Source organism: Galeopterus variegatus, unplaced genomic scaffold (assembly GCF_000696425.1).
Source record: "Galeopterus variegatus unplaced genomic scaffold, G_variegatus-3.0.2 Scaffold956, whole genome shotgun sequence".
NCBI classification, from domain to species: domain Eukaryota; kingdom Metazoa; phylum Chordata; class Mammalia; order Dermoptera; family Cynocephalidae; genus Galeopterus; species Galeopterus variegatus.
In genome coordinates this window covers 326927-435941 of record NW_007727067.1, presented here as the reverse complement: position 1 = coordinate 435941, position 109015 = coordinate 326927, and the positions used below count along the sequence as shown (strand labels likewise).

The 109015-nt window shown below is 43.9% G+C and overlaps 6 protein-coding genes across 8 annotated transcripts; 4 read left to right on the top strand and 2 right to left on the bottom strand.

Moving 5' to 3' along the window:
* Positions 1-9567: 9567 nt before the first annotated feature.
* On the bottom strand, positions 9568-10638 carry LOC103591287 (olfactory receptor 52B2). Its single transcript, XM_008573710.1, has one exon. The coding sequence runs from the start codon at positions 10564-10566 to the stop codon at positions 9568-9570; it is 999 nt and encodes a 332-aa protein (XP_008571932.1). The 5' UTR covers positions 10567-10638.
* Positions 10639-31390: 20752 nt separating this feature from the next.
* LOC103591281 (olfactory receptor 52W1) lies at positions 31391-32496 on the top strand. Its single transcript, XM_008573706.1, has one exon. It carries the CDS (start codon positions 31464-31466, stop codon positions 32424-32426), a length of 963 nt encoding a protein of 320 aa, XP_008571928.1. The 5' UTR covers positions 31391-31463; the 3' UTR covers positions 32427-32496.
* Positions 32497-37383: 4887 nt separating this feature from the next.
* Positions 37384-42515, top strand: LOC103591280 (chromosome unknown open reading frame, human C11orf42). The gene is made up of 3 exons (XM_008573705.1): positions 37384-37497; positions 41226-42024; positions 42295-42515. Exons 1-3 carry the CDS (start codon positions 37426-37428, stop codon positions 42423-42425), a joined length of 1002 nt encoding a protein of 333 aa, XP_008571927.1. The 5' UTR covers positions 37384-37425; the 3' UTR covers positions 42426-42515.
* A 224-nt stretch (positions 42516-42739) lies between these two features.
* On the bottom strand, positions 42740-67215 carry FAM160A2 (family with sequence similarity 160, member A2). The gene is made up of 12 exons (XM_008573704.1): positions 67048-67215; positions 55909-56237; positions 55133-55771; positions 54621-54779; positions 54346-54432; positions 53973-54140; positions 49876-49955; positions 49505-49668; positions 48284-49063; positions 45644-45822; positions 45322-45484; positions 42740-43272 (listed from the first exon to the last, which is right to left on the bottom strand). Exons 2-12 carry the CDS (start codon positions 56044-56046, stop codon positions 42911-42913), a joined length of 2919 nt encoding a protein of 972 aa, XP_008571926.1. The 5' UTR covers positions 56047-56237; positions 67048-67215; the 3' UTR covers positions 42740-42910.
* Positions 67216-71463: 4248 nt separating this feature from the next.
* Positions 71464-76549, top strand: CNGA4 (cyclic nucleotide gated channel alpha 4). The gene is made up of 6 exons (XM_008573703.1): positions 71464-71631; positions 71771-71872; positions 72078-72184; positions 72445-73090; positions 73843-74192; positions 75920-76549. The coding sequence occupies exons 1-6, from the start codon at positions 71537-71539 to the stop codon at positions 76378-76380; spliced, it is 1761 nt and encodes a 586-aa protein (XP_008571925.1). The 5' UTR covers positions 71464-71536; the 3' UTR covers positions 76381-76549.
* Positions 76550-91672: 15123 nt separating this feature from the next.
* On the top strand, positions 91673-102273 carry CCKBR (cholecystokinin B receptor). Of its 3 annotated transcripts, XM_008573702.1 has the most exons (6): positions 91853-91935; positions 98695-98752; positions 99714-99965; positions 100119-100368; positions 100784-100929; positions 101127-102273. In XM_008573702.1, the coding sequence occupies exons 3-6, from the start codon at positions 99761-99763 to the stop codon at positions 101666-101668; spliced, it is 1143 nt and encodes a 380-aa protein (XP_008571924.1). In that variant the 5' UTR covers positions 91853-91935; positions 98695-98752; positions 99714-99760; the 3' UTR covers positions 101669-102273. The 3 variants fall into 3 exon arrangements, with proteins under 3 accessions (XP_008571922.1, XP_008571924.1, XP_008571923.1); XM_008573700.1 differs by lacking the exon at positions 98695-98752 and having other exon boundaries at positions 91673-91935; XM_008573701.1 differs by lacking the exons at positions 91853-91935; positions 98695-98752 and adding an exon at positions 97667-97725.
* Positions 102274-109015: the final 6742 nt, after the last annotated feature.

Genomic DNA, 109015 nt, shown 5'->3' with positions numbered 1-109015 from the left:
GATTTATTAACTTTTGGTGGTGTACTTTCTTGATTTTTTGTATTTCTGGTATCTTTTTTTTGATGTTTATTCATAGTGGCAGGGGGTTTCACAGTCCACCGGTTTGAGACTATTGACTAACTAAGGTGTTGCTGTGGTTGCCAATTTGGTATGGCTACCTCCATGACTGCTCAGTTGGCCACTAATACCTTGTGTGTGTGGTTGCCTCAGGTCTTGGTCCTCTCCAGGGAGCCACCTCTCTGGTCATCTTGGACTCTGCCAGGCTGCTGTATCATGGGGCAGTACCGCAGGGTGTGTGGTCTCTGCTGAGCTTCCACCTCCAGTGCAGGACTTCTCCCTGTTCTGTGCACTCTGGCCCGGGCTGCTGGGATGCACCGAGGCACTGCAGAACATGTGGTCTCTGCAGAGCTTCCCCTTCCCCTACAGGATGTCTCCCTGCTCTGTGCGCACTAGGCCAGGCTTGGGATGGAGCCGGGTGGCGGCAGTGAAGCCCACCTGCTGTTGGATCACACAGCAGCGGCCCCCCCACAGGGTGTGTGGACTCTATGGAGCTTCTATCTCCCTTGCTGGATGTCTCTGTGCTCCGTACACATTGAGCCAGGCTGCTGGATCACGTGGCAGCAGTGTGGTCCCTGTGGAGTTCCCACCTCCCCTGCTGGACATCTCCCTTCTCTGAGTGCACTAGGCAGGGCTAGGAATGGAGCTGGGTGTCTGCGGTGAAGCCTACCTGCTGGATCACACAGTGGCGGCCCCACAGGGTATGTGATTTCTGCCGAGCCTCTGCCTCCCTTGCCGGATGTCTCCCCACTCTGTGCACATGGGGCTGGGCTGGGAACGGAGCTGGGTGGCGGCAGTGAAGCCTATCTGCCAGATTGTGTGACAGCAGCCCCACAGGGCATGTGGTCTCCACGGAGCTTCTGCCTCCTGTGCTGGACATCTCCCCATTCCATATGCACTTGTTGTTATGTTATTACAGTTTAAATCAGTTGATTTGTGGGAGAGAGTGACGCTAGGGACCGTCTATTCCGCCATCTTGACTGGAAGTCCAAATCATACTTATTCTTTATGTCCCTTGTCCAATCTCACCCCAACCCCCTCATCCTGCCCCCTCCCCCCTCTAATTACCCTAGATTTCTTCTCTTCTTCTGAAAGAATAATGGTTTCTTTGTTGATTTGTTGCCTAGATGATCTGTCCAATGCTGAGTAGTGTGATCAGGTCCCCTAATATTATCGTAGAGCAGAAGCTTCTTCTGTCACTCTGGAATGGGCTTTGTGGAGAGAGATATCTCTTCTTTTCTTTATCTCTGCTGGTGACTCTCCTTGTGTCAATGCACTCCAGTGGCTGGTGGTCCATCTGCGTGGTGGTTGTGGTGTCCAGCCACTTTCGTGGCCACCATGGTTATTGTGGTGGCTGTGGTGGGTCACCCACATGGAGGTGATGTTTTTGGCATGCTCCTTGGTGCTGGCAGTGTGCCTGGTTGTGGGGGTGTCCAGTCCCCGCCTCCATTCCTTGGGTCCCCAGGTGGGCCCTGAGGTGCTGGTGTTGTGCCAGGTTGTGGGAGGGGGCTCCAGTACCTGGATCCATGCACTGGTAGTGTGTCTGAGCCAGAACTAATTTTTTCTTCCTTTGCTTACTTCTAAAGTTTGGGAACTTCCTGTTGGGACCATTACTTGAGCTCTGTGGTTTAGCTAAATTGCTGCTTTGCTGCTGCTTCCCTTGGGAAGGCTTTTTGTGCAGCACAGGTTATATTGGTTGACCGTATGGGTACTTCCAGCTCTCTGAAAACTTGGTGCAAATGGGTTGTGTAGTAACTCTGATCTGGGCCTGAGTCTTTTCATCAAACTGCACCCCATGCAATTCTATATTCCTGGCCAGTCTCCTCTGAGTGGTCCTATGCTGCTTGGGGTACAGAACACCTGTCCTTGCTGTGCCCCAGTGGGCTCATCTCTCCCACTGCCCATGCTGTAAAGACTTCCCATGGGATGGGTGGTGCACCAGTCCCTTGCAATGACACACCAGCCTCTGAGTGACTCCATTTTTTCAGTCGTCATGGCCCCTCACTCCTGTATGCATCCACAGGAACCCTATGAGTGGTCTTGCTGGCCTGGGGGCCACCAAGGCCCTCATCTCCCTTGCTGCCTCCAAGCAACTCCATCTGAAGGACACAGCTGCAGCTTTTGCCGGCTCCTGCTCCATGTGCTCAGCAGTTCCCGCCTTAAAGTGGCTGCAGCACAAAATGGTCAGAACAGATTTTTCTTTCTCTCATCGTGGCTTCTCCTGCCTTCATGCACTCCATAGGTCTCTCCTCCTCTTCTCCTGAGCTCTAGCATCCCCAACTTGGCTGTTGTTGCTTTTTTTTTATATAGTGGTAAATTAGTTGATTTCTGGGAGAGAGTGATGCTGGGGACCGTCTATTCCACCATCTTGACCGGGACTTCTAAATTTCCTTTTTTTTTTTTTTTTGAAGTTATGTTGATTTTATTTTATTTTCCTCACATACCCACTCCTGTGGCAGATGGTTTTTTTTTTTTTTTTTTAATTTTATTTTGTCGATAAATTTCCTTTTAAATCATAGGTCTCTAAAGCAAGAAGAGCCCCAACCAAATCTGATGAAAATATTATTATCTCCTGAAGATCCTACACTTTTAGCTGGATGGAGTACCCAGATGGAACTTTGGGGTCTCTCCTACAGAGAGGATTTGAGTGTGGCCTGCACATAGGAAGAAGGGAGCACAGAAATCTTAAGTAACCAAAAGTACAGATGGTGGCAGAGACAATTAGTACTTATTGCAAATCCATGAATGCATGTACATTTCCCAGCTTCCCTTGCAGTCAAGTTGGGGCCATGAGACCACATGCTCACCAAAGAAAGTGTGAGTAAAAGTGATAAATCACTTCAAGACCAGAGCAATTAATAATCACTGTGCCTCACTTCTCTTTCTCTGTTTCCCTGCTTTAGCAACTCTGAAAAATGCAACATCACAAAATGGAAGGATCCAGGTTTCCACAGCTGCTAAATAGAGAATAGATTCTATTGGCAGACACTACACTTTTAATAAGAGATGAATAAACTTGGTTTTTCTAATTCAAGGAAATTTTATGATTTGTTACTGTAGCATAGCCTAAACTATTCTTTCTAATATAGATTTTTTTTTTCCTTTTTGTCTTTTTTTTTTCGTGTCCGGCAACGGACCACAACCCTCAGTGTCGCGCCCGTACCAGACCGGGACCGGCAACGGGATCGCAACCCTCGGTGCTGCGCCCGCTCCTCGCTCAGCCAGTGAGCGGGAACCGGTCTGTATGTGGGATCCGAACCCTCGGCGGGAGCGCTGCCACACTCCCAAGCAGCGCACTGTAGCAGTGCGTCACCAGGCCGGCCCATAGGTATGTTTATTTTGAGATACCTACTAAACATACAACTGGAGATGTCAAGAAATACTTAAATATATGAATGTGAATCTCAAGAGAAAAGACTAGGTTGGAGATTTGGAAGCCATCATAATTTATAAATGGAATTTAAAGCCATACAACTCGTTCTGACTAGGTGTGAGGGACTGAGAATGTATAGATAGAGAAGAGAACAAAGAATCATAAAATATTAGCTTCTTTGTTTTTTTAACATCTGAATATTTGTGTGATATATCATTTTTCCTATTATCAATGTGACCCCGTAACTTGTTTTTTGTTCATGTGTCCAGCTCAGACACTCAGGTCTCTATGGGTAGTGCCTGTGTCTGTGTCACTTGGTCCATTTTCTGGATGAGTAAAAGGATTTTTTAAAATATAATAATGGTAATATTTCCTCACATGTAAAATGTAATAAATACCAACCTTAATCTTTCAACAGCTTAATGTTGTGTTTTTTTAAAGCACTCTTTTATATATATTAGAACAAACTTGTGGTAATGACGGCAATAATGTTGGAGATGACAATGGTTGTGATACGATCTTGGAAGGTAAGCAAGAGAAGGCAGAGGAGCCTCTGGAAATATTACAATTCTCATGCACATCATATCTAAACTATCTTCCTCAGGAACAAACTTCAAGTTAGAATTACATCTAACATTGAGATCCAAAGTAACATTGGACAATGATACTGAAAGTTTGTATAAATGAATTAGGAAAAATTAGAAAATGTGCAAAGAATCAAAATAGGTGATTCATACTACAAGAAAAACAGATGGTCAATATATATACATATAAACAGATGCTCAAACCTAGGAAATTTAAAGAAATGAAAATCAGTATCATATTGATATATTGTAGTTCTCCCATCAGATTGCAAAACGTAAGGAAAACAATTAGCCCCCAGTGCTGGTGGCAGGTAACTTGGTATAGCCAATTTGAAAAGTAATTTGACAATAGCTATGAAAAATTTTAATTGTGCAAATCTTTTAATCCAGTGATTTCACTTCTGGCAACTACCTGATGAAATTACAGTGTGATAACATATAGATATATATATATATAAAGATATTCAGTGCTTACATTGTCACAATAGCAAAAGAAATTGTTACAACTTCCATATCTGTCAATAGGGCAAAATATATATATGTGGTACATATATTACAATGGAATGTTTTGTTTCCATTAAGAAAAGAAATATTAACTGAGACACATAGTTAAGTTTTTTTAAAAAAAGTAAATTGAAGATTAAAATGTATAAGATAATTATTTTTTCTGTCTGTGTATCAGTACACTTTATATTATAAGTAACAGAAAATCCAGCTCCACTTTGGCACGAGCACATAGAGAAATGTCTTTGCCCTGTAACTGAAGAATATGTTTCTAGTATCGTGTTTATCCAAAGATTCAAGACATCATCACGGGCTCCATTTTTGTGTGACTATCTCAGTCCTCCAGGTATTGACTCTCCTAGGGCCAGAACTAAGGTGAGATGAGTGATCCACTTACCTTGGGTGCAAAATGTAAGCAGGTACCAAAAACAGTAATTAAAATAAATACGATTTTTAAAAGATGCTTTTTTAAATGAAAATTAATGCAAAAAATTGACAATAAACAAAATATGAAAATTTTAAATAAATATAGTATCTAACAATGGAGCCTGAGGCAAAAGGAAAAATGGGAGCCCCTATATATGCTCTTATGTATTTTTAATGGCTTTTTTCCATAATTTATTTTTTAAATATTATTGATGAGTATCTCCTATTAAAGCTAGTAAAATTAAAACAAATTCTAATTTTCATATAAATAAAATATTTAAACTTAAACTAATGTGAATTTTAACATACCTACTTCTCAATATTTCACTATTTTTTAGCTACTTTAGCATCCTGGAAAAAAATTAACTCTATTACCAGCCCTGCATAGCAGAAATGCTTGTAGCAGTTCAAAATGTCAAGATGTAGACACCGGATAATGTGTACTTATATTACACTACCCAGAGGACTTGAGAAGATCTTGTCTGAATCAACAGTTTATTGAGTTTATCCCAGGAAAGGTTAAAAATCCCAGGATGCAAACATGTATTCCCTGCCTAGAAACTTACCCCAACTGAAAAGAAAGCTCTTCCCCAACATGTGAAAGAAACTTCCAGATGCAAACTCTAGAGTAAAATGGGACAGTATTTGTACATTGTCCTCAGGAATCCCTTGGGTAAGGAGACAGCTTCTACCCCAGTAAGTCTTTAGGGAGTGTATGGTTTAATTAGACAGAGGCAGACCCCCGCAGAACCAGTCTCCAGAGACTGACTGACTCAGGAATCAGAAAGGGTGGGTAATCTAGCTATGTCCTTCCTGCAGCACAGTGTACATAACGCATCTGCTAACTGACCCATATTTATGACTAACAAAGGGACACAGAGTAGATTTAAGTTACTGCTAGTCGATATGTAGAATATTAAAGCCCAGCATCTACCTGCTATACCTGAATGTACATAGAAACCTGTGAAGAGGTAGAAGAAACAGTAGATCAGAAGGAACTAAGTGTGGGAAGAGGGAGGATGTGTGAGTGTGAGAGAGTGATTTTCAGTCATAAAATTAGATAATATTTAACAATGCAGGGTCCAGAGGTCAACAACCTTACCAACATTTCAATCCATACATGTGTATATTGAACCCTATGATAGATGCTAAAAGTATAATGAATTATAATAATGAGTAAGCTACATTCTCTGCCCTCATGAAACTCAAGCTCTGGTGCTTTCATAAATAGAGTAATTAATATTCAGTTGAAACCATAAAGGTCTTGCTGTGGAGACCCAGAGGATAAGGTGATTACCTCTGACTTGGGGCAATTGGTGAAGACTTCAAAGAGGAATTGGTATCAGTACTCTACCATTTGCCAGATGTGTGACTCTATTTATCCTCTCTGAGCTTTCGGTACCCCTGTATATTAAACAGAGATAATAACTACTCTACCTAATAAGGTTGTATGAGGATTAAATGAGATAATGAAGCAGAGCATTCAACGTGGTTCCTAGCATAACCTCTTAATAAACATTGGCTGTTATTGTAATTATTATTATTACTATATTTTATATTAATGTATTATTTATGTAATATACTGGTATGTTTTGAGATAGTAATGAAAAAGTAAGTTAGGGGGCCCGCCTGGTGGCACACTGGAGAGTGCGCCGCTAGGGAGTGCGGCGGCCCTCCTGCCGAGGGTTCAGATCCCATGTGGAGACCGGTTCCCGCTCACTGGCTGCTCACTGGCTGCTCACTGGCTGCTCACTGGCTGAGCACGGTGCGGGCGCAACACCGACGGTTGCGATTCTGTTACCGGTCAGTAAAAAAGGAAAAAAAAAAATTCCTCTCTCTCTCTCTTTTGGGGCCGGCCCGGTGGCGCACTGGATAGTGCGCCGCTTGGGAAGCGCAGCGGCGCTCCCGCCCGAGGGTTCGGATCACACGCACCCAAAAAAAGCTAGTAGGGAAACTTGCCAGAATTTGAACCCAGATCTGCCAAAACTCCAAAGTCAGACCATAATTGTGTCTCCCAGTGTGTAAATATCTATCAAATACTTTGTGCACATGTGTGAACATGCCAAACTTTGAATGATTTAAGTATAACCTGTATTTTAATACTTAGGACAGCATCATAAAATTAATTTCTAAATGAATATTGAAATTTATCCAGTTTCTATGTTTAGCAATTGGTGTTAATTTACCTCTCATAAGTGCTAGAAAGGTTCTACAATACCTCCTCCAGCCCTTTTATACTATTCAAGCTTTTTATTAGCCCTAATGTTGATTGCCTTCCCAGGGCATCTACTAGTTTGAGTATAATTTGTCTAATTAAATTTAAAGAAGAGATGTTTCAGGGAGCACCATTTCATCATTTCCTCTTAAACTCTATGCTGTGGAAAGTAAGTTAGAACCAGATTATTTAATTAATGCTTAGCTTAGGATTTGCTCTGTAGTCCTGTGATTTCCAAACTGTGGCTAACAGAACTATTTTAGAGGTGTAAATTGGTATGCTATCAACAAAATTTATATGAACATGGTTACAAATATCGACGGTCACAGAAGTGTGGGAAATGCTGCAAACTCTAAACTTCTGTTGGATGGCCATGTGCATACCTCACAAAAGGTCAGCATTTTCCACACATTTGACCATGGAACTATTTTATAAAATATCTACTGATATCCAATATCTATTTCTACATAATATTCTGTGGAAAACACTCTGTAAGTAATGAAGACTCCTCCAACACATTTGATAGAAAGCAGCTTGATCAGTTCTTTACAGTGCTTAACTTAGAGTCACTTTATAGTTTAAGTTGAAGTGTAAAAGACTGAAAACATTAAAAATCAGTTGAAACTAATGCAATATCTGAGGTGAAAGATGATAAAAGTCATAAGTAATTGGTAGAGGCAGTGTTAAAAAGAAGAATAACAATACCAATAACTTAGTATTAATAAAATGTCTTGGATACTATGAGCTAAGGATTATGTTAAGTGATATATATATATATAAACCATATGTATGTTAATATATATAAACCATATGTCTGTATGTATGGTTTATTTCATTTAATCTTCTCAACATCCTATGAAAGTACCCTCCAAGTTACCCATTTTATACCTAAAAAAATGGAGGACTAAAAACGTTAAATAGATTTCACAAGTTCAGCACGGAAAATGATGGGGACAGGATTTGAATCCTGACATCACTTTGCAGTCATAACTACAAAGTTATCATCCACATAACTATTTAGTGGTACAATCAATATGAGCACTAACCAATGACTTGTTGAGGAGCAGCCCTGCAGGAAAGAAGTTGAGAAAGACCAGGGAGTCCAGCTTAGGGAAGCTGATGAAAACGTAATAAACTAGTTCCCAAGAAAAGGAACACAGAAAGAAAAGTTGACTTGAGTGGGGGTTCTATAACCTGGAGGAGATAACCAGTTATTATTAGGTGGATTTGTGTGTCTAAAACTCAAAGGAGAGTTCTAGACTAGAGAGAGAAATGTGGGACTCAGTAGTGTAGGTGGTGGTTGAAGAAATTAGTGTACAGTACTTGACCTTTTCTGGAAAAGGATGAAAAAATGAAGGTCAAGACCATGAACCCCCAGACAATATTTCAACTTGCTAACCTGGCCATGAAAAATGTGCTATAATTCCTAATACTGGGACTGGTCAAAAGCCAGGTAGAAGAGAGAATCAAAAGTACTCTGTTTCTTCCTACTTTGTCGATTCCCTGGTCTCTGAGTTATAGCAAATATGTAAGCAATGCAGATCAACAGCTAATTTGCCCCCATGATGTCAAACTGACTCTGTGAGGAGCTGGTTGACTAATCACTGGTTTTGTGGACTAATTTAGCTGGTCATTCCAGTGTATCATAGAGATGCATGTTCTGACTTTTGGAAGGTAATTGTGCTCTCATTTATTTTTCAAACATTTATTATGTGCCGGGCATTTTATAATGTACTGAAGGTACAAATATGAGTGAAATGTATCTGATTTCAAGGAGTTTACATTCAGTTGGGGGTACAAATAAGTGAATAACCCATTACAATTCATTATGAACATTTGGAGATTTGTACAAGATTCACTAGACATGCAAAGATAGGAGCCTTGGCTTGCCTGGAGAAATTAGGAAGGACTTTTCAGGGAAGGCAGTTGTTGAACTGAAATTTGAAGTTTTCTACATGGCTGAAAGTCATGTATGGCTATTTTTCAAAATCACTGGCCATTGTAGAAGTGAGTGAAGAGCTATTTGATTCTGTACAAAGAATTAATGCACATTTTGGAATTTTTTTAAAAAATGGAACCCCTTCAGATGTTAAAGGTAAAATTATTTTTATTCATTTGTTTATAAACTCATTTCATGTGGTATTTGGCTCCTTCTGCTTCTAGAGTACATCTAGTCTACTAAGGATACCAAATGCTCATATGAGAGGCAAGTACACTTAGTTATCACTTTGGGGTTGTACAAAGGAATGTGTGAAGAGGATAGAGAAAATGAAGAAATGGGAGAAGGAGGCAAAGAGAAAGAGCTAGAAGAGAAAAAAACAGAAGCGAGGGGAGGAGGAGGATGAAATAGAAGAAAAAGAAAGAGAACAAAAAGCCCTCTCAGTCCAGAAAATCTCTGCATGTCACATCTAGCTTCCTTGACAAAAGTGAGGTGTGGAAATTCCCAGAGGGGAGGAACAGCACCAAGTCTTGATGTCAAAGAACCGGTGGGCTATACTGTCCCGGATCTGCTTAGTCTTCACACCATAGACAATGGGGTTGAGCATTGGTGGCACCACCACATAAAGATTGGCCAGCAGGATATGAACATGTCGAGGAATGTTATGCCCAAAGCGATGGGTCAACAAAGTAAAGAAGGAAGGAACATAAAACATGAGGATGACACAGAGATGGGAGCCACAAGTGCTGAGGGCCTTTTGCCGAGCATCCTGGGAGGGTAAATGAAACACTGCCTGGAGGATCAGAAAGTAAGACACAGCAATGAGAATCACATCCAAGATGACCATGACAATGGGCACTGAGAAGCCATACCAGATGTTAACAGTGATGTCAGCACAGGCTAAGCGGGCCACTCCAATATGCTCACAGTAGGAATGGGGGACGATGTTGGTTCGGCAGAAGGGCAGCCGCTTCAGCAAGAAGATCACTGGGAAGATGATGCAGAAACTTCGGGTGACAATAGCCAGAGCAATCCTTCCCACGACAGGCCATGTTAGCACTGCTGTATATCGCAGTGGGGCACAAATGGCCACAAAGCGGTCAAAGGCCATGGCTAACAGGATGGCCGACTCGCCAACAAACATCATGTGAACAAAGAAGACTTGGGTGACACAGGCATGAAAGGCAATGTCATGGGCATGGAGCCAAAAGATGGCTAGGGCCTTGGGCACAGTAGTAGTAGACAGCATAATGTCTGTGATGGCCAACATGGACAGAAAGAAATACATAGGCTCGTGAAGATTACGTTCTGTGATGATGACCATTATCAGGATACTGTTCCCAAGGACTGCAGTGATATACATGAGGCAAAGGGGTACTGACAACCAAATGTGATAAGCTTCCAATCCAGGGATGCCAAGTAGGACAAAAACTTCAGGGTGGAAGATGGTACGGTTGGTGTGAGTCATGATGTTCTTCACGGTCCTCTCTATAATGACTCCGAAGCTGATGAGTCTGAAGAAAGTGATAGGAACAGAAAGCACCCCTAAGTATGTGCAAAGATCACAAATGATAGCATGGATATCTAAATTGCTGGACCCTCCAGGGGAATGTTCTCCCAGACAATGCTCACTTGAGTGTAGGAATGGCTTCTGGCCCTTGGTGCTTCATTTGCTTATAGCCATTCTGTAGCAGTTATGTTTCAGTAACCAACAGAAACTGCACCTGCCCCCAATCACCCTGCCCCGGAGGTTAGCCCCATCCTAACTTTCTGACCTCATTGTACCATTTTGAGACACATAGCATTTGTCCCCTACCCTTTTTACATTTGTGCCTTCCCCCAGATTTTGCTTTTTCTGTGTTTACCTGAATTTTCCTCCCCTTCTACTTTTGTTTACCCAAATTTTAACCTTAAAATACCTCAAGACATACCACTTTGTAATGGCCTGTGTTCATAACAACACATATATCTCCTTACTTAAAATGTATTAGCTAAACTTTTTTAACTTGATTATATTTAACCATATTAAGTTTATGTGGGTATTACCTTAACCATTTCACAGGACACTTGCAACTGTTGTTTCCTGTGCATGGAAGTGGAGTACCAAGTGGAAATCTAGAAGAAGCCTAAGGAATTTATGGGTTTCTCTGTTCTGACCCAGATTCATATCTTCCCTAAAGGCAATGAGAAGTGGGGCAGCCAATGAAACTGAGAGGGGCAATTTTCATCACCTGCTTTTCATGAAAGTCTCATGCTTCTCTCCAAATAGTTTCATACAAGTGGCTCCTCTTGATTGTGTCTAGATCCTTATCTGTAGAAGCCTCCCAGAGAAACTATTCTGAGTACAGGGAATCAACACATTCCACCCCCACTAACTACACTAATACAGCCCTCCTTCCCACCCCACCCTCAGAAAAAAGTCAGGTTTCCCTGGTGCTAGGAGGGTTAAGTACAGAACCCTTCTTGTCTTAGCTTTCTCACCACTCAGATAACTTGTTGCCCTCTGAAGTTCTGAACTATATGTCAGCTATTAGGATTAAGGAAAAATGAGTGATTTAGAATCTAGAAGGAAACATGGAGAAAAGGGACCATGGAGAGAGTAGGGAGGGAATCTGAAGTATAAAGATACCAAATAAATACTAAATGGGTCTTCTGATGATAGTGTTAGAGGGTCCCGGGGAAGAGGACATGCAAAGAAATGAAATCCTCAATTTATTAGTTCATCCCCTGCCTCTACACAAATGTACTTGCTCAGAGCATGATGGGCTGTGGGGAGGGAGCAATGGGACTCCATGTGGGTACAAGGAGGGGAACAGGGCCAGATTCAGACAAGTAAAGGACACAGGCAGACTAATACTTTGATATCCTCCAAGCCATATATTTTAAATATTTGTTCAACTTCTACTTAAAGGAGAGGCTGAGCTTTGTTGGGATAAGCACAAAGAGGAAGGGCTACTGGTAACATTGCTCTGCTTCTATTTTAAAATGTTCGGGTCAAATTTATATAAACAAAAGCCCCTCCAGAAAACAAATTCATTTTCCTTAGAAGGAAATTGATTGGACATTTATTTTCTCATCACATCTCCCAACCCCTCCAGTTATTAACATACTTATTGTCAATAAAACAGTAATATGCTTGATATAAGTCCTCATAAAAACAACTGCTCTCTGCCTACAACTCTGATGATGTTTTATCACCCCAATAAGTGAGATACCAAAGGCAGGGTGGGGAGAGGGGCAGTGAGGCCCGGACAGCTGTTAATGAGGTTCTGGAAAGTAGGTCACTGTCTGTAGGAAGGACTTTTCATTTCATTCAGTGGCTTCTGAGGACTCCTTCTCAGCCCAGCTACTTCTCTGTCGAGCACCTTTGAAGGATTCTAGGCTCATTTAGGAAAAAGTTAGGGGTGAGAAGAAAGAAAACTCACAGGCACTAAGAGGCACAACCAAAGTCTCACAAAAAGTACCTCCCAGAGCTCTAAGAGAATATCCAGCTGAGCAAGAAAAACAGAGCCAGAACAATAGAAAAGGGGCAAGGAGCCATGCTGAGTGAAAAGAACACAGCGCAGTAGTAGTTGAGGACATTAAGTTCTGGACCCAGGCTTCCTGAGTTTATTTCTCAGTTCTTCCCTGGCTGACTAGATGATTTGGGGCAAGTCACTTTACTTCTGGATGCTTCGGGTTTTTCATTTGTAAGATGTGAATAACAATAAACTTCATAAGGCAATTGTGAAAATTAAATGAGTTAATCCATATAAAGTGCTCAGAAAGCTATTATTATGGTTTTTATTCAGATTTATAGTTCTAATAACCTCACTCTTGCCCACGTGCACTTAAAGCCAGCATGTAAAATCTTTTCATATTGTAAAGCCAGTGTTACCTATGCTGCAGAGGCACTGAGATTCCCTTAATTCACTGATATACCCTTAACAGTGACTCATGGTTTTTAATTATTTATTTTTTTAACCGACAACAAATAATTGTATATATTTATGGTGTACAACAATATGTTTTGTATTAATTGTGTGTACATTTTGAAATAGCTAAATCAAGCTAACCCACAGGAGCATTACCTGACATACTTATTTTTTGTGGTGAAAACATTTAAAATCTCTTTTAGCAATTTTCAAATATACAATATATTGCTATCAACTATAGTCACCATAATGTACAATATACATCTTGAAATTATTCCTTCTGTCCAGCTGAAATTTTGTGTTCTTTGAAAACATCTCTCCAATCCTCCAATCACCCAGCCTCTGGTAACCACCATGACTCATATTCTTTAATGAATAAACATCTCAAGAAAAATGTCCACCTACCTATTTGTTTTACCCCCTATAAGCATTTTGGGGATTTTGTCCAAATTTGAGTAATTATATGGTGGTGTATCATGTGTAAATATCATCTGCCATGTTCTTGTGATGTGGTGTCAAAAATGTGAAGAACCCCAGCTTCAAGGCACAACCCCTTCCTCTCCCAATGTCTATATCTGCTCCACAAAATGCAAAACAGGAAATACACTGAGGAGAATATTTCAGGTTTAGACACACCTGACACCCAGATTATCAAGAGAAACCTTGCTCAGGAGTCCTCCTCAGTTTGGGACTGAGGCATTCATAGGACTAAGCAAAGAGCCTGGCATATTGTAAGTACTTAGGAAATATTTGAATAAATGAGCCATGGAATTAGTGAATTATTCTTTCTCCAGTACCTTTGCTTATTTTGCCAAAGACAAGGTAATGATCAAAACTTGAGCAATTTTCATGAATAGCACCCACTGATATCTCCTTCCCTGGTACAGTCTGATTCTGACGGCTCTATAATCTGCCCTCAAACATTTAATCAAGAAGTCTCTCTTCCCCCACATCCTCAGGGTGCCTTTCCTGGCCCCTCTATGCACTCCCATTCCTATCTCTAACAAATGTCCACCCCCAGTCCCACTGGTATCTCTACCAATCTGACACTCCTCGCTTTGTGCTCTGTCCTACTGCAATCCCTCTGTTATCCTTTGTCTCACTGACCCCTTGTCTTTCTCTAACATATTCATTTCCTCTCTCCCAACCTCAGTCTTTGTCTTTTACAGATACTCCTAAATACACACACACAAATATATGCATAGACTCCTGCCAATCCCTCCCGTGCCACTGCCAATGCTCTTAAACTCACCTACTATATCACAGTATCAGCTGAAGAATTGAGAAAGTAGTAGAGATGAACTAAAACACACAGACACACAGAAAAAAAAAAACCACTGTGCTTATTCTGAGAGAAGAGAAATGAGAAGAAAAGAGAAGGCTGGAGGCTGATCATGTTGCCATGAGGGAGTATCACTGTCCCTGACCTATTCAGGACCCTTATATCTAGATACTAAGCAGCCATATGATTCCTTCTTCTGGAGGTAGACATCAGAGTTACCCCTGGGATCACTGAGCATGGGATCAATGAAACAAGGGAGAAATAAAAGCCGTTCCCTTAGTGCCAAGTGGAAACACTAACTCTAGGGATCATTAGACAGACAAAAAGCATGTAAAGTAGTTGAAGACACAGCATAAGAGCAGTGACAGAAATCTCAGCAATAAAATAACACAATAACAGCTAACATTTGTTGAACACTTACTACATTCCTGTCACTGTGTTGAGTTTAACATAAATGACCTCATTTAATTTTCAGAACAGTCCAAGAGAAAATGCACTATTATTATATCAATTTTGCAGCTGAGAAAGTAGAGGCTTAGAGAGACTGAGTAGCTGATAAGAAGATGAGACAAAAGCCCTCAGATGAACATGTCGAAGTATTCAGACTCAATCCAGAAACATTGACAGTCAAGAAGGATAATTTTGAAACAACCCTGCAGGGTTGATCACTCAAAGTAATTTCAAAAAAAAAAAGGAATGAAATAAATTGAATATTGATTAAAAGTTTTGCAACATTAAAAGCAAAATTTATAAGCACATGGAAATACGCTCAACATCACTAATCATCAGGGAAATGAAAATCAAAACCTCAATGAGATGCCACCTCACACCCATTAGGACAGCTACTATAAAAAATAAAAATAAAAAACAAAAAAAAAAATAAGTTTTGTCCAGATGTGGAGAAATTCGAACCCTGTATGCACTGCTGGTGGGAATGTAAAACGATACAACTGCTGTGGAAAACAGTATGGCAATTCCTCAAAAAATTAAAAATAAATTACTATATGATCCAGCAATTCCATTTCTGAGTATACACACAAAAGAATTGAAAGCTGGGCCTTAAAGAGATATTGTACACCCATATTCATAGCAGCACTATTCACAATAGTTAAAACATGGGAGCAACCCATGTCCATCAACAGATGAATGAATAAGCAAAATGTAATATATACAAACAATGGAATATTACTCAGCCTTAAAAAGGAAGGAAATTTTGATATATGATACAACATGGATGAACCTTGAAGACATTATGCTAAGTGAAATAAGCCAGACACAAAAAGACCAATACTGCATGATTTCATTTATATGAGCTACTTGAAGTAGTCAAAATCATTGAGACAGAAAGTAGAATGGTGGTTGCCAGTGGTTGGGAGGAGAAGGAATAGGGAGTTATTGTTTAATGGGTATAGAGTTTTAGTTCTGCAAGATGAAAAGAGTTCTGCAGATGGACAATGGTGATGTTTGCACAACAATATGAATGTACATAATATCACTGAACTGTACACTTAAAATGGTTATTACAGTAAATTTTATGATATGTGTATTTTATGACAATAAAAAAATGGGGAAAAAAGCAAACTTCACCTTGTACAAGCACTTAAAGTACTCTAATATTGTTGAGAGGAAAATAATTCTTCCTAACTTGTCTTGTAACTTTTAGAGCAAAGAAATTGCTAGGAATCCCCTGGGCGCGGGGTAGGAGAGAGATGAATGGTATCAACCCAGAAATCCCACTCTTAGGTATTTACACAAGAGAGATAACAACGTAAGTCCAAAAAAGTCTTCTATACCATTGTTACAGTAGCTTCATTCATAGTAGCAAAAAACTGAAAACAACACAAATGTCCATCAACTGGAGAATAGATAAACAAATTATGATAGATTGATACAATGGAATATTATTCAGCAATCAAAATGTAAAACTACTAAAACATGCAACAACACAGGCTACATTCAAGATACTTATACTGAGTGAAAGAATCCAAACACAAAAGGCTACATACCTACTCTATATTGCATATGTGAGGTTCTACAAAAGACAAAAACTAGTCTGTGGTGATAGAAATCAGAATAGTGATCACCTCTGGGTGGGAGGAAGCAGAGGGAGTTTCTATGATGAAAATATTCCATAAAGTAGTCCCCCCTCATCTGTGGGGGATACATTCCAAGACACCCAGTGGATACCCGAAACCATGGATAGTACAAAACCCTATATATACAATGTTTTTTCCTATATGTGAACACCCATGACAAAGTTTAATTTACAAATTAGGTACAGTTAAGAAATTAACAACAAATAAGATAGAATAATTAAAATGATATACTGTAATAAAAATTATGTGAATGTATACTTTCTCTCTCTCTCAAAATATCCTATTGTGTGTATTATTTTTGGACTGTGGGTGACACAGTTAAGTGAAATCACAGAAAGCAAACAACAGATGAAGTGGGACTATTGTATACTGAGAGGAGTGTCAGTTACTTTGGTGTCTGCATTTGCCAAAAGAAGGATTTTTTGGAGCATTAGGAAGGAATGAACAATAGAAGGAGTAAAACTATGGGTAAATTCTTCTCAGGAGCTTTTTATATAATTGCAATAATTAAAACAAAAATTTAACACTAACTGATACTCAAGACAATGATATTTGAAAGTGGGAAGAGTAAAGAAACCTAAATGGAAATAAGGTTTCTGTTAAAAGTTGTAAAATGTTGCTACTAGCAGACTATGATGAGTCACATGTATATTTTAATAGACAAAGACATCACTAAGAAAACTATACAAAGTGATATACTCAAAAACACTGTAGGTAAATCAAGATGGAATCTTAAAAATGTCCAAGTAACCCACAAAAAGGCAAGAAAACAAACAGAGGGACAAGACACGGGAGAAACAAAGAGAAAACAAAGAATAAAATGGCAGACAAGTCCTAACATATTGATAATTACCTGAATTGTAAATGGTCTAAATACACCAATTAAAAAACAGAGATTGGATAAATGGATTTTTTTTAAATTACCCAATTATATATATGCTTTTACAAAAAAGTTAACTTCAAATTCAATGACATAGGAAGGTTGAAAATAAAAGGATGGAAAAACATATCATGCAATCATTTATCAATAAAAACCAGGAGTGGCTATATTAATTTCAGATAAAATGGAATTCAAAGCAAAGAAAATGACTAGTGAAAAAGTGACACATTATATAATGATAAAAGAATCCATTTACCAGGAAAACATAATGATCCCAAGTATGTACACATCAAACAACAGACCCTCAAAACACATTAAGCAAAAACTGAAAATACCAAAAAAATAAGTAGACAATTCCATAATTGTAATTTGGGACTTCCAATAGCCCCCTTAGTGTTAAAGTTCTATCTCACACAGATTGTTTTCTGACCATGATCCAATCAAACTGGATATCACTAAAGAGAGAGAACAGGAAAATCTGTAACACCTAGAAATTAAATAGCATGCTTTTAAATAAATTATGAGTTAAACAAGAAATCATAAAAGAAATTTTTTAAAAACATAGAACTGAGTGAAAATGAAAATGTATCACATAAAAATGAGTGGGATGTTGCTAAAGCAGTATTGAGAGTATTGGGAGGACTTTTATAGCACCACATGCCTACATTAGGAAAAAGGAAAGGTCTAAAATCAATAATGTAAGTTCCTATCCCAAGAAACTAGGGGAGGAAAAGATAAATAAACCCAAAGCAAACAGAAGGAAGAAAATAATAAAGTTAAAAGCAGAAATAAGGGGGGGAGAGGGGGAGGAGGAGGGTGTTTTGGGGAACAATTGGGTGGGGACACTGGGTATAAAAGCAATTTCTGGTAATTTGTATCTCATGAATATTCATAATAATAAAAAATAAAATAAAATAAATCCCAAAAAAAGCTGAAATTAAAATTTTAAATGGTAGGGGCCGGCCCGGTGGCGCACTGGATAGTGCGCCGCTTGGGAAGCGCGGCGGCGCTCCCGCCCGAGGGTTTGGATCCCACATACGGACCGGTTCCCGCTCACTGGCTGAACGAGGCGCGGGAGCAGCGCCGAGGGTTGCGATCCCGTTGCCGGTCCCCGGTCCAGTACGGGGGCAACACTGAGGGTTGCAATCCGTTGCCGGACACGGAAAAAAAAAGACAAAAAAAGACAAAAAAAAAAAAAAAAAAAATTTTAAATGGTAAAAATAAAATAAAAAATAAAAAGCTGGCTCTGCAAAACATCAATAAAATTAATAAACCCCTAGCAAGACTGAAAAAGATAAAAAGATACAAAACATCAATATCAGGAAAAAAATGAGGCATATCACTACAGTTTCATTATCACCACAGATAATAAGGAAATATTATGAACAACTTTATGCTCATAAATTTGACTATTTAGAAGGAATGGGCCAATTCCTCAGAACCTACAAACTAAAAAACTCAAGATAAAATTGTTATGCTAAACAGTCCTAAAACCATTTTAAAAGTTGAATCTGTAACTAAAAGTCTGCTTAAAAAGAAATCTCCAGGCCCAGAGGGTTTCACTGGAGAATTCTACTAAACTTTAAGGAAGAAGTAATGCCAATTTTTATACAATCCCTCCAGAGAATAAAAGACTAGGGTACACTTCCCAATTTATTTTATGTCAGTAGTACCCTGAACCAAAACCAGATGAACACCATGCCTTAAAAAAAAAAAAAAAAACCCTCAATAAAATATTAGCAAATCATCTCCAGCAATACAGCAACTCATAAAAAAGTATATACTATGATCAAATGGGATTTATTCCAGGTATGCAAGGTTGGTTCAACAGTCAACAATCAATCTGTGCAATTCACCATATCTACAAGCTAAAGAAGAAAAATCATAAAATCATGTCAAAGCAGGAAAAAGCTTTTCACAAAATCCAACATCCACTCATGACTAAAATACCTAACAACTTAGAAATAGAGAGGAACTACTGCAATTTGATAAAGAACATCTATAAGAAACCTACAGTTAATCTCATACTAATCGTGAAAGACTGAATGCTTTCCTTATGAGGTCAGGAACACAGCAAAGATATCCAATTTTACTCTTACTAATTTTATTCAATATCATACTGGAAGTTCTAACCACTGCAATAAAATAAGAAAAAGAAATAAAAGACATAGTGTAGGGAAATTGTTGCTAGGAACATAAATGGTACAACCTCTCAGAAAACAGATTGGCAGCATCTTAGTCAACTTGGGCTGCTATAACAAAAACACCATAGACCAGATGAGTTTAACAAGAAACATTTATTTCTTACAGTTCTGGAAGCTGGGAAGTCCAAGATCAAGGCACCAGCAGATTCATTCCCTGGTGAAGTACTGCTTCCAGGTTCATAGATGGCTGTCTTCTCATTGTTTCATCACATGGTGGAAGGGGAGAGGGAGCTCTCTGGGGTCTCTTCTATAACAGCACTAATCCCATTCATGAGGGCTCTCACTTCATGACCTAACCACCTCCCAAAGGCCCACCTCTAAATACCATCACATTGGCGATTAGGTTTCAACATATGAATGGGGGGGGGGGCAGGGACATAAACATTCAGTTTATAGCAGGCAGTTTCTTATAAAATTAAATGTCTAAACATATGACTACATATGACCCAGAAATTATACTCTTAGGCATTTAGCTCAGAGAAATGAAAACGTATGTTCCCACAAAAACTCATACATAATTGTTCATAGAAGTTTTATTCGTATTGGCCCAAAACTGGTTAAACAAACTGTGGTACGTCCATACCATAACATACCACTCAGTAATAAAAATGAATGAACTATTCATACACACAACAACTTGGATGAATCTCAAGGCAATTATGCTGAGTCAAAAAAAAAAAAAAACCCAAAAGGTTATATACTATGTGATTTCTTTCACATAATATTCTTGAGATGACAAAATTATATAAATAGAGATTAGTGGTTTCTAGGGATTATCAATGGGGGTGCAGGAGGGAGGGAAGAAGATAGGTATGCCTACAAAAGGAGAAATCCTTATGGTGATGAAACTATTCTGTACCTTGTCTGGATCAATATCAATATACCGATTGTGATATTGTAGTATAATTTTGTAAGGTGTTACTACTGGGGGAAACTAGATCAACATTACACAGGATCTCTCAATATTGTTTCTGACAACTGCATGTGAATATATAATTACCTCATAATCAAAAATGTATGTATGTGTATGTGTATGTGTTTGTGTGTGTTTGTATGTGTGTATACACCTGTTTAAAAAGAATACATTAGAGCTACATCAATTGACCTAAGAATGTCTGCAATATACTATTTTGTAATTTTAAAAAAATTTTTAATTATACATTTTCATGGGGTACAGTTTATGTTAAGTAAAATAAGCCAGCACAGAAAAAGAAATACCACATGTTCTCACTCATATGTGGAAGCTAAAAAAAAAAGTAGATCTCACAGAAGTAGGGAGTAGAATAGTGGTTTCTAGAGATTGTTAAGGGGAGAGGAGAGGGTCAATGGATACAAAATTGTAGAGAGATAGGAAGAATAAGATCTAGTGTTCTGCAGCAATACAGGGAGACTATAGCCAACAACAAATTACTGTATAACTTCGAGTAGCTGATTAAGAAAATTTTGAATGTTTCCAACACAAAGAGGTGACAAATGTTTGAGGTGATGAATATGCTAAATACCCTGACATGATCTTTGCATACCATATAAATGTACCCAAATATCACATTGCAATATATTATTTTTAAGCATCTAAGTGTAGTACCTGATATAAAGTAGGTGCTCATTAAATATTTGTCAAATTAGTAAAAGGAAATTGCAGAAAAAATATATTACTTAATTTCAAAATTTTAAAAATAAAAGTAAAAACTAAAAACCTATATGTTTGTACTAAGTGCATATGAGCATGGAGAAAGGTGTGAAAATGTACATGTTAACAAAAATTACCTTAGGAGTGGAGGAGGGGTTGGAAAGACAATAGGATGAAGAGAAATTTTGTTTTTCTTTATATATCTTTATTTTTTGGTTGCAGTAAACACTTGTGAAATATGTATTTTCAGAAGAGACAACCAATAAGCAATATTTTTAAAAATATATTTAGAGTGATTTGCAAAAAAGCAAACCTAGTAAGATGAAAAGCAAAAAAATACGAATGGTATGAATATGACTTTTAAGGCAGTGATGGTCAAAAGGTACAAAATTTGCAAAATGAGGCAAATGCAGTTGTTATCTTCAAGGAAGTTATGGTGAAGGTACAAAGAGGGAAGAAAGCTGAGAGGTTCAGTCACAACAGACTAAGCACAAGAAGCAAACATCAAAATGAGGAAGAAAACTCTGTGATAACATATTGGCTAAAATTCAAGAGACAGTCCATGCCAGTCTCCACAGACTACAAAATAACTCTGTGACATTGTGCCCTCTACACAAAAATGAAGAAGTTTAAGCTAGGAACATACACGGAGGTGGTTGGCCAATGTGGAGAGTATTGGTGGCACATTGCAAAAGAGGCAGATATGAGTAATGTGAAAACTGAGACAAAACTGACATTTGCAATGAATCGTCAGCCCTTGCCATTGACACACCTAGAGTGAAGCAACTTCCTCAAGGTGTTTTACCTGCTGTTAGTACACAAGGGAAGGGAGAGGAAAAGGGGTACTGGCCAGGGAATTATGGAACATTAAATGTGTCTTTAGGGAAGCTGGAAGTCACAGTTGTAGACCTTTGGTGGGGAGGGTCATGTGACACAGAATTCACAATAGCACCTACAAGGGGAGGCAGAAAGTCCTAAATGCATCATGGACAGAAAATATAATGGAGAAGACAAAGAAGATAATGATTTGGGTGGATGCAAGAATACTAGGTAAACTCAAAATTCAGGAAAAAAGTCATCTTATTTGCCTAAAGATTTAATGCAGATGCTCCTTAAACACTGAATGGTGCATTGGCCAGGGAGGGAAAATGAAGGCTGAGGAGAAATGAAACTACTCATGAGAAAAGACGAAAACCAACCTGATTTAATTTTACAAAGCTAACATAACCCTGATACTACACAGTCATTAAGAGAATCCACTTTGAACTCATGTTGACCTGTATTCAAATTCATACTCATTAGAAGTTTTGTGATCAGAAGCAAGCTCCCTATGCCTGTTATTTCATTAGTGAAATGTAAATAGTAACAGTGTCTACCTCATAGGGATACTACATTGAATGAGATATATGTGTAGAGTGCTTAGCCCAGTGCCTGACTCATAGTTAAGTGTTCAATATATCATAACTTGGGAGTCGATACCAAGTGCTGTCGAGGTCTGTACACTATAAAAAGAAAATGTATAAAATGTCTTTACAACTTCATGGGAAGGAAGAATCTAATAAATAATTTAATAAATTATATTAAAAAGCACATGTCCTAGACGTGCTTATTATTAAAATTCAAATTTTCCGTAAGACAAATAATACTATAAATAAAAGACAAATAATACTATAAATATACTTCCAACAGACTGGAAAGTGATATTTCCAACATAAACAAAGAATTAGTATCTAGAATATGTAAGAGAATTTCTATAAATAAATACAGAGAGAAAAAAGACAATTGATTAGAAAAGTGGGCAATGGAAATGATCAGGAAATTTATAGAAGAGGAATCCTAAATGACCAATAAATATATGAAAAACATAAATTAAAACAAGATAATTCTTTATTAATCAGATTCATAAAAATATGAGTCTGATAATACAAAGAGTTGTCAAAGATGTTAAAAAAAAAACAGAATCTTTCAACTGCTAGTGAGAATACAAATTGGAACAACTATTTTGAGGAGTAATTTTGACAATATCTGCTGAAGATGAAAATGTGCATACGTTATGACCCAGCAATTCCACCTGTAGTTATATGCTCTAGAGAAACTCACATGTGAAAATGGAGACATGTATAAAGATACCAATAGCACTATATGTAACAAAAATAACCAGAAACAATGTAAAGTCTATCAGTAATAAATATTTGGCACAATCATCTGCAATAACACTATGTAGCAATTTAAAAGGATGATAAAGATCTTTTTATCTACGTAAATAGAACTCAAAAACATAATTTCCTATATACAGTAGAAAATAATTTATGGAAATATTTAAAAGCACCAACTAGAAAAAACATTAAGAACTGAATTAAAGAATACACTCTACATTCATGATAATTATTGTCTCTAAGGTGAGAGAATGAAACAATATAGGGGATAAGAGACATTTAATGTAATTTTTTTTTCCTTTTTGTCTTTTTTACTGACCGGTAATGGGATCGCAACCCTTGGTGTTGCGCCCGTACCGGGGACCGGCAACGGGATTGCAACCCTCGGTGTTGCGCCCGCACCGCGCTCAGCCAGTGAGCAGGAACTGGTCTCCACGTGGGATCCAAACCCTCGGCGGGAGTGCCGCCACACTCCCAAGCGGCGCACTCTCCAGTGCACCACCGGCCGGCCCTGGATTTTCCTTTTTGCTTTTTGCTGTTCGTAATAACTTCGTATAGCATAATTTCCTATATACAGTAGAAAATAATTTATGGAAATATTTAAAAGCACCAACTAGAAAAAACATTAAGAACTGAATTAAAGAATACACTCTACATTCATGATAATTATTGTCTCTAAGGTGAGAGAATGAAACAATATAGGGGATAAGAGACATTTAATGTAATTTTTTTTTCCTTTTTGTCTTTTTTACTGACCGGTAATGGGATCGCAACCCTTGGTGTTGCGCCCGTACCGGGGACCGGCAACGGGATTGCAACCCTCGGTGTTGCGCCCGCACCGCGCTCAGCCAGTGAGCAGGAACTGGTCTCCACGTGGGATCCAAACCCTCGGCGGGAGTGCCGCCACACTCCCAAGCGGCGCACTCTCCAGTGCGCCACCGGGCCGGCCCGATTTAATGTAATTTTTATTGCCTCCATTAAAAAAGAACTAAAAGTAAATGGGACAAAATGTTAATAATTGTCAATTCTGGGTGTGTTGACACATGTGCCTATTCTTATTCTTTATACTTTTATATCTATTAGCCCCGTCTCTAATAAAAGCATGACAAAAAAATAGAAAGAAGCACATTGGAGACAAGGGGATCAGTTATGAGGCTGCTGTTATATTCCAGAATAAGGATGTGAGGTGTAAAATAGGACCTATTCCATTGGAGACAGAGAGGAGTCTCTGCTCTTAAGGAAAGGGCCTCTCAGAGAGGAGTCACAAGCTCTTAAGGAGATGGGCCATAGTGGCTGAAAGTTCTTAGTCTGCTCAGGCCTCCATAACAAAACACCATAGACTGGGTAGCTTAAACAACAGAAATTTTCTCTCACAGTTCTGGAGGCTGGGAAGTCCAAGATCAAGCTGCCTGTTGATTAGGTTCTTGTGGGGACCCTTGCCCTTGTTTGCAGTCAGCTGCCTTCTCACTGTGTCCTCACATGGCATGAGGAAAAACAGAGAGATCTTGCTCTTCCCCTTCTTATAATAACTCTAAGACTCTAACTCCAAATATCATCACTTTGGAGTTTGGGGCTGCAACATATGAATTTGCGGGGAACACAAACACGTGGCCCATAACAAATGTGGGAAAGGCTGTTTACCCATCCATAGTACTGTGCTTGACATATAATAAGTTCTCAATAATGTTTGCTGAATTCTGTGAATGACTAGTGCTTTCCCTGGTTGTAAGAACCACCCATGCGATGTGAGCTCAAAGGGAAGAAGGTAATGATGGTTAAAGGTAAAGGCGCTATCTATTACATCAGAGAAAAACTTTGGGGAATTAATTTCTTGAGAGATGACCTCAACCCAAATCCTAATAAACGGAGTCACCTCAGGAGCCCTCTTATAAATGCCAGAGAATACTTACAGGGAAGTTTTCTATAAGAAAAGTCTTTGGAAGACTATCCCAGCACGGTCTACTCCGCCATTATTGGTCATAGAGAGTTAGTCAAAAAAATACCTCTTCCATGCCTCACAATGAGGGAAAAGAATGATTGCATAAATTAAGGGGGTTTCAGGATCTTAAACCAATCTTACAGGTACAGTGTAACTTGGAAGATAAGGATGGCAACTGTGGCTGCAGCATGCAGGAGGACACTAGAGTCATTACTGTATATGGTCAAAGATGGTGTCATTCCCGGAAATTCTGGGACTGGAAGGAATGACCCTATTGCAGAGGAAGTAGAGACAGATGACAGAAGACAATATTACAGGAGGACTTATAAAAAACTAAATGTGATCTATTCCTTACTCCTACCAGAATCTGACTTCTACCAGATCCTATTAAAATGGAGAGGGAGAACAATTCCTCTCTCAAATCTGCAACCTCAATGCAAGCGCATCTACTATCCTAAGGAATGGGACCCCCAATGTCCCAGAGCTTCATGAAATACTAAGGACCTTCTCATGGAAGGACTGGGGAGCCTGAGATAGAGGGGTGAAAGTGAAGCTAGAAGACAGAATAGGTGTGGTGGTTCCATAATTCCTTCCACATCTCCATAGGTTTGTGCCACCTGATCTTACAGGGTCCCTCTGCCACTCCTGAAACTGAGGGAAGGTGAAGACTGGGATATTCACGAGTCACAGAGGCATCTCACACTAACATGAGAATTGAGATTTGACAATTGAGAGTTTTCCTCCTTCAGACATTTCTAGAAGTGGCACCACTAGGACCCAGTATTTTCTGATTTGTATCCTATTGTGTAAACGGAAAATCTACTCTTTCATGTTGCTGCTCATGGATCATTTTCATTGGAAAACCATAGAACAGGCCCACATAGACACAAGCTTATATCTGAGAACCCTATTCTATAGAAGATGGCAGTGGCTGAATTAGCCAAAGAAGTGAAAAAATCAGGATCAATCTCCAAACAGAACCTTCCTGTCCTATTTTCCGTGTCAGTCTAGAAGCACCTGAGAGGTCAAATAAGCCTCTCCTCCTCCCCCTCCCCACCCCACTCCCTGCAGAGGGCTGGCACACTCTCCGGGGAGCAGGCTCTGGCACATGTTCCCACAAGGTCACAGGTGTATAGCCAAATCCTCTCTTCTAACAGCCAATGTCACAGGGAAAGACTAGCCAGGTGACCCCCAACATGTGCTGACGGAGCTTCTGTAAATATGGATTGGGGCCTTAGGGACTGTATTAATCCGTTTCCATTGCTTATAACAAAATACTTGGAACTGGGTAATTTATAAAGAAAATGAAATTTATTGCTTACAGTTTCTGAGGCGGAGAAGTCCAAAGTCCATCTGGTGGTGGTGACAGTGACTCAGAGGTCTCACATTGCAAGACGGTGGAAGCAGAGAGAGCAGAGAGAGAGAAAGACAGACTCTCCTCTTCTTTTAAAGCCCTCAGAACTGCACCCCTAACCCCCATTTTTGATCCATTCACTACAGCATGGTCCTACAATACAATCACCTCTTCAAGGCTCCACCTTTCAATTACCATAATAGGATTTCCCACTCTCTTAACAGAGTGGGGGCTAAGTTTCTAATACATAAAACTTGGGGGACACAATTCAAGCTTCACTGAGTTTTGGGGGGACATAATTCAATCCACTACATTCTGCCCCTGGTCCCCCAAAACTCATGTCTTTTTCACATGCAAATACATTCATTTTATCCGCAAAATTTTAACTTGTTTCAGCTCAAAAGTCCAAAGTTCATAGTCCCATCTGTGAAATCAATACAAGTTATCTACTTCCAAGATACAATGATGAGACAAACATAGGGTATATATTCCCATTCCAAAAGGGAGAAATAGGCCAAAAGAAAGGAGATAGGTTCCAAACAAGTCCAAAACCCAGCAAGGCAGGCATTAAATCTCAAAGCTGGTGAATCAAGTAACTTGACTCCATGTTCAACATCCTCTGCACACTGGTGTGGGGGTTGGGTCCCCCCATCCTCAGGCAGCTCTGCTTCTATGGCATTCCTGGTCTCAGGTGATGCTTTAGTTCTCCCAGGCTGGTGTTCCACTCTGGTAGCTCCACAGGTCTGTGGTTTCCATGGTGGTCCCACTCTCACAGCTCCACTAGACATGGCACTGATGGGGTTTCCCTGCTGCAACTCTGACCCCACATTTCCACTCGGCATTGCTCTAGTGAAGGCTGTCTGCAGTGACTCTGCTCCTGAGACAAATCTCTTCCTGGGCCCCCAGACTTTTCCATACATCCTTTGAAATCTGGGTGGAGGATCCCAAGCCCTCACAGTTCTGCATTCTGCAGGCCTGCAGACCTAACACCACGTGGACACTGCCAAGACTTCCGGCTTGTATCTTCCAAAGTTGTATGTCCAGCCACACCTGGGGCCAAGTTAGCCATGGCTGGAGCAGCCAAAACAGCTGGGGTGTTGGAAGCAGTTTCTTGAGGTGGTTCTGGGCAGTGAGCTGGTGGAGAGCTCCTTAAGCCTGTTCCCCAAGACCATTCTGTCTCCTTAGGTCTTTGGGCCAGAAGTTGAAGAGCTGGCCCCAGAGACTTCTGCAATGCCTTCAAGGGCCTTTTTTTCCTTCTCTTGATAATCCCTTTCCTTTGTACTAATCTTCTTGGTTGCTGGGCTCCACCATTGCATGTTCTCTGCTTCTCTATCACATGGCCATGGTGCAAATTTTCTAAATTTTTACACTCTGCTTCCCCTTTAAATTCTGGCTTTATGTTATGCCTTTGCCACAGTAACTCAGTGTAGGCTGTTACAAGTAGCCATGCAGCTTCCTTAATGCTTTGCTGCTTGGAAATTTCTTCTGCCAAGTACTCTGGTTCACAACTCTTAAGTACCATCTTCCACAAAGTCCTAGGGCATGGACACAATGCAGCCAGGTTCCTTTCCAGTTCACAGCAAGAGTGATCTTTGCCCCAGTTTCTGATAAACTGCTTCTTATTTCTAGCTGAGATCTCCTTAGAATGGTCTTTATAGTCCACATTTCTATCAGCATTCTGCTCGCCACCATGTAACCAGTCTCTAAGACATTCCAAACTCTCCCTCATCTTTTTATCTTCTTCTGAGTCCTTCAAACTCCTCCAACCTTTGCCTAACACCCAGTTCCATGTATTTTGTTATAAGCAACAAGAACAGACTAATACAGGAACCAACCAAGAAATTTTCTGGGACACAGTCAATGATATCTTCCAATACATCTTGGATTACTGGAGAATGAAAAATGCAGAATACACAGATTTCTAAGAACCTAATGGTACCAATTTTGGACTTGTTAGGGTTAAGAGATCTGTGATTTATCTTATGAATAATCTTTGCACAGAGAGCAAGTTCCCAAGACAGCCAAAAGTCCCATTAGTGTGCTCTTGAAGCCAAGAGCATTTTTTTCCAAACTTCTCCTTCATTGCTCTCAACCCACTGCTCCCACCTCTTGAGTGTTCTTCTCCTCTCTCGGTGGAAGAGATTACCATCTACTGCCAAATAATTGCAGCTCTTTCTATGTCTCCCCTATCAGCAATCTTAGCCCCACCTGCCAATCCCAAAGTTTCCTGAACTCCTCTTCCCAGGAACAGGTACATTTTGACCCAACAGTTCTAGCAAACTCCTACTCACACACTAAATTTCAGCTGAAACATTTGAAGTACTGGCTAAGAGTAAGTATGCTAGAGCAAGTGTTTGAGTTAGTATCCTAACTCTGCTATTTACTAGCTGTGTGACCATGAGCAAGTTACTTAATCGTTCTGTGCCTTAGTTTCTTTGTCTGTAAAACCTACTCAAATGACTGTTGTAAGGTTATAACTTATAGCTGTGCCTGCACATAGGAAGCTCCATGGGACTATTAACCATTACTGTGATACAGAAAAGATTTCTAACTCCCCCAGGAAGAGTGAAAGGCTTCTTTCTCTGTGTTGCCATCATATCTGGTACTGACCTGAGTCAATGAAATTACCTTAATTTCCCTCCAAAAATTGTTTACATCAGTGTGTCCAATAGGCTGTGAGCACCTCAAGGGTAGCAGTCTTCTTATTGCCATTGTAGCCTCACCACATGGCACAGGGCCAAGCACAAAAGAGATTCAATCAATTCTGCTGTGACACTGGCTTTGAAATGCAAATTTGTTCAAACACAATTGATATATTAGGGAACTCAGCATAATGTGAATTTCATGTTTAGTTATGTGTGATTCCCTTTTCAAGAAATGAGGTGAGCACAGAAAACTTCACCCATTTAAACAGAGCTGAGTAGGAAAGCCCAACATGCACATAAGCACACACCTCAAACATCTATCAGCTACCTTAGTTCACCACTTGTTATGAATCACACCCACCCACATCTGGTGTTACAACTTTCTGCCCAATTTCAGATAAGACTCCTTCACTACTTCACAATAATTCACAGGCTGTTTCCAATATGCACTTCCATAAGGGAAATGCCAGGTCTTTTTCAAGTTAAAGTGTCATAATTAGAGTATTTATATATTTTGTAACTATTTAACATGTGTAAAATGGTGCTACCATTTTTATTAGGTTCCTATGTTCTTTTAAATGTATCACTGATGAAGTTTTTGAGTGTTGTGCCCCATCCCCACTTTTCCAATAAGCTCTGTGGTTTCTATTGCATGATTTTGTGTAGTGTGGTGATTTTAAAGCTATGTCTCCTCACAGAAGAAAGAAGTGTACTTGGTAGACCTATAGTTGATGGTAAATAACTCCTTCTCTTCTCCATGAACACAATGCCAGGCATTGTGATAAGCAGTGGAGGCACTGTGGTTAATAAGAAGCAACGCCTGCATCTCTTTCAGTCTAGTGGGGGAAAGACAAGTAATTACAATATAGTGGGATAGATGCTATTAAAAAATAAAGCAAGGTCTTCTCTTCCAGACTTCAGGGAGTCAGCAAGGAACTCCCAGAGGAAGTATTCTGCTTTCCCAGATCTTTTTGCTCCATAGTTCCTTTCTTTGCCTACCCCCATCTCTGTCTCCTATTCTTCTTCCTGAGTTGCCAGGCCCAGTAACACTGAGGAAAGAGGCAGAGCAGGGAAGAGTTAATGTGGCACAGGTGGGAGGAGTAAGGGCCCTGAGGGAAGCAGGTAGAACAGCCACATAAAGGGTCCCACAGGCACTCATCAAGGTGAACAAAAGCCCCCAACACATAGTGCTCAGGATCTTTCCCCCATCAAGCCTTCAGCTGGTGATTTCTCCCTCATTCCTTTATCCATGCAACATTTATTAAGCTTCTTCTACGGGATAGATTCAGGGAGGAGTCAGTCTACTCGCCCTGCCTCCTCCAATATCACAGATGCTTCTTCCTTGTATGGCTGCTACTCTAGATTGAATGCCATTTTCTCCACCTCCATCACCTCCATTCCCTCTGGCACCCCAGGAATGATACTCTAGTGGGATTCCCTTCTGGATCGTGAAGGAGACAGAGAAGTTCCTTTTCCTGCTATCGTCTCTCTCCGTTGCTCTCCAACTCCAACTTCAGCTCTCCAGCTGGTGCTCAAGTTCACTACTTCAGCATCAAGTTCAGAATAACGTAAGCACCCCTTACTCCCAAAACCCACCAAATTTTCTCCTGCCACACCAGGCTCCCAGCTTCACTCCACATTTGACTCCTACTACTGTTTCTCCCTTTCTTTCTACTCTGCTTCCCTTTCTTCTTGGAATGTTCATGACCAGAATGTTAGAGCTGGAAACACTTAAGATCATTGTGTCCACCTCCACTGTAGAGCTGAAGAAGCTGAGGCTCAGAGGTTCTTCCTGAGGATACATAGTCAGGCACAGAATTGCCTAAGACCAGATCCCCACCCAGCACTGGCTTTATCCCCATATACACAGACTGAGACTGACACTACTTGGACCCAGAGGAAGAAAAGCATTCATCTCAACTCTACCCTCAGCTGACCTCCAATTGGAGGGCTCTGGCTGTACCAGCCACCGCAGCAGTAACCTCCTTCCTCACTACCACTGTTCCCCCATTTCTCCTCCTACAAGACTCACACGTTTTTAGAAGCAAAGGATTCTCCCATCTTAGCTAGGGCTGTGACCTTAATTATCCATCCAAAACCCCCAACCAAAGTTTATAACCCTGTGATCCTTCCAGCCCTGCACTACCCCTATACATACCCAATGGATGAATTTGTGCCACTGTGATACCCCCAAAATATCTCCCTTTGTTCTTTCCCTGTCAGGTGTCATGCCCCCATGAGCTCTAAAGCTTTGCCTCCCACAGAATGGCAGAAACTCCACAGCCCAACTCTACCTTCCTCTGCCCAACCTTCTTCATACTGACTGGCATTCCAGGGCTAGGGGGTGTCCAGGCCTGGCTGACACTGGTCTTTGGGCCCATGTATGTGTTGGCCTTGCTGGGCAATGGAGCATTGCTGGCAGTGGTGTGGATAGACTCCACACTACAACAACCCATGTTCCTACTCCTGGCCACACTGGCAGCCACAGACCTGAGCTTAGCCACATCTATAGCCCCAGGGTTGCTGGCCGTGCTGTGGCTTGGGCCCCGACCTGTGCCATATGCTGCCTGCCTGGTCCAGATGTTCTTTGTGCATGCACTGACTGCCGTGGAATCTGGTGTGCTTTTGGCCATGGCCTGTGATCGTGCTGTGGCAGTAGGACGCCCACTGCACTACCCGATCCTAGTCACCAAAACCCGTGTGGGCTATGCAGCACTAGCACTGGCACTCAAAGCTGTGGCTATTGTTGTACCTTTCCCTCTGCTGGTGGCACGATTTCAGCACTTCCGAGCCAAGACCATAGGTCATGCCTACTGTGCACACATGGCAGTGGTTGAGCTGGTGGTGGGTAACACACGGGCAAACAACTTGTATGGACTGGCACTTTCACTGGCTGTGTCAGGTGTGGATATTCTGGGCATCACCAGCTCCTATGGGCTCATTGCCCACGCTGTGCTGCGGCTGCCTACCCAGGAGGCCCGTGCCAAGGCCTTTGGTACATGTAGTTCTCACATTTGTGTCATTCTGGCCTTCTATGTGCCTGGTCTCTTCTCCTACCTCACACACCGCTTTGGTCGTCACACTGTACCAAAGCCCATGCACATCTTTCTCTCCAACATCTACTTGCTGCTGCCACCTGCCCTCAACCCCCTCATTTATGGGGCCCGCACCAAGCAGATTAGGGACCGACTCCTGGAAACATTCACATTCAGAAAAAGCCAGTTCTAATGAACAGTGATTACAATGGAGACTAGGAGTGCAGGAGGGGGGACACTCAGAGAGTCTAGGGTCTGGATGTGTGAATTATGTCATCTCACCGACTGCACATGATCATGATAATCACTCAACAGGTATTTGCTGTGAAGCCCCTCCTATGTGCACCACTGGCATCTGTAGACTTTGGCTAGCCATGCATCCTGCTTGGGAGGAGGCAGGAGGCAGGGGGCTACACATTACCATGCAGGGAAAATAAGAAAGATCAGGAAACTAGTATGGGATCCCAATAAACAAGATCTAACTTAAAGAACACTCCTTTTCTGCCCCACCTCCATCATTTCAATCTAAGTCTTCCCATGTTCCCATACAAAAGCTCCTCTACAGATCCCATACTTGGAGGAAGTGTTTGGCACTGCTAAAGAGTTATACTGCCTCTGCAGGAAAGTGCTTGGGTACTTGTCTGGGATCACAGCCCTCTCTATTCCTGGAGCCAAATTCTGTTTTCAGCCCATTCTCAGGGAAGGAGTTAATGTGCCCAGTGGTCCCAGTTTGGCCAGAACACTGGTTTTTAAGACATTCCCAATTCAGACAGTGCTCTTGGTCTCATGTGTAATCGCTACTTCTGCTTCTCCCCACTCCACCAAAGCCCCAAGAATTAACAGCTGGAATTTCTCTCCCTAAGCCTGCAGCTTCAGGGACCAGGGGTCTAACTGAAAGAAATTTTGATATACCAAAAAATCATTTTAACTACATCACCTGCTTGCCTGAAGTCGAGTCACTGTGGTCTCTTGTCAGTTTGCCCTTTTGTGCACCCTCAACCAAGAACGTAAATTCCTAAAATCCCCAAATAAAATCCTCATCGGCACCCTCATTTGTCGTGGCAAGCATCACTAGAAGCACATGTCAGTGCAATATGATGAAATAATATTTCACACTACTGCAGCTTACAGAGCATAGATATTAAAGGGGAAGTGTCATGGTGTTGCTCAACAGGGGATTCATTTTCAGTTAAGACTCCATTCTGGAAGAAATACTGCAAAGCAAAAAGTCTTTCACGCCAGCATGGAGTTTAGAATGAGTATAATCTCAGACAGAAAGCAGGGAGTCACTGTTATAAGGTCCGAAAAAGCTGCAGGCTGCAGAGGCAGACCCAAGCTCTCCAGAAAAAAACTATCATAACCACAGGTATTGGAGTTAACCAAATAGCCACTGAAGCCAGTAGCAACCCAGCCCACTCGGCACAGATAGCTGGACCAAGCACCATGGGGACACACAGAAGAGAAGCTGCAGAACTGAAAAAGCAGATGATGCCATCTCCAGGGCCACATGGGATTTCACCGGGTCTTCATTAAAAAGGAACTGAAGAGATAGCCCAGAAGCTCTGCTTGATTTTTAGAGGCATCGTCACACTGAATCCAAGTGGATGGGGTGGGGGGGATCTACATCAACCTAAGTATAGGCTCAGTCATTCTCAAGAATAAATGTTCTTCATAAAATTCTGAGTTTAAAAGCCCTCCAAGCAATGATTTTGTGGATAATTGTGACAAAATTCTAATCCTAATGGGTCACAAGTCTTTAAGATGTTCATATCCTTCCCTTAGTGACTCTCCTTTAATAAGTCTATCCTGAAAAAATAATCAAGATGTGAACAAACATGTATGCAGTAAGATATTTATTACAATGTAATAAAGCAATATATTATAAAGAAATGTATTTATGATAATCCTGGGTCACAAAAACATACACACACATTTTTTTCTTTCCCCTCCATTACATGAAAAGTGAAATCATATGCAGCCAATCTTCATAAGCAATGAATTCTGCCCGCACACCCTCACCATAAGAAAACTCTCTTCTAAGGCAACTTCAACCCTCGTTGTGCACAAACCCCCAAGGTAGCTGGTTCCAAAGCTGTATGTTGCCCATTGTAAGAATTTTCTTCCTTTGAGCCAAAAATCCACCCCTTTGGACACCGGCATTTTCTTCCAGATTGAGAATGAATACATACCTACCATGTGATATGTTTAGAAAGCTTTACAGGCACTCTCTCGTTCCTCGTAACAACCTGAGAAGAATTAATTATAAGCCCACAATCCCTTATCTACATTTCCAAAGTAAAAAATCTCTGAAGAAGCAATATCTTTTTCCTAACTTTGGCCCAAAATCTGACCTCAACATCATGACCCTATTTATAGTCTTTATTTAGCTCATTTAGCGTGAATATTCATACATTTAACTGTGGAGATGTTGATGTGTTTGATTACAGGGTGCTGTCCTGAATTCCAGGGGGGTACTCCTTAACATATGATATATGTACTATATTCCCTTTCTATAATAGGAAAAATTCTAAATTCCAAAACATATCTGTCCGAAAAAGTTTCAAATAAGGTGTTAGGGACTTGCACAGTTATCCCTGAAGCCTGAGAGAAGAGAATAGACTTGTTAGGGCTCTTTACCTTATCATTCTAAAGTCTTTGTTGTCAACACTACTCTACACTGCCCTAGAGGTTCATGCAGAGAACCGCATGTTCTCTGGATAAACAGACCCACCTGCTTGTTGCCCTCATGCTCTCCACTCAGGTCATTCTCAGATATCCCACAGATGATATGTGCCTCTTTCCCAGGGAGACCCAAGACAGTGCAACAGTGGAGGCAAACCCCATGAGCAGGATATGGCCCAAACAGCCCAGCCCTGGAGCTCACCAGGTTCATCCAGGACTCAGCTGTCATCTGTTTTCCTTTAGTAACTTTCAGTCTAAAATTCTATGAGCCAAAAGGAAAGACAGACTAACTTAATGTCAGAGTGGAGCAATATAGAATTTAGGGAGCCTAGGGAATCACAGTACTCAATCAGCAAGAGAAAAGACAGAAGGTATGGGCTTCTGGCTGAATTCATCAGTACCCAATTTTCCCTCTGAGCTCCTCTCCATGAACAAAAATCCTAAAGAGATCCTGCTCATCCTATTTCACCAACAGCCCACCACCCCTATGCCTACCTCAACCACCCCCTTCTCATTCTGGAATCCCGTCAGGATTTGAATGTGCATCACTCTCTGTCTCTGTTTATCAGTCACTCTCATTGTCTGTGTACCTCTGCATCTCTCTCTGCACTGTCACTTTTACCCCATGTCTATGTCTCTTGCCCTTGTGTATATCTCTCTCTTGCACTGCCTCTACCTCACTCAGAGATCCTTCCTATAGAGAACAGAGGTGCCAACTATACTACACCAGGTGACTTCTTGTCAACCATAATAAAAAATGTAATAAAATGACATAAGGAAGAAGGAATACGGTTTCACTTGTCGTAATGAGAAATTTGGGGTTTCTGATCTGGTCCACTGTGGCTCCTCTCATCCTGCCCATTTCCTTTTCACTAGGCCACTTTGTACTTTCCATCTAGCAAGCAGCCCTCCCACAACACACTAGAGCGAACAGAAGGAACATGTTGGTCTCTCCCTTCACCAAAAATAACTACTGTTTAATGGCTAAGGCTGGAATCAGATGGACTTTGACTTGAATCCCAGATCCTCTATTAACTCATTGTCTGTCTTGGGCTAATTATTTAACTTCCCTGAACCCATTTTTTATTTGTAAAATGGCATAAAAACAGTACCTTACTTTGAGAAGTTACTAAAGGGTTTAACTAAGATAATGCACTCAGTGTTTGGCACAGCCCCTAGCACAGAAGAGCTCAACACATATTTGATATTAATTCCTCTCCTGGAAAACAGGATTACACCCACTGTCAAACCATTGCTCAAAGTCCAGGCACCCACACCCTTAGTTCTAAGGACACCTGCCCTCCCCTGAGGCCAGTTACATATCTCCTTTAAGAAACTTTTCTTGACAACACTCTCTCACCACTGTAGGACCCTTTCCTTTGTCCCCACACTCATACCACCTCAGCCAGCTCAGATGATAACCAACATTGTGAGATAGCTCTACACAATGGGCTGGGCCAGAGGAGGATACCCCCTACACACAAAGGTCTTCCTGGACACAAAGGAGAATCTCCAGAGAGACTCAGAGAGGGGACTCCTTAGACAGGCGGGGAGTGGGAAAATAGCTACTGAAAAGACTCTCTAAAGTGGTTCTTCAAAGAACACAAGGGGAGATAATCCATACATAAGAGCTGGAGTGAGAGAGTAGCTACTAGACACAAATCGGCATTGGACAGGGTATAGAGCATGAAGAAAATTTCCTCAAATCTACCTGGGTAATTCTGGCTTCCTGAAAATTCTCTCCAGTTACTAAGGCAACATTATCCCAATTAGATTCTTACCCTCTACATTGTCACTGCTCAGTCATGGCACCTTCCTACACACAAACCTAGTTTTCATTGCAATTGTAACCCACCTATTAATAATGGGTTTCAACCTAGACTGCACATTAAAATTGCCTGAGGAGCTCATAGAAATTGTGATGCCCAGGCACACTCCAGACCAATTAAATCAGAACCTCTGGAGATAGGATATAGGCATCAGTAATCTTTAAAGCTCCCAGGTAATGCCAAAGTGAAGCCAAGGTTGCGAACCACTGCTTAGTTCTCAGCATAAGCCCTGATCTATACTTCTCCCATGTCCTTCAGGACCCAGGTTCAACCTCACAAAGAAGTTACCTGCAGCTAATAAGACAGCAAATTATTTCAGAGAGGCAGCTGAAGGGAGGAGAGTCCTAATCCTGTTTCCTCAAAGAACTCACACCAAGAACTACACACACACACACACACACTCACACACACTCACACTCACAAATGCACTCTAACAGATACCTGCATTTTCCTTCCCTAAACCAGAAGGATGGATAGGTGACTCAAGAGTATAAACTACAGGCTGTGGTGAGGCTAAGAAAGTTACTGTCCTCTCCCAACCCAAGGCTCCATCACCTAAAAGGACCTCTATGACCTCATGCTGCAGTAGGTCAGAATCCAAGGCCTGGGCACTTACCTCCCTGGGCAGCTTGGGGTTCCTGCAGCAGCCACTGCCCTGCCCAATCCTTCCCGCACCCCACCATGTTGGCTGGTACCCCCCACCTGCTGACACTGGATGAAGCTGATGCCACCTGGACCCTCATCAAGGATAAGGTAAGTAAAGGAGGCTAAAGAGGAAGTAATAAAGTGTGACCTGGGGCCGAGCCCATGGCGCACTTGGGAGAGTGTGGCACTGGGAGCGCAGGAGCGCTCCCGCCGCGGGTTCGGATCCTATATAGGGATGACCGGTGCGCTCACGGCGCTCGCTGGCTGAGCGCGGTGCGGCTGGTCTCAAAAAGGACAAAAAAATAAAATAAAAAAGTGTGACCTGGATGGGTCTGAGCAGCTTGTGAGTAGGAAGAGGTAGGAGGCCTGAAGACAATAACTAACATTTACTCAGTGCTTGCTTATGTGCTAGGCACTTCGGTAAAGTGCTTTGCAAAAATTGTCCCATTTAATCACAATTTCAAAATTAGTAAGAAAGGTTCCTTGAAAAGCAATGTATAAGGAGCTTTGAGAGCAGAGAGGAGAAGCACTAAGCAGGGATAGGACAAAGGAAGTCACGAAAGCTTCCTGGAGAGTGTGACATTCTAGCTAACAAGTAGGAGTTATTCATACAAAGAGGGAAAGGAGGACTTGACACATAAAAGGTGCTTAATAAACACCTTAATGAGTTAATGAACAGATGGGTGGGTCAGTGAATAGCATATTAATTAAAGGTAAAGCATATGGAAAAGCCAGGAGTGGAAAAAAACAAAATTCATATTTGTGAACTGCAAATAGTCCTCTAGAGCAGAGTTCAAAGGAGTAGTGATGAAAATGAGGCCACAGAAGTACAGGGGTGGACCACAAAAGACCCTTTAAGTTTTCTGTACAGCTAGACTTTACCTCCAACCCCCTCACAGTTATCTCCTCCCCTTCACTTCCACAGAGTGAGAAATTTAGGTTGTGAGCCAAATACAAAGATTTCAAGGACCAGAGAGATCTCAGATGTATCTGGTTTGCAAGTGTCCAACAAATCTCACCTAATCACTTGACAGCTACAGGCTAAATGGCAGTAAATTTCTCAGATTAGACAACTTAGGGATCAGGTTCTGGCTATGTAATTTAAAGGAAACTGAATTTAAGGCATTCATATAAGGCAGCCCACCAAGCTTAAACAACCATCTTAAAGCAGTGCCCCACGAGACTCAAAGCAGCCTTCACGGCATGTAGATCCCATTCCAGATGGGGTAGCTGCTCACCACAAAGGCCAGCTTCCCAAGGAAGCAGAAACAGGAGAGTCAAGGTCTTCCCAAGGATTAGAAGAACTGGTTTCAGCAGTGTAGAAGGTTGGTCCTGGACTACATCAATAAGAATTAGGGTGAAAGTTAATGGGGTCTTCCACTATTAGAAAGCTACACCATCTCTAAGTATAAAAAAAACTCACTATCCTGTTTGAATGGAAAACTGTCAGGAAAATCAGGATAGAGATATGTAGGATAAATCACTAGTGGTATGTGGCAACTTCAAGGTATACCTTTGAATGACCTTGTTTCCTGACTCCAGAACTGCTGACAGTTTATTGAGCACTTTGTAAAACATTTGGCTCAACAGAATATGGCTCAAGAGCTCCCCAGTCAGAATTCAAAGCAACCAAGTTACATCTAGAAAGACAATCTTCCACCATCACTTTCTTAGACTGCCCCTAGGAAACCTAAATTTTCAAGCATCTAAGGTCCATAGAATTTCCACCCAGAAGCAGAAACTTAGTAGGTCTCAGATGGTGACTCTACCAAGAACACAGTCACGCTAGCAAAGAACTGAGTTACTGAGCTCCTTACTTTTCCTATTTTAATATAACCACTGGAGGGCCCAAAAACCTCCATGGCAAATTAATGCGTATATGCTGTGGAAGAGCCTTCAGCTAAACCAGAGATTCACCTTTTTTTTTTTTTTTTAGCAGAAACTTGGACAGTGAGCATCAGGTATTTTAAATGTCACACTCCTGTTGAGGGACCTCTCCTGAAGACACTCCCATTTGTCTTATTTGTGCAGAATCCTAGACACCAAAGGAGCAGCTAGGGTGGGATTATGAAGTTATGCTTGATAATTATGTTTTCACTGTCATGGGGCAAAGCATTCCACCCCAAAATGCCAACCAACCAGTGCTCTGCTTTCACCCCTGGAAACATAACTGGCCCTTCTCAGAGCACTGTTCTTCAGCCTGATGTCCCCACCCAAAAAGAAACTGTTTCGTGTCTCTGTGAAGCAAAGTAATGATGGGAAATTCCTCCATGCAGATCAAGAAAGAACATCAGTTACTTCCTTGGCCAGCTGACAAAAGATGGTAGTCTTCAAACTACCACACCTGGTTCAAAGTACAGATATAACTCCATCAGTTAACTACCCTATTATGCTACGGGGTAGTACTTCCAAAACAGCTTTTTGTAGCAAAAAGCAGACCATCCTTAAGGGATCATTGGTGGATTCTACGAAGAAGGCCAGCAAAGTGGGCAATGTCATCAGTAGGGAGACAGACATGTGGGATTTGGGGGCTAGAAGTAGGGAGTAGCGTACAGCACTTCAAGCATGGGGTTCAAATATGAAAGAGACCTAAAGCAGGGCTTTTTTGTGTACCCTTGCTCCCTAGCAGAACAGAGGGACAGAAGTCTCAGCCAACAAAATCCTGAATGAGTCAAGATTACTAGAGAGGATCTTAAAGGGTTTTCCAGTTGGTCATGAAGTAAACTTTCCAGAACTGGATTACCAAGCCCAAAAAGGCCAAGACAAAAAGGGGAAAACCAAGGCGAACTGGAATCCCTAAAAGCATATCAGAACTAGCATTACCAAGATGAGGCCTCAAATTCCCTAAAAGAACTATCTCCTGCAGCTAGAGCAGAAGGCATATACTAAAAGGTAACAGACACAGTGTTAAGAATGAACATTCCAAACCCATTTCCTTGTGCCCATTCCTGGTTAATGACATCGCTCATGTAACAAATTACCTAGGAATGATCCTTGAAGATTCCTTTTCCCACACCCCTTAAGTGACCAACTTCTACTAATTCTATAACCTAAATATCTCTAATATCTTTCCCCATTATTTTAGTTCAGGGCCTCATCATGTCTTGCCTGGAGTATTATAATACTCTTAGTTGATCTCTCTCTCCTTACTTTATGCCTTTACATTAAAAACTAGCTTTCTAAAATATCTGACTCTGTCCCTCCTACCCAAAGCCCTTCAAGTGGCTTCCCATTGCCCTCAGGACAAAGTTCCAGTCACTCAGCATATACACAAAAGCCTTTCATAGTCTAGTTCCTGAGTGCCTTTCCCTCTTCATACAGTTCATGTAAGTGATATGAAATTGTATGTTCCTAAATGTGCCACTCTTGGTTTATAAGGTCAGGTTTTTTCACTGACTCTCCCCTCTGCCTAGATTGACCATTCTCCTACTTGGCTAATTCCTTCAAAGCTCAAGCATTACCATCAAGAAACTTAATTTGATCCTTTCTATTAAAAATAGGCTGTCAAATCTCTTGTCTCCTTCATACCTTGCTCTCTGTTATTTTACTTAGCTGACTACTATATACATTTTTGTCTCCTCCATTAGACTGAACTATATTAGGATAAGGATAAAGTCTCATTCTTTTATGTATTCCCAGTATCTGGCATAGGCTGGCACATAGCAGACATTCGAGGTTTTACCACAGGAGAGAACTGGGAGATAAGCGGGAGGTATAAGTCCTAGTACACTGTAGAGATGTAATTTAACAGTGAATGGTGGGAGGGTCAATCTAGAATAGAATATGTTAATAACAGACTAAATCAGTCCCTGACCTATAAAACTGGCCACTTACAGGTCATCGAGGAGCGCTTTGGGTCCAAAATCGTGGCAGTACCTTTCCTGTCGGATGCACCCTGCTATGACCTACTGGGTGTGCTAGTGAAACAGGCACGCCTACCCCACACCCGCCTGGCTTTGCCAGGTCGACAGGGCCGGAGGGCACTGAAACCAGTAGGGCCACTACCAAACCTCCTGGAGCAGTCAGGGTCTGATGGTGCCTTTGCCCACTGCACTCGAGAATACTCACCAAATGGCCAAGCAGAGATAGCCTATGAAGAGATGCGACTGTTAGATGGGCAGCCCTGCCGGATCTGCCTACATATGGGTGGTCTGCGCAAGAAGGTAGCTTTCCTGTTGCTGCCACCAGGGCAGGTGAGCCTACAGCAGACTCTTCCCTGGCTCCGAAGCACCCACAGCATCTACGTCATCTACCAGGTCTTCTCCTGCTCCTGGCTGCAGCTTGGGCTGTTGCCTACAGCCCGTGAGCCTCAGCTGCTCCGATTACAGCGGTCATTGCCTGTTGCTTTCTCCTGCCTCAAGTTTTCACTGCAGCCCAAGGGTGTGGTAGGACCACAGAAGCCTCTAACCAAGGACCCGTTGCCCCATGGGGTCAACTGGGTCAGACCCAACCTCAGCATCGTGCCACCTCTGGCCCCCACATCAGAACCTGCCAATGCCCCCGAAGTTCCTGATGTGCCCCCACCTGTCCCAGCCCCAGCTACGCCACCTCCACAGGAAGGGCCAGAGGGTAGACCCACCAGATTCGCCTACAAAGGCCGAAACCCCTTCCGGAGGGGGCCCCAGATGCTGCCAGGTACTGCTAGAGAAATGAAGATGAGAGGGATGGGAGGGACAAAGTACGGGAGGCAGAGGGCATGGGGAGGATAGCCCAGGAATGTGTGGGGCACCCACAACTCTGCACAGAACCCTGGTGAGGGGGATGGAGTTAGGGAGCCAGGGGAGGCTGAGATGGAAGCATGGTCCTGGTGAAGAGGGTGGGAATAGCAGAGGACCAGAGGGAGGGACTGGGGAGGCAGAAAGACCAGGGCATGAGTTAAGCTGTGACTATCCCCAACCCTAGCAGAGAACTGGCTCTTCAGTCCCCGCAGCCCCCCACCAGGATCCCAGGGTGGGGACCCCGGGGACCCCGACCGGCACTCCATGTCCCTGCCCCTGCTGCAGGGTCTGTCCTCGGAGTTCGACAGCGACGACTGAAGCTAAGGCAAGAAACGCAGGGGGCAAGGCCCCCAAGATCTGTCATAGGGATACTGATCCCCAATAAACATTAGCTGCTGCTCCCCCAAACCATCCTAGGCCCATTTGGCTCCTTCCTACTGGGGTCCAGAGAAGGGGGAGTCTCCACTTTCTCCCTAGGCTTCAAGTCCCCTCACCCTCTAAGGACATAAAGGGTACCTTGAAACCTTGGCATCAATGTCTTCACTAGAGAGAAAATACCCCTGACACCTCCCCATCTATGTACAACCTTTTTTGGGGCCCCAGCCCCAAAGAAAAAGGCTGGAAAACAAGAATGAGCACAGAATAGAGATTTCCCTTTTATACATATTGCAACAAGTTCTCCATAAAACATTCATCTGAAATAAATTAAAAAGTCATTTTGCCACGCCTCCAAACATAGAAAGGAGCCTGTGCCCTGGCCTTAGCCCAGGCCAGCCATGGCCTTGATTGTCCATGGAAGAAAGTTAAGGATTGAGGGGCCCAAAGCCTGAGATGGGAGGGCCAGATCCCTCTTCTGTAGTATCCAACAAGAAAGGCGAGGTGACAGCATGGGCCTGGGAGATGGCAGCCAACTCCTTGAGAAACTCAGGGAAAATAACTGCACAGTAGACAGCATTCTTGACTCGCAGAGCCTCACCTTGGCGCTCAGGGGCCCCGCCCCGGGGGGGTAGAACTGGAGTTGAAGCCCCAGGGGAGCCCCCACCTAGGCCAAGTCCTGCTCCGTCTCGCCCAGGCTGAAGGACCAACTGTGCCGCCTGCCGGGCCCTGGTTGGACTGTGTGCATGACGCAGGAGTAACTCCCCCAAGGATGGCCTCCGGCTCTTCGCTGGGAATAAACAGGGGTATCATAAAGGAGCTGGGATCAGGGACCCTTCCTTGGTCTAGGAAAGGAAACTGCCCCACCCTCTAGGTTCTTGGACTTCTCCACTAGGGTTCTGAGGGAATAAAAGAAAGGACAAAATGGACCAGAAGTGAACCCATTTCCTGTCCCACCTCTGAAGAGTCATCTCTAGAGGACTAGAGTAGAGAAGGGTTCTTTCTCACTCTAACATCAAAATGCTGCCTGCCCAGCCTTTTTCCCTTTATCCAGTCTCCCCACCCAGCCAACCATCATCCTCAGACTTAACCAGTCAACACATCAGCCACTTCATTCCTAGCCAAGATTCCTTCCTTCTCCATGCCCCCTCACCCTGACAGATTTTCCTCTCCTTCCAATCACCATTCTACCATCACCAAACTATTTCTCCTCAGTCTACGACATGCCCTTATTTTATGCTCATCCTCCTGAGCTAGAGTCAACCACTTCCATCTTCCCCTGCCTATCTATAACACCTGACCCACATCCCCTGCTTCTCCAGTACCCCCAGGGGCTATATATGCAATCACAGTTCAGTGACTATTCCATCTCCATCATACTCCACTGTCCTTCCGAGATCTGCTGTCCTATACCACCACTTCACCATTCACCAGTCTCTGTCCTATACCCACCAAAACCTCCCTCCTACTGGTTGTGGGCAGACAACATGTCAGACTAAACTCAAAAGAGCCACTTAAAACACTCTCCTCTCTCTTCTGATTATTTGCCTAGATTCCTTGATCTAGACACATATCCACTATCAAAGCCTAGACTCCAGCCTCTAGATCATGACATTTCCCTTTCCCTACCTCTAATATTGGCTACAGAGATGCTTTATAAATCTTGGCATTCAGAGCCCTTCACAACCAGGCTCACATTTCTTCTCCAACCTCTTCTCAAACTTTCCACACCCCACCTTGCTTCTGCATCCACACCTATCTTCTTGGAACCCTCCAGGCACTTTCATGCTTCTGTAACTCCCTCTGCCTGAATTTTGCTCTTCCCACTTTTTTCATCCTTCCTGGCTTAACTTTACTATTCCCACCTCTCTGGGAAACCTCCTCTCATTTACCCTCCACTGACTTCCTATTTTACTGCCCTTATGTAAACATACTATAATAGTTTCTATGTCTTCTACCTCATACACTAGTCTGTGAGCTGAAGGGCTTGGACTGTGTCTTATCTATCTTTGTATTCATGGCCCCTCAACAGCGACCCCAGTGCCAGAACTGTGCAAGAAAGAAATAGTCACAGTTCCAGACCATAAAGAAATCATGCTAAGGAACTTCAGCTGGATCTACACAGTTTCGTAATAATGCTCGTGGTACTCTCTTCCCAACCCATACACTTTTCTCCTTAAGCCTCCATTTCATCTCTGCTCTCAGCATTTGGTTTTGCCTTCTGCATCAATTAGCAAATAAAGGATGACATTAAATCCCTAGGTTTCCCCACCACACTGCACAACTGCATTGGTACACTTCATTTCCTCCTTGCTCTCTCTTCACTTGCCCCAAAGGGGGATAAAAAACGAAAAAAACTTTTCCTGTCCAAAGTTAACCCTATTCTGATATTCTAGATCCCATTACTTCCACCACCTTCAGGACCTTGCTCCCTCTGTTATTACATTCTTCTAGTCACTCTCCAGATTTTTCTGAGTAAAAGAATAAGACCACCCACTCCTTTGCCTACCTAAACCCTAACCATCTCTCAATGCCCATGTCAAATGTCACACCCTTTACTAAGCTGTAACAATATTGCAACCTAGGGACTACTCTGTCCCCTTGCTTGTCACCAAATCCTAGAGCAATTTTTGCTGGTACTGCTGATTTAGCTCTTAATAGGTAGAACTATGTTCTACCTTCTGACTAGAAGCCTGAGGATGAATATCAAGACCCAAGACTCAATCTTCCTCAGTTCTCTAGTTCCTGGCACAAGGTTTCACCCTTAATAAGAGCTCAATAAACCTGGGCTAATAGGCTATCTAGGAAGGGTAGGAGTGGGGGATGAGATAGGCCTCACCTAGGGGATCGCTGCGGCGGGGAGCAGGTCCTGCTGCAGAGCCCTCGGCCCAGTCCAACTTGCCACGGGCAATGAGGTACTTCTTGGCTTTGGATAGCAGTGCTGGGAAGTCCTCCTGGGAGGCCGCAAAGCTCTCAATTTTATTCTTCACAGAACCCAGCACCTATGAAGCACAACTTCATGACATTTCTGAGTGGCTCTAGACTGACACAGTCCTTTCTAGTCCCACTGGGCCTGTTCCCAGCCCACCCAGGGTCACTCCAGCTGAGGGCCTGGCCCACCATGGAGCCTGGACGCACCCATGCATGCATGCATCGCACACCTGCAGCAGGGACTTGACACTGGGCTGGAAGACCATGTTGGTGTTGAGCAGGAAAGAGCGGAGCAGGGGCTGGGGGTGACAGGCCAGCTGGGCCACCAGCCCCGTCAGCAGGAAGTTGACATAGACGGAGTTCTGCAGCATGTTCTCGAGTTTGGCAAAGAGCACGGCCATGAAGGGGCCTGGGGGGAGGGGGTGGGCACAAGGATATAAGGCCTGAACACAATGCACACTGCACACATTCCTCCCCAAAAGAGACCCCCACTGGATGAAAATTATTTGTATGTCAGTCTCTGGGTATGTTTAAATATCCCATGACCACTTATTTTAGAAGAAATAAGAAGGCAGACACCACATGGACCCACCAGAGTCCATATGCCAGCTTTCCACACATTCTAGCTGAAGAACCAGACCTCAAGCTCTGGGGTCAGAGATCTGGTTTCAGATTTCAGCCTTATCCTTTACTAGTTACATTATTGGAAAATCAAAACTCTCCAAGCTTTAGTTTCCTATGTGGTAAAATAAGAAAATATACCTACCTCACAAGGTGATTAAGAAGATCTAAGAAATATCAGTATAAAGAATTCAGTCTGAGATCCAGAAAATTTGAAGTGTTCAATTATAAATAACTATAAGCTACATAATATTTCTCAGTTTTTTAAAAAGCTTCAGACTGGCCAGTTAGCTCACTTAGAGTGTGGTGCTGATAACACCAAGGTCAAGGGTTCAGATCCCCATACTGGCCAGCCACCAATAAAAAATAAAAATGAAATTCAAGAGGCATGACAGAAGAATGAATAGGCAGAGGATAACACTAAACCTGTATGAAAGCAAGAAGAAACTGTAGCAAGACAAAGAAAGTAACTATGTGGGCCAATTTAAAGTTAGGGGAGAAATCTTTGGGGAACCAGAAAAGACATTAGCTGTCTTTCAGGAGCTAGGAACCAAGAAGGTGCAATAAAATCTGTAGCAAAAGAATACCTTAGTTCAGGGGCAGAGAAAACTGATTCAGGACTGAGTCTTTTGTGGGAAGGAAAATAACAGAATAGATTAGTATTATCTACTGGGAGAACTGGCCTCAACTAAGCCACATTACCAGCACTAGGACTCTAGAACCAATAGTCTTGATCAGGGATCCTGGAGGGAAAGGGAGTGTATCTAAGAACTGTACAATGAATTGAGACAGGAAAACAATAAATGGCAGGAGGCAGTGAATCCTGAACATCATCTTCTCCAGGTGTACATGACTAGCCTTAGCTCTAACTCTAGCTTAACAGGGTCCTAAGATACCCCATAACTTTATCATCCTGTTCCTCTCATTTCCTGGGAGTCTCTTGCAAAGACAATTCAAAAATCTCAGATGAGTTTACAAATTAAAAAAAGAACAAAACCTTCAATACCTCAAGACTGCAGTAAAACCTGCACACCACCTCCTAGTGGTACTGAGTAGCAGGAAGAAGCAAAGCAGAGGCTAAATAAATGGAAAGATATATTTTCTGTAATCTGCAAGAAGAATGAGTCAGGACATGATCAAGGCATGACAATTGGACTACACACAACTGGAAGATGGGTGGTTGCCTTGGCCAACTTAAATCTGCTATGTACCCAGAGATGATACCCCCAAAGAAGAGCTCCCACTTAGTTTTCACAATGTGCCAGCATTATAGTAAGTGATTCACATGCATCAATGGCAGAGATGGGATGCTAACTTAAGGTATACCTAATCCAAGGCCTATAGTGGTCTTAGCCTAGCCACTACACTGCTTACCAGAGGTTTTTTGGTTTTTTGCTTTTTTCTTTTTTTTCCCAGCATGGGGTATGAAGTGAGGATTACAGCTGGAGGAAGGCTAGGCTGGCTCTCATACTAAAACAAAGAGGAGTTAGCTCAACCACTCAGATGGGGTCTAGCTCTAGAGGCATCCTAAAGAGCCCAAAATAACAGCTGGAGAACTCAGGCCACACTTTGTCATTTGCCCTCAAAGAGGTATTTCACTCTACCTGCTTCAGTCCTTACTACTAACCGCAAATCCCCAAGACAGTGTTACCAGGCAGTTACGGCAAGCAAGAAGGTGTAAGTACAGTAGACAGGAGAAACTTGAAATTGGGTACTTCTTTGAAGAAGTAAGAAAGAAGGAGCTGAGTAGGGGAAAAACCACCAGAAGAGCTGATCCTGGGCCACAAGAGAGCTGACAGGAGACCCAACACAAAGAAAGATAAGCTGGTGGAAATGGCATGGAACAGAGGGTTTATAGGTGCCTCTCCAATAGGACAGCACATATGTCTTCCATATGGTTCAGAAATATTGTTGAGATTCATCAGGAAACACCAAACACAGAATATCCTAACTGCAAATCCCAGGAAATGGCCAGACTAGCAGAAGAGGAGGAACATGCACATAGGACAGACATACAAGGCTCAGACATAAGTCAATACTCAAACCAGCACAAGCATGGAAGATGTATAGACAGACATAGGGACACAAGTATCAAATGATATGTATCTGGAAAGAACCCAAGCAGCATGGATGAGGGGCTAGGCAAGTACACAGAAACAACACGGCCAAGAAGTTTCAGAAAGTAGCACAAACAGATCGAGAACATGCAAAGAGTACAAAAAGGAGAAGGCCTAGGCTAAGTAGCTTACCAGTGAAGGGTTGGCTTGGCAGCTGGTTAAGAGTCCGCAAAGGGCTGCTGAGGAAGGGGCCAGGGGGCTCAGAGGGACAGGTGAAGCTCTCGTAGGCCTCCTCCTCCTCAAGAGGTAGTGGAGGCTCTATGGAGGGTTCTGAACCAGCTCCCCCATTGCTCAATGCCACCTCCAGCTCCCGGAGCTCCTGCCCAAAGCCCTCTAGTCCTGCCATGCCCTCAGAGGTACCCTCTAACAGTTTCCCAGCCCCCTCCTGTGGCACAAGACGAACCTTCTTGGCCCCCTCAGGCCATGGTCCTGGCACCCCATTAAGCTGGGGAGGGGACAGGTGGCCAAGGCCCTCCCCTGCACCCCCAGCCAGTCCCCTACTCCCCAGCTCTTCCTCCTCCCCTTCCCCCACGTTGTCCCTGTCCTCCTCAGGCAGTAGGCTGCGTTTCTTAGTCCGGGAGCCAACAGGACTGGGCTCAGGAGGAGGCCGCTCGCCATCATAGGGGGCAGACCAGGTACGGCAGGCTCGGACACAGCAGTCCACACCACGGCGTGCCTCACGCAGATACTCCAGGTAATTGTCTTCCAGTTCACCAGGCTCCTCTGCAGGACTGAGCCGTCGGCCAGGGCTGGAGGCTGGGGATGCAGCAAGCCCTGGTGAGCGAGGGGCTGGGCCTGGGGACTCAGAACCACTCAGGCTCTGCTGCCGCAAGAAAAGAGCCAGACGAGATGGTGTGGAGGGCCGGGGCACTGTCATCACAGAAGAGGAGTCAACACTTGGGCTTCCAGGGCCTGCAAAGGGGGAAAAAAAACATAAAAGAAATCAAGGAGACAGATGTTCAGGAAAGATAAAACACCTAGGGAGACTAAGAGAGAGAGGAGTAGGGAAAAATATGAACCTATTCAGGCAGCTAATTCTCTAACCTCCAGATTAACCTTTTCCTCATTCACCACCCTCTCTTACCTCCACCACCATCAAAGAAACAATGGAAACAAGAAGAGTACAGGACTAGAAAGAAGAAGAAAAGCTCTTCCCAAAAGTCCCACCCTAAATTGTTTGGTGAAGTTAAGGATTCCCCCTGCAAGACTCCTCATTAACCTCTCCAAAGACAGAATGCCACTCATGGCCACCTTCCTCCCCTCACCCTAGCTCCGCCTTCTTACTAGATTCCCCCAAAACCCAGGCCAAACCCATGATGTCCTCTCTCTTCCCTGCCTCTTTGCTAGGCCCACCTCGTGCCCACGAGGCATGCTCTGGACGAGGTGGGCTGGAGGCACGGTGCCGACAACAGCGTGGGATTAGGGAGAGAAACTTGTCAGCTGCTCGTCCATATAGGTCCAAATCACGCACAGCTGGCTTCTGGCTTAGCATCACATGGTTACAGGGGACAAGATACCTGGGAAAGACAGCAGAAAGGGGACAAAGGGTGAATCAAAAAGGAAGGACAGGGCCTGGGAGAACATCAGGCCAATGGATCTATATGACTAAGCCAGGCTCCAAAAGGATACTTATGAGCAACCCTAATACAGCCCATCACCCCAGCAATGCACAAAACCCTGAGAGTTCAAGGTCAGCCATCCCTCAGCCCTGCCCCGACAGGTACCTGAGAACCAGCTGCAGTAGGACATCCTCGCAGCTGAGGTTCAGAAGGGTCCTGAAGAGACTCAGAGAGACCATGCAGAGCTGGGGGTGGAGGAGGAGGGAGGGAGTCACCATAAGAGCTCTCTACCTTCCAAGCTGTTCACCAAATGGGAACCCCCAATCCCCAGCCACACACCCGACCAACCACTACTAAAGGAACAAATGTACACAGGGCCTGGCACATAACAGTTATTCAAGTATTAACTAGATGATGACACGATCTTTATGGGCAAGACTTTACTATTCACAGATAGAAATGAACCATGTGTCACACCCAATAGATTTCTATAGACCATACATATGCCTGTAGAAACTCCAGGAATACCTAAATGAAAACCCATGAAAAGAGATGCTAAGAAATACCGTGATTGAATGAATGACTAACAGGAGACAACAGCAACATGACAACTAAATGAATCCCTGTCAGCAGACATTGCAGCAACAACGTAACTGAATGCCTACCAACAAGAAACCAGAGAAACCGGGAAGAATCACAACTGGGAAATGGGTAGGGCTGAGAACATGTAGTCTGAGTCACTTCTCCAACACCAGTGTATGTCTCAGAAGGTTAGATAAAGAAAAGCTCAAAGGCAGCTGACAGGAAAAGGAAGAAGTAGGTGGGTCCAAAGCAGGGGAAACCTTGTCTTAGAAACGAAAAAAGGGGAGTTCATCTCTGGCTAGGCAAAGAGAACAAACACATATAAGCTCTCCCTCACTCCTCTGAAACCCCATAGCACTTTCTCTACACTTCCTTTATGGCAAGTATGTCAGACACCTTGAGCTCCCTGAAGATGACTAATGAGTTGTAGTCTAAGGTACTAGCTATACAGTCTAGATATTCATTATTTGATAAATGACTGTGGGAGAATTAAAAGCCAACCACATAGTAGGAAAGTGATGAGTGAGACAGCAGTTCACATTTTGGACATCAAGGATATTCAGCAGACTTATCCTAAATGACCACTTTAAGTAGCACTGAAAAACTTCAGACTCCTGAAAAGTAGTATGGTAGATAGAAAAGGGGCCTCCCAAAGATGTTCACATCCTAATCTCCAGAACCCATAAATATTTTACCTTACATGGCAGAAGGGACTTGCAGATGTAATTGATTATGGCATATGAGATGGAGAGATAATTCTAGATTATCTAGGTGGGCCCAATCAAATCACATGAGACTTTAAAAGCAGAGAACCTTTTCCACCTGGGGAAAAAGAAGGAAGAGAAATTTGAAGCATGAAAGCAACCCAACCCATCATTGCTGGCTATAAGGATGGAAGAAAGTGGCCACAAGCCAAGAAATCTGGTTGGTTCCGAAAGCTAGGAGTGGTCTTCAGCTGACAACCAGCAAGAATACAGAGATATTAGTCCCACAACTGCAAGGAATTTAATTCTGCCAACAACTCAAGTGAGCATTTGTTTTGTATTAAGCCACTAAGTTTGTAGTAATTTGTTGTGACAGCAATAGGAAACAAATACAGGTAGTGAGGCACACAGACTGTCTAACAGAATGATTCACTTCAAGGCACAAAAGACAGGCTACATAAGTTACAAAGTCAAGCCAACAGAATCAAGCTTGAAAGGACCAGAAGTTAAAAAGGAAAGCATCTACATGTTTAACACAGGCATCCTGAAAACCAAAAGAAATCTGGTTCTTCCAAGAACCAGGAACCAAGAATAAAAACCCCAAGAACATGAAAGGCTCCTAGGGCCAGGGGATCAAATAAGAGACTAATAGAAATAAGTACTAAGAACTAAAGACAATGAGGGAGAATCAAAGAAGTTAGGATAAGATTAAGACAAAAGGAAGGTGATCAAACCCCACACACACACAAAAATTAACCTCAAGAAGGAAACCAACTGTCTGCAAACATGAATAGGACATTCCATGAAGCCAAACATGGCCTAAATTCAGTATGAGAAATAAAACTTTATTGACATCTTCGTAAAATTAAACCTTGGACAGCTATTCCCTACGGTTTATACCAATAAATCTTAACATAAGGCATGTATCATGATTACTTTTCGGACATTTTAAAAATACACATGCCCTGGGCCTACTCCCAAAGATTGTAATTCAAGAGATCTGAGGTAGAACTTAGAATCTGTTGTTGGACTTGTCGTCTTCAAAGCTCCACAGATGATTCTGAAATATACACCTAGTTTTGAAACACTGGTCTAGTCTATGGCCATACCACCCTAAACACAACCGACCTTAGAAGCTAAGGAGGGTCAAGCCTGGTTAGTACTAGAATGGGAGAAACACTGGTCTAATCAGTCAGTCTGGAATATCTCTTATATACCCTATCTTAGCTATTCAGAAACTGTACCTATATGAAACATAGTTATCCAGGACCTGGAACTCTACTACCACGTACCTCAATTATCTAGAACAGTTTTCCAGAATATTAGCAATGACTGAAGAACTTCTATTTTAAACACAAGGAATCAGGGAACTTCAATTATTTGTAATAAAGGAAGAAAACAAAAATGATCCCAGAGCCAAAATAAATGCTATAAAATCCATAGCTAAAATAATGCTGTATTCCCCTAGAAAGTCTTCAGGTCTTTATTACTTAAAAACTATTTACTCCCATTTTATATACATTTCTATTGGTTAAAATCCAAACTTCTTACCATGTTCTACAAGGCCATGCATGACCTGAATCTTACCTACCTCTCTACTTTCATCTCAGTCCCTTCTCCCCTTGCTCACTATGCCTTCTTTCACACTGGTCTTTTATTTCCTCAGATACAGTAAGTTCTTCCCCCATTTGATGTCTTTTGCATGCTGCTTCCTCCGCCTAAACTGTTTTTCTACTTGATCTTCAATAGGCTAACTCCTTCACAACCTTTATGTCTCAGCTCAGTGTTACCTCCTCAGAAAGGTCTTCCTTGACCACCCTACTTTTTTTTTCCTCAGAGCTTACATGCAGTTTAATTATGGGAAGGATGGGGCATCAAGAGCAGCATTTTTACCAAGTTACTCTAAAAATGAAACAGGATCCAGATATGGTCCCTATACTGGCAGGTACAGTAAAATATGAGCAGCAATTTGAATTGTTTCTTGAAAATGAACACAGAGTCGGTCAGAAGGCCAGGCTGTGCCCTGCAGATCCTGCATTATGGATGCAGCTGGCGCACGGAGGCCCAGGGCTGTGGGTTTTGGCACGTGCTCCAGGGTCCTCGCTCCTCAGGGGGTGGCCCTCCCCATACCCTTCAGAGCAGTGGGCAGGTGCCAGGCATGGTGAAGAAGGGGCTCCCAGCAGCAGGCCTGAGCAGCTGCCTGCACAGTGAACACAGAACAAATGCAGCGTGCCCAGGTCCCAGTGGGTATACACTAAAAAGTCTGCCCCAGAGTGGCTTAGCCATCGATCACCCTATTATTTTCTAAGAACTCTTTTTGGTTTTTTCTTAACATTGATCTCAATTTTCAATTATTTTATTAACATGTTTGTCTATCTTCTCTATAAAGTAAGCTCCATGAAGTCAGCAACATCTACCTTGTTTATCATCACATCCCCAGCACCAGCAAACACTATGGCACACAGTGAACATGTCATAAAAATGTTTAGGAGGAAGGAATCTAAGTAGATAGGTGAGTGGGTACCCTAAATTCTAGCTCAAATGCAGCAAATCCAAAGAGGAGAGAAGGTAATTATATCAGTACAGCTGGATCATCTATCAGAGAAGACACAAAACCTAAAGTGATCTCAAGTCACTCATAGCCAGCCACAGAGCAATGAACAGCTACATAGAACCCTGGACCAATGCTACGTTACAAGCACTGCACAATGGCAAAACCAATAGTCATGACGAGTAGCCAAAGTCATATAGAAAAGATAACTCTGTTCTAGATTCATTTATTATAATAGTAGGGGAGTAGATTAAAATCTGTACCTAAAATCGTTAAAAGTTTAATGCTAGAAAGTAAATGCCACTTAAATTTTGAAGTGATTACTATAAACAAGGCCAAAGAATGGCAGGAACACCCTCTCAGAACAAAGGTCAGAAAGAGAAATGGCTTACCCAGGTAAGCCAGGAAAGAGGTAAGGGCCATACCCGGGAGTTGCTGCCAATACGGGCAACGAGGGTGTCAAGTATGGTGTGGGTGTCATGCCGGTGTAACAACAGGAATCGCAGGAAGGTACGGAGCAAGGCGGGCTCTGAGATACTCCGTAGGAAAAGTTCCAGATAGGCAGTACTGGCAATCATCTCCTCGACAGAGGTCTGGACAAAGGGAAGGGAAAGTATGGAAATTTAGGGCTTCCCTGCACATAAACTGAGTCATTTTTCCTGAGTTCTAAGGATAAACCAGGAGCAGACAGGGAAAAAGGGAGGAGCGCCCCACCCACAACCTCCCACATTGGTCCTGGCACTGAGGTTATACCCCATGGCCTAGCCCCTAATCTGCCTTGCCACTTATGACTCTCACCTTGTGCAGGGCAGGGCCCATGACAGGAACCAGAAACCCATTATGGATATAATCAACCAGCTGCTTCTGCACCAGAGGGTGAGCAACCTGTAGTGGTACAAGAGAGAAGGAGGAGGATTATGAGGAGACTGCTGTCTGGAAGCAGGTAGAAAGGTACAATAAAGGTAGGTGTATTACTTCCAAGATGGCAGAATAGCAGAACTCCAAGGAATGCATCTCCTCACACCCATCCCAAAGTGACAAAGGACCAGACCTTCTGGGAACCCCAGTCCTACCTGAATAACTGCATTGCAGAACTCTAGGGAACTCATAAAAAGTGCAAGGGCTGGCACTCCCAGCCAGTCTTCCCGTCGCAGGCAGTGCCAATCATCTCCTGGGACCTCAATCTTTCGGGGCAGTGAGGAGTAAAGGGCACTCAGTCCTGTGGCCAGCACCTAGGAGAGGTTACCAAATGCTCAGACGATATAAAAAGAGGGACAGGAGAGCTATTAATCCAGAGTTTTGATGGGAGTGGGGTAAAAGCTATTACCAAAACAGGTATTTAGCTACCCAATGTGCCAGGACCTCACCTGGGAACGCTGGCCCATAAAGAGCCTTAGTACCTGCCCTATCCATCTAAGCCCATGTTTCACCCCCACTCCAACTCCAGGGAGCTGCTTTCAAATCCAGGAGGCTAATTCCTGGAGGAGAAAGCCCTGGCACATAGCCTCTCCACATCTTCCAAACAGGAAGGGGCTGTTCAATGTTTACATGCCAAACCCTACCCGCCATGCCAAGAGGTGCTAACCGGACAGAAGTAAGAGTGATCCGCAATATAGCGGCCCACAGTGGGGCTCCCAGCTGACAGAGCCATAAGCAGAAGTAGGGCATCACGAGCCTGCTGGCCCAGGGTGCCCTCTCGATGGACGAAAGGAACAAGGCGAGAAAAGAGGAGAAGACGGGGGGCAGCTCCAGGCTCAGGAGGTGGCTGTAGGAAGAACTCGAGCAATGAAGGCTCACGGGCCACACACACACACAGCTGACTGAGAAGTAGCACCAGGCCTTCATCCAGTGCTGGGCTACTGGGCACAGGGCGGCCACAGGCATCCAGCAGGGTGAGCAGAGCCTCACGAACTGGACCATGCCGCAACAGTGGCTGGCGAGCTTCACTCACTAGCATCTCAAATAGTTTAAGTTGCTCAGCCCGCCGTTCCTCAACCCCATCCCCAAGCTCATCCCATTGCAGCTGCCATGCCAATACACGGGTCAGCAGATTCTCGTGCAGGGCAAACTCCAACAGGGGCCCAGGGCCTGTGGGGGCCGAGGGGACTGCACGATCCTCTGCCAGCAGTGTCAACATCTGGTAAGTGTGGTTGCGCACAGCACTGAGATCATCTGCACCCCCAGAAGCTGCCCTATGGCCTTGCCGCTCCAGGATTCGCACCACCTGGGGAAAAAGGACAGAAGGTAGAAAGAATCTAAGATGATAAGGTGATTAAATGGGATGGTGAGAACACAGAACATAGAAGGTTATAAGAACTCAGGTAACCAGCAGACTAGGCCCTTTGGTGTATAGACTCCTACCTGGGACCAGTGATTCTTGAAGACCATGAGGCAGGTCTCAGGGTCAGCCATGACAGGAGTCTGCAGACTGGCCCCTTGAGGTACACGGTGCCCAGGGCCCCGGGAGGCCAGTTTGCTCAGCCAGTTCATTCTCTCCATGAAGCAGATGGGGCAGGGCCAGCAGCCAGTAGACTACACTGTGAGGATTTGCCAGCTGGAGGCTTTCTCCAGTTGTGTCTCCAGTCTGCTTCATCCGGTCTGTAGGAGCCAGTAGCTGGCCATGGAGCCAGAGGTTACACCAGGCTAGAGTGGCAAGCCCAGAAGTGACTGACTAGTCCAGACTTGCAAATCTAATTCAAGAGAATGGAAGGGATAAACAGAAGCTTACCTCTCTCCATTCCCCATCAGGAAGAACTTAGAACCACCACTCCACTGAAAACTCCATACATATATATACATGAACACACAAAGTCAGCACCTGAAACTTAACACTTCTAAAACAGAACTAATGATTTCTACCTCCAAACCTGTTACTCCCCCAACTTTCTCCAACTCAGTAAATGATAACAACATTCACCTCCACACTCTGGCCAAAAACATGAGCATCGTCCTTATTTCTTCTCTCACGTACTTCCAATGCCCAGCTTATCAGCAAACCCTATCATTTCCACCCTTAAATCATGTCCCACTATTGCAATAGCTTCCAATCTAGTTTCTGTGCTTCCATTCTTGCTCCCCTGAGAGTCTATTCTCCATACAACCAGAGTGATACTTTTAAAACCTAAATTATATTACATTTCTCCTCTGCTGAATACCCTCCAGTGATTTCCTATCACAATAGTAATAATCCAAATTCCTTACCTTGGCCTATAGGAGCCTATACAATCTCATCTGTATAACTTCCTACCATTCTCCTTCTCACTCATACTTTTAGTCACACAGGCTTTCTTGAATATTTTCTGTTCCCTCAGCAAGGAATGTCTTTCTGCTCTTCACATTGCTCTCATGGCTAAGTTCTTTTCAAACACCATCTCTTCAGAGAGGCCTTACTTAACAATTCTATCTAAACAGAACATCTTCCCACCTTCATTCTCTATCTTCCTAATCCTACCTTCTTTTTAGCAATTTTCACTATCTGAATTTGTTTATTTATCTACCTTTCCCACTAAAAGATAAGCTATTTGAGGGCAAGGTCTGTCCGTCTTATTTAGTGTTATATCACTGTGCCTTGAGCAGTGCCTAGGGATTAAATAAATATTTGGTCAATGTATGAATTATGAATGCTAAGTGAGTGAATGAATGTATTAATGAATGAATGAACAAACAAAAAACCCAATCTTGATCTGACTCCAGCCTTGAGACTACTGAGGAAGAAATTTCTTTCTGCCTATCACAGGTCACTCCCTAGAAACCTAGCAAGTAGGCTCTGGGAGATGGGTGAATAGACCCTTATCTGACTACATAATCTAAGAGGTAGAATTCAGAGTCAACCAAAAGAGCAGAGCTGTTTTCATTCTAGAAAAGAACACTCCCATATACACACATATCCCCCACTCCTGTCAGATACCCTCACAAGAGAAAGGAGAAAAGTATCAAAATAGCTGTTGGCCCAGACCACAGCCCATAGTTCTTCTTCCATCACGCCACGACACCCTGATTCAGTACTGCCTTTCACAAGCATAAAACCTTCAGAGGAAAGGTGTGGTTCAGCAGCCCTTCCTCTTAGGCTCCTTTTATTTATCTTTTTTTTTTTTTTTTTTTGGCAGCTGGCCAGTATGGTATTCCAAACCCTTGACCTTCATGTTACAACACTGCACTCTAACCAACTGAAGTAACCGACCAGCCTGCCCTTCCTCTTTATACTCAACAAGGGCTGAAGGAATCCAGAGACTTGGCATCAGCCCCACATTTTGCCCCAAGGTTATATTAGCCAATATCTCCTTTCACCCAGATACTCTCAGACAATTACTAGCTCACAACTAAAGGAAGGTAGTGTTGGGACTCAGAAAATGATACTCCAGGGCCGAGCCCGTGGCGCACTCGGAAGAGTGCAGCGCTCCCGCCACGGGTTCGGATCCTATATAGGGATGACCGGTGTGCTCGCAGCGCTCACTGGCTGAGCGCGGTGTGGCCGGTCTCAAAAAGGACAAAAAAAAAGAAAAAGAAAATGATACTCCAAAGTATGGCACTTGGCATATGGAATATTCTGAACTAACGCACATTGGAAGGCCTTAGAAATAGCCTCATAATGGGCCGGCCCGTGGCTCACTCGGGAGAGTGTGGTGCTGATAACACCAAGGCCACGGGTTCGGATCCCATATAGGGATGGCCGGTTAGCTCACTGGGTGAGCGTGGTGCTGACAACACCAAGTCAAGGGTTAAGATCCCCTTACCGGTCATCTTTTGGAAGAAAAAAAAAAGAAAGAAAGAAATAGCCTCATAACCAAGGTCTCTCTGACTTTCTCCCGCCCTCCTGCCTCTTGCCCCTTATTCTTACCCAAAGCAAATCATAGAAACCAGAATTCCTCTTCCCCAGGGTACATCACAGAAACTAGAACCCTCTTCCCCAACACAAGCCATAAAACCTAGAAATGTTACTCTAACCTTCACCCACCTTTCTGTCTAGGAGTTGGCCATAAAGAAATTCTCTGACATACCCTTGTCCAACAGTAGATCACAAGACCCTCATTCGAGAGAGGTCCTGCCCCATACCTGAGAGGAAGAATGCTACAACAGAGAGTCCAAGAAGAATGTGAACAGAATTTGAACCCCTTGCTGGGTTTCCCCACTCGGTCTATTACCATTAGATCATATCCTTTTGTCCAATCACATTTCTACATGGCTACCCATGCTTCATCAAACCTAAGTATAAAAACAATTTTCCCTGAATCTTTGGGTTTTCTTTTCTGAAGGCTCCTGTGTCACATAAAATTTTGACTAAATAAATCTGTTATGCTTCTCTCTTATTAACCTGTCTTTTGTTATAGGAGTGTCAGCCATGACCCTTATGATGGGTAAGAAAAGGTACTCCATCTTTCTGCCCCTACTGTAGGACAGGTGACAATCTTGTGAAGGAACAGGCCAGTCCTAACGAGCAGACAGGGCTTACTCATTGATTAACTTAATTTACACCTATACTGCTAAAGTAATGAGCACTGTGCTAAGTTAGCACTGGAAATACAGAAATGGTTAAAAACAGTTGCAGGTGGGGGGCACTAACATAAACTCCAACAAATATTATAAATAGAGGTATTTACAAAAGTGTCATGGGGCATGAAGGAAAGTGATTAACTCTGCCTGGTGTGCTATAAGAGGGATCAGAGAGGTAATATCTGACCTAGGTCTTTACTAATTAGATAATGATTTCACAGAGAAAAGAGATAAAGGTTTCCTTCATATGAAAATAGTATGCCCCCAGTGCTAAATTTGATGGTTTAAAAAACATGGCACTATGAAAGAGCATGACAAATTTGACGAACAGTTTCAAGTTCGGTGTGGCTTAATCACAGACTATTTTAGAGAAGAGAGGCACAATATTGAGTTGAAGGATAAATATGGGTGAAGGTTATAAACATCACTGAATATCATACTAAGGAGTTTGGGTTTTACCTATTGACACCCTGGAGACAAAGGAGGTTTTTAAAAAAGGAAATGACAAGATCAGATTTGCCTTTAAAAATATGTCAGATAGCAATATAAGGTGGAGCACAGAAAGACAGATGGAAGTAGACAATTTATAGAAAGCTATTATAAAGTCCTTTAAAAAAAAAAGAAGTAATGAATGAACTAAGGTGGTAAGAACAATATTAGAAAAGATAAACCTAAGATTCATCTCTATCTTAACATATTCCATGCAATACTGAAATTATTTATACCTATAATGTCTCTACCAATAAATAGCAAGCTCCTTGACAAAAGGAACCATATCTTTTATTCTTCTTTGAAACCTCATTGCCAATATAGTGCCTGGCATTCAAAAATGCTTGTGGAACTGAATGTTGAATTAATAATAATTATAGTAGCTGTACTTATATTTATATTTATATTAAGCACTCACTGTGTGCCAGGTTCCATTCTAAGCACTACATGAAGTAGCTCATTTAAAGCTCATAAAAACCCTATATGTACTATTACCCCATTTTATACATAAGGAAATCAAAACCCAGATAGGTTAAACTGCCCAAAGTTAGCTAGCTACTAATTGACAGGACTGGAATGCAAATATAGATAATCTGCTTCCAGTTTTAAATTAATCACAAAGTAAAAGCAACAAGACCTCGCAAAGGAATGGAGGATGAGACAAGGCACTAACATGAAGTATAGGAGATTTAATAAAAGATAATGCCATTAATGAACTAGGAGCACATAACAAGGAGAATTGTGTTTTAGAAAAGAGAATGAGTACAGTTTTGGATGCGTTAAGTTTTGAAACACCTACGGGATATTCATGATTTCCAGAAAGCAAGTAGAAACAACATACTTAAGCTCAAGTGAAATCAAGACTAGAGACATAAATTCAAGAGTTACCAGCTCATAGATAATAGATGAAGCTATGGAAGTAGATGGAATTTTATTCAAGGAAATCGCAGATCATGAAAGGTGCTGGGGGTGAAATCCTAGGGAAAACCAGGATTTAGAAAAGCAGAGGAGAAGTCTTTAAAGAAGATTATGAAGGTAGCCAGAAATGGAAGGAGAAAACTAATAATGATGATCCAGAAATCAAGGAAAGTTTTAAGAAACTGGAGGATATCCATAGTGTATAGTCTATAGAAAGATCAAGTAGAATGAAGATTGAAAATGGTCCACTGGTTTTAGCAATCAAGTTTTTGACAAACTTAGGAAAGTACAGCCATTCCTTGGTATCTTTTGGTGATTGGTTCCAGGACCTCCCATGGATACCAAAATCTGCAGATATTCAAGTCCCTTTTATAAAATGGTGTAGTATTTGCATATAACCTATATAAATCCTCCAGTATATTTTAAATCATCTCTAGATGATGTATAATACCTAATACAATGCAAATAATATTAAACAATTGTTATACTGTATTCCTTAGGGAATAATGATAAGAAAAAAAAAATCTGTACATGTTTATTACAGACACGATTCTTTTTCCCAAATATTTTTCATCTGCAGTTGGTTGAATCCATGGATACAGAACTCACAGACACAAAGGGTCGAATATAGCTGGTTAAAGAATAAATAGGAGTCAAAGAAGTGGAACATGCACTTTCAGAAAATTCAGTGATATGGGGAAGTATGTAAATAGGGCAACAGCTCGAAGAAGCTGCAGGAAGAGGGGAGTCAAAAGAGTTTTTATTGTTTGTTTTTGTTTTGTTTTAGGATGGGGAGCCTCAAGAATGTCAAGTGAGAAAAGAAGTCTGAAGAAAGTGAAAGGTTATAGATAAATAAGACAGAAATCAGGCATAGGATTAGTCTGAGTAAAAGAAGTATACCACTTTCTCTGAGAAAGGAGGAAAACAGTAACAGATAAAAGATGAGTGTCACTTCAGGTAAACATGAAAATGAAGATAAAGGGAAGCTAACATCTACTACCACCCCCACTCATCCCACCTTCCCACCCTTACTCACCCAAAAGAGTGACAGTGGGGGAGAAGTGAAGCAGTGAGAAGGTGGAAGAGCCACAGAATGGATGTTCAGTCTTTCACACACGGTTTCCCATAAACCATCAAACAAATACACAGACCAGTAGCTATCAGCAGTAGGGATGCACTGGACAAAGTACTTACCTGTCTGCCCAAGTAGGTGTGGACTGGAGAAGGCAAAGTCAGTAGTTGAAAAAAGTGGTAAGAATTGTCCCATTAATAGCACTGCTTACTGTTTATTAGCCCTGAGATACTATACCATCCCTTGTTGGTTTCCTTAAACTCTACCCATACCTTTGTAAATACAGTCCCTTTATTAAACTCTTCTCAACCCCACCTTGAGCTATCTGCGACCTACAAGGAGCCTTGCAGACACATGAATATTACTGTTCACAGAATACTTTCTCAATCACATCTCATTTGAGGACTAAAAACAAATAGACACTCTACAGTCAAACAAGAATAACACAAAGTAGTAGATAACGCTTGAGCTCTGAAGTCTCTCAAACAAAGGTTTGAATCTCGGTCCTCCATTTTCCAGCTGTGGGATCTTAAATAAATCACTTCACACATCTGAGTCTCAGTTTCCTCACCTATAAATTCCTGATGAAATAAAAATATTATTATTTTTAAGAATTAAATAAAGATAATCTATGTAGCACTCCAGACATGAAGCAGGTGCTCTATAAATTACATGTTCCTTTCTTCCTTCCCTCTCCTGATCCTGTTTGACCAAGGTGCCCGCATCTGAGAGGAGATCTAACCTGCTCTGACACATCCATCTTCACCACTTCAAATACATACCCCTATGAGCTAGTGAGCTGAAGAAGGGTCAAGCATACAGTCACAGCAAAGTAAGGCTTTAATATGTCCAAAACTAAACTGCCTCCAGTTTCTGGAACTCAGTTCCAAAGATGAACAAACTGTTCCTACCTTGCAATATACCTGGAGTTTCCACTACTGCTCCAGGACTTCCAGGACCTTTCTTCACCCCTCCACACCACCCCTTTTCACAGACCTCAAAGAGATGAGCCACACTAGAATCAGTATCTCAGAATGCAAAAGCCCAACATTTAACCTGGATAAACCCTGTTTACACACTGCAAAAACATAAAAGAAGACTATAGCTTGGTGTTCCTGTCACCTACTTAGACTCTCTGCAAAGTTCAGAACAAGACAAAGAGAGAGATGGAATCACCACACTCTTACAGTGCCCTTTCCTCCATAGCAAAGTCCAACTCCCTGCCCCCCCCACCCCCCCACCCAGATTTATTTTCAGGCTCAACCACAGGGTAAAAAGGAGAATGAGGAGCTAATCTTTCAGACCCACAAATGATGAAGGTCAGACACTCATCTTAGGGCCCAAAATACACCTCTTAAAAGGCACATAGCAAAGGTTTCACTGACCTTGGAACAGCAGACACAGGGAAGGAAGTGGCTCAGCCTCACTTATGAACCTTTGCCCTGGGAGAGGTAAAGAGGAGGGAGCTGGGGGCAAGGATATACAACACCTACATCACACAGGGAGAGACCAAAATGACCTTCCAAGAACAGGTCAGGAAAGTCTTGAGGCTTATCTCTCCCTACAATAGCTCTTCCTAGGCAAGAAGACTGATAACTGACATAAGAGGCATGAACCGGCTGTTCCCTCCTAAATATTGAGAGTAGAGAGACCTGATTAAAACCTCACAGGAATACAAAAGGAAAAACAAAAACAAAAAACCAACCACCTAATAGGAACCTACAAATCTAAAGTTCTGCTCACACATGTCTTCCCTGCTTTTATATCCCTCAGACAAATGGTGTATCAGGATATGGTCCCAATTCTCTCGCTCTCTTCCCCCCAATACCTCCTCTGCCTCTTGCAAGGATCTCCCCACCTGACTCCAGCAGAGTCCTTATAATTCACAAAGTGAACCTCTATCACACAATGACTCTCCCTTACAACAATGAATTCTCATGTGACACATGGTTATCTCTAATCCTGTGTGTAAGGGTGACAAAGTAAATGTCAAAGAGAAGGTGAAACTGAACTAGATCCTAAAGAACAAGGAAAGTTTAGTGGACAGAAAAGAAAAGGCATTCCTAGTAGAGGAAACAGCTATTGAAAAAATTTCAAGACTCAAAAAAAGTAACATGTTTCTAGGGAACTATGAACTATTTATTCAAGCTAGAACACAGAGTAGGGAGTGGCAAGAGATGAGGCTGGAGAGGTGAGTTGAGGCCAAATGACGCCATATTAAGGAATTTTGGAAGTTGTCCTACAGGACACAAAGAGCCAAAATTTTTTAAGCGGGGAGTTCTATGATCAGATTTGTATTTTTAGAAAGATCATTCTAGGGATGCACTAGAAAACAGCAAGTTTTAAGGCAGGAGACAAAAGAAATCAGATGAGAGACAAGGATGAGCTAAACTAAAGCTTTAACAGTGAAGATATGACAATGGAGATGAAGAGAAGAGAGATAACATGGAAATCAAGGAGCAGAAAGAATGTAAGATGACACTGAAATCTTTGACTGGATTGAGATAGGACATATGGGTGCAAAAGTGGGCTTTCTGGACAAAGACAATGAGTTCTGTTTTGGACATGTTAATTTTGAGATACCTGCGGAAATATATAGTAGATCACTGGATATACATGGTTGAAACAAAAGGAGAGACTGAGACTAGACACAGAGATGTAGCCACCTCACTATGATATATTTTTATATTTCACATTCTTTCTCTAAATTGAAATTATCTTTTCATGTGTATTTCTCTCCCATTCTGACTAAGAATTCCATGATCAGAGGACCATGTCATATTTATCTTGTTATCCCATAAAATGTGAGCATCACAAAGACAGAATATATGCTCAACAAGAATTTGCTGAATGAATAAATGAATATATGGATGAATGAATTTATTCTTCCAGCACTTAGCAGAGTACCTGGCACATAGCAAATAGGAACAAATGACTACACACAGTACCACAAACACGTTTCTATCTCTATATCATCTTCCTCATCTATGTTTAATCCTCTCAGACCTACCACTCAGCTATACGACATAAATCAAAATCCTTTATACTCAACATGCTACTATTTCTACAAAGAATTCAGTATAGCAAGCAATGAGCTTACAAAGTCCAAGGCTTTCTCCAGTATAACCAAAAATTTGGACAGTCCCTAAGAACCCTCTGGCATGTGCCTTGACTTATCCTATCATTATCATCATGTGATCCATTATAAGATGTGATCCAGGTATTATATATATTTGTTCCTATTTCATTGTCACAGTATTAAACATAACATTCATCCCCATGACACCCTCAAAGTCCCTTTAATCCCTTTTGGGGAACAGAACAATTAGAAATCATAAAAAATGCTTCTTGCCAGCATAAGGTCCTCCATCTCATCACAACCCTTCCTACACATCACATGCCTTTTGCCCCACATCACCTTCACTCTCTGTTGCAAAGCTTCTTTCCCCAAGTCACTCTCATTCTCAGGAGACTAAATTTCAGGTCCAGTTTTGCCACTTTATCCCTATGTGACCTCTGGCTTCTAAATTTGATTCTTCATCTATAAAGTAAGAATTCCTACTTTTGCTTACTTCACAGGTATCTATGCAAGTCCAGTAAGATTTGAAATTGCTATGTAAAGCATGAATGCTATTCAGATATCAGAAGTTATACACAATTATTGCATAGATGCATGCTTCCTCAACCTAATACAACAGCCACACCATCATCACTCTAAATTTCTGGGACTTCATGAACCAGAAAAAATAATTTTTAAAAAATTAAAAATAGTGTTGTCACTTTTTATTTTGACAAATAGGACCATTTTTTTAAAAACCCACCATCTACTGTCACCCTTTATGAGTGAAAAAGCACTTCAACACCTAAAGAGCAGGAATGTTAATTTCAGAATAAATTTATCTTTATGAAAAACTCACTATGCTGTCTACTTCTCTCCTTCCACCTTGGATGGATATAAACTTTATAACTGGACTAGATCCTTGACCCAATGTTTAAGACCCACTGCTCTAAACCCTGTATTATACATGTAAGTCCTATAGGGTTCTGACTGTCTAGGCAGGCTGCCAGGGGTTCCACCAGTATGAAGTCTTGTTTAGCCTCCAGAGAAAAGCAATGAAAATATGCCACAGGAAAGAATAGTTGGTCCTGAGGCTGAGACTCTGTACCAGAATGGGATTAAGGCTGCCCCTAAGTCTCAGGAAATGGTCTGGATAGGAAAGGCCTAACTCTTCCTGAGGCTGGGGAGAGTCAAGATGTCTCGGCTCCATCGGAGACTGTCAGCAGAGAGGAAAACTTAGTGAAAAGTGGCCCTTATCACTGAGTGTCAACCCAACTTTCCAGAATTTTCAAAATTTCCATGTGCATGTGGGTTGGTGGGGAGAAGGGGACCTATAAAACACTGATAAAGTAAACCCAATTACAGAGTGTGGAAGAAGGGATGAATTGCAAAGGGACAGGAGAAAACTTTTGGGGGTGGTAGAAATGTTCAGTATATTGAGAGTGATGATGGTTTCACAGATGTGTACGTGTACATTTTAAATAGGAGCAGTTTATTCTACATACATTTACCTCCATGTGTTTTTTTTAAAAGTTAACTGTAAGAAAAGAAGAGCAAAGCCGCCCAGTTGGGGAACCTAAACATAATGTTGTACATAATAAACTATGTGACCTCCATGAAAGCAGAATTAGCAACTGGAAGTGGTCAGTCCAATACAGATGACAACCATCAAAGACAAACAGTTCGGCAGAGGTAAGGAGCAGCAGTGAAGTAAAGTTACCCACAAGCAGGTGGACATAAAACAAACATAAGTAGTCATGGCCAAAAAGCCTTCATGAGAGGGCCCCCCTTCAAGTTTGCAGTCCAAAGGAGGAATGTGATAAGAAATGGAGTTCTAGTGATTACTCTGTTGAAAATTAAGCCTCAGAAATAATGTTCACTATCTCAGTTACTATTGCCCACGATGCCTTCATTTTTTTATCCTCCAAAATAGATAGAGTACAGGGGTGCACGACAACCAAACGCACAACACTTCTACCCAAGCTGTCCTAGTTTGTCTAAACCTACTGCTTTCACTGGACAGGACAGTCCATCGATGGAGGCCTCAGAATCAACCTCTCAGCCTTATCCAAGTCCCACAAATCTCATTCCCTCCTCCCATGCCCTGCCTTCAACTCCCTCACTAATCCACCGCCACCCCGCAGGCTCCTGCCTTCACCCTTTACTCTCCCCCTCATATCTGGTCCCAGGGCTGTCCCTCACCCCTGCCCCTTAGTAAACCGTGTTCATGAGTCCCTTCAACTTGGCCATCAGAAAGCACCCCAGCTCCTCCTACACCCAGCCCCTTACTTGTCCTCTCACCCCTAGGCTCTCTGTTCCCCTACCTTGGACACTCACACCCGGCCCCTCACCACCTGCCAGCCCCTCACCACATCCCCTCACCACCAGTACAATCACCAAACCTGGTGCCTTCCTTCCTCAGCCCCTCAGCCCGCCCCCACGCGCCTCTCCCGGCCCTTTGGCCCATGAGTACCGTTCATTCACAGAACGCCGACCCTGGCTAGGCCCTGCCGTCTCGGCAGTGCTAAGTGAGTTCAGGCCGCCGCCATCGCTCCTGAGGCGCACCGGCCGCGCCCCGCCCCGCGCCACACGCAGCCCACGCCCCCGCGCACTACACGTAACCGCCCAACGTTGCACGACTGGGCAACGGCGCGCCAGCTCATTGGCTGGGTCCAGCCAAAGCCGGAGCGTTGACGCTTGTTACCTGGCAACGGCCGAGTGCAGAGGCGGGTCGACGACGACATTCCTCAGGAAGAGAACCGCCTCTCCTCCAGGTTCCGCTCCTTGGTACTGTAAACCCCACCCCTTAGGAGGACTCCGGCGTGTCATAGGGGAAGACCTCTGGGGAGGCGGAGGCCCGCGGAGCGGGGGCGGAGCCGGGGAAGAAAAGGTCGAACCAGAGGGCAGTGGGTGGGACCTAGGAAGGGAGGCGACTTTTAGAGGCATGGAAAGACTAAAAGGCGGGGCTTAGGAGAAAGGTGGGGCGGAGAGACCAGGGCGAAAGGGGCGGGGCCAAGGGTCCTGGGCGAAGCTGAGTGGAGCAGTGGGCGCAGAAGGGGCGTGGCTAGCACGAAAGGATAGGTGTGAGGGGAGCGGTCAGCAGGTGGGCAGGGTCTGTGGAAAGGCGGCGTCCTACTGATGGCTGACTGAGAACAATCTAGTTCTTTATTGGCCCACCTGCGCGCATCGCTTAGGCTTCTACCTTAATAAACCGTGTTATGACCGCCCCTCTCTTGCCTCCTCCAACACCTATGAGCTGTGTTGCTCCGTGACCCGTTGGGCGCTGTCTTCGTCAAGGAACACGGAAAAGTGCCCAGGTGTCAGGCTGGATCCCAGATCAGTTAGAACCTATCTCTGCCCTCCAGGACCTCAGCCCTTTAACCAGACACAGACAATTGCAACGTAGTGTAATAAGAGCTATAGTAGGGGGATCATCTAGGGAGCAGCACTTAGTATGAGTTGTGTGTGTAGAGTATGAGAGAAAGGAAGGGAGAAGGGGCTTAGGAAAGACTTCCATGAGGAAAAGCTGTCTCAGCCGAGTCGTGGGAAACAAGCAAGAGAAAGATAAACTAAAATAAATGGAAGTTTCAAATATTTTAAAGTATTGTACCGATGTTACATACCTGGTTTTGATCATTGTACTATGGTTACGGAAGATGTTAACATTAGGGGAACATGGGTAAAGAGTTTACTAGAACTTTCTGTGTTATTTTTGCAACTTTTGTGTAAGTCTAACATTAGTTCAAAATAAAAACTATTTAAAAATAAAAAGAAATGGAAGTCTCAGCCCAAAGAATTAAAATATACCAAGGCAAGAAAGAGTGGACAACATGCAGGAGGTGCTCTGGAAACTGCCGTCAGTACAGTGTGTCGGGAGCCTAAGGAACATGCATAGGAAACTTTGTGAGATGAGGCTGAAGACACGGACAGACATGAGGTACTGGAGAGTTTTGTAGGCCATGATAAGGAGTTTAGATTTTATCATGGTGAGGCCTTTGCAAAAGACCAGACAAGAGCTGATAAGGCCCAAACTAGAGTAGTAAGAATGCAGAGAAGTGGACATGTGGACAATAGAAGATAGATCCAGGGCTTGATGAGCGGGTGCGTATGAAAGGAAAATAACAAGAAAGGATTAAAAGCTGATGCTTAGCTTATATCGAGTCAAAAACAGGCAAAACTAAACTATAGTATTAGAAAACAGGACAGTGATTACCCTTGGAAAAGCACTGACTGGAAGGGGGTATAGTAAGGCTCTTTAAACACTGGTAATGTTCTGTTTCTTGATCTGATTGCTGGTAACATGGGCGTGTTCACTTTGTGAAAATTTATCAAGACATTAGGAATTGTGCACCTTTCTATGTTTGTCCTGGCTACTGTGCTGTGTAATGAACCACCCCAAACTTAGTGTCATAAAACAGTCCTCTTATTATGCTGACAGATTCTGGGAATTTGGACAAGACAGAAGGAATGGCTTGTGTCTGTTCCATGATGTTTGGGGCTTCATCTAGGAAGCTCAAATGCCTAGGGCTGACTTGAGGCTGGTGGCTGGAACCATCTGGAGACTTCTTCAGTCATATGTCTAATGTCTGGGCTGGGACAACTCAAAGGCTGAACTCAGCTGGGACTGTCAAACAGAGCTTCTCACAATGTGGTGGCTAGGTTTCAAGAGGAAGCATCCCTAGAGGGAGCTACCAGACAACAAGCATGCCACAAGCACCAGAAAGAAGCTGCATGGCCTTCTGTGATATAGCCTCAGAAGTCACAAAACCACTCCTGCTATACTCTATTGTTGAAATAGTCACAAGGGAGCAGCATCAAAGAATTTGTGGCCATTGTTTAAAATGGCCACAATGTCATACAATAAAAATAATAAATACTGATCATAGGTTTTTGGCTGAGAGGATAGATATGAGGATTATAGGAGAAAGAGTAGATGAGGGAAGATAATGAGCTCAGTTATTGACACCATGGGTTGAAGGTGACTGGGATATCCAAATGGGGACATCCAGTGAACAGTTAGTCATGTAGATAATTGCAGCTCAGGGAGAGTTTGGGGGAGCCATTAGATGGGAAAGGAAATCCTGTATGACCTGGATCAGCCAGAAAGAATCACGAGGATGGAATGAAAAGAAAGCCTAAAACAGAGTCCTAAGAAAACATCAACATAGAAGGGATGGGCAGATGACCTTATGAAAGAGACTAAAGAGAAATTTTTTTAAAAAATTATGATGTCACAGAAGTCATGGGAAAAGAGAGTTTCAAAAAAAATGAATTGGGGGCTACAAGTGTTTCTTCCAAGAAACTCTCCAATATACAAATCTGACCCTATTGCTTAATGTACAAAATCCTTTGGGTAAAATCAAGCCTTCAGGTAAAATCCAAGCTTTATAATGTGGCCAACAAAACTCTCCCTGAGTTGGCCTCTGTTCATCATTCAGCCTTATCTCTCACCACTACCCTCCTCCCAGGTCCTCTAAAAAAAACCAACTAACATTCTCCCAGTCACTCTTGACTTCTGATGCCTCCATGCCTTTGTGCACCCTCCCTCTAGTGCTTTTCACCCTCCTATCTCTATACCTAACTCCTATTCATCCTATAGAACCCAGGCTCAGTTGAGACCCTTCCTATGTACTGTAACAGCCCTCTGTGTACCCATCTAATAGAGTATTCATCAGTACCCTGGCAATGACCACCCCTGTGTAATTACCTGATGTGTAATTTCCTGTCAGCCTATTTCTCCTACCAGATGATGAACTTCTACAGGACAGGGAATATGTCTCATTTGTCTTTTACCCCCAATACTTAGCACAATATTGGCCTGGCACATAGCAGGTGTTCTGATGTTGATTTGTGGACTAAAAAACATGATAGTAGTAAAGGAGACAATAGGTTAAGGGAGAATTTATAGCGGTTCTTTTTGTTGTTTGGGTATAGGATATTTAAGCATCTACACAGAAAGTGAAAAATTGAAAAGATTGAGGATCCAAAAAACACACAGAATAGCTGGTGAGATCAGGCATTAGCAGGAACAGGAAGGAAATGACAAAAGCGCCATAGGATAACCTCCATCACATCATCCAGCAGGAAGAAGGTAAAGTAGACGTGGATGTAGATAAGGGTGCAGGTAATGAAAACCGAACAGAGCTCATGTCTGATGTGAGAGGCATCTCTTTGTCTCTGGAGACTAGTTTAGCACCTGACACAGATGAGCTATTCAGTAAATAGTTGTTAAATAAGTAAGGCCCAAGCAGAGAACTTACACAAGGTAAAACCGAGTGTGTCTCTGAGTCTACACTGGAACCCAGATCTACTGACCTAGAGGGCCCGTATGTAGCTCAGCTGGGGGTGGAAGGAGGAGAAGAGGAAGACAGAAAGGCCCAGGCTTCTCTCTGAAGCATACACCCCCCCCCCCCCCCCTTCTTTGTTTATTCTTTGCTGTTTAACTTTTTGCAATTCGTCTTTATTTTTCAATAGTCTAAGACAAGATAATAAAAACCTTCTGTGGTTTCAGTTTATTCCTTTCAAAAATGTAACTCGAGGAAGAGAGAAATACAAAGTTATTTTAAAAGTCATCTTATATATTTTCTATCAGTCCTGGTTTTGCTTTTAAGTCACATATTTTATTTTTTAAAAATGTATTACATGATTTAAGCTTTCTTATTAAAGTCTTTGCTTGGGATTTGTTATTCTAAACTTAGCAGACACCCCCCCCCCACACACACACACACATTCTCCAGAGACCTCATTAGAGATGTTTAGCTGATCAGGTGTAAACCCAGGCCCTGGGAGACAGTGCAGGGTGCTGCAGCTACTGCCTCTGTCCCCTCAGTAGCAGCTAGCTTTGGTTGTGTTGCTAAGAGCTTCAAAGAGAAGTCACAGCTGGAGCCCAAGGGCAGCCTCTTGCAGTCAGTCAAGCACTAGCCATCACTTCCCAAAACTGCCTACAGGCCGAGAAGCCCTGGATGTCTCACACTTCAGCACCAGGCCACAGAACCATGAGCAAGAACAGCAAAGTGAAGACAACAGAGTCCAGCCCCTCTGCCCCATCTAAGGCCAGGTGAGGAGTTCTGGTTCCCTGTGTCTGATCTGTCCACTTTACTTGATGGAGCTTCGTTCCTCTTGGTGCCCACACTCACAGCCACAGCTTTGAAATGTCTGATGAATAAATGAAGGAAGACTTCTCCTCTTGCCCATAGGAAGTCTGTGCCTGTCCTGGACCCATCTGGGGATTACTACTACTGGTGGCTGAACACAATGGTCTTCCCAGTAATGTATAACCTCATCATCGTTGTGTGCAGGTTTGGCAGGGGCACTAAGGGAGGGGCCTTAAGCGAGGATGGAGGCTAAACAGTGAGGCCAAGGAGAGGGGTAGCTCTTGGGTGGGGCCCAAAGGACGGGTGACGCCCACGGGAGAGCCCAAGGCAGAGTTCTGAGGGGCCTGGGGAGATTGCATCTCACACACAGGGTGCCCTTAAGCCCATCCTTTCTATCATCGCCCTGCAGAGCCTGCTTTCCCGACTTGCAGCACGGTTATCTGGTAGCCTGGTTGGTGCTGGACTACACAAGCGACCTGCTGTACCTATTGGACATCGTGGTGCGCTTCCACACAGGTCAGTGAGCCCCTAGAACTGACCTTTGTTCCATGTTTCCTTCTAAAGAGAGACTCCTAGTAACGAGAAAGGGTCCCCCTCCATTGCTGCACTTTCCTGTGCCTCTGTGCTTGACAACATCCCCGTACTCACCCAAGAAACCCTAGAGCAAGATTATGCTTGCCTCCACCCCACCCTGGTGACTGCCTCCCTATTCTACCCTGGCCTGCCCACACTCACCCAGGCCGCCCACACCCGGGCCATTCCCTCCCGCCCCCCAGGATTTTTAGATCAGGGTATCCTGGTCGTGGACAAGGGCAGGATCGCGAGTCGCTACGTTCGCACCTGGAGCTTCTTGCTGGACCTGGCTTCCCTGATGCCCACCGACCTGGCTTATGTGCAGCTGGGTCCGCACACACCCACACTGAGACTGAACCGCTTTCTCCGTGTGCCCCGCCTCTTCGAGGCCTTTGACCGCACTGAGACCCGCACACCTTACCCAAACGCCTTTCGCATCTCCAAGCTAATGCTTTACATTTTTGTCGTCATCCATTGGAACAGCTGCCTATACTTTGCCTTGTCCCGGTACCTGGGCTTCGGGCGTGATGCATGGGTGTACCCGGACCCCGCACAGCCCGGCTTCGAGCGCCTGCGGCGCCAGTACCTCTACAGTTTTTACTTTTCCACGCTGATCCTGACGACGGTGGGTGATACGCCGCTGCCAGCCCAGGAGGAGGAGTACCTCTTCATGGTGGGTGACTTCCTGCTGGCCGTCATGGGTTTCGCCACCATCATGGGTAGCATGAGCTCTGTCATCTACAACATGAACACTGCAGATGCGGCTTTCTACCCCGATCACGCGCTTGTGAAGAGGTACTTGAAGCTGCAGCACATCAACCGACGGCTGGAGCGGCGAGTTATCGACTGGTGAGAACGTCCAGGTTCCAGGCCAGGACAGGGAGAGGGGAATGGGATGGAACCTGAGGGAGGTGACTGGCTTCCCATGGCCTAGTGGGCCAGGTGAGACAGTCAAAATATGGCACACTGGTGGGTCTTCTAGATGGGCTTGGGAAGGGAAGTCCTCCATTATGGGAATCTGGACTTGGGGGACAGGGTGGAGACTGATGGGGAGAGGAACTCATGCCCAAGGAAGGGTAACATGGAGATCAGAGAATGGGAAGTGCCACTGCCTAGTAGGGCTCAGAAGACCCTGGAAGGGGTGGGTGGAGAGGGCAACACCCCCCATAGGGTGGTCAATAACAAGATGGTTGACTATGTCATGGTAATCTGTACTGTGGACCAAGCGAAAGGAAGTGCCACAAAGTTGGGGACCCAGAGTAGAGAGTCTCTAGAGGGGATGGGTGATCGAGGGAGGTATCGGTTGGGGTGGTACAAAACATCACCATCATCATTGGTGGGTGGGGTAGAGCCTGACCAGAGGTAAAGGATACCTTATTCATTGTCAAGTGGTGGAGGCTTCCGTGCCCTGGATGAGTTAGAAAAGGTCAAAGCATACCTGTGAACAGGGAAGGAGATTAGCCAATTGTCAGGTACTTCCATAACCTCTGTGAGATCTGTGTGATTGTGCTCTTGGCTGAAGCTGAGCTGAGCCCTGATGGAAGGGGTGGAAGCAGGCACATATGGGGCTGGTGAGGAAATAGCACTGCCCTTACTCCCAGGTACCAGCACCTGCAGATCAACAAGAAGATGGTCAATGAAGTAGCCATTTTACAGCACTTGCCAGAGCGGCTGCGGGCAGAAGTGGCTGTGTCTGTACACCTATCTACTCTAAGGCGGGTGCAGATCTTCCAGAACTGTGAGGCCAGCCTGCTGGAGGAGCTAGTGCTGAAGCTGCAGCCTCAGACCTACTCACCAGGCGAATATGTATGCCGCAAGGGGGACATTGGCCGGGAGATGTACATCATCCGTGAGGGTCAACTGGCCGTGGTGGCAGATGACGGTGTCACACAGTATGCTGTGCTTGGTGCAGGGCTCTACTTTGGGGAGATCAGCATCATCAACATCAAAGGTGGGCACCCCAGAATTTGTTCTGGGGACAGGGCTGGGGAATAGCCTGGAGACAGCAGAATCCAGTGCTGGGACTCCATGGTACTTCAGGATTTACAGATTAAGAAAACCTGGCCCTAACCTGAGTCACTAGAGGGCTCAGGAGAGAAGCAGGACATGGAGGATCTGTTCCCTGAGAAGAAGCTGAGCCAACGTCAGTTGGCAGGGTGGGTCCTTAGAAGAAAGAGTAGACATCCTCTGTGGATGCTGACCAGTGGAAAATGACAGAGATAGTAATAATAATATCTAATATTTATTTCATACTTACTACATGTCCTGTTCTAAGTGCTTCACACCTATCAACTTATTAAATTCTTACAGCAGCTCTTTAAAGTAGATACTATTCTTATCCCCATTTTAAAGATAAGGAAATTAAAGCTCAGAGAAGTTTGGTAACTTACACAATAATCGGTATACACACTTGGGATTAGTACAAGGAACAACTTTCTCACAGCCAAGTGAAAAGAAATGTAGAAGAGAAGAAATACCCATTTACTGAGCGTCACCTCTGGGCCAGGCCAGGTACTGTACACTGGCTCATGTTTTCCTCTCGTCAGCCTGTGCAGTTGTTGTTATGCCTGATCACAGGTAAAGAAACTGAAGCCATGGGAGAGGGATAAACCCAAAAGGGGATGAGCACTCTGTCACTGACTGAGGCTAGATATGCTCTAGACTGTCTCTGTCTCTCTCATCCAGAGAGTCCCACCCTTTAGCAATTCTAAAGGCCTCACATCTGTCCTCCAATAACCCCCTCAAACTCCACATCCTGTATGCAGTTGGCTGTTGTCTGCTTGACTTTGGACAAGCCACCTCCCTTTTCAGGCCTCAATTTCCTCACCTGTCCAATGAGAATGGTATTAAAAACCCAAAGAGTTATTTTTGAGATTAGATGAGCTCTGTAGATAAGATACCCATGCAGTGCCTGGCACACAGCAAGTGTTCAATAAATGGTAGCCCCCCCCTCCCCCGCTTTTCTAAGGTCCTTCTAGCTCTGAGAATTTGCAGCATGCAGCCAAAATGATCTTCCCACCCACCCACCACCACCAACATCTTTCTGAAATATAAATGATAGCATGTAGCTCCCCTGCTTAAAATATTTCAACAGTTTCTTACTGCCCTCTGCCTAAGATCTGAACTCCTTGCCATGGCTTACATGAATGACCCAGCATGACCTGGCTCTCTCCTCTCTCCACTCTCCCCACACCCTGCACTCAGCCAGTCTGAACTGCTTACTGTTTTCTGCATACACCTGACTCTCTTCTACCTCCATCCCTCAGCTCATGCTCCTCTCTCTGGCTAGATTGCCCTCCCCATGTCCTAGGTACTCCTACTAAGTTCAGGCATCCCTTCTTCCAGGCTTCCCCAAACTCCCTGCCTTACAGCTAGGTCGGGGATCTTTGCCTGTCTTCCCACAGTACCTGGTGCATACATCTACACTGCATCAGCCATACTGTTATGTAACAATTTCATTAAATGTTTATCTCCTCTTAGACTGAATTCTTTGAGGCAGGTCTCTGATACCCACCCAGCACAGGGCCTGGTCCCCAGTATATTACTGAATGAGAGGATTAATGAGGCAGAAGGAGAGGCTCAGAAACACGAATATGGAAGTGGAGGCCCTGGTTCAGGAGTGAAATCCCACCTCCTGCCCCCCTGCTAACTATCCTCTCATCTGCCCATGGGCCACAGGGAACATGTCTGGAAACCGCCGTACAGCTAACATCAAGAGCCTAGGTTATTCGGACCTGTTCTGCCTGAGCAAGGAGGACTTGCGGGAGGTGCTGAGCGAGTATCCACAAGCCCAGACCGTCATGGAGGAGAAGGGCCGTGAGATCCTGCTCAAAATGAATAAATTGGACGTGAATGCTGAGGCAGCTGAGATTGCCTTACAGGAGGCCACAGAGTCCCGGCTGCGAGGCCTTGATGAGCAGCTTGATGATCTACAGACCAAGTTTGCTCGCCTCCTGGCTGAGCTGGAGTCTGGTGCACTTAAGATTGCTTACCGCATAGAACGGCTGGAGTGGCAGACTCGAGAGTGGCCGATGCCTGAGGACCTGGCCGAGGCTGATGATGAGGGCGAGCCTGGGGAGGGAACTTCCAAGGATGGAGAGGGCAGGGCCAGCCATGAGGGACCCTCAGGCCCAGAGTGATCCTATCCTATCCCCAGGAGCCATGTGAATCCAGAGTTGTAGGAAAGCATACCTATAGGAATTCTGCCATCCTGTCTGCTAGGTCACAGAGACAAGAGTGAGTTGGCCTGTAGATGCCCAGCTAGAGATGTAGGAGTACAGCACACACTAATCCCCCACTCACCAGTACACACACACACACACAAAGTTGCACATACACCTGCCGGTCCCAAGGAATTTTATCTAAAATGCTCTGTAGTTCCCATTCTCAGAGTGCACATGCTTTCTCACAAGCATAGATATAACTTACACCCACATAATATATACACATTCAGTCATGCATCTCCTGAACACACATATGCTGACAATCATATACCAACAGACACAAAGATGCCCTCCACAGGTGTATATGCACTTGTGAAAACACAAAACACACCCAAAGTTTTCTTGATTCAAGAAGTCTTTTGAATGCCACAGATGTTCACAAGCGTACCCTGCAAGTTGCACTTAAATGAAGAATTTGCCTCCTCACTAAGCATGTATGGGGCTGAAAAGAAAAGGCAAAGGCACAAGATGAATTCTGTCTGAATTCTGATTCACAGGGTGAGGGACATGAGCTGTGTAACAGCTGGTGCATTGGATTCAAAGAGCTTGGGGTATCTGAAGAAGAGAGAATCGATATTGAGCCAAGGTGAATCAGGCTAATGGATTACACTGCTATGTGTGTGCATGTGCTTTCATAGATATAGTCACATACACACACTGGCCATTGTGTCCCAGAGTGTATATTCTCAGCTTTGTGAGGTCTGAGGGTCTCTCTTTGTGAGATCTAGCTGAGTGGGCCAGAGCAGATACCTCTGCTTCTTTTTACTTCCCTTGGCCCATCCTGGAGTCTGGGGCCAGGGCTTCCCTGTATCCAGGGCTGATTTCAAAGGGAGAGTAGTTCCCAGGACCATTCGCCTAGCCCTGTCCTACCAAGTTAGTTATTGGAGCTGACCTTGGTGCTGGCAGAAATCCAGCCCTCCTTTGCACGGTATTCCAGAATATAGGGTGGAGAGTAGAGACTGGGTGGAATGAAATATCATAGTCAGGGACAATTAGAATGAGTGTGTTGGGAGTTTTGGATTAACTTTTGTATATTTGGATGGAGGTCTGCAGGTTTGGGACAGAGAGGGTGTTGTTTGTTCTATGGGATGGAGTCTGATGTCATCTCAATCAGATTCACCCTGGGTCACCACTTTAGCTCCTCCAGGGCTTGGCCATCCTTCAGATCTGAGCTGTGCCAGGTGATATTTTAAAATGTACTGGGATTGGGGCCGGCCCGGTGGCTCACTGCTATAGCGAGCCGCTTGGGAAGCGTGGTGGCGCTCCCGCCGAGGGTTCAGATCCCACATACAGACCGGCCGCTCACTGGCTGAGCGAGGGGCGGGAGCAACACCGAGGGTTGCGATCCCGTGGCCGGTCCCGGTCCGGTACGGGCGCGACACTGAGGGTTACGATCCGTTGCCGGTCACGAAAAAAAAAAGACAAAAAGGAAAAAAAATGTACTGGGATTTAACTTACAGGTAAAACTGAGTGACGTCTCTACTCTCAGAAGAGATTATAAGGATCATTGCACTTTTAATCATTTAAAAATATGTAGTTATTTTGTGATATCTTCCTCACAAAATATAAGATCTATAGGCTGGCATTTGGTCTGTCTTGTTCATCTCTGTATCCTCAGAGCCAAAACTGTGCCTGGAACATAGTAGGTACCCAAATGTATATTTGCTAACCAAAGAGAAGAGAGCTGAAGTAGATAGAGGTCCAATGTTAGAGGAAGATGTGTGTCAATTTCTCGAGAGGTACTTATACCATCTCTGCCTTCAAATCATGTTGAACTAAAATGGGTGGGTATGTTGTGAAGGTCATTTTGGTGGTAACTGATGAACTTAAGGAACTGAGAATAAGCTTTTTATTGACATACTACAACATGCACACCTGTCCCCAGTGAAGGCTCTCTTATAGCAGGTGGCCCCTGCCACCCCATAGAATCCTGTGGTAATAACTGGTTACCTGGCATATTATGGATACAGAAACAAGACTCTTCTGTGGCCAGTTATGCATTTTTCTTTGTCTCCACTGTTCCAGGATGAGATCGTATTCTTCATGATGGAGCCACCACACCAAAAGTCACTTTGTATATCAGCAATTCCATACTGGGGTCCTCTAGTTGTGGGGCAGTTTCTGTCACTGTGTTGAGGACAAAGTTTTGACAATTTGGGTCAAGCTGAATAGAGTTAGGTTAGGTTGGGCAGAAGTGAATGCAATTTTAAGTTCCTGGAATAACGAAAAAAATAAAAATAAATTCTTTTAGTCCAAAGAATATTAGTTAGCATGTATTAAGCACTAGGCTAAATACTTATATATGTGGCAGAAAATTTACTGAAATGTTCATTTGGGTTTTATTCATTTTATCCCTCCTGCCATCATAAGAAATTACCTAGATCTTTGTATCCCCTAAACTTAAAGCTTCTTGAATCCTATGGGATCGAAACAGAAATTGACAGAAACTCTCTGCCATAGATTTTGTTTGTGAAAACCAGGGCTCCTAGGTTTTCACAAACAATTCACTTAGAGGTAAATTGTGCCCAATTGTCTGTGAGGGCTTAGAGTTGAAGAAACAGAAGCTTCTAGACCCAAGTACAGAAGATTATCCAAGAAAAGGAAAAGAAATGAAATTCTTAAGTGTTATATTAGGTTTCTTTTGCTGCTGTAACACATTACCATATAAAGCAGCTTGGACCCATTTATTTTTTTTTCCCCACAGGGAAAAAAAATGCATTTTATTTAATGACCAAATACACACACATTTACACATATATATAACTTAAACAATATTTACTCTTACCTTGTGGGATGCATTACTAAGTATTCTGCTCTATATTCTTTCATTTTTAAAAAAATGCTGGTCATAATTTATCTTTCAAACCACTATTATGTTACCAATTTATTATCTCACAGTTCCGTGAGTCAGAAATCTGGGCTGTCACTCAACTGGACCCTCTGTTCAGGGCCTGCCAAGGCTGAAACCAAGGTGTCAGCTGGGCTGGGCTCTTATCTGGAGCTTCTGGGGAAGGATTTGCTTCCAAGCATATTCAAGTTGTTGGCAGAATTCAGTTCCTTTTGATTGTATGACTGAGGTCCCTGATTCCTTGACTAAGGACTCCTTCATCATCAAGCCATCCAAGACACATTAAATTTTTCTCATTCTTCAAATCTCTAGCTTCCCCTTCTACTAACAAACTGAGAAAAATCTCTGCTTTTTAAGGCTCATCTGATTAGATTAGGGGCTAGGTTCATCTAGATAATCCAGGAAAATCTCCCTATTTTAAGGTCATCTGATTATTAACTAACTTCATTACATTTGGAAAGTCCCTTTGCCATAATCATGGGAATAACATCAGAGGGCAAAGGTAATATGAGTAAAAATTCTATGACAGGGTTTCTAGAGAAAAAACAGCCCGAAATTCCACAGAGGATCCAGAATAGGAAACACTGAGAGTTGAGTCTTTGGAAACTGGAGAACGATCACTATGTCAGAGCTGGCACCAAAGCCTCAGAGCAGTGCCCTATAGGGGTATGCAGGCTTGAAGAAGACTACATACCAGCATAGTCAGTGTCATCTGAAAACCAGATGTTCTCTACAACATAAAACCCCCAGAGACTTTTGTAAGGCCCTAAACTGGGGAAGAGAGAGTGGAAAGAAAGCCACAAAACACAGCTGAGATTAAATCTCCTGTATGGTTGGTGGTTAAAAGCTTAAGTGAAAATTGTCTGATTTAGAGAATCAAGGAAATGTCCAATTTTTTTACACAGCAATATGGAATCATTCATAGCGTACTGTTATACATACATTATCTCATTTTGTTCTTATAACAATGTTAGGAAGTTAAATGTTAGTTAAGTTTAAATTTGTATTATGCTTATTTTTCCAGACCAGGAAACTGAAGCCCATAGAGCAACTAAACATATTAGATTAGATTTACTGAGAAGTTACTTTATGCCAGATCCCAGTCTAAATGTATTGTCTCAATTAATCCTTACAACTGTATGAGAAAGATGGCACTATTACCCCCTTTTTGAAATGAGGAAACCAAGACTCTAGGATTACATAACTTGCCCAATATTACAGGGCCCCTAAGTCACATAGAATGAAACCCAGGTCTGTCATACTGTTTCTTTTAGGGAGATAAGGAAAGGAACTACCTCACCTTGAGGTCAAGGTCAGGCATCCTCCTTTCTTTCTTGAGAATTACTGTGTGGCAGTAACTGTGGTAACTAGGGGAACAGAAGCCAATTGTGAGAGGCAAAGCTTGTGAATCACTGCCAAGGATGCCCAATATGCCCAAATGTGATCCTGGAGCTACAGCCAAACACAAGGGACCACTTGCCACTCTGGAGAAGAGCTGCCAACTTCAGCTTCAGGGTCTGCACAAATGCAGCTGTGAGGCGTGGGCAGGAGTTTGGGAGTCACTGCTAGATCTCTGCAGGAGTATCAAGACTGTTCAAGTGCCCTCCTTGTTGCGAGTCCAGCAGCTTGTGGCTTGGATCTTCTCCCTTTCATAGGACCTATTTCTCTTCTTGGGTCACAATCCTCAGGATACTTCAGCCTGGCTAGGATCTGGGATGTACACCCCTCCTCAGAGTTCCCAGTTAGCTACTCCCACACAGAAGCTTCTTCAGCCCACCCTGCCCTACCCATTTCTTTCTTAGGGTTTGGCTGCTAGCCCTGGAAGACAGATGGAAATAAAGTATCAAACTTGGAAGGAAATCAGATTAACAGGGAGAGGGGCCATCCAACCCAAGGAAAGATCGAGTGCAAACATTAGGAGCCAGGAGCAGGAGGCAGGGTGGGTGGATTCCAGTTTGGGGCTGAAGCCAGAGTTTGGCTTGAGGCTAGAGCTCAGAGATGGATCGTCACGACCCAAGTCAGGGCAAGTGCTAGGCTCGCCTTAAAATACAACAAATGGGAAAGATCATGTATTTGGAGCTAATCAGAGTTGGGTTTTAGTTTGGAAACCATTTACTTTCTGGAAGACTGTCAGCCTTTTCTACAAAATCTTTCAGGGTTGTTAAGAGAAATGCCAGAGAATTAAAATGTAAATGAGATAATGAATATAAACTGCCTACCAGTGCCTGGAAGACAGAAATTTCTTAATAGTAGCAATGACTACTATTTATGTCCCTCTAGCAGCAGCCGTGCCATTGAGGGCCCTGGGGCACAGGTGGTCCTGCCCTGCTTGTTCCAAGTCCTCTGGCTGGGCCTCCAGGCTGCGCTGGCAATGCCAGTTCTGGCCAGCAGATGGCACAAAGCTCCCCTTCCTGCCCCTCCTTCCAGTTCTCTCCCAGGCCTCAGGATTGAATTACCTTGAAAAGCTGGAGAATTACCGATGTAGAAATGGAAACTTAGCGACAGGAGAAAAGGCTGGGGAATTGCAACATCAACCTGGTTTGTGAAAATACTTGCTCACATTTTTTCACAAGGGCTAAAATCGTGGTAATGCTGAGAGACATTACTGAGGAGGTTGTATCAAATCAGAGCCTAAAGCAGCTCTGTTGAGGGTGCACCATTAACTGTCTAGGAACATTCAGGACTGCCCTCCCCACAGATTGAAAGTTCCCTGTGCTTTTCACCCCCAGAACACATGGACCAAGACGCCCATGGATGCATTCTATGTCTGTCGTCACCTTTCCAGTTTCAGTACCTTTCCCTGTTGTCCTCAGCCTTTGCCTTCACCAGCAGGTCCCACAGGGCCCTAGAGGCTAATAGTTTGGATATTCATGAAAGCTCTCTCTCTGAATGATCTTCCTTTGGCTTTTTTAAACTTCTAGTAAGACTCTGACCTGGGAGATCCAGGCCCCTCTTGGCCCACCTGTGAGGCCCCATGTCTGAAGACATGTATGACAATCCAGCTAGAGCCAGTCGCTGGGGGTGTGCCTTTGCTCTCTCTCAGTACAAGCCCCAGGTGCTTAAAAGGCCAGTCCTTGCCCTGGTTTCTTTCCTCTGCCCAACATCCCTGCCTGCTCTGGCTCTGGCCTCCCTGCTCCCTCTATGTTTATCCCAGGAGAAGGGCCTTGTGTGTGGGCAGAGAATGTGTGGGCAGAGAATGCGTAGGCAGGAGCTCAGCACAGAAGCATATCTGCACAGCATAGAAATGCAGAAAAGAGAAGGCCTTGAAAGATGTGGGGAGAAGGCAGCCTCATCAGACACAGGGAGGGGCTGAGCTAGTGGGGAAGGAGGTGAGCTGGGCACCCCAAGGACTAAACTGTGGCAGGTTTCTCTCTTAGCACTAGATCCCAGCTGCCTGTGTGTGCGTCAGAGCACATGACTCTCACACTACTGTGTGTGTGTGAACACTGGGTTTTCTGAGTAAAGTGCTGATGTTTTGTGGACCTGCAAGCTACCTAAAATAAGCAGTATCTATAAAGAAGTTTATCTGCGTATGTATTAGTCACTATATTCTCCTTTTTGATTATTTCCCCTGAACACTTACTGAAGTGTTATTTAAATGTTCCCCTCTTATCTCAATTGTGATATAGAATACTGAAAGAAGGATCATGTGCCCACATGTGTGCCAAGGGGGCAGTTTCAGGGGTGGCTGAGACTTCCCCGAGGGAAAGGTAAATTGTTGTAGCTAGAAGAGCCAAGATAGGTGGTCCAGAAACCCCCTCAAAAAAAAAATCAAACCAAAACCAAAGAATGGACAACCTTGGCAGGTCAAGGCTTTAGTCAGAAAGACAGTTTCCCTCAGGACTGAGCCTGGCCCTACTTAGGAAGTCTTGCACCTACTTCTTTGCCCTGATAGGTTTCTGATTTGTTTTAGGACAAGAGACCAGGTCTCCTTCCAATGGTTCCCCATATTGACTTTGCAGTTTCCTCCTTGCTGTGATCTAAAGTCTCCCTGTTTCCTGACCCTGAGAAATCCCATTCTCTCTAAATGCTAGCTTTTCTTTGGCACAGATGGAATTTCCTGATTTTGAGAAATGAACTTCTACCCTCTTAGCAATGCATTTTCATCCCCCGCCCCTTGCTTATGGTATCTCCCTCTCTCCACTGTAGCTATTACTTTTTTTTTTTTCCTCTTCACAAACGATCTTCTTGAAATCGATCTACACCTACCATCTCCTGGCCCTCATCTCCCATCACCTGTCTGCATTCAGGTAGAGGGGAGAACATGAGCAAGGTGCAAAGGAGTTGAATAATACGGTATGCAAAAGGAAACTGTAAGCAATCCAAGGTTCCTGAAGCCAAGTATGACCATTCAGCTGGAGCCAGCATCTAGGTGTGAGAATAAAGGAGAGACAGAAAATAAGTAATGAGAGTAGTGTGGAGAGTGGTTAGAGAAACTGTTGGAGAAAGGGGTATGTATTAGTCAGCTCAGGCTGCCATAACAAAATACCACAGACTGGGTGGCTTAAACAACAGAAACTCATTTTCTCACAGTTATGGAGGCTAGAAGTCCCAGATCAAGGTATTGGCAGTTTCACTTTCTAGTGAGGTCTCTTCCTGGCTTGCAGACAGCTGCCTTCTTGCTGTGTTCTCACATGGCCTTTCCTTTGTGCGTGGCAGAGAGAGAGAGAGAGAGGGAGAGAGGGAGGAAGGGAAGGAGGGAGGAGAGAGACAGAGAGATGTGGTGTCTGTCTATCTCTTCCTCTTCCTATAAGAACACCAGTCCTATCAGATTAGGGCCCCACCCTTATGATCTTATTTAACCTTAATTACCTCCTTAAAGGCCCTATCTCCAAATACAGTCACAAGGGCAGAAGCCAGACCCTTGGAATATAGACAACTTCAAGACTTGTAATTGTAAGAATTACCATAATGAGAGGTACAGGGTGTTGCAGAAGCACAGGGGAGAGACCCTAACCTAGACTTGTCGGGTTAAGGAAAGCTTCTCAGGGAAGTTTTGTTCTCTGTAACTCCTGTTCCAAGATCAGCAAGCTCTTATATCCTCAACTCCTTTGACTGCTCTCCCAACTCCTGTGGTAACCAAAACAAGCAGTCCCCTAAGGATGGTACATACTCTGCAGAAAAGGGTGGCTTCTCATCCTCTCACAACCCATGTGCCACAGAGCTGGGGTCCTCTGCACTCATTGGTGTTTCTTCTTCACTCTCAATATACCCCTTCTTCTGGAAGCTCATACATTCATTGTGCTACCTTCTTCCTGGCCTTGGTGCCAACAACTGCCAATCTTCTGGAGCCTATCTACTACTCCTTTAGGTTTCATCACCTGCCTCGGAGTTCTCTCTTCTCCATGTTTAGCTGAGATTTCATGGCCCATTATTTCACCTTGTCCCATTATTTTTCCATCCAACCCACCTGGTAGAATCCCAGCTTTGGATGAACTGAATCATCAACATTCTTCCTGCTTGCATCCAACTCACTGAGCTCTGCTAGGGAAACTAATACCACTAGAAATTCATGGTCATCAACTCTCAAGTGGGCCTACAATACTTTCTTACAATCTTACTACATTCCTCTTGTCTCCACTTTTTTCTCCCTTTGCATAGAGTATTCTTAAGCCATCTTAATTCCTAAAATTTCAGTCACACACACACACACACACACACACACACACATGCACACGCACACACATGTGCACACGTACACACACACCACTCACTGATAAACAGAACTCCAACTTTATAGAGAAAATAGAAATATCAAACAGCAAATCTACAAATCTACTGTCTCAGTTAAGATGCAGGTTAGGTTGCTATGACAACAGAGAAAAAAATTGTAAGGAGCTTAAAAATTGTAGGGTTTCTTTCTGTTTAATGCAGGAGAACCAGGAATGGTAAAATCATTTGAGAGTAAAGAAGACCCAGGCTCCTTCCAAGTTGTTGCTCTGCCATTCCTAGAGTGTTATCCTCACTGCATGATGACAGTGGCATACCTTCACATCCACATTCAGCCTGCAGGAAGGGGCAATGAGGGAGAGAGGATTCATTTCTCTCCTTTAAGACCCTGATCTGGAAGCCGTACTTAACACTTCCACCCACAGCCACCATCCTAGTCATAAGGCCACACTTAGCTACAAAAAAAGTTTAGGAAATATAGCTATCCAATTGGCCATGACTTATTTCCACCTATAATTATCCTCTTATACTAAATCCATCTCACAATTGAGTCTCTATTCCTATCGAAAGCCAGGACCCTCCACTTCTGCTCTGGATTCCATTCCTCCCCACCTCCTTATGAACCTCGCAACCTTGCATTCATTGTTAATTAACCAGCTCTCTCCTGTATCTTCAGTCTTTTCTATATATTGGAGTAATTCCACCTATCAGAAAGAAAAAAAAAGTGTTAGTTCTCCCATCTTTAAAAAAACAAAAAACCCTTCATTCCACATCCTCCTCTATTCTACCCTCTTTCCTTTCCTTAGTAACTATACGTCTTAAAGCCTTGCCTAAAGTCACTCCCTTACTTCCAACACATTCAGTTTTCAGTATGCCTGCCCTGTCTTCTGCCTTGATGACCTCACCAAAATGGCTCTTTCCAAGGTTGCCAAGAATCTGCAGGTCACTAAATTCAAAGCACATTTCTCAGTCCTCATTTTTCTTATCCAGGAGCAGCATTTGAATGAGTTCAGCACTTTCTCTGTGAACCTCTTTAGCTTTTATGATGCTTCACTGCCTGTTTTTGTCCTATCTGCTCTTTCTCAATCTCTTTTGCAGTCTGGTCTTTCTCTATCCAGCCTTTAAATAATGGTCTTCTCCAAACATTTGACCTGGTCCCTCATTTCTTCTCATTCTACACACTCTCATTAATTCTGTGGTTTTCATTACATCCTATACAACCTGTATACTCAGCTTCCTACTGGAATTTCTACTTAGATGTTTAATAGGCATCTGAAACTTAACATGTTCAAAAGGGAACAGATTTGCTGGTGGGAGTTGATCTCCACTAGTTACTATTTTCTCTATGAAGCTGGAGTACAGGTTATTTATTGAGGGTGAAGGATGCCGTGTGTGTGTGTGTGTGTGTGTGTGTGTGTGTGTGTGTGTGTGTGTGTGTGTGTGTCAGGGTGGGAGATGAAATTGGACATTTTATGACTCAAGAAAAATTTGGAAATATATTGCATGAAATGGGAGAAAGAAGGTGATCAGAGAAATTTAGTAAGACTTCTGCTCATTCTGGGAAGCAGCATATTATGAGCACTTGAATTCTGGTTTCCAAAATCCCTGGCTTTGAATTCTGGCTTTTTCACCTAGTATCTTTGTGGCTGTGGGCAAGTTACTTAAACTCTCTCTGGGTCACATTTTTTTTCATCTAAAATAGTGATTTCCTAAATTTGGACCTAAATTTATAGTTCTTTGTGAGACTTAAATGTAATTAAAAGTAACGTGCCTGGTACATAGTAGGTAATCATCAAACAGTTTCCTATCTGGTTACCAGAAATGTTTTTTTTTTCATTTTTTATTGGTTATGAATATTCATGAGATACAAAGCTGATTGTCACCCCTCATGCCCATGATGTGAGGGTGAGATCCATACTGGCAGCATGCCCATTACCACATATTGCATTTGTACCCTGTGTCCCCCACCCAATTACCCCCAACATCCCTCTCCCTTCCCCTTCCTTCCCCCGACTCCACTTTGTAGCCCAAGGAACATTCTCTCTCTCTGCAAGTCCAACGCTCTACTGTGGTCTTTCTTTCCTTCCTTCTTTCTCTCTTAACTCTCACATATGAGTGAGTACATGAGGTATTTATCCCTCTGTGCTTTGCTTATTTCACTCAACATAAGTTTCTTCAGGTTCATCCATGTTGTTGCAAATGGGAGTATTTCATTCTTTTTTATGGAAGAATAGTATTCCATGGTGTATATATACCACAGTTTCCTTATTCAATTATCCATCGATGAACATTTAGGTTGGTTCCATGTCTCGGCTATTGTAAACAGAGCTGCGATGAACATGAGAGTGCAGGTATCCCTTCGACATGATGATTTCCATTCCTCTGGCTATATACCCAGAAGTGACATTGCTGGATCGTATGGAAGATCTATCTGTAGTTGTTTGAGAAAACTCCATACCATTTTCTGTAGTGGTTGTGCTAATTTACAGTCCCACCAACAGTGTAAGAGTGTTGCCTTCTCTCCACACCCTCCTCAGCATTTGTTATTCATCATCTTTTTTATTATAGCCAGTCTAACTGGGGTGAGGTGGTCTCAATGTGGTTTTAATCTGCATTTCCCTGATGACTAGTGATGTTGAGCATTTTTTCATGTACCTGTTGGCCATTTGTATGTCTTCCTTTGAAAAATGTCTGTTCAGCTCCTTTTCCCATTTTTTAATTGAGTTATTTGTTTTTTTACTGTGTAATTGCTTGAGTTCCTTGTATATTATGGATATTAATCCCTTGTCAGAGGCATAGTTAGCAAAAATTTTCTCCCACTCTGTAGGTTGTCGTTTCACTTTGTTGATTGTTTCCTTTGCTGTACAGAAGCTTTTTAGTTTGATATAGTCTCATTTGTTTATTTTTTCTTTTACTGCGTATGCTTTTGGGCTCTTGTACATAAAGTCTGTGCCTGTGCCCAGACCTAGTTGCTGAAGTGTTTCACCTATATTTTCCCTTAGTAATTTTACAGTTTCAGGTCTTATACTTAAGTCTTTAATCCATTTTGAATTGATTTGTTATTCATTTTTATCTCATCCTTTTCCCTCACCATGCACATGCAAACAGTCTCCAAATTCTGCCTCTCTACCTCCTAAGTAGCTCTTGGATCTGTCTTCTCCACTACCTCCATGACTTTAGTTCAAGCCACTATCATCTCTCACTTGAATTACTGTCATGTACTCCCAATTGGTCCTACCCTTAAGTTGCTCTCCATTCTAGCTGCCCATGTAATCTTTCCAAATATTTGTAAATCTTAACAAATTTCCATTGCTCCCAGATTTTACTTGCATGGCTTGTAAGGATCTACATTTGCTGATCCTGAGATGGGAGGTGTGTTATTTTTTCTGTTGCTACTATAACAAATCACTATTAATTTAGTGGCTTAAAACAGCACCCGTTTATTAGCTCACAGATCTGTTGCCCAGAAGTTGACACAGTGTGGCTGGATTCTCTGCTCAGGGTTTCACAAGGTTAAAGTCAAGATGTCAGCCAGACTGAATTTTCTTTTAGACATTCAGGGGAGGACTGGAGTTCTTGTTCTTTTGCTGGCTGTCAGCTGGAGACTGTTCTTAGCCAAAGGACACTCTCAGGTACTTGTCCTGTCTCTTCCTCCATCCTCAAGCCAGGAACAGCTACCTACATTCCTTTCCCCATGGTCCCTTCCATCTTCAAGCCATCAACAGTGTGTTGAAATCTTTCCTATTCTTCAAATCTCTCCGATTTCCTCTTCTGCTGCCAGCCAGAGAAAACCCTTGGCTTTTGAAGGACTCATGTGATTTGGTTAAGACTAATCGAATAATCTCTCCACCTTGAGCTCATCTAATTAGTAACATTAATTTCATCTGCAAAATTCCTTTTGCCATGTAACATAATCATGAGAGTCATAGTACTTCATCATATTCAGAGGTTCACCCACACTGGAGAGAAGAAAACTATACAAGGGTGAGAGTCACTGGAGGTCATCTTCTAATTCTGCCTACTACAAGAGAGGAAGCCAGAAAAAACAACCCTGAGGAATTGCTGCTTGAGCTGAGATCAGATAGATGAGTGAGTTAATTAGGTAGAGAAGGAAAAGAGAAGCTTCAAGAGCAGATGCAAAAGTCATGTAACTGAAGGACATCAAGCAAAAAAAGGGTCTAGGGCCGACCCTGTGGCTCAACCAGGAGAGTGCGGCGCTGGGAGCGCCAAGGCCGTGGGTTCAGATCCTATATGGGGATGGCTGGTGCGCTCACTGGCTGAGAGTGGTGCAGACCACACCATGCCAAGGGTTGTGATCCCCTTACCAGTCAAAAAAAAAGGGGGGGGGGTCTAAAGGAAGGCCAGTGGGTCCAAAGGGGAGAAAACAAGAACCATAATGACTTGAAATAAGGTGGCTAGAGAGGTCAGTCAGTAGTATCCAGGCCATCCAGACTTCATAAATCCAGTCAAAAGGTTTTCTCTATCCCAAAAGCAAAGTTTAGAAGAGTGACATAATCATATTTGTATTCTGAACATATCACTCTGGCTATCAGGTGGAGGATGGATGTAGGGAGGCATCAGTCAAATACAGTGGCCCACTTAGGGGTATAATCATTGGCATACTTGGGAAAAGGAGACCTCGGTCAAGCCCATGAGGAGCTCTGGGGTTGTGAACATTTTTTCAGAGTTGTCCTCCTTTGGAGTAAAAGGATTGAACCTTTATACTTCTGTGCTGATGAGTCATTGGATGTAGGATGCCCCAGAAAGGGAACATGACCTTGGATGAGCTGTCTTTCTTCTGATCAGGCAATTCTTGAAAGGGGCTGACAGTGGAGTACTGTCTTCCAGCAGCACTCTCAGCAGCTGGAGAGTAAATCCTTCATTTTTGAAGAGGAGTCTGGGTTTTGCATCAGAGCCTCTACCACAGGGATGAAAGACCATAAGGGAATAAGGCATCAAGGATGATTCTTAAATTTCTGATGTTGCATCTTAGTGGATGCACTTATGATCTTACACTGCAGTCATTGGTGTACTTGGGAAAATCCCCAGTAGAGTGGGTGCTATTCAGAGACAGACTGATCAGACAGCTAGTGCACAGCCCTATAACTGGCACATGGTTTGCTGAATAAGTGAATGCCCATCTACTTCAATTTTCACTCCTCTCTGCCCAACATTTCCTCTGCTCTCTTACCTGCACTCCCTACCAATCTACCTGATATGGGAAAAGTTCAACAGGTTATCTGAGGTTCCACCTGTGCTGGAACTGAACAAACAGCAAATCAAGCTGCCCTGGTCCAGGGCTCTCTGATGTGCAAAGCAGGCAGTGCCAAGAGGAAGAGAAGGGGGAGCAGGTGATAACATCCCTACCCACCCCAGGTTTAAACTCTCCTTCAGTGCTTCAGCCCCTGCAAACTCAGTGCTGGCTGGAAAAGGTCCTCCCCAAAGATTGGTTAGTTAGGTGCTCTCTGAATTCCCCATAAATCCAGATCCCATCCTCATTCTAATGTTTTCTTCCGCCGATGCCTCCACCTCTTACAGCTGCTGCCGGGGGCCAGAAGATGGAATTTCAGGTCATATTGGAGTTTCTCTGGAATTATAGGAGAATGGATAGGGAACAGGGCTGAAACAGTACAGGCAAGTACTGTCCCAAAGAACTGAATCCACGTCAGTCCTGCACACCCACCGTTTGGCTTTGTTCCCACTGTCCCCAGTGACCCAGCCCCCTTCCGGCCCCCTCTCGTGGGAACCTGACACCCTACATAAGCGGTTCCACCTGCGCTGAGAGCAAACAGGGAACGTCAGCGTGTCGGGTGGGGATGGGCGCTGCCTGGAGACCGCGGAGAGGGCCAGCCGCCTCCTTCCCTGTGCTGCCTGCGCTGGGAGGGGACTGGAATCATACCCCACTCTCACCCCACCGCGGTTTATCCTGGCTAGTTCTCACTACCACCCCTGACTGCCCTCAAAACCCAAGTCAGACTCTTCCTTCAGGCAGCCCTTTCCCCTGCCGTCGCTCCCCTGGGAACAAATGCCAACCTCCCCCGACTTCCCTCTTCTCCCCACTGCTTAGGATTCTTTGGGAGCATTGGGTGGAAGCCTGGGTGTTGGGCCTGAGAAAGGAGATGGAGGATGCGGGACCAGATGCAGAGGTTACCTCAGTCCTGCGGCTAGGAGCTGCAGAGAACTATGGTAGCAACAGTGTCACGGCCACTGATGCCACTGCGGCACAGTACGGTAACCGTGGTGCTAGGCGCAGGCTAGAGCATCTGCGCAGCAGCGGGGTCTCCAATGCCACCTCCAGGTCCTCTGACCCACCAGAGAAGGATGCTGGACCCCGCGGTAGCCACACCCTATCCCATCCCTCTTATCCTTTCTCCCCCCGCAACCTCCCCCGACACAGCTAACACCCACAATCTCTCTCCCCTCCCCAAGAATTCCGCGGAGTCGGAGGCGGTGGGAAAGAGGGGTGGGCAAGAGAGAAGGCTCTAAGAAAAGACGGGAGAGATTAGGGAAGGGGGCGAACCTGGAGGACAGCACCCGGGACGGGGAGGGGGGAACTCCCGAGCTGGGGAGGGGGCGGAGAGTCACCCAGTGGGACAGAGGCAGATCAGAGCCGGGGAGGCATCGAGCCTAGGCGGGGCGAGCGGAGCGGGAGTGGAGCCGCAGAGGCCGGGGTTGGGGGCGGGGACCAGGCGGGCGGGAGGTGGGGGCGGGAGCCTGAGCAGGAATCTCGGAGCGGGCAGGTGGAGCCGTGGCGGGAGCCCGCCGGGCCGAGCTGAGTGAGGCAGCGGGCTCGGCGGGACCGATGGAGCTCCTGAAGCTGAACCGGAGCGTGCAGGGATCCGGACCTGGGCCGGGGGCGTCCCTGTGCCGCGCGGGTGGCCCCTTCCTCAACAGCAGCAGTACTGGCAACCTCAGCTGCGAGTCCCCTCGCATCCGCGGAGCCGGGACACGAGGTAGGTACCTCCCAAAGCCCCCTGAACAAGCTCCTTCTCACTGCGCCCCGTTACACTAACAGAGGCCCCCCAAGACCTCTCTACACTGCCTCCTCAGACGCCCACACTATTCCCCCTCCTAGTATCCCCTCAGCCCCCAAACAGCTCCCCCTCACACATTCAGCTCCCACAGCTCTTATAACTCCATCACAGCTTCACACCACCTGCTCAGAACCCCTTCACACCCTGGTCACACCTAGAGCTCCTGGTTAACCCAAAGCACAGCCCCCTCCTAGACTGTCCCGAGGCAAGGACCTCCTCTTGCCAACACTTCCAGACCTCTTTTCCTTTTACATCCAGTTCATGGAGCCACAATAGGGAAAGGAAAGAAGGAAGGCAGGCGAGATTAGGAAAAGAAAGGGGCTGATTGAGGAGGGAGTACTCTGGAAGGAGGGAGTTCCTCTGAAAAGGAAGTTAGAGTTATAATCTCCTGTGCCCCTCACCCCCACCCCCAGCCTTCCTAAAAAAGATCCTCAAATCTGAATTTCATGAACACCAGGGGAAACTGGTTAGAGCCACCTGTCTCCATCTCACTCATCCTCAAACCCCTCTGCCTCCCGAGTTGGACTTGTTCTCAAGGCTTTGTGCCATCTCTCTTTCTCTCTCTCCAAGCAATGTCTCCAAGCCCTCTCTCCACCCTGCCTCTCTTCAGGTCTCCCCCTCCTAGAGCCTGGCTGCCTCCTTCATTCATTACCCCATCCCTTTGTGTCATTATCTTCTCTCCCCACCCCACCCCTTCAGACTGCTTCCAATCACTCAGTCCTCAAAATGACTTTCACTGCCCTCATATCTCTCTCTCTCTCTCTCTCTCGCTCGCTCGCTCGCTCGCTCGCTCACTCTCTTGCTCTCTCTCCACACACACATACACAATACAAATATATATATACACACACACACACACACACATATATTTCCCTTCTTGCACCCTTCCTTTCCTTCAGTGTTTACTGAACACCTGCTATTGTAGTCCCTAGGCTAGGTGCTGGGCACACAGGGATGAACTAGACCCAGTCTGCACCCTCATCCATCTATAGTCAAATGTAGAGAGGAGACAAGCCAATGGAAGAATCAGTCATCATGGAAGTCCCACAAGAGGGTGTAAACTGTGGGCACCCATAGGAGATAGGGTCCAAGAACTTCACAGAGGATAGAACCTGGAGCTGGGTCTTCAAGTTAGAGTTCAGTAGACATAAAAGGAAGGAGTAGGATTCTAGGAGAGGAAACAGTGTTAGGCAGAAGGAAACTATTCTAAAGTCAAGAAGGGAAAGTTGGAATAAATTGTAGTCCAAGTATTTATTTACCCCTCAAAATAATTCATGCTTTCTCAGCCCAGGATTACACACTTTCACTTAGATTCTTTCATTCAGCAAATATTTATTGAACCAGAGATTGTACTAGACAGCGGGAATGTAAGTTAAACAAAATTGACAAAATTCCTACTTCGTGGAGCTTAGAGCCAGTGGGGGCGACAGACAAGTACGCAGGGAATTGCTTACAAAGGAGAAGTGCCTTGATAGGGGGAGATAGTAGGAACACCACCAGAGGAGCAGCTCTGGTCTAGCCTAGCAGTGGGAGTTAAGCTCGGCCTCCTAAGGAGATGAGGTACAAACTGAACTCAAAAAGTTGATGGAGAGCCAGCCAAATGAAGGGACAGAAGATGCAAAAGGCATCCCAAGTGAGGGGCAGGATGTTTAAATCATGAAATTTTGTTCTGTGTGACATCGTTTCTGAGCGGCTAAAACATATACCATAAAAGGGGAATAGTAATCACTCAGGCTAGAGACCTTATAGTCCTGGCTAAGGAGTGTGGATTTTATCCTAAGGACAATGGGAACTACTGAAAGATTCAGTGGTACTGCCAGGATTGCTTCTGTAGTGTGGAGGATGGATTGGAGGACATGAGATGGAAGGCAAGAGGACATGTAGGTGGCTATTATATTACACTGGTCCAAGTGAAAGATGATGCTAGCTTAGACTAAGGTACTGGCAGTGGGGATGGAGGGAAGTAGATTGATGTGAGAGCCACTTCTGGAAGTGGAATCAACAGAACTTGGCAACCGATCAGAAATGGAGAGAGTGGAAGAGGTCAAGGGATGATATCCAGGTTTCTGGCTTAGACAATTGAATGGATGTTGGTGCTATACAATGAGATCAATAACAAAGGAGCAAAAACGGATTTGAAAGAGGAGATTTTAAATTCAGTTTGGAACCCACTAAGTTTATATGCAGGTGGTGGTGTTGCCCAGTAAGCTATTGAATCCAGAGGTCTGGAAATTATGGGAGAGGTCTGAAAGGTAGAAACATAAACTTGAAAGGCGTTTGTCTAGAGGAGACTCACAGGATAGACAAAATCATACAAAGATTGTGGAGAATGAGAAGAAAAAAGGTCCAAGGACAGGATCCTGCAAAAGACCAATATTTAAAAGACAGAGAGAGGAAGGAGAGTCCATGAAGGATATTCAGATGAAACCATCAGCCAGAAGCTGTGTCCTTCCAAAAAGCAAGGAAAAAGAGAGTATCAAGCAGGGTGGAGTAAGTGATGTCAAATGCTGCCTATGTAAGTCAGATGAGGACAGAACAGTCAGAACAGCATCCTTTGGATTCAATAACGAAGTCCTTAGGAAAAGTTGTGGGTATTGAGGCCTGACTGTATGAGGGTACCTCAAAAAGTTCATAAAAAATACAATTAAAATATAATACAAATCATGCCATGAACTCTTTGAAGTGCCCTCGTACAGTAGGTTGAAGATTGGACTGGTGGAGGAGGGGGTTGTGAGAAGTGAACCAGGGTGTGTAGACAAAACTTTGAAGAAGTTTGGCAGGGAGAGAGAGACACACAGAAAAACAGGATAGTGCCAGAAATAGCATGGGTTTCAGGAAGGGTGTGTGTTTGTGTAGTTTTGTCGTGTGTGTATGTGTAGTAAAGACAAGCATTTTAAAAATTTTGATGAGAAATAGGCCAAGAAAGAGGAAGGTTGAAGGTGCAGGTGAGAAAAGGGATAGTTAACAGAGCAAGGGCCCTGAGGAAGCAGCATGTGGAGCAATTCAGAACAGGTGCAAGACTGGGCCTCACTTACCTGGATGTTGCTGCTGACATACATTTGGACGTTACCCAGGCAGCAGACATTACACACAGAGACCCTGTCAGCCACACTCACTCAGATACTATCCCTCAGAGGCATATGTTACCCAGGCTCACTCCAATGTTACCAATAGAAATGTTAATGTTACCACTTTATTCTCATGTAATCCATGCAGCCTGGAGTATTTCCATGTTTACTCAGATGCTGCCCACAGAAAGACAGATGTTATCTACACTCACTTTAATGTTGCCCCAGTCTCTTAGATGTTACCCATCCATCAAACGCTACTCACTTTCATTTTAATATTATCCACACACAATCAGATATCCCCCATGTTCACTAAAGTAACCTTTCTCCAGATATTACACATAAAATCACATATATTACTCTCACACATTCAGATATTACCTGCAAAGACTCAGATATTAGCTGTGTTCACTCAGGTGCTCAGTTATTTTACTCTATCAAGATTAACATCTTAGCTTAACTTAGCATGTTACCTTGATATCTTACATCTATACTTCCCACACATACTTGGATATTACCTCTGCACACTAAGCTATTACTGTCATCACTTGTATATTCCCCATGCACACACAGACCTCTGAACATAACTCATGCTTCCTGAAGGTGTTCCCTACAAAATGCAATATTATCTACAGAGACTTGGATATTATCCTTGCTCATTCAAAAGTTACAACACTTACTCAGATATTACCTAAACTTAAATGTAACCACCCTCAATCACATATTACCTATAGATATGTAGATGCCACCCTTCTCTGGATATTGCCCACAGAAATGAGTTACTTCCACCCACCCAGATATTATTACCCAATGCTCACTCTGATATTACCTACAAACCCTTCCGTATTACTTCTGCTCCCTCAGTATCTGCTGACACTTAGATGTCCTCCATTCATTCACCCAGCTATTACCCAGAGTCAGTTGCATGCTATCCATGCTCACTACAAAAACATGAGTATTACTTTGATGTCTGTGTGCATGGGTGACCAGATTCAACACCCTGGTGGAAAGTAGAATTTGAGGTAGCAGCAGTTTCAATGTTCTGTGCAGTACATTCTTACAAAAGCCCAGTTTTTATTTTATGTCACATTGTCTCAAGTTTTTATGCTCCTACTTCTCTGCCATTATCTAGACAGCATGAATGCAGATCCTCTAGAACTCAGAAGAAAAGCTGAACTGTCCCCGTCTTCTGAGTCTCCTACTCTGATTTCTGCTCTCCTCTTGTCCCCAAGCAACTGATTCCCACAGATAGACTAGACTATCAAGACACTAGTGGCTGTACACCAGGAGGTACCATCTCCCATGATTCCACTCCTGCCTTAAGTTCCTAGTCACTGAATCTACTGTGGTCACTCGTATTCCACCACCCCAACACATGTGGATGCATATGCACACACACACACACACACACACACACACACACGAGTCTTAATTATGGTTTATTTTGTGTGTGTGATTTTTTTAAACTAATTGACTAATTGACTATTCGTAGAACAGTTTTAGTTTGCAGAAAAATTGAGCAGAAAGTACAGTGTTCCCACACACACACACACACACACACACACACAGTTTACCCTATTATTAATATCTTGCATTAGTGTGGTGCATTTGCTACAATTGATGAACCAACACTGATACATTATTAACTGAAGTCTAGTTTACATTAGGGTTCACTTTTTGTGTTGTACAGTTCTATGGGTTTTGACAAATGTATAATGATATGTATCCACCACTGTAGTGTCATACAGAATAATTTCACTGACCTAAAAATTCCCTGTGCTCCACTTACTCATCCCTCTCCTTCTTCCCAAAGCCCTGACTTTAAGATTGCTTTTAATTAGAATTTTTCACATCTCCTAACCATTTGATAGCAAGACCTAGAGAGTGGTGGCTAGGAAAAAGATAATAGCTAGGAATGCTCAGTAAAAATAGCAAAGTGCTATACAATTGCTGGTCATTTTTACTGGGACTTTGTCCTCTAGTTTTGAGGAGTCCCCAGGCAGAGTGGGAACTTCATAAGGGGGAGGCCTAGCCTCATCCTTATCACTCAGCACAGTTAGCCAAGCTCAAGGGCACACACATGGGACGCATCAGCTGGATGAATTAATGAGAAATGGGCTTTTCACACTTCAGAGAGCTGAGCCAACTTGAGGAATGGTAATTGCATCAAGAATTAGTTGAAGAGAGATGTCCAGAGGAGGATGTAAGAAAGATAATGGAACTAAAGAGGTTCAAGGGGCCGGGAGTAAGGGTGGGAGGAAGGAGGACTTGGAGGAGACACAGAGAGTACAAGATAGACACCAACTCTTTTTTCTGGGTCCAAGGACCTCTCTGACAGAGATCACCTTCCCAAAGGTTCTTTATTTCCCCCTACACACACACACATACACACATACACACCCCTCATATTTGTCACAATAAGCCTCCCATAATCCCTCCCTACAGAGAGGGGCCTAGGTTCTAAAGGAGACACAGATTTGTTTGTATAGAGTAGCAACAGTAATGTATCAGAAATCTCAGCTTGTCACTTATTCCCCAAGGACCCTCCAACATGTGTCTCCAAAAAGACTGTGGCAGAGAGGCGTGGGCATGATGGAGCACCTTTATAGAGATGAGAGATGGATAAGAAGGGGGAAAGCAGGTACATTTCTGTATTGAAAGACAGACTTATTCAAGTCTCATTAACAAGCACATGTTGACTGCCTCACATGTGCCGGACATTATGCTAAGTGCTAGGCATGCACTGGAGAACAAGAGAGACCTTACCCCTGTTCTTAAGAAGCTCATAGTATAGTGGGGAAGACAGAGAATTTGACATAATAATGCAATGAGAATGTCATGATAAAGTACAGAGAGGCAGAAAGGCATTTAGATTAAGATGTGATTGGGAAAAGAAGGAGGCAGTATGATGAATGACAAAGGAGCAAGAGAGCAGTAGGAGGCAAAGCATTTTAGGGATCCAGAGCCTTGGCTTCTGTTCTGATTCAGCCCCTTAATAGGTGTGTGGTCCTGAGTAAGTAATGTTACTTCTGAGTTCAGTTTGGGGATTTCTTATAAATAACACTTACTTTATGTCTACAACAATTTCTAAATAAGTTGATTATTGTTTTGAGAAAACAGTTCAATTTGAGAGCTAAGACAAGAGTCAGCCAATGTACCAGATAGGGCTGTAGAAGAGAGGGCCACACCTCTGGGCCCTTTCTTCACCACCATCCTGAAGTTTCTACCCCTGCCCTCTCTCCCTTCAAGCTCCAACCTCCCTCATGCTGAGGCCATGGGTGCAGGTGATTCGGTCCAGTTCAAGTCAATTTGATTTTGTCTAGGCCTGCTGGGCTGCGATATGGAAGTACAAAGATGAAATTAATCTCCCAATAGACAATGACACAAGTGAATGGAGTCAGTCTCCCAGCCTTTTGTCTCACCCAGCAACACTAGGTGCCCTTCTGTGAGCTCCCACAGCATCTTGTGCATCCCTGAACCTCACCCTTATCATATGGTGTGGCAGTTATCTGTTTATGTATCTCAGTTTCCCTCTCCACTGTGAGCTCTAGATGTTGGTCATACTCAGGCAGGGACTTTGTCATACTCACATTCATCTCTTTTTCTCCAGTGCCTGGCACAAAGGAAGTCCCTGTACATGTCTGTTGAATGAGAATGAGTGATTGGAGGTAATTAAAATATAAGGCAGAAAGTCAAAAGAGTTCTAATAGATGTGTAAGGAACATGCATGGGTCAGACGAAGGGGAGATTAATATCAAATGAGGTATCCTGAAAGGCCTTACGGAAGAGGTGGCAGTCCATCTGAGTCTTGACAGATAGGGGATGAACAGGAATTCACCAGATGCAGAAAGCAAGTTAGTGATGAAAGGGGGCGGGGGATTGGTGAAAGAGTATTCAAGGCTGAGAAACCAACTTGAGCATAAAGAGAGTCACGAGTGCATATGATGCATTCAAGAAACTGAGTCATCCAGTGAGTTAAGTGGTTGCAGTGCAGGGAGGAGGTGGGAAGAAGAAGACAGTTCCTGGAGGATCCTGATGACATTGCTAAGGGGTTGCAGACAGTAGAGAGTAAGTGAAGGGTTTTGTTTGTTTGTTTTGCCTTTGTTTTTGTTTAGAAAATAAAGTACATGATCAGACATGGTTCAAAAGGTAATGGGGTGGTCAACAGTGTCAAATACTACAGGGAAGTCAAATAGAATAAGCCAAGAAGGGACCTTTGGACTTGGCAGTTAAAGATTAGTGACCTGGGGAAGAAGTGTCCAAACAATCATGGGGTACAGAGCATTGGACTGTAGTGGACTGAAGAGAGAGTGGGAAGGTACCAATAATTCTTTCAAGAAGTTTAGCTGCAAAGAGAAGGAAGGATTTGGAACAAACCTTAAGAAGAGACAGGCTTTCTTAAGGAAGGATAGAGTTAGGCCAATTGAAGCCTTGAGGGGTTAGAAGGGTAAAGGATTCAAGTTCAACATTTACTGAGTAGGTCCTTGCTGGGTGTGTTAGGGATGGGAGGGAGTGTTCTTGGGATATAAGGATCTGACTGAGTAGTGAGGGTTAGGGATAAGTGGGATAAGGGATCTGGCTAAGTCAGCACCAAATCCTCTACTGCCACCTCTCCCTTTTCCTGTCCAGAACTGGAGCTGGCCGTTAGAGTCACCCTGTATGCAGTGATCTTTTTGATGAGTGTTGGAGGAAATGTGCTCATCATCGTGGTGCTGGGACTGAGCCGCCGCCTGAGGACTGTCACCAATGCCTTCCTGCTCTCACTGGCAGTCAGCGACCTCCTGCTGGCTGTGGCTTGCATGCCCTTCACCCTCCTGCCCAATCTCATGGGCACATTCATCTTTGGCACAGTCATCTGCAAGGCGATTTCCTACCTCATGGGTGGGTGAGATAACCACCAGGCTCCCCTTATCCCTTTCTCCTCCAAAAGTCCTGCTGGATGTAGGGGGCTTTCTCGGTGGGGGTTGAGGAAGACACACTGGTGAGTGTGTAGTGCCAGTTTCCCAGGTGACCCCTTGCTCTTCCCTTGCTTAGGGGTGTCTGTGAGTGTGTCCACGCTAAGTCTCGTAGCCATCGCCCTGGAACGGTACAGCGCCATCTGTCGACCACTGCAGGCGCGTGTGTGGCAGACTCGCTCCCACGCGGCTCGTGTGATCGTAGCCACGTGGCTGCTGTCCGGACTGCTCATGGTGCCCTACCCTGTGTACACCGTCGTGCAACCAGTGGGGCCCCGTGTGCTGCAGTGTGTGCATCGCTGGCCCAGTGCACGGGTCAGCCAGACTTGGTGAGAGTGCCCATGACCTAGTTCTAGGAATGCCCTTATCCATCTCCACCAGGTGCTTAGCACCATTCCCCAGAACCTTCCTCCAGCTGCTCCAAGAATTACCACACCAATTCCCACTCCGCACCTATCACCTTGGGATTCCAATTCGGGGCCCCTCCCAAGTTTTCTAGCCCTTCCCAGTGGCACCCCAAAATCCTACTCCTACCTGACATACCTGGCCATACCGCTAGAAACATTAGTCCTTGGCTCTTCCTCCGTCTGTGTTTGTAGCTGGACTCGCGCTGTCTCCTGGCACGGCCGCTAGAAGGAGTAGGATTCTGGCCATACCGCTAGAAACATTAGTCCTTGGCTCTTCCTCCGTCTGTGTTTGTAGCTGGACAGAGACTCGCGTGATTGGTCTGTATTCTGTCTCCAGGTCGGTACTGCTGCTCCTGCTCTTGTTCTTCGTCCCGGGTGTAGTTATGGCCGTGGCCTATGGGCTTATCTCCCGCGAGCTTTACTTAGGACTTCGCTTTGACGGTGACAGTGACAGCGAGAGCCAAAGCCGGGTCCGAAGCCAAGGTGGGGCCACAGCAGGTGGGGAAATCCAGCAGGGGCGGAGCTTTGGGAAGAAGGTGGGACCTAAAGTAGGTGGGTCTGAAAGGAGCATGAGAAGGAGGCTGGAAACCGGGTTAAGTCTGGGAAGTGAGGTCAGCTGGGGGTTGAGCTGGAGGTTGGGAGGACTGCCTCTGCTCTCATCACCTGCCCTCTGTGTTCAGGTCCTGTCCAGCAGAATGGGCGTTGCCGGCCCGAGACTGGCCTGAGTGGTGAGGACAGCGACGGCTGCTACGTGCAACTTCCACGTCTTTCCCGGCCCGCGCTGGAGCTGTCGGCGCTGACGGCCCCCACTCCTGTGCTAGGCCCCGGCCCCCGGCCCACCCAGGCCAAGCTGCTGGCTAAGAAGCGCGTGGTGCGAATGTTGCTGGTAATCGTTGTGCTCTTTTTCCTGTGTTGGCTGCCAGTGTACAGCGCCAACACGTGGCGCGCCTTTGATGGCCCAGGTGCACACCGCGCACTCTCCGGTGCCCCGATCTCCTTCATTCACTTGCTGAGCTATGCCTCGGCCTGTGTCAACCCTCTGGTCTACTGCTTCATGCACCGGCGCTTTCGCCAGGCCTGCCTGGACACGTGCGCCCGCTGCTGTCCACGGCCTCCACGAGCTCGCCCCAGGCCTCTTCCAGAGGAGGACCCTCCCACCCCCTCCATTGCTTCACTGTCCAGGCTGAGCTACACCACCATCAGCACACTGGGGCCCGGCTGAGGGGCAGAGGGTGAGTGGGGGCTGAGGCAGGACAGGCGATATCTACAAACAGGGACCCAACCTGTCGCACAAGAAGGTAGACCACAACTAACACAAGACTGACAGCTAAGAGCACGGACTAACCTGAACACACAGAAAAAGGTAGCTTACCTGACACACAGAAAACAAGAACGTTGTTCTACAAAGGAAAGGAGGCACACTGCTGATGTAGGACAGAGCCCCACCCATAGAAACATACCACTGACTTCGGACAGACACAGACACAGCATCCCTGGTAGTGAACTATCCCTACACAGTGGGAACCCGACAAAGGCTGACCTGCCCCTCATACACATACTTTAATGGCACTGATTCTTTTAGGGTCTGTGGAGCCTGGCACAGGACTGACTCCTGGGATGCTCTGTGCTATCCCAGTTTGACCTCACAATGCCCTTCCCCAACCAGCACTGAAAATACCAACAGGCCTAATCTCACATCTCCCTGACCAACAGGCTGTTTTACACTAAAGACTTCCTTCATCCCTTTCTGGTTAAGGACTGCAGCCCTGCCCCTCCTTCCTCACCCATCCTCTTTAAGAAATAATAAATGACTTGGCTTCCTCCTGACTTTCTTTCTGGACTTTTTTGGGACAGGTGATGCAGCACTGGATTTTGTGGAGTACCCTCCCTGTTAGGCCCCTCCTAGTACCACCCACTCCTGTGCACAACCCTGCCAAGAAAGCCCCTGGTCTGAAGCTAGGTGGGGCTGTGTGTATTCTCTTGGTTGTCATCCTGGACAGCTTCTGTACTACAGTGTTGTAGACACTGAGCTGGAGATGGGGAAGAAGCCATGACCATTAGATGGAGATCCAAGTTTTGTGGGACCTGACATTTATAAAACTGGATGGGCTTTTCGAATAAAAAGCATAAAAAATTACAGATATGAAATTTCTAGGACCCTGACCAGGGCCTGACCCTCCAGTGCTTGTGCAAGTGAAGAGCCCTGAAATTTAAGCCTCATCGGCTTCACAGCCAGAACGCCTCTAGAGTCCACCCACTAACTACCCTGAAGAAAGGCGAGATGAAGCAAAGGAGAGTGAGAAAGGAGAGTGGGTCATCTGTTTACCAGTGCTCAGCTTGCTCCTATCCATCGTTTTTAAAAGGTTCTGGGCTGCAAGAGGGAGGAAGAAGGAAGAAAAGGAGGGAGAAGGCGTTCCAAGCTGTCAACCTACGACAGTGCTGGTTAAAAATAGAATCCCAGCTGGTCTGAGGAGCCGAAGGAGATATTGGGCCTTTCTCTCTCATGCCAACTTTTCTGTGGGATGGGAGGAGGCTTGTCCGTAGGCTCCCCAGCACTCCCCACCGTCCCTTCTAAAGGGATGATGAAAGCTGCCCCACTGTTAGCTTCTCCAGCTGGGCCTGGGCTCCTGATGGCCACCAGATGGCCATGGGGAGCTGAGTGGGGAAGGGCTGGGTCCAGCCTCTTTGAGGCTGGAGCGTGAGCCTAAGTACTGTGGCCCAGGCCTAGCCTGGAACCTAGCACATAGGCATGGCCTGAATAACACTACTAAACACACCATAACCCTTTAGCCTTCGGAATACTTAACTTCCATCACTCCACTCTATGCCCTGTCCAGCTACCAGATGTGGAATCCTGGGCTCCTCCCATCTATTTTCCATTTCTTGAAACCCATTGAAACATGTCAGGTCCAGATTTAGTATTACTGTCCCCATGAAGTCCTGCTTGGTCACTCTAGAAAAGCTTGTATGCTCATACAGAACTTACTGCTTTCTCTCTTCTGTGAGTTATTTGTGTTCCTGCCTGATTTCCCCATTGGTCTAGGAACAGCAAAATATGAGAAGAGGATAACTGAGCCTGGTGGGATGACGAAGGGGCTGGTGGTGAAATCTAATGCTTCTTGGTGCTATGAGACAGGCATTTTATATACACTGATTCATTTCATTCTCAGAACACTGCTACAGAACATTTCTCTTCATTCGACAGATGAGGAAAGTGAAGCTGAGAAAGCTTAAAGGAGTTATATGAGGTCCTGCAGCCAGAAAAGAGCCAAGAACTGAGCTCAGGTATCTAAATCCAAAGGTTTTCTCTTTCCTTTCTGCTGTGTTGCCTTCTTTCAAGCCGTGAAGATGTGGGTTCCATTTAAAAGTTGTGTGATTTTGTGCATTATCTCAGTAAGTTTCGGTCTCAGCTGTAAAATGGGAATAATTGCATTAACTTCACACTGCCATTTTGAAAATTAACTTTAACAATACTCATATTTATCATTGTTCCAAGTACACAGTATGAGAAGGGTTAGACTGGAGATTGCTTCAAGACCAGGAGGAAGCAACAGCACCAAGCAACAAGACCCTCTGCAGACAGACAGCCACCCATAACTGAGGGACAGAACTCTGGGTCCAAGGGGAGGCTCAGGGTCTGCTATTAGATGATATTAGAAAGTAGTGGATCAGAATTTGAACCTAAGTCTGCCTGAACCCAGAGCCCATGCTCTTTTCACTGAACACCCTGACTCTGATTTCACAGAGGGATCATTCAGGGATAGACAGGAACGAAGGTTAGGAACAATTTGGAATCACTCAGGGCTTTTCTCAGGGCTCAAAGTAGAACAGATGTTAAGTCTATAGCTCTGAAGGCTCGGATCTCTCAGCAAACCCCAGTTGTAATATCCCCATCCCCACAGGGGAGCCCCTGAAGATCAACTCCCACAAAATAAGAGGGAGACAGCTGTCCTGGAAATCTCACTCCCTCAAACTTTCTGAGAAAGCAAGTTTCATGGCTAAGTCTCAAAAACTCCAGAGGATGACCTTACACTTTGGTTAGTCAGGTTGAACTAGGGGGGAGCAGGGGACACTTGAAGGAAAAACATTGTTCTATTGTTCCTTCCAGTGATCTGTAGGAGAGTGCAAGTGGGAGGGAAGGAAAGAAAGGAGAAAGGGGTAGGGAAGAAAGTTGGTCTCATCTGTGGTCTAAGCTTTGTTGCTGAGACAATGCCTAGAGGTGGGGCCTTCCTGGAAACTGCAGCCCTTACTGCAGATTCTAATCATTGTCCTTTGTCTGCTCCCTCCCCCCTCATTTACTCCCTCCCAAACTTAGGGGTCATTCAGTCAGCCAGACTCTTGGTTCGTCACTAGCAGCATGCACAAAGCTTAGCACCTCCCTCTGGAGAGGTTCCAGTCTTTTGGAAAAGGAATTCTAGCCCAGCCATGTAGCCACATCTTGAGGGCAGGAAATAGTTAACCAGTTAGGTCACTGCAGTAGCACTTTGTCTTAATCAAACAGTTTTGGGTGTCAGAACACTAACTAGGCATATAAGTAGAGAGAGATAAGACATGGAGGGCTCCTGAGGAATGTACATTTGAATGATAAGACTGCTTTGAGTGATAAGGCTGTCCAATTTCCCCGAGTGAAACAAGCAGGCTTTGAGCAACATGAGAGAGGCAGAAACCCGAGATATTCCCCACCGGGATATATGATCCCAACTACATTTCAAGAATCAAGGCTACAACACTGAATGTGGGCAAGGTGGGGGTGGCAGGGTGGGGGAAGGTGCAAAGACCCCACCTAGACAGGGACAGAACTTTCCAGGTGGAACTCAACTTGTGGGCAGGGAGGGAAATCTCTTTCTTGTCTCAAACAAGATGAGTCTCCGATCCTTCCAAATTTAGCAGTATCAGCCTTCCCCGAAGTAATAGGGTAGCACTTCAGGGCATTTGAAGGCCAGCCCCTGGGCTGCCTAGATATGTGGACCTGCAGTTCAGCCCAGAAAAGGCAAGAGCAAGAGCCATGGATGGTTGAGGCAGAAACAGCCTGAATTCAACATGGAATTTTTATTTACTGCAGCCCAGTATGAACACTGGTCTTCCTGGCAGAAGGATCTGGCACCCAGTCTACTCCAATCCTATCTACTAACTATGGAAAGACTAGCTTTGACTGGTTGTTCTCCCTTTCTGAGACTCAGAAAGTCTGAATTTAGTCATGGAATCTTGAAGTACCCTCATATGTCAGGGAGAAGCTACACTCACCAACTTCAAATGGTGATGCAAGTCAAACCAGAAGTAGGCAGCAAAAGTGGAGATTTGGCCAGAGGAAACCAGTGTGCATGTTCAGTATAGGGAGCTAACACAAGTGTCCTGGTCTCTCTGGCAGAAGGATCTGGTACCCAGTCTACTCCAATGCTGCTTTCAACTATAGAAAGACTAGTTCCGACTGCTTACTCTCCCTTTCTGAGTCTCAGTTTCCCTCATCTGTCATGATATTTCATGGCTTTCTATGTAGTTGTGAGGGTTTCATGAGATGGAGTAGCAATCCTGGAAAATGAGCAAGCTCAGTAAGGTTGTTAGAGGCCCTGCCATTGAGACAATTCTGGCACCCACCCCCATATGTAATTCAAAGTAAAAATAATACTGAATCATAACATCCACATAATGAAATTCAATAAACTTCTGTCTTCCCCATGATGATTACCTCAGAGTCTTTTTTTTTATGATATGTCAAATGTTCATACACTTATAAATGAGTCCATTTCTGTTGTTTTTAACAGAATACCTGAAACTGGGTTATTTATAAAGAAATGAAATTTATTTCTTATAGTTTTGGAGGCTGGGAAGTCTATGGTCCAGGAAATAAATCTGGTGAGGGCCTTCTTCTGGGTGGGAACTCTCTATAGGGTCCCAAGGTGACCAGGGTGCCACATGGTGAGAACGGGCTGAGCAAGAGAGTTAACTTTCTCACTTGCTCTCCTTTTAAAGCCATCAGAACCATGCCCATGACAGCCCATTAAACCGTGAATGGATTAATCCATCAATGGGCACAGTCCTGGAGATCCAATCACCTCTTAAAGGCTCCACCTTCCACCACCACATTGAGGGTTAAGTTCCAACATGAGCTTGGGGGTACATTCAAACCATAGCAACTTATTTTAAGTTTATTAGTCACATGTGCACATAGTTTAAAGAGTCAACTAGTTCTACAACATTTAGATATTTATCAGTCCCACGCCCCTGCTTTGTTCTTCCCCATTTCCCCTTCCCCAGAAGGAATCACTTTTGAATCTTTTATCCATTTTTGTTTTTAGTATTTATCTCCATATTTCTGAATAACATTCTGTCTTAGTCTGTTTTTTGCTGCTATAACAGAATTCCTGAGACTGGGTAATTTATAATGTAAAGAAGTTTATTTGGCTAATGGTTCTGGAGACTGGGAAGTCCAAGAGCATGGCACCAGCAGCTGGTGAGGGTCTTCATTCTGCATCATGGTGGAAGATGGAAAGCAAGTAAGCACTCCAGACAGAGAAAGGATGGGTGCCAAACTTCATCCCTTTATCAGGAGCCCACTCCTGCAATAACTAACCTGTTCCTGTGATAATGGCATTAATCTATTCATGAGGGCTCTCATCACTTCTTGAAGGTTCCACTTCCTAATTCTGTCACAATAGCAAGTAAATTTTAACATCAGTTTTGGAGGGGACCATAGCACATGCTAATATTACTTCTTGGTTTTTCTGTTTGGCAGCATTACTTATTGACTTCCCACCATGGAAGATGAAAGTTTAACTCTCATTTCTGCCACCAGCCGACCAGACACACACATACACCCCTATTTCCCCTTTTTTCCCAATATAATTATATATTTTGTTACTGTGATTACCAGGCTTTAACATGTCCCCAAATGATTCTCTCTCACCTCCGTGTATTCATGCCCCTGTGTAGTTCCATCCCACTTTAAGTAGGATGACTTTATAACCAACAAAATATCCAAATGTTTAATAAAGACAGGATCCAACCCTACATTTGCATGTCTTGGCCTCACCTGCCTCACCTTAATCCCAGCTCTGTTATATTTTGTCTTTAACATTTTGATATTTATCATGCACTTTTGCAGTAATTCTAATTTTAAAAATATTCTTTATCTTGATTACTGAGTTTTTTTGATGCCCATTAAGTTGTGTACCCAAGGCAAGCACCTCATTCACTTTACCTTAGTCTCAGCCCTAACAAATTCAAGCATCTTAACTGCACACCTAGAGTCATCATGGTAGAACTGTAGAAAACCAAAGAAAAAGAGGAAAGCTTAAAAGCTGCTAGAAAAAAAAAAGGATAGATTGTGTTTAAAGAAAGGTACATGGTACACAGGAGGTGTTCAACAAATATTTGTTGAATGAATAAACAATCATAGTACATTTGGGAGCTTTTCTGCTTCCTAACCCTATGACTTGTGTCACTTGGTCTTTTGAAACTCAGTCTCCTAATCTGCAAAATTCAGATAACAAAACCTACTTTAAAAGGACAATCATGAAGATTAAATTTGTATTGAGTTATGCGTAAAGCACCTAACATCTCCTAGTACATATTAGGCACTCCTGATCTAGGCAGATTCTTTCCTGAATTTGGGTTTCTAGTCTGTGTTATGCAAATTAATCTCTACTCTAGGTCTCCAGTCCAGGCTTTCTTCCCAGCTCCAAACATCCTTCCTGAAATGCTTCTATATCTAAAACACATTTTTTCCCTTTCATTATAAAGAGCTGGAAGCTTCAGAAAAAGCAGTCCTATTGCAATAACACCTGCTCAGCCAGAGCAGGGGGAAAAAAAGCAAGTGAACAAACATCTAGCTTAGGGTGCACCTGATAATTCCCTGACCTAAAATGTACTCAGCAGTATTTTCAAAATTTCCATCATGATAAAAATTAACTGGGCACTTGTTAGTAATACATTTTCTGGCTCTCTTCCCCCAGACAATCTGATTATTTAGGTTTAGGGAAAAAAACAGGAATCTGACTTTTTAACAAACATTCAAGTGATTTATACCTTCATGGAATATTGATAATATGGCTAGGAGGTGAGGATTACAAAGTTGGCTGAGCCACTGATCAATGTGAGTTAACAAGTATTTCCCGCTATTGAGAAAGAGAGGAAAAACTGCAGGGAAGGGGATAGATCTGTGATAGTGAATGTAACATGATCCATGGCTGGACAGGCTCACTCTCTTTTGGAAGACACAGATGAACATGAAATATTTTAAGGCAAGCAGACTATACTCACATTGAACAGGCAATAATGGGCAAAATAGGGGTTTTGATTGCAGGGGTGTGAGAAAGCTTTGTTAAGGAAGTACCCTCTGAGGTAGGCTACTGTCTAGAGCTCTAGAATTTTTTTCAGATGAATATAAAAAGAAAAAGGAATTACAGGGAAGAAAAATAGTCTTAGGCATAGGAGGAAAGGTAGGAAATGCCAGTGTCGGTTTGAGAAAAAGCAAGAAAATTGAGCTATTTCTTTCATATCTGCAGGAGAAATGCTATATTAAGAGGGCGGAGAGGTAAAAAAAAAAAAAAAAAAAAAAAGGGCCGGGGGG

Bases quoted from the DNA above. Each gene is read 5' to 3' on its own strand.
- LOC103591287 (XM_008573710.1), bottom strand. From the start codon at position 10,566: ATGACTCACACCAACCGTACCATCTTCCACCCTGAAGTTTTTGTCCTA.
- LOC103591281 (XM_008573706.1), top strand. From the start codon at position 31,464: ATGGCAGAAACTCCACAGCCCAACTCTACCTTCCTCTGCCCAACCTTC.
- LOC103591280 (XM_008573705.1), top strand. From the start codon at position 37,426: ATGTTGGCTGGTACCCCCCACCTGCTGACACTGGATGAAGCTGATGCC. The intron at 37,498-41,225 runs GTAAGTAAAGGA...GGCCACTTACAG, and splicing joins GGACCCTCATCAAGGATAAG to GTCATCGAGGAGCGCTTTGG. The intron at 42,025-42,294 runs GTACTGCTAGAG...CAACCCTAGCAG, and splicing joins GGGGCCCCAGATGCTGCCAG to AGAACTGGCTCTTCAGTCCC.
- FAM160A2 (XM_008573704.1), bottom strand. From the start codon at position 56,046: ATGGAGAGAATGAACTGGCTGAGCAAACTGGCCTCCCGGGGCCCTGGG. The intron at 45,485-45,643 runs GTGTGCGATGCA...TGTGCTTCATAG, and splicing joins GTGTCAAGTCCCTGCTGCAG to GTGCTGGGTTCTGTGAAGAA. The intron at 43,273-45,321 runs GTGAGGCCTATC...GTTTATTCCCAG, and splicing joins CCGCCGCAGCGATCCCCTAG to CGAAGAGCCGGAGGCCATCC.
- CNGA4 (XM_008573703.1), top strand. From the start codon at position 71,537: ATGTCTCACACTTCAGCACCAGGCCACAGAACCATGAGCAAGAACAGC. The intron at 71,632-71,770 runs GTGAGGAGTTCT...TCTTGCCCATAG, and splicing joins TCTGCCCCATCTAAGGCCAG to GAAGTCTGTGCCTGTCCTGG. The intron at 72,185-72,444 runs GTCAGTGAGCCC...CCCGCCCCCCAG, and splicing joins CGTGGTGCGCTTCCACACAG to GATTTTTAGATCAGGGTATC.
- CCKBR (XM_008573700.1), top strand. From the start codon at position 91,785: ATGGAGCTCCTGAAGCTGAACCGGAGCGTGCAGGGATCCGGACCTGGG. The intron at 91,936-99,713 runs GTAGGTACCTCC...TTTCCTGTCCAG, and splicing joins CCGCGGAGCCGGGACACGAG to AACTGGAGCTGGCCGTTAGA. The intron at 100,930-101,126 runs GTGGGGCCACAG...CTCTGTGTTCAG, and splicing joins AAGCCGGGTCCGAAGCCAAG to GTCCTGTCCAGCAGAATGGG.